This window comes from Neolamprologus brichardi, chromosome 12, assembly GCF_056152115.1.
Source record: "Neolamprologus brichardi isolate AB-2024 chromosome 12, ASM5615211v1, whole genome shotgun sequence".
In the NCBI taxonomy this organism is placed as follows: Eukaryota; Metazoa; Chordata; class Actinopteri; order Cichliformes; family Cichlidae; genus Neolamprologus; species Neolamprologus brichardi.
In genome coordinates, this window is record NC_142115.1 from 21,159,278 (window position 1) to 21,292,170 (window position 132,893).

Consider the following 132,893-nt stretch of genomic DNA (forward strand, 5'->3'; position numbering starts at 1 on the left):
CAGGGATGTACAGTTCTAGTTCTTAAGGCTCCTGTACTCCTGGTTTCAGATGTTTCCATACTTCAACACAGCTGATTTAAAGAATCATTTACAGACTTGTGCACAACTAGGTGTTTGGGGATTATTTTATTTGAATTGGCTATGTTGGTATAGGTGACATCTAAAACGTGCAGGATAGGGGTCCATCAGGGCCAGAATTTGACATCCCTGACTTCTAGTCAAGGTCATACATCAGGAAAGTTGTTGTTTGTGACACAAGTTTTTGCTTTATTACTTTAGGGCCAACCAGAAGAATAAGAAGAATGAAAAGATCTCAAAATATTGAGAATTTCTTCCCGAAGAAGGCTAAAATACAACCAGAAGCAGAGAGCAATGTCAGGGAAAGGTGGACTGTCAGCAGTCATCATTGTCATTGTGTTCTACAAATGAAGGTATGTGTGAGAATGAAAAAGGAAAATGCAAGGAAGGGATGTTTATATTGTCAATAGTTCAACCGATCCATAGGTGACGAATCCTAATATTTGGGGATAAATAATTAACTAAGCAAATATATGTAATGTGGCACATAATTGGAAAGTAAAACAAAATCTTGCTTTAAATAACATGTTTTTTATTTAATGATTCACTTATTCTAAATCACTGATAATATTTGATGAAGCATAGAGTAGGTACTTGAGTAAATGTTCACTTTCAAAACATAAATATTTTGCAACCCCAAGTGCTGCTGTTTACAAATGTTTTTGTACTTCGTTTCTTCCTAACATGTAACACACTCTTATTAAAAGTTCAAGAGTTTTATTTTTGCGCAATTCATACTGAAAAAATTATCAAAAGAAGGTATAGAAAGTATTTACTTGCTTTCAGGTTTCATTCAAATGTTAGTCTTTTCCCCACTTTTTTCCTGTTTCAAAATCAAACACCAGTTTGTGAGATCATTATCTTCTTTTATCATTAGGCAGATAAAGTTTTGCATTGGCTAATTTGTCAATTGTATGTTAAAAATGTTCGTATTTTAATATTCAAAAAGGTTTTTGCCCAAAACATATGTGCACTATATGTCAGTAAAAATACTATGCAAATATTGCTGTCCTTGAATACTGAATAAACACTGACAAAGCACTGATTGTATCTCTTGTACTTTATCAACGCAGTATCTAAAAACTTTGCACCGTAGTGGTTAAAATCTCATTCTAATAAGAGTTAAAAGCACATTCTGTTATTAAGTTTATAGGGTTATTGAATTATGGTTAACGGTTGGCAGAATCTTTTTTAACATTATCTGCCAATTACATCTGCCACCCTTCTCCAAATCTGTGCCCCTACCTGGCCCCCCCAACAAAACTTTTCTAGACACGCCACTGTCAGCCTCGGCGCGGTGACGCCATTTCAATGACATCCAAACCCATGAGGATTATTTCTAAATTATCTTTTAATCCCGAGAATGCGTCTAATTTGTTTTAAGTAATCCAGCTGGGAGGACATAAAACAGGAAATTACAGTCAGATTAAGATGTGTTTTTGTAGATGCACATTCGCATTTGCGGAATAAATTATTCCACAAATCAAATTAAATAAAACAAAAATATTGGGCTTATATAAGCAGGTGTGAACCACCCACTTTCTAAGGTACACCCGTGTAAGTCAAATATTTAATCAGACAATCACATGACAACAACTCGGTGCATTCAGGCATGTAGTCATGGTCTGCTGAAGTTCACATGAGCATCAGAATGGGGAAGGAAAAAGATTTAAGTCACCTTAAATGTGGCGTGATTGTTGGTGCCACACAGGTTTGTCTGAGTACTGTGATTTTTCCACACTGCCATCTCTAGGGCTTACACAGAGAAAATATCTAATGAGCAGAAGTTTTCAGGGTAAAAATGTCTTGTCGATACCAGAGGCCAGACTGCTTTGAGCTCTTGGGAAGGAAAAGTATCTCAAATAATCGCTTGTTACAACCAAAGTCGGAGAAGAGCATCCCTGAATGCACAACATGTCAAACCTCCCTAATACTTACTCCCTTATGGCTTAATCGGTAAAAGCAACAGTCCCAGTTTCTAATGTTGCCCACTCCTGAGCGTGTTGTGTCACATCCTCTGAAAAGGATAAGCGGTGTTGTGTCACATGCCTCTCCTGACTTAACTCCCTGTGGCTGGCAGACAGGTATGAGGAAAAACCTGATTTCTGTTTGTCTCAGTCATCATGATGTCTTCAATCTTTTATCATTTCACAGTTTCAGACAAAATGTTCAGCAACAGATCAGTTCAGACAATCAAGACACACAAAAAATCTGAATTAGTTAGACATGCAAAAGCCTTCTGATGTTGTATGTTTTGTTTACGCTGAATTGTGCTGAGCACTCTAAGTCCCGGTTTAAGTCGTCAGTGCTGTTTCTTGATCTGTTGGATGTTCAGTTTCTCCTCAGTCGACCACCACCAAGATAATCTCTGTGACAACAGACTGACCCTTCAGTGTCCGTTTCTTATTTATATTTTTAGGATCTGCTCAGATCTCAGTGCTGCTCAATGTTGTTAGACTGGAATTTCATGTTCATGCTGCTGGGTGGAGTAGCACACATGATGTCTTATTCCCAGCTATGCAGTAAAAGAAACACAGAGGCTGATGGGACAACAGGAGATGGGAGACAAAAGGCCCCGCAAGCCATACTGGCTCTTTCACATTTTTTCTCCCTGGTGTAAACTCTGCACACACTGACGATATCTGAACTGTCATCCATGGATAATTACCGCGTGACATCTGTATGAAAGAATTCTGAGTAATGCACCGACATTATGACCAATGAGTTATGTGTGAATAATTAGATGAACTCTGGTGAAGGTCTGTGGAGGAAAGATGGGATAACTGATGGTAACTGCGCATGCCTCTATAGAGCACATTATATACAACAGAAAAGATAGTAATAATTAATAAAATTCTTATTAGTAATTCCTCACACAACATTTCTTGTGCATCAAAGAAACACTCTTCAGATGACGTAGTCTCTAAAACAGGGGTGGGCAATCTCAGTCCACGAGGGCCGGTGTCCCTGCAGGTTTTAGATCTCACCTTGGGTCAACACACCTGAATCACATGATTAGTTCGTTACCAGGCCTCTGGAGAACTTCAGGACATGTTTAGGAGCTAATTTAGCCATTTAAATCAGCTGTGTTGGTTCGAGGACACACTCGCACATGAATGTGCGAGTGAATGTGAGTGCGAATGGTTGTCTGTCCCTGTGTGTTGGCCCTGCGACAGACTGGCAACCTGTCCAGGTTGTACCCCGCCTCTCGCCCTATGGGATAGGCTCCAGCGCCCCCCCGCGACCCTGAAAAGGATAAGTGGAAGCGAATGGATGGATGGATGGCAGGTTTGACCTTCGGTGGTTCCTGTATTGTTTCTAAACATCCCAACCAAAGTCCTCTTATCTGAGGGTGACACTTTTTCCAGACCTCAGCTAAGTGGTGACACATCTGAAAAACTTGTACCTGTGTACAACTGCTTGAACTGATGATTGGCAGTTGTTTAAAAACGGCTCCAAGAGACCTTCTGAACTTATGTAAATCCACAATTCTTATTCTTAGATCTTCAGTGAGTTCCTTTGACTTCCCAATTGCTCATTGGAGCATTGGTCACTCCAATGAATGCTGTCAAACAAACACTTTTTATGCTGCAAAGAGTTGTGTTGACCAGTTGTGGTCAGTCATGATCACTAATGAGAATATAATAGGCCTTGGTCTTGTCAAGTTGAACTACATTGCAGAGCCTTTAGCATGACTGATTAAAGCCTTTGACCGTGTGTAGATCGTAGAAATTCCAAAAATAAATTCAAACTTGTGGAACCTTGTCTTGTTTTTTTTAAGTAATCAAAGATCCTCTACAATTATTCATTAAAAGTCCAAAATTATCATGACATTCATGCCCATAATGAGTATGTTTCAACTTCTGACCTGTGTGCTGTATGCATTTTCAGATATTATCCACTAGATGGCAGCAGAGTTAAACATAGTGCCAGTGTTAGCGTCATAATTGTCCACTGCTGCTGATTATGGATGGGCTGAAACAAGGCGGCTTTTTGCCTCACTGTCAAATAACCCCTATGAAGCAACCTGGTAATTCTCTACAACCAGATTCACATTAAAAATGATGCAAGGTCAGACTGTTAATGGCAAAAAATAAATAAAACACTGCAATACAGAAAAAAAGGACTGTGTTTCATTATACTCACTTTATCTTTTATTTTTAAAAAAATTAAGTTTTGAATTTTTTCAAATTAATTTCTTTAATTAATTTGATTGTTACATTTTTACAACTAGCTCTTTGTTGTTGTTGTTGTTTTTAAACTTTCATATTCTGTTTGAATTTGAGCTACTTTTGTTCAGGTTTTACCTTAATGAGATATTAGTTTCATTATGTGATAATATCATAAGATCATATGTATTTTATTCTCCTGAGCTCTAATGTGTAATTAATTTTAATTTCATTAACATATCTTACAAAACTACAAAGGATGCAGCCAGTAAACTACAGTTACTTCTTACTTTTATTTCTCATTTCTTTTCAGTGTTTTCTAAATGAAATGTATAAAACCTTTGAAATATTTTTCTTGGATTAAATACACATAATTATTAATAGTTAAAGTGTGTAAATCTTATCTCCCCAGGGTTAATTTATCACACTAGTCTGCTCACACCACCACCCACAACCCCTTTCCAACAGCGCTAGAAACAGATCACCCAGACTGTAAGACAGGACATGACTAAGGAGTAAATGTGTACATTACATCACCGCCGTGTTCACAACATAACCAAATATGAACAAAAGTACTTTGTTTCCATAGTAATGCTACAACAAATACACTTCTTACGGAACACTCATGAAGTTCTGAGTGTTAAATTCTCAGTTCTTTGATCTTTGGGCTGAAGGAAGGACAACACTGTGTATAAATGCTCAATCAACAATCATTTTATTCCATACAATTCTCATTATTTCATACAACACTTTTGAGCATAAACCATCCGGAGGCGAGATGAGCGCGGGAGGGTGTCCGCCTGATCTCGAAGTGTCTGAGCGTTTCTCACATTCTTATAGCTTCGGCCCCCCTCCAAAGTCATAAAACCTAAACATCCACATACTTTCTAACTCTCAGTGAGCCTGAGTTATGGCCTTGGCTCCCTGTTTTGCTGCTTCCAACCAAGGTGGGGGTGAAGCTCCTGTGGAATGTGCTCTATCCTCTCTACTATCAGAAAAGCAAGGCCCTGACTCTCTGCACACAGTATTTCTTATAACTCAGCAGTATAATGCATCATAAAACAATATCATTCATTCACAATAAATCAGCAGTCTAATGTAATACAAATCAGTTTCATAAATCTAATAGTTATCACCTCTTCTAAGTCAGGAGAATAATACAAACTAAAACTACATAATAATTTCAAAATCTTTAATTAGGGGTCTAACGTGGCATAAGATAATATAATAATCTCACATTAGTAAACGTCAGTCATTCATACAGAACAGTGAACAAAATCTTGATGCACCCCTTATTTCTTTTTATTTTGTTTCCAATGAGACAGACCTCCCTGTTATTTAAAAATAATTAGTTTATTGTCAGCATTCATTCAGTAAAAGCACTAGATCACAGGTGTCGAACTCCAAACCTCGAGGGCCAGTGTCCTGCAGGTTTTATATTTGTCCTTGATCCAACGTAGCTGAACTAACCATTTGGTTCAGGTGTGTTGACCCAGGGTGATATTTAAAACCGAACAGGACACCTGCCCTCGAGGCCTGGAGTTCAACACCACCCCAGACTAGATGTTACAATCCCTGATAATGTATTGCTTCAAATGGAGAAAGTCTCGAGGGATGGCTGTTATGCAGCCCAGCGGGACACATCGTTGCGTGCCTCAACTTCACAGGGTGTTTCGGTCTTTTATCCCAAGCTAATCTGCATTTTTTTTAACCTCCCTTGGTTAGGTTTCGGGATTAGAGATCTGATCTAGATTATCATATTAAGATTTGGGACACATCGTTAGTAGTGGACCTTGGATTCATCGGGTGTTTCGGCCATTATCACTAGACACCCTCATCCAAGGAGGCCCTGCCAGGGTTGATCGGGCCCTGGGGTGTGTCACTGGTTTATGTTACGTTTTTATTTCTCTACTTTCTTCTGTTTAGTTTTCTACAATTTATTTTCTTCTATCAATTCACTGCAACTTAGAAGTAATCCTTACTTAGACTGCGTTTTCGCTCATGGAAAACGCAGGGTTCGCGTGTGCACAGAGAAAACAGAGACTTTCTAAAACGATGACGTATGCCAGTCATGTGATGCAGTCACGTGACCAATTAAACGAAGATAGCGGAGGGCATTATACAGCAGTTGTTTTGTTTACTCTCAATTTTGACAGCCCTATTAAAGAGTAATATCAGTCTGCACATGCTCCAGATAGTTTTTCTTCAAATTCTTTCATTCTTACTCACTTTTGCAACTTTGTATTTTTGTGTTAATCGCAGAAACAACTCCACCTCATTGTTAGTCCATTTAAAAAAAACTCGGTGCTTTTCCTCAACATTTTGCCGCGACGTTTCAAAGAGAGGCAGGTCGAATCTTCTTGCTTTTCACGCATTCGCAGGACTGGAAAGTAGGCGTTTGCGGCCGTTTCAACGTGGACGCTCAACTCTGTGAAAATGACTAAAAACGCTTTTGTGGACGAAAACGCCGTTTTCAAATCTATCCGTTCTAGTGTGGACGTAACCTTAAACGATATCTTTGGGCCCTTGGTCACTAGCAGCCTACAAACCAAACACTCGCAATTTTTCCCCATTTCTTTGTATCTACAAAAAAAATCCCAAAGATATCACAGTTTGATGGGCATAAAATAGTATTTTTACGCCAACGGGGTGATTATCAAAGGACCACTACACATGAAAGCAGCTAAAATTAAATGCTTCACTCCAATGTAAAAATGTTAGCCTACTTAGCGATGCAGCTAAATTATGTAAAACGTGTCCGACAGTAAAGGTCCAAAATAACATGATTTGTTTAAGTATTCATACGTGACAGAGAGACGTGCAGACTTCTGCTATTTCAGCCAGTGGTGTTGTTATCAGTCAAAACTGGAATTATGAACTCAATAAAGTCCGTCAGACTTTATTCCACCATGATATACCATCTGGGTAAAAATCTGATTGATATAAAAAACATACTGCCAATGCAGTAAAAGCATATCTGGATAGAAAAACACACTGGAACACTATCAGTCGTGCATTGGTCTCTCCAGTTCAATTCAACGTAATCTCCTACGACATTGGCGTCCACATGTCGACAATACATTTTGGGTTGTCTAGACCAAAATACCAATTTTGCTCTACAAGGGCCTGACATCTACTTACGAGGACATTATGCTGCCACTGTTATTTAAAAAAAAAAAATCAGGTAATTCTTTGTTTTTACATTTATCAGGTCCCAATTGTCATGGTCCGCGGTGGTTGGCTGAAATTTCCATCAGGCTCCTGAGCCTACCTGGGATCCGCCCCTAGGGAGGACCACCTCCTCCAGTTCCTGCGCACCTGGAGCCGATTGCAGGCAATCAAGCCAAAGTGATTTAAGCCTCACCCTGACGTTCATTCACTGCCAGTTCGTTTCATTGCTTTTGTCCTTGCCACATTTCCAAGCCTAAGCCTAACTAATAAGATATTGTTAAATCATCTGCTGTCTCTTGGCCATCTGCTGCGACTGGCTGGGATGAGGGGAGGAAGACAGGATAAAGACACACTGTGGAAGAGAGCAAGAGATTAATAATAACTAATGATTAAATGTAGAGAGGTGTGTAATCATGTAGCGAGTAAAAAAGAAACACACAAAGAAACAAATGGCTCATAATTCACTGCCAAAAAAGCATCAGAAAATGAATGATAGGAAGACAAAAGCCATTTTTTCTCTGTGTGTACAGGTGGAAGTTGTTACAGCTCAGTTTCTCCCATATATGTATTTCCACTTCTCGGAGCCCGGAGAACTATTCCTGAAGACTATTTCAAGAAATGACGAGAAAGCTTACCTAAGAGAGTTCTTTTTATTGAAGAATAAAAATGGTCAAACCAACAAACTCTATTTTTGCCTTATGAACTGTATTTCCGTCTATGTGTGGGCATGTCTCAGCCAGTCACTGACCCATTTTCCAGTTTTCGGAGCAAACTATAAAAGACATGAGACACGGCCCAAAACTTATATATGAAATAAAATGCTCGACTCTGTGACCTTTTGCACTGTTACCCTCCTCAGTGATGCAGCTTCATTATGCAAAACGTGTCCAGCAGTAAAGTTTTATCTGAAAGATGCTAAATGACACAATTTGTTTAAGTATTCATATAGTGAGGAAGAGACAGATACACCTCCGCTATTTGAAAAAACAAAACAAAACCCCCAACTCCGTGCAGGATGTGCAGAACATCATCTGACACGTTGTCCCCTCAGTTGATATTTATATAGTTTCGCTTCATGAATCAATAAACGTGGGCTTCAGTACTTCACTACGCCACCGTGGCTCATTCCAGTACTGAACCTCTGTGAAAATAAAAAGATCTGAAACCTTTCGGACATTTCTCAGATTCTGTTTCATTAAGGACTTAAATATTATTATACAATATGTACGTAAGTACTGAATTCATTTACAACAAAGCATCAGAGAATGGATGATAGGAAGCCATCAGCCAATTAAAAACAAGTATCTTTCTGCGTGTACAGGTGGACGCTGTTAGTGGTCAGTTTAATGCGTCGCAGCTGGATGCAGACAGTTTTTCTCATATTTGACTTTGATAAGATCGCCTTTGTTTTTTTTTTCTGGTCTAATCTTATTTGGTCACGTACTGCCTGGTGTTAGGTAGCTTCATGAAAAAGGTGTTGCAGCAGATGCAGGTTAAACACTTCTCCACAATGCATGCAACAAAGTGAAGCCTTTGTGTACAATTTTTTTTGGCACGTGGTAAATAAAACCAATGCGGTACAATGTGGCTTTTTATAATTGCTGAACTTTCTCATGCTAGCTGCACAGCAGTGGGTGATTGTCCCAGAATAAGAACTTGCTTATTATTATATTATTAGGTATTATTCCAAGATAATAAAATAAATGCTAAACTTCCTGTACATAGAGAGTGCACAATAAAAACCAACACAGATCATTATCTAGTCTTTGTGATTCATGAGAAAAGCTTCTTAGTGGAGTGTGAAATAGTTATCTATGACAGAGAGATTCTTCAGTTCTCCATGAAGGGCCCTGTGTGGACTGAGGTAAAGATGTGAGGAGTGCTTCATCAGTTCAGTTCCTGCTTATGTGCTCAGAGATTTGATTGAGTAGGACAGTTTTAATTGTGCAGCCATGCAGTGTGACAACAGAAGGTTTATAAAACTCCAAGGATAAACAGCTAAAAATATTTCTGCATGCAGAGATGTGATCATTTGTGTAAAAGTGATTTTTTTTGTTATCACCTTTATTTTTATTTCTTTATTTTTACAGAAATTTAATACCACCAAGACAGACAACTAATTGCTTGTTAACACCTAAAAAAAAAAGAAGAAAAAAAGCAGAAGCCTCAGGCTTCCGGGTAAAGGGTGAACCACATAATCACACTTTTTTTGCATTTGCATTTCCCTTTAAAGAGTACGGGCAGCTCTAAAGGCGTCATTTCTTTTTGTGAAGGCATCAAAGAGGCACGTAGCTCACGATGCGTTGCAGCTTCAATGGCACTCTGCTGATCAATGTCCTCCCTCCTCTGCTGATGACAGAGTTTGTCCTGGGAGTTCTTGGTAATGGTTTGGCTCTGTGGATCTTCTGCTTCCACCTGAGGCCCTGGAAAAGCAGCACAGTGTTGCTCTTCAACCTGGCAATGGCTGATTTTCTGCTCAATATTGTTTTACCTCTCCGTGCCAGCTACTACTACGCCGGGATCAAATGGAAGTTTGGAAACGCCCTCTGTAACATCTGCCTCTTCATGCTGGCCCTGAATCGCAGTGGAAGCACCTTCTTCCTGATGGCCATCGCTGTGGACAGGTACATGCGTGTGGTGCATCCCCACCATCCCATCAACTCTCTGAGCGTCTCTAAAGCCATAATCGGAGCACTCGGGCTGTGGTTGGTCACCGCTTCAATGACTGTTCATGTCTTCACTTTGTCACACGTCAACACAACGTACTGTGAGAGCTTCACGATTGAGACCAAGACCAAGGGTAATCTTTCTTGGCATAAGTTTGCATTTCTCTTTTCCTTCTACATGCCTCTGCTGGTCATCCTCTACTGCACATTCTGCATCGTTCGCTACCTGAAAGGGAGGCAGCTGGCCCAGCATGCCAAGATCAAGAAGGCCTTGTACTTCATCATAGTCGTGGTAGTGCTCTTCATCATTTGCTTCCTCCCAAGCAACTTCACACAGCTGATGATCTGGATCAAGTCCTATAAATTAGCCGGTTCCTCTAACATGTGTTCTGAAATGGAAAACCTTACCATTGTATTTTACATCACCATTAGCCTGACCTACCTCAACAGCGTGTTGGATCCTGTGGTCTACTACTTCTCCAGCCCCGTCTTTAAGAGCATCTGCAGGAAGGCTCTTCATCTGCCTGAAACAGAAAATGCTGAGAGTACAGAGAAGAAAACCCGGGAAACGGGCTCCCAGTCGATCAGCCAGCTGTGATCACTAAACTGAGGAGGTACAACAAGCAGCTTCATAGCTAAAGGTTCAATTTAAAGTTTATCGATTCCATCATTAAGCTGTAAGTGCTTAAGCTATTTCATATTTACTATTTACTGCACTTAAAAAAAAATATTAACTGCATTTTCAAAACATGGCAATTATGGAGTAAAAACCTATAAAAGTCCAAAAACGATGCAGCTGTGTCTTCTATAGAGCTGTTTCTAGCTAAAGCAGTCTCACTCACACTTTGAAATAATAAGCTACACACTGGCACAGAAATCCTCCGAACTGAGTGATTAAACTTTTCATCAGTGAAAAGCTTTTTTCTTTTTTTTTTTCTTTTTTTTTACCAGCACACCACTTGCTTAGAAGCTATCACACCAATGCTGACTGCACTTTTCTAAATGTATTTGTCTTCCAAAACATGTACACGTTAAGACGTTTGAATTAAACAAAGATTGCGACGTTGATGTGAAATAAGGAGACATTTATAACCTCATCTGAATACGATTTCTTTCTTTTGTCATGTGAAAACTATAATAATGGGAAACATACTGCATATATACATAATGTATAAAAGCTTTTATACATGAATTAAAAATATGGATATATATTAAGGCAACTTTGAATAAAAACAACAAAACTGTATGAATATGTATTCTTTGTCTTTGGCCAATGCTGTATGAACTTATGATAATAAATATAAGTTTATTGTCAACACTGAGATGTTGCCCGTTTTCTTGGAATCTTTCAGAAGTGGGCGATGAAGGGATCATATTGTACTGCTGGCATTGCAGCAGTACAATATGAAGGACACTCCTCCTGGCTCAAAAATATCTCCCTGTAAAACAACAGGCACTGGAGTTTATAGCTGCTTTTAGGTGGCTGGGGTAGAGGGAGGGTACACCCTGGACCGCTTGCCAGTCTGTCACAGGGCTAACAAAGAGAGTCAGCTGTTCCCTCACATTGACACCCCTTTGCAATTTAGAGTTGACCTAAACCCACTAAAGTAAGTTTATCAATCAAAAAACGATGTTTGGACTGTTGCACAAAGATGGTGTATACCGAGAGAAAATGCAAACACCACACAAGTGGTGGGTTTAAACCCTGGACCTCCTTGTTGTCAGGTAACAGTGCTAAACACCACATCAGTGTGCAGCTGCAACAGCAATATCAGAATGATATAATGATTAGGAATAATCTTTCAGGACATGCAGATATGGCAGATGATATATAAAATCCAGACCTATCACATAAATACTTGATACGAAGGAGAAGACAGATGTGCGCTCCATCTACACCGTTTTTCTAAATCTCCATGCGCTCTCCCAGATAAAGAGACACACTGAGGTTCTGCATCGTCTCTTGAATTAGGAAACAATGGATTTAATGAAAGCCTGATTGTTCAGTTAAGAGATTTTAAGCAATGAGCACAACGCTTAGAGAAAAATCTTTCACATGTATATTATCAAATCTGTTTGTCTGCTTGTTGCATTAGTTTGTTTTCCTGGTATTCGGCTCTCTATTAGGTCTTCTGTTTTCCTTACATGAAACTATTTTAACCAACTCACAACTGCAGTTTCATAACTGCAGCTAAAGTTGGGGAAGTACAATATCTGATGGCCTAATTCAGCAAAGACGATTCAGACACTTTGGTTTCTGTGAATAGAGTTTATAAATATAACTTTATGGCACTTGATCTGTCCACTCTGAGAAACAAGCCATTTCTTCTTTTTGATGCAATCATTTAATTCACACTCAGCTAAAATTATGGTTCTTGTGCAGCTTAAACAAGTCCTTGAATCATTGAAAACACATAAATGATACAAATTGCATTTAAAAACATGCATTGGTTTATATATCTTTATATAGTGTTTTCTGAAAGGCAACAGTTTGAGTGTATAAACATATTTAATCTCATATTTCTCAGACCTTTTTACATACATGAACACAATCTGTAGAATACTATGCAAAAGTCTTGATCCACCCCTCAATTTAAAAAGAAATATTTAGCAGAAAAACGCATCCACCGATTTATTGAAGCAGTCTGGTCTTTCTTAGACAAGGGAGTCTGTCAAACTGTGTTAGTATATTGACCTTTCTTTGATTAAACTGAAAAAATAGGAACAAATTCTTAGTTTTTGCTTCTAGTAACAAAGTCCCAAAAGATACAATTTAAACATGGTTCTTTGGCAAGTTGTCTATAATGCTAGGGCAACACTGATTCATACCTTGAGTTAGGTTCCTTGAACAAGGACCGGACTAAATCTGGACACCAGTTTCACAGAATGGCCATTTTAGATGAAAATAAAACTGTCATTTTAACACAAAGCCACGCAGAGAATACAAAGTCTTCCGTTTCCCATGAGGCAAGTGAGTTTGAAAAGGAAGTCCCGTGACATTAATTTAATGTGCTCCTCTCTGGGAACAGATGAGCTTTATAAGTCCATTTAAGGGCACACCATGTGTGGCTAAACCACTGACAAGTAAACTTGCTGAGCGTTCTTGATGGGCAAACATGTGATACATAATCTCTGCACACCTGAATGAGTGACAGCTGCAAAGGAGAAGAAAAAACTGGAGGACCAAAATTTATAAATCTTTTGAAAAATGCAGAATGGATAAAGTTCAGCTTGGATCGGTCTCAGTGTGAGTGCACACTTCCTCTCAAATATCACACAGTCACTTCTAACAGCGAGTGACGGGAAGTAGTCCATCAGAAACGAGACCAGTGTTTAAAAAAAAGTTGATGAACCAAAGAAGTACGACTAAGATAAGGAAGCTGTTCATATAAATGTGAAAGTAACAAGTATTTAAAAAGAAAACAGAAATAACTTTAGGAAAATGTGAGCACAGCAAGTAGGTCCCGCGTTCGAAACCACCATCTGGTCGGGACCTTTCTGGGTGGAGTTCACATTTTCTTTTTGGGTACTCCGGCTTCCTCCCACACTCCAAAGACATGCAGTTAGTGGGGTTTGATTCTAAACTGCCCATCGGTGCAAATGGTCGTCTTAGCCCTGCGTCAGATTGGTGACCTGTTCAGGGTGAACCCTGCCTCTTGCCCTGTGGGAGCTGGATGAGCGAGTTTGGTGTGGAAGAACTTGACTGTCCTGACCTAAACCTGATAGAACAACTTTGGGATGAATTAGAGCAAAGACAGGACTTCTGGTTTAACAAAAAAATAAATAAAAATCCCATAAACACCCCTAAATCTTTTACAAAGCCTTTTCAGAAGAGTTGAAGTTGTTATAGCTGCAAAGGTTCGGCAAACATCGTATAAAATTCCATGAAGTAAGATTGCTTTGTTCCTTAATGTGTGTGACGGCAAATGAGCTGATACTTTTGGCAACACAGTGTACATCATTTATTAGGATTACTGCTCCTCTTTCTTTTAGAACTGATGTGGGACAGTACTTTAACTTCAAAATATTGTACAAAGTGTGGCTGCGCAATGAAAATCAACAGTTAAACTCAATACACATCCTAGGAAACAAACTTGGAGTTACAGTGGAAAATAAAAGTTGACGTGTGATCTGCTGCTTCATAGCTCATCTCCACAGTTTTCATAAATGAATAGTTTATTCAAATATTACAGCTGAAAGATAAATGTGAAGTGCAAATACTGCATCTCAGCCTAAAGCAGACCAAGGAGGATTATATAAACACGGCTGAAGCAACAGTGCTGGTTCATCTCAATACTCCGTGTTGCATGTTAAGAAAGTCCTGAAAAACAAATGAAATCATTAATGCACACAGGTGAAGTGCTTTTAGCTAATAAAAAGAAACTTCTACTTCACATCAAACATGATGTGTAGCCTTTACGTTCCACTAAATTGGGCCCAAGATATCGGCTTCAGTTACCTTCAGGCAGCTGGATGACAACGAGCCATTTGTCAGGGTTTTCCCTCGCTGACGCTCTCTGTGTTTCATGTACTCACGAGCAAGTGATTCAGCATCATCATGGCTGCAGGGAAGATAGAAGAGCACAGACAACTAAAGTCATGCAACTTTAACAGGTTTAAGACATCTGTTTCTAACACAGTTCTGTTCTGAGTGCGAGCATTTAAACTAAACTGGAACGAAAAGCAAAAATCTGAATTTCGAGCTACAACCTGAGACTGTAGGATAACATTAAGAGTAAGTAAGAGTAACAGTAAGAGCTAGCTTTTTAAAATAACAGCCAGTCTGTGACAACCTCTTCCAGTTAAAAGGTTTGAGATATGAAGACAAAATTTAAAAAATATATGAACAAACTGAGCCAAAATGCAAAGCGTGTGAAAACCTGCTTTCATTTCAATTAAGAAATGAAAAGCAGCCAGGTGCTGCTAATTAAATGATCATCAGCAGATATCAGCACCTGTATGAAAGCAGATGTTTTGGCAGTTTGCAGGTCAGGAGTATTCAGGATTCACCAACTTTCATTAACTTAGTATATCAAAGTATTCTAGAGTCACATGTGAGGGCATCTGTCCAACAGCTGAAGCCAGAATAATGGGCCTCATTTATTAATATTTGGGTGGAAATGTTTTTATCATGTGCAACAAATTAGTTTGCACGCAAAATTAGTCAGATTCAGAAACCTGCAAACTGGCCTATTTTATTCTCACCACTGTGGGTATGTTAGTAAATCAGAATAGTTCAAAACCAGCAGCCTTGTGGAAGCCCCATATAATTTGCCTATTATCTGCGCACTTCCCCGCCATGGCTTCTCTATATAAGTGAACACACTCCAAGTGAAGAGAAAGTGGTGACGATGTTATAAGACAGAATCCTGCACCTCTGAGGCAAGAAACAAGAAGAACGTCTGACCATATAAAATTAAATAACAGTGTCTGGGTGCTGAAAGAGGAAGCCAGAAGAGACCAAAGAAGTTTCAAAAATAATAAATAAAATAAGCACGCAAGCCTGAAATAACAGAATATAATTTCTCCTGAGAGATTCCCTGTGCACCAAAGTTGACATAAAAACAAAAATACCACAAGGAATAAGAAGATTAAAACAGGTGGAGGCCGAGGAACCATGTGATCCATCAGCCCCACATGAGAACCTCGCGAGCTTTGGGTAGTGACTGAAAGAATCTGATGCAAGTGGCACAAATAAGCTTCCGCCAAAGGGTGGCTGTGCTTCCCCTTTGCGATAGTATTTTGTTTTCTTCACGTGCCTTTTTTGTAGTCCTGAGCATTTTATGGCTTAATGCATTTTAGAAAGCTATGAATAAAAACCAAAATTCAATGATAATTGCTAATAATTGTTAGTAGTAGTAGTAGTAGTAGCAGCCCTACTCATTTTACAGATTTGTGATTTGTTGTACGTATGTTTGGTCAGAGGAACTGACCTAAACTAAATTTGTTCCTAAAATACAAAAATATTGATAAATCACAGATTTGTGCATATGCACTGTGAATGAGTAAATGAGGCCCAATGATCCCAAGCACTGCAACAAATCTACAGCTGAATGGTTGAAATAGAAAAACACCAAGATTTTGCACTGATCCGGTCAAAGAGCAGACCTCATCCCGATTTAAATGCTGTGGTCAGATCTTAAGACAGCTGTACATAAGTGAACATCTGCAAACCTCAATAAACTGAATAAAACCAAACTCAATGTTCGGATAAAGGGGCTTCTACAAGCAAACAGAATCATGTAGTTAGTTTTCACATGCAGCGTCTGTGTTTTCTTTTTTCTCAATAAATGATGAACTAGCGTAATTATGTTGTGTTGTTGTTCATCTAACATTGTATCTAAATAATTTTAGAACCTGGGAACGACCAGATAATTTAAAAATTGTGCACTGATGCGTAAACTCTTAGACTTGAAAGAAGGTGGTGTGCTCGTTTTCCACATGACTGTGTCGTACTGTATCCCACGAAGAGTGTAAAAAATTTGTAACTCAGGTTAATTCATTATGTTTGGGTAAAAGATCAAATCTCCAGTTTATGATGAGCTCTTAACCACCTGAACTGCACATTACCTCCTAACTGTCTACAAAGAGCCACATGTAAAGCTAATGTTACAGCTGGAACAGCCTCCAGGTCGGCTGCATGATACATGCAGATTAAAAACAGCTCAAAACATATCTGTTCAGACAGGCATTTAGGTAATATTCATGTGTAGCAAACTGTTTTATTGGATATGCTACTATACCCTCTTTATAGTGTTTTATTGTTTCGATTGATATGCTTTTATTCCCATGTGAAGAACTTTGAAATAACTTCCTGTTTTAAAAAGCTAATGTTTTTTTCTGTGTAAGTCTGAGGCCCATGGTGAAATTGCAGATTGGGGATCTGGCCATTACAGATCAATGCAGAGGAGGCGTCTCAGTGCGTGGTTACAGACTGGATTTTTATGTGCATAATAATGAAAGCTTTAGATCACAGCTCATAGATATCATAGGCACATGTAGATCATTGTTAGTCTCCTTCCATTTATATGAGGGTTGGAAAGACAGGTACCTGCTCTTTATATCCTTGTACGGATGATTACATCAGGTTTTAGACATTTTAGATTTTAGATCACAGCACTATGCATCAGTTTATTGTTGATGTTTTTAAACCATCTCTATTAAAAAGTTTTTGTTGCTTTCCTATGAAGGGTTGAGAGGCGTGAATCTCACCAGTTCTGGCTGATCAGATAGTCCACCAAATCTTTCACTTGGTTAGGCTGCCCACTCGACACTATGAGCTGCTTCAGATGGCTAAAGTGTTTCGTCTTCAGCAGTTTCTGATGCTGTCCATTCTGGCTGATGAAAGTTAACACAGTCTCCCTGACCTGATGGATCATTAAGAAAATTAAGTAATGTAGTATAAGACATTAAATATATAACATAATATACTCTATAATTATATATAATTATATGAGAATCACAATGAAGAATACAGATGAATTTCATTTCACCAGATGTTACAAAACAGCAAATCTGCTCACGTGAAGATTGGGTTTATTTGTGTGTTCGGTTAGCAACACTGTTTTTCCGACACACAAAAAAATATCTTTCATAATTTCACACCATCTAATCAGTTGATCAAACTTCCTGTTTAACAGTTTTAAGGAGTGTGCTGATACTCAGAAATATTAATGTCTAAAAAATAAAAAGAATTCTATTTTTAAAATATATTTAGAAAGAAAGAAAGATTAAATGAAATGACAATGTAGCTGAAGTGGAAATTTTTAAATGATAGTACAATGTGGTAACAAGTGTTAAAGGCAGTTAAATCTGTAAGCAGTGGAAAGACATCACATCTAACCTGTGAAGGAATACCAGCGAGTTCCCCGGTGTTCATAAGCTCGTCCACCTGCTCGAGCACAGCGAGCGGGTTGCAGACAGACAGAAAACCCTGCAAAAAGAAAAAAAAAACAAAAAACAAAAAACAAAAAAAAACCAGTCAGAGCCTAAACTACACGTTTACTTCTCACATGTATTTAAATGGATGCACTCACCTGGACCTGCTGCTCCTTCTTACTGGCACAGGGAATTAGAAGTAGCGTTCCCAGGGCGAAGGCTGGCAGATTGAACTGTGCAAAGCGATTGGCAATTCCGATCAAATCCAGATTCAACAAAAATGGGCACCTCGGGAGGGAAAAGGAATGGCGAGACATTAGGAGTTAAGGTGAAGATTAGATGAAGCATTACTCAGGTCTAATACTAATTCAGAAATGAATCAGAAATGGATCAGACGGAAGTAGTGTGTTTATAAACTGTTCAAAAAATTAAACGAACACTTAGAAAATACAATGGGGAAGGAATTATGCTGGACATCCATCCATCTATCTGAAATGGACTAGGTAATATGTTAGAATAGGCAGAATGCTACATTCAAAGAGACCCTGAAAATCAAAGTAAAAAAAAGATCAATAAAAAAGATGCAGCAGGTTAGTCCAGTTTTCAAAAATTTCACTGCAGCAACTCAGAATGGCACTCAGTAGTTTGTATGGCCCCCACAAGCCTGAATGCATGCCTGAAAATATCATAACGCGCAGCATAATGTTCTCCACCGCTTCTCCTGACATTTTCACATGCGTCTCATGTCCACAGGGTGAACCTGGTCTCATCTTTGAAAAGCACAGTGCACTAGTGGTGGACCTGCCAGTTCTGGTATTCTGTCCAGCTCTCCTAGATTAATCTCTCTCTTAGAATCTCCTCCATGCTCTCGAGACTGTTGTTGGACTACCTGTGCACACTCTCTGCAAGGACCAGGTATCACCTCATGTTACTAGTATGTAACCGTCTGCTACTGAACTGACCCAGACGTTTAACTGACCTGATGCTATACTCTGATTAGCGTTCCTTTAATTATTGTTTGACCAGTGCATATTTTATGTGTCTTTTGGAAAAACACAATTATACAAGCATTCAAAGTACATACAGAACACATGCAGTGTATATAGGCCAGGAGTGGCAAACATTTCCTTATAGGGAAACATTAGCATAGATAAAATAAGCAAAAGACCGCACTAGGGGCAGAACAGGCAGTGACCTCGTTAACTGCTGACTCAAAACAATGCACCTAAATTCAATATCAACTTTCATTATTAATATCTTATCTAAACTGAGAAAAACATATATACAAAAACATGATATTGCAGTTTAGACCTACATCACTGCATTAAGAACAAAACACAGCCTTTTACACTCATTCACTGTGATGATGTCATGTGTCATGAAACTGTGTTGTTCTTCTGAATCAAATCATGGCTGCTGATGTGAAAACACAGCATATAGATGTGCCCCAATTCCTGGTTCTGACTGTTTTAAGTCAGTGATGGCATTGAAAATCTGTTTATTGAACACAAATGAACTACACACGGGTTCAGTTTACTGCATTTTTAAGCCACTTGTCTCAGAACACCAAAAAAACTAAAACAAACAAACAAACAAAAAAAACCCCCAAGCATGTATAAGATCATTGGTGCCACAGCTGACTCAAGCTGACTGAGTTACTGGCACCCTGGATGCCTGCATGCATCTGCTGCAGCAGCCTTGCATTCCCTGATCGTTCTCAGAAGAAATCTGACTGCACTGAGGCACCGAGATGAGGTGCTCCAACCAGTACTTGTACCATTCTTGCAGCAGCACCACACCCTGTTTTGGCAGGACAATACCTGTCCACACAGGACAGGTCTTTGTGGATCAGGAGCATATCCTGACATATCATTGGCTTACTTATTTCTAATACGCCACCTACTGAACATACAATTTTTTCAAGGCAGACACAACCGGTGACTATTCATTGGCTGTACTCAACCAGTATGAAAGAGCAATTCTTCAACACTTGTACCATCAATGCACAGATGCACAACAGCATGCATCATGTCCACAGGTCATACCTCATTTTAGATCTCTTGTTTGAGCTTCTATTATAGTTGATGTATAATGCCTATTTAAAAACACTTGCTGACCAGTATATTTTAAGTGTGAACACTTTATGTAGTCTTATCGAGTATTTGCATCTTTATCTACGTGCAAGGCCTCTTTTGTTTTTGTAGCACAGCCAGAGTTTTCAAGTCCTGATTGAAAAAGTTGTATCAAGATTTATTTTTTATTTTTGCTTTTAAATTAGTAAAGAGTGTACGCACAGTATGCTACCCTATTAAAACACAAGAAGTCCATGAAAGAATCAGTTTGGTGGTTATAGCTGAATGTGAGTGAGGCATACTTGAGGAGGAGAACAAATGTCCTGTAGAGCATCGCCTGCTGATCTGGACTCAGAGGAACAGAAGCTGGTGCCAAGAAATAAGAACAAACAAACAACTGCATTTAAAAGAAAAGCTGAACAGAGCAGAGCACACATGCATCATTAACTTTAAAAGGCTTCATAGGAAGCAGTTAGCTAGTGAAGTTACTATCAGGGAACTTATACTCAGTGACAGCATACCGTCATGTCCACATTAATGATCTACACTGACCCTGCTTTAGGTAATCATCCCTACCATCCTCTATAAAGCAGTAGTACTGTACAGATGAGCACATCTGTCAGATTTAACTCACATATTTCTGTATTATTATTGCAGCTGTTTCTCAGATTTGAGTAAGCCTGTTATTTATCAATGTAATTTGCACTACTCTCTTAGATTAACTTAAAGAAGAGAAAAAAGTCAGCTCTCTAAGTTTTCTTTTCTTTCTTTCTTAAAAAAAAAAAAATCACTGTTGTATATATAATTTTTTTTGCCCTTATACTTATTTTAGTACACCCCATTATCAGCTTTGCCTCAGAAACAGCTCACTTGTATGAAGTGGCATACACAGCATTATTTGTTGTTAGATCCGATCAAGCCTGTCTTGGTTTTGGGGAATTGCTTATGGGTGGTTTCGAAATTCTGATGCTGAAAGGCTTAAAAGAAAGACTTCTTGAAAAAGTTTAAAGCAGCAAAATAAACTTCAGCTCCCACTTTTCTTCTTCTGTTTTTTTTTTTTTTTATGAACCTGCATTAAAGCCCTTACTCGTGAGTCTCATTATTCTAACTTTTCAAGGGGAAGCTGTGGCTCATAAGGTAGAGTTATTAACCCAGTCTTTTATTGAGCACAGCTCATGATGGGCAGTCACACCTCATACATGCCTTTCTGTTATTGGGTTGCATTGCTGTAACTATACACAAAGCCTAAAGTTGCACCACTCTTGCCACAACATTTCAACATAAAGTAATTTTTCATCTTTTACTTGCCAATGAAAGAGGAACAAGACACACGCAACTTGTTTGTACAAGTCTTAAGCCTGCAGGGGTGAACATGTTTGGGGCTAAAGTTTCCAATATAAAGAAAGTGGATATCTGAACATCAACGAGCACCAAGACAAGCAAATTTCAGTCATTTGCGTCGTACCTGAGACAAAAGGTGCCAGTATCATGCTCCTCCAGGTCCGGGAGAAACTTGAAATCTGCGGAGCACAAATAAAATAATTACTCGTTGTCAAACTGGAAAGTTATTTCTGGCACCGGACATCCTGTGGTGCAGTGGTTAAACTGTGCTCTACCAAATGCAATGCCACTGCTTTCGTTCCAGCAAACACATAAACACACACATAAACAACCAAAGCCGATGCTCTGCACAAATGTCTGAGCATCAACTCCAGTGCTGCATTACTGTAAAGACATAAGGCATATATGGTTTATGACACTTTAGAGAAAATGGGTTTCCAAGTGAAAAAAATGCCTTTTTTCAATTCGTGAAATAAAAGTGATGAATTACCTCCCACAAAGCCGGAACAGCCACTATTGCCTCCAATACCTTCTGGAGGTGGCTGATCTGAGGAAGAGAAATATTTACATTCAGGTGTTACTTCCGAAACACAACCCAGCTGCTATTTAGGAATAATGTATTTATGGATCTTCAGCTTGAAAATATTTCCAAGTACTGGAGAAAAAACCCCTCTTATTTCACGCTACTTGTTTTTTGGGTCTTTGAATAAAAGCGTGATGCACGTTCTCACCAGGTTGAAGCCGAGCAGCTTCTGAAGCAGGCTGTTCCACAGCTGAGGGTCGTAAATCTGGTACTCCAGGCACAGGTCTGCTACCAACCGCACAGCCTGAAAGGATAAAAGGTGTTTCCGGTTTTGTGTCTGACATTTCTAACCCAATGAAGTAAAAGTGAGGAAACAAGCTGGAATAATTTGAATGTTGTCTGTCAGAAAGTACCTGAGGCTCATGACTGTGGTTCTTCCAAAGCCCTTTAACTAAACCCTCTTTGGGACTACTGAGGAAGGACTGAACTGTGTACGGGATGTTTAATGCTTCCAGTTGCGAGACAAAGATGTAACACTTCAGGTAATATCTGCATATGAATAGAAACCAGAGAAACATTAGTTACTATAGACCTACAGGCCATACAGGTACCGTTTAACTTTTCATGGATTCTTACGGGATTTTGGTGATGGGGATTTGCAGCTGAGCCTCCAGAATGGGTGCATCAGCGAGGCGGACGAGACAGAGTAGCGCTCGAGTCCGATGGCAGAAGGTCAGACGAGGCCCAGATGTGCTAAGCGGCTAGAGAAGGGACATCAAACACAGATTTAGTTGGACTTTTCCCCCATTATTGCTTTTGTTTTGTTTTTTTCCCCTTTAAACGCACCCAAGTTTCTGCAGTTAAGATAGGGCTCAGATGACGGACAGCATCTTGCATCGAGCAGGACTGCAGCATGTACACCACCCTGTAAGCATTAAAAACACAGTGAGTAGAACGACTACGCCAGTGGGTTCTCAACACAGAGCCAGAGAGAATTTAGAGCAACCAAGTAATCTTTATTTCATTCATACTGCAGATGCATGCAACATCTGTGGGCGCTGCTAAAGGCTTTTGTAAGAAAGAAAGAAAGAAAGAAAGAAAGAAAGAATGAAAGCACTCTGTAAACAGTAACCAATATCTTAGGGTTGCACTTGCATGTCTGCGGCTGCTCTGTCGTACATGTGAGCTTTGAGGTCTCGATCTGTGGTTGCCTTTGAAGGCAGAGTTGACAGCTGAGCAGAAGACACACTGCAGTGTCACTGCTAACATCCTTTGTAACTCAAAGGTAAACTATCCTGTTTTAACGAATTATCATTAAGAAAAAAGAAAAGTAGTAAGAATGGAAAAAGTGACTGCGCTACCTCATCAAGTCTGGGTCCTCCTCAATGTTGCTGACACAGTCACTATACCCAATATCCTAATTAAATAAGAAGAAAGAAAAAAGTTTAGTTGCACTATACACACAGCAGCAAATTGGATAACACACAAAACAGGAAGAAAAACAATAAAAAGGCCGAGCGATAAGATAAAGCTACGACTGACAAACCTTGACCACAGCCGGGCCCGTCTTGCAGATCCATTTTTCTAACAACATGGTACGAATTTTTAGAAGATCCACATTATTGACTGTGGCTATTTCTTTAACTGCACCATGTATATCTGAGAAATAGAGAGACCTGGTTATATATTTAGGAAAAAAGCGATCTTAAAAAAATAGCATTAACTACTGCGTTGACAAGTGTGCTCACCTGGATACGTCTGACCTCCTGACTCTTTGTAACGCTGTTCCACACTGCTGTGCTCGTACAGGGCCATTATGAGCCTGCCTGGCAGCCCAGACAGCTTCATCAGCTCTGGGCTGTTCAGCTGACTGGATATTAAAGTATTCTCAGTGGCTGAGCGCTGAAACTGTAGCTTCAGCTTGGACAGAAAGGTGTCTCCTCTGGCCCGTGCTGCCTCCTGTGTGAGATCAGAGGAGAAGGAGAGGAATAAAAATATCATCAACTAATGTATAAAAAACTTTTTAGATGGGCATTTGAGACATTTCAGAATGTGAAAAATTCAAAGACTGACATCAAGGTGTGGATCCTTTAACCAAGTGTCTCCAAGTGCCAAACAGAACCTGAGTGACTGTGTCTTCTCATAGCCTGTAGAGAAGAGGAAACAGCTAAGTGCATCTATACAAACACCCCTCACAGTCCAGCGTAGAGTCAAACGTGCAGCTCAAACCTGGCGGAAGCTCCTGGGTTATCTTGTGGGCCGTGGCAGCAGCCCACTCTGGGCTTTGGATACATTTGATGTACTTCATCATAGTCTTCGCCACCTTGAAAGTCTCCTTGTTTTGACAATGCCCCTGACCCATTTTCCTTTGCTCTAAGATTAACGGCTTCATTTTCTTCTCAAAGACATGGTTTGCTGCTGACATGTAGAGCTTGTCAAGGCTCACCTGTGGAGCAACAGGATGGTTTTAACAGCCTAAATTACCTAATTTTATGAATAAAAGAATATTTTCTGTGATTAAACAGACTAAGGCCGTGGTTTAGATTAGTGTGGCTTTACCTTCATGAGTTTGCTAATCAGCAGAAGTGTGGGGAAGGTCTCCTCACTGAGCTCAGGACCTAAACAAAGAAGAATATTTTAACTTCATCAGTTTTAAACCATCTCATCAACTCTACCAGTATACTTCTGTCTGTGACTCAAAAGGGTTTTAATGAACCATGATAAAAACTTTGTTGGGGTGTAGAGTGGGGTCATGTTAACAATCCATTAAAAATGGGCTTAAGTCAACCAAAGCCTTTGAACTATAATTCTTAAATTTTTGGTGTGTTTTACTTTTGACCTCTGGCCTGTTCTTCCAGGTCAAATAAGGTCAAACCTTAATAAAATGTCTTTAAAACTATGATTAGAGAGAATGAGCTACCTAGTTAGTTAGAAATATACTGTACTGTAATATTATATAATAAGCTTAAGTTATTGATGCCCACTTACAATACAATACCCTTAAAAGTAAATACTGACCACAAATGGAGCTTTTTGCTTCTTGTCTATGATAATTATTATTTTAAAAGTAATAGATGCCAGTGTGCAAACATGTTCACAGTTCAGGAGAATAGCTGAAATGACTTCCTTTTAGACAACACCTACATTATAACAACCTTCTACCACTGCAGATGTGATGAAGATACGTTTATGAGCATTAATACTGAGGTGTGAAAAGGTAACAGTGGTTAACTTACAGATAATCTTCCAGTAATGCTTGGTCTGCATAAGCAGGTGGAAGGGAAGTCTGCTGCTGGAAAGGGGGTTTGGCAGCAGACCGGTTTCGAGTAGATGTGTGTTCTCCACGTCTGTGGGAGGAGAGACTCTCGTGTAGGACTTCAGATGCTGCAGGAGACCCATCGCCTGTGGGTATAAAGTCAAATGTTTCAAGTCCCAACATTTCATTTTGAACACAGTGAACTACATAGGCTTGAATATGCCAGTGTGTTTGGTTTTTACCTGACCAACAGAGAGGCTGGTCACGTTCTCATCTGCAGCCTGTATGATCTTCAGCACCACTTCTATTCTCTCGTAGTTGTATGGGCTGAGCTGTATGAGAGGAAACGTTTTACAGATCAGCTCAACAGATTTTTGTAGGTTGGAATTAGATTTTTTTTTTAATGTTTAAAAGTCTTAAAAACAGGTAATTTTAGCCTATACTATATTTTAATAAGAAAGACCTTGAATATGGCAGCACAGAGGTTATCTGTGAGCTTGCTGGTGTTGCGTAACATTGGGATGATCTGCAGGACTCGATCCAGCGTGTCAGTGTGAGACAGAGGTTGCGCCTCCTCCTGACCGACAGCTGGATCACCTGCACCTTCCTCATCCTCCTGGAGCAGCAGTAAGGTGGTAATGTACTGGTTGATTACGCTATCATGGTCCAGATCGTAGGTGCTGCAGAAAGGGAAAAAACTACTTTTAGCATAGCTGAGCGTGACACATACATGCACTCCAAAACAGGGTGGACATTTAAACACAGTCCAGACACATTCGCCCAACATGTTAGATGGTCAAAAGTGACAACAGGAGGAGCTGACCTGCAGTACTGGAGGATAATGTCTGGGGTGATTCTCTTGTTTTTCACTAAAACAGGGATCAGAGTGCTCTTCATCTCTGACCGCTGACGGAACACTGGCTGGATTGATATCTGGGAGAGAGACGCACAATAACAAATATGAAGTGATACAAAACAGGGAGAGAGAATGAAATACACAAAAAATTAAACAAATCATTATAGACCTACACTGCTCAAAAAATTAAAAGAACACTTTTTAATCAGAGTACATTAGGTCAGTTTAGTAGGGGGGGAGTTGTTAAGTAGTTTCAGCTGCTTTGGTGTTATTAAAATTAACAACAGGTGCACTAGTAGGGCAACAATAAGACAACCGCCATAACAGGAATGGCCTTACAGATGGAGATCACTGACATTTTTCCTCTCCTCGTCTTTTCTGACTGTTTTTCTTTTGTTCCTAGTTTTGCATTTGGCTAGCGTCAGTGTCACTGCTGGTAACATGAGGTAATACCTGGACTCTGCAGAGGGTGCACAGGTAGTCCAACTCCTCGTGGATGGCACATGCATATGTACCATGGCCAGAAGGTTTGCCGTCTCCAAGAACAGTTTTAGTAGCATGGAGGAGATTCCAGGAGACAGACAGTTACTCTAGTAGAGCTGGACAGGACCATAGAAGGTCTTTAACCCAAACGCAGGTTTGAGCACTGCCAGAGCTACAAAATTACCTCCAGTAGGCCACTGGTGTGAATGACTTTGATCAACAATCAGAAACAGACTTGATAGGACTCGCCTGAGTGCACAATGTTCTCTACTGGGCGCTGTGCTCACTGCCTGGCACCATAGAGCCTGATTGATATTAGCTATGAATACCAGAATTCAGGTCCACCACTTTTCACAAATGAAAGACGGGTTCACCCTCAGAACATGTGAGGGAAGTGAAAGGGTCTGGAGAGGGTAAGGAGAGCATGTAACATCGTTCAGCATGACCAGTTTGGTGGTGAGTCAGTGATATGCCTGCGGAGACAAATCAATGGAAGGAAGCAGAGACCTCTACAGGCTAGGCAGTGGTATCCTGATTGTCATTAGGTATCAGGATAAAATCCATGGCCCCGTGGTGCAGTGGGTCCTGGGTTACTCCTGGTGCATGACAATGCTCAGCCTCATATGGTGAGGCACAAGCACGTGGGGGCCATACAAACTGCTGAGTACTATTCAGAGTTGCTGCAATGACATTTTTGCAAAATGGACTTTGATTTTGGGGCTGTCTTTGAATTAATATTGATCAAACATAGCGGCATCCATTCATATGTAACACATTACCTAGTCCATATCACTGTAGATATCAGTATGATTTTTCCCCATTGAGACCCGATGTGTTTTCTAAGTGTTCCTTTAATGTTTTTTAGAGCATTGCATTTAAATAGACCAGACTGATTTAAATACTTCATTACCTCCAATTTGCCAAGCTTGATTCCCCACTCAGCATCAGTGATGACAGAGAGAAACCTCCTCTGTTCTTCTGCCTCGTTATATAAACTACAGAGATTTGCTCCAATCCTCGCCACAGCCTGGAATAATAAAACACCGTAAGGGATTTCTGGAATATAACATCGATTTTTATTTTTTTCATTTTTTCTACAAAATTGATAACTGCTTGATATAACTGATTCCCAAATGTTTATGATCTCAGGTTCTTTAAACAAACTTCAGCTGAATCTTTTCTGTAGTCAAAGGGAAAAAACAAAACGATATGACAAAGTCTGATATTTATGGACTCACTAACTGATACACAGAAATAATAAAGTCTGTTTTTGCCCATTTCTTTCTCTTAAATTTCACTTACTAAAAACAATAAAACAATCTTTTTTTAATTTAATTTTTTTTTTAAAAGAAGAGATTTTATTGCTTACCAAAATCTTGTCATAGTTTTGCCAGGTGTTGTCAATAACTTTCCACAGTATTTTGAAGACCTCTGCTTTGGAGAGGAGTGTACAGAGACCAATAGCCAAATCACAATCCACCACCCTCCAGTTTAACACCTGTAGCCAATAGACAGAAACATAGATGGCTATTTAAAATATACCAAAAATGCTGTTCATCTACCACAGAATTTTTGTGGTTTTGTGGACTTGGCTGACTCACCTTGTTCAACAGTGGCACAGCCACAGCATTCAGAGTAGACGTAGTTGTCTTCCTGTGATCGTTCAGGCACAGGTTGTACTTCTTAAGCTCTTGTGCGTCATAAAGCTGAGAGGAGATAACAATCATTTTCAGTATAACGTCTTGAGAAACACAACAAGCACCGCTGTGAATATCGCAGTTGTACCTGTAGGCTCAGCTTTATATCCATGACGTTTGAGGTGACGTGCTGCAGGCAGCTGCCGTACGCGTTGACCAGCACTCTGAGGGCCAATTCCAGCTGACTGCACTCCTGTAACATCTGTAACATGTTGGCCAGGGGACCGAAGAGCGGCCGCAGGTAGTTTGAACCTGCATGCATGATGAGACATGAGGTCAACATACAAAACTGCAATTTGATAAGAAAACATAGAAAGCAGAGGAAGTTTTTTAATTTCAAATCTACCATCTTCAAATGAGCAGTGTGACAGACAGGAACAGTCCAGGGAGTACAATCTGGTATCTGGAAAAAAGGTCATAAGTTATAATAAGACTACTTCTGGTAAAAATAACACAAGGCAAGTATATTTAAGCATTTTTTGATAAAGTCAAAGGTGGCCAAAGGGCTATAGACATTATATGACAGGCAGCATGAGAAATATGCAACATAAAAGTAATACGATCAAATCAGTTCGCAAAATTAAATAAATATCAGTAGTTACAATCAGTGGCATAGACCACTAAAAGTTGCCAAGCTTAAAAAAAAAAACATTTAAGAGAAAATAAATCTGAGAAATTCTTACCTTGAGAAATAGGCAGCAAGCAGTTGGTAATCTCATACTGGACAGGCAGCACTGACACTGGGTCCAGAACAATGCAATCTTCATTAAAGACATCTTGAAAACTCCACTGAGACTGCGGGTCTTTTTCTGCCTCCGGTGTCAAATCCTGGAACGGTGCACAGTTTAAAAAGTATGAAAACATTCGCTTCACTCCGCAGCTTTGTGAGAGAGAAGCATTAAATAAATGCACTTTTATCAAAATCATGGAGTATTTCTTACCATCCGCTTAAGAGATTCACAGTTAGAATTTTGTGATGATAATAATTTAGATGTCTACCAACAAATAAATCATTAAAAAAATGAAGAGGCTAGAATATACAATTCTATGTCCAAAAGGTTAAGTAAAATATAAGTAAAACCCAAATGCAATGATCTTCAAATCTCACAAACCCAGATGTCATTCAAATCACACAGAAAACATATGAAATATTTAAACTGAGAAAAAGTACAATTTCATGGAAAATATGAGCTCGTTTTGAATTTGATGGCAGTAATACAAAATAACTTTGTACAAGGCCATGTTTACCACAGTGTAGCACCCCAAACAGTCTATAAGCATCGGATATCTCAAGAGACCAGCTGGACTTCTTGTGGAGGAATGTTGTCCCATTCTTGTCTCATATAGGATTCTAGCTGCTCAGCAGTCTGGTTTGTTGTATTTTTTTTATTTCATGATATGCCAAATGTTTTCAGCTGCTCAAATGTCTGGACTACAGCGAAGCCAGTTCTGCACCTGCAACTTCACCTTCAAGCCATGCTGTTGTAAAAGCTCCAGTATGCAGTTTAGCATTGTTTCACTGAAATATGTAAGTCCCTCTTACATATGGGAGCATGATATTTGAAAATCTGTATATACCTTCCAGCATTGATGGTGCCTTTTCAGATATGCAAGCTGCCAATTCCATAGCACCTCAATCTCTGCCTAAGAAACTATTTTTACTGGCCTGTTGCTGTTAAGCCTTTTGCTACATCCTCCTCTTTTTGAGACATGTTGCTGTCATCAAATTCAAAACAAACTAATATTGTTTTTCATCAAGTTGTGAAATGTTTCAGTTTAAACATCTGAAATGTTTTCTTTGTTCTACTGGTTTATGTGATTTACACTGGATGAGAGGTAGGAAGATACTGACCTTGACGATGAAGCCATAGTTGTCTGATAACTGACACTGATGATAGACATCCATAGCAAACCGTGTACATTTGCAAAGCTCCAGACAATCCAGGAGAAGATCTGTAACAATACAAGATAAACCTCAGAATTTGCAAACTTGCAAATTATATGAAAAGGTAAGGGGAATAAGACACGTTATGCTCACTTAGACCAGCTGAAAAAATTCCTTCTAGATGTTTTTTTTACATCTTGACTCTCCCTTTAAGTTAACTTTGTGATTGGATGCCCCTCACAAACAGAAGATATTAAAAAGTGCATCTCTCAATGATGTCCTACAGAGTCATTTAGCATTCAGAGCAGGCTGAAGCCTGAGGTTTTGGCTTTAAGAGTATTTCACACCTAATTTAACACTTTGGTTTTAAATATGAACACCACCTCTGTACCAGTCATAAACACAAAAGACTACTGACAAGTAGTGGTATCCCTCAGCCTCGAGTAGATACACATATGATATCATGTTGGACCTGCTACTTTGCTAGATGAGTAGGTGAGCAAGTGACAAAGACACCTACATTTTTAAATGTGATAAACCAGAATGAAGCAGAGTAACCACAAAACCCCACCAGCCTTTGTTGGCTGAGGGTAAAAAAACCCAAAAACATCTCTATCAAATATATTTTCACTCTGTTGGCCTGAGGAAAGGCAGCTGCTTTAAAAAGACCAGACAAAGATAAGTAATAACTATATCTTTTTTATTTGTTTTAAGATAGTTAGGGTAAAAAAAATATCCTGTCAAACTTTTATATCACGCATGTATTCACTTTTTACGGCAAAATATATTTTACAGTAAAACTATAAATCCAGGGCTGAGTCATTTTAGTGCAACTTTCACCTGTGTAAAATACTGTTGAACATTTGTGATGCTTGCATGTGTTCTTTACCTGAATGACACACGGTGATAGCCTGACAGGCCAGATCATGAATCACTGCTGGCAAATCCATGCCATCAGGAAGCACCATGGGGACATCCGCCTCCAGCATATGGCATAACATCTTGGCAGCAGTAAACAAAACCTTCCCTGTGCTGCTGTTATAGTGGTGCTCATACAGCTCACTGAAAACATAGAGAGAAAGTGCAAATATGACTACAAGCAAGTTTTAAATGTTTAAATAATGCACCAAACAAAAAAGCTGGCTCTGTCAGTTTCTACATGCAAACCTCAGGATCTTGAGCGCCTTGTCAACTTTGCCAACTTTCAGAGCCCTCAAGGCCAAATCAGACCACAGCTCCTGCTCGGTGCGCTGCAGCTGCCTCCCCAGACGGCGCAAACCAGCTTCTGTGGAGATCGTCTTGGTCTTGCCATCTGGATCGTTAGCTACAACTGGAGTTGTTGTGGCCTTCCCCTTACATGAACGGCGGCCACGGGTGTTTTCGTACGCTGTGATGTGATGTTCCTGGATCTGTTTTCGAATGTTTGGATCCTCATAGTTGGAGGGAGTGAAAAAAATATCAAAGTCCTCCTTAAGAAGAGAAAGATAGAAAGTCTGGAGTTTAAAACAAAGTCAAATAACAGATTTAGTAATGCTGAAAAACATTGGTTAAATGAAGCTCACCTGCAGGTGGGCGATCGCCTTGAACATGATGAGGTTGTTCTCACACTCTACGCTTTTTAGAGCATCATCTGCAATGAAACATGAGGCCCGGATTCACTCTTGAATAAACAGGTGCACATTTATTGCGTATCTTTCCAAAAAGCCTCGAATAGAAAACCAGTGTCACATCGTTTTAAACAATTTTAGCCCACAGAGACTTTTCTGAAACTTCCTTCAGTCAGCCAAAGAGCTGGAGGAACGAGTCATATATATTACTTACGTTTTTGGATTATATGCAGGTATTTCAGAGTTTCCACCATCACCTGAGCTATCACCATCTGATGTTTCTTGTGCTATCAAAGAGGAAATTCAATTCAAACCAAATGATCATATGGTTACCATAACAACCTCCAATGCAAAATAAATTTAATGTTTACAAAGGAAAGTTTAGCTAGAATGACTTAAATTCTTTTAAAATGCAACACTTTAATTGAACCTTAAAAATAAATAAGCATAAAACTTCCACAAAGGTGACGTCTTCCCTTCTGTACCTCATCAGATATGTGTTCTTTATCCTCCAGCTGCATCCTGGCCCACGATGTGAGACGCTCAATCACACACTCTGCCTCTGCAGAGGGCAGCTTCTTCAGGAGAGTCAAGATTTCCTCAGTCTGCAAAAAAACAGTACAAAAAGTCCCATACAAAAATATCAGGAACACAGAAAAGCAAAATTAGTCAGTAACATGCGATTAAAACCTCCTGTGAGGATTTACATACCTTGCCTTGGCCTATGAGGTGGATGACATACAGGTAATTTATCTGGGATGTTGGCAGTTTGTACGCCTCAGCTAAAGTCAACGAGTCTTCCAAGGACATTGGCAAGTCTTGCTTGAGGATGTATCTAATCAGCGTCTGGGGAAAAACTGAGGTTATTTTACAGATAATAAGTTGCATATTACATAGAGCAGTCCGTACATACCATAATTTGGGTGCTGTTAGACAGGTTGAAGTTGCGGATGCCGTATCCCCTGAGAAGTTTCCTAATCTCCATCAGACGGTAGCTCTCCTTTAACAGCTCCTGTCTTTAAAAAAAAGAAAAGGGATTTTATTCCGTGTCTCACATTAACCTCCTAGGACCTGGTATCTACATATATGGACATCACATTTTGGGTTGTCTAGACCACAATACTAAATTTTGCTCTATGTAAGGAAGAGGACTCCCTTACTACATTTATTTATATTATATTATCTGTATAGCACTTTAGAGCACACCTTTCACTTTATTAAAAGCACCTTATCAAGCACTTTATTTAGCATTGCACTTTAAGCATGGATTTGCACAGTAAAACATTTGCACACAAGAAGTTTAAATATTTATTGACTATTTATTGGGAATTTTAAAATCAGTTGGTAGCCTTATTTCAGATCCTGCACAGCTGCTCCTCATCAAGGAATGTGGTGGTTGTCTGTCAGGAGAAAAGAATGGTGATTGAAATTGTGATTAAGGTTTACCAGTAAGGAAAACTAATGCAAATAGGTGTGTGTTAAATCTAGGGATAAAAGTGGTGCAAATAAGTGTAAGATAATGATTACTCACCTTTCTTGCCTGTGTCCTCTTCAAGGTGTTTGGGCAAATGTTTACCCGGGGGTCCAGACACCATTTAAAGGTTCCGGGAGAGACCATTGGTAAAGAGTGTGGTGAATCTTTTTGTGCTTGGGTTTCTGGGTTTTTATAATATTGGGTTTGGTGTAATATTAAAGTGTGAAATATTTATTAATATGTAAATGTGAAATGTATTTATTTATTCTTATTGATATATTGTATACTGTGGTGGAAGGTTGGGATTTAATAACTTACCTGAGAGTGGAATAATGGTCTGTGACAGCTGAACATATTTAAGGCTGCCAGTTGTCATTAGAGTGTGGATTTTTGTGCTGTGAAGAAGCTCGACAAATTGATTGTTGTAAGGAGAGCTGTATAGAAAATAAATACTTTATTCCACTACACTTGCCTTGGTCCATCTCACTGTGTTTCCAGCCGCTAAGGGCCGCCTTATTACACTCTACAAGGGCCTGATATCCACTTACGAGGACATTATACTGCCGGTGTTGTATTGAAATTTAAAACCAATGTCCTCATATGTGGATATCAGGCCCTTGTAGAGCAAAATCAGGTAAAAAGATAATTCTTTGTTTTTATATTCATCAGGTCCTAATCAGCACAAACAGCAAAGAAAAGTTAAAAATGCATGCCATGAAAGAGTTCAGGTCTTAGGAGGTTAAAGGTACTTGAAGGAGACAATGATATAATCATACTTTGGTCCATCCATCTCTAGGTACTGCTGGACCAGTTTTTCAACCACATTACTCCACGGTACCACAGCCTTCTGCATGATCTCCAGCACGGCATCAACCATCAGCTGGAAGAGAACACCATGATTTTACAGTTCCCACTGGCTGCTAGGCTGATCTTTCACTCAAATATTTGTGCACATTAATTGTCTCGTTGTGTAGCACGTAACGGTAACAGTCACCTACATCAGTGTCAGTCATGCAGCCGAGCACAGCCACTGCTTTAGCTTCCCATTCAGTGAAAAGTGTCGTGGTCTGAGAACTGCAGCGTTCCAGCAAATCCTAGTGAAGATTAGGGGGAGAAACACAAACACCATTGCGTATTTGATAAACTAGCTCCTCATGTGCATGAGGTTACAATTGAGTTTTACCTTGATGTATTGCAGAAGTAGCTCATCAAAAGGAATCTTGTGTTCTTCAGTGTACGGCCTGATGCTGTTTTCCACTGTGGCGGCGATTAGCTCCGGAGCCGCCACTTTGTCCAGCATGAAAAATGCCACACTCCACACAGTCTTCTTTTAAATTGTGAAAGAAGATAAAGCAGTAAACATCAAGAAAACACATCCTCTACAAAAAATAATGCTCCAGTAGCCAGCTTCAGAAGCTGGGGATCAGACCACCAGGGCCCCCACTCCTTGCCGCTGACCCAGACACCCAGACACAGCAACCGACCCCCTACAACAGGGTAGATATTAAAAAAAGACAAACCTTTTCAAAGACCGAAAGGGAAAGTGAGCAGTTGTATTTCTGATGTAGGTCCAGCAGCTGACGTAGGTTGGACACCAGGGATTTGAGGTTTTCCACCTCTTCTACACAATTACTGTTATCCTTAAAAAACAAAACAAACAAACAAAAAACAATCAAAAAATTATCAGGAAATTAAACACATCTTATTAATTAAGCTGCATTTTATTGAAACCGGTAGAGCCTAAAAACAAAACAAAAACCTACAGATTTCATCCATGTCCATAAAGAGGGCAGTCCAAGCACAGCCAGGTCCAACCCATTCTGAGGCCAAGCACGCTGAAAACAAATAATGTGCATTTAGTGCAAGACTTCTCAAAGGCCTATTCTGAGACAGGGAAATATCTGTGTCCACTTAACAACATAATAAGATAAAGCTGAAATACTTTTCCCAGTTTATACAAATAAGTCCATAAAAGAACTCATTTAAATTAGAGGTCTCTAAAGTTGTGGATGACTTCAGAAGCCTGGTTTTATTTAATCATTTCAGATCAATATCCTTTTGTCTTTACCTTTTCTGTTAACTCCAGATTTCTTGCTTTCTGCTCGAGCCACTTTGCCAGGATTCTCTGTAGGGACATGGAGGCAGTGTCTTTATTAAGCATACCACTACACGTTAGAGACAATAGTATTTAGGAATGCAGGACCTTATCCTACCTGTCCTTGTGGTAACACCCTCCTCACAAAGGGAACAAAAACTGTCTTGAACCACAGGCAGAGATCCTGTGAGGGCAGGTCCTCTGGGATGGCACAGAGGATGGCTTCAAGGCTGCTCTCACTGAACTTGGTTGCAATCTGACCCTGTCACAAAACATCACAACACACCTTAACGCCATTCCCGAAACAATAACCACTGTTTTTTATTTAACCGGTGGATTTAATGATGTATGAAAAGTTTCTACACATATAAATGTGGTGATATAATAATGACCTCATATCTGAGCCAAAGAAGCTGTGCACCCTTCATGTCTCCTTCTCTTAGATGGCACAGGATGTCTCCGAGATCATCAGTGCTGTTCAGAAACTCAATCCAGGCGATTCCACTGTGGATGGTAAAGTAACCAACTAAAACCACTCAAAATTGTACTTAAACAAACAAACTCTGTATAACAAAATAATTCAGAATTGGACACTAAGACATTGATTTTACTTGAATTTTTCCACACTGTGGAGGCTGCAGAAGGTGGCCAGTCTGGCCAAGGCCTCCTGGATCTGTAAAGAGGAGTATCGGGTGGCGGCGTGGTTTAGCATCTTCTCTGCCGTCTCAAAGGTCGGCCATGGGGCCTTGAGGCAGTATTCCACCACATACTGCTCATCCTAGACCACGTGAAAAGATATATATATAAATAAACAGTTGCTACTCAATAACTACTCAAGAAATGAGCATTCTTTCATGTTTATCATAGTTTCATTTAATAGATAGAGACAAATATCAACCAAACATCCGGGATAAACACATTACATAAAAAATTACTTTAATTTGCATGTTACTGAGTGAAATATGTATTTAATCTCTAACCAAAATAAGCCCTTGTTAGGAAGCACAGCAGTTAAGATGTTTCTTGTTGTTGGTCACCAGGCCTTCCACACAAAAATTAGGGATTTTGGCTCCTCTTTACAGAAACTCTCTAAATCCTTTAGGTTTCTTGTTTCAGTGCCCTCAACAGATTTAGCTAGGCCACTGAATGACCTTAATGTGCTTCTTCTTTAGCCACTCAATTGCTGCAATGGTGGTATGTTTTGTTTCCACCTCTGTGCTTGACTTTGGGTCACCCTCAGCATTTCTGTTCAAACAAGGTGGTTCAAGTTCATGCCCAAGAGCTTTAGTTTGGTTTCATCTGATTACACCACTTCCTGCTGCTCCCATGTAGTTTTGGGCAGACTGATCACATTTCTCGCGATTCTCCTCACATCGTGAGATAAAACCTTCCATGGAGCTTATATAAAGCTTTATATTTTTTCTCCATTTACAACAAGTGTTTTTGAAATCAATTGACTGACACAAGAAATCAGAACTCTGGCTGGGCTGTAGGGAATCAAATCCTTATTTCACTCAATGACATGAAAATCAATGTATAATGTTTATGTAATGTCTTTTTTTCAAACTTACAAACTCAGCAGGGGATCAAATACTAATTATTTCCCCCACTGTAGTTATATGAATATTCTGTAACAGTAAATTGACACCAGATTAAAAAGAATAAATAAATAAAACGCTGGTGGCTGCCAGTGCTACACCTCAGCCTCCATTTTCAAAGTCCTACGTCGCCTCATTCTGGGGATATTGCATTCACAAACTTGGGTGTCCACGCAACTTGCCCAATCACCTGGCAGGGTGATGACAGTACTGTTATAATACTCACTGTAATCTTCATCAGGTTTGTCTTGGCTTCTTCGACCAGTTCAGACCACACATCCTCTCCATAACCGCCCACTGATGCAGAGGCCAGCTGCTCCAGCACAAAGTCAAGCTTCACCTTATAGACAAGCTGAACAAAAACAGGAGTGCTTGTTGTATACAGCACTGATTAGGATGACAAAATACTATAAGAAGCACCGCTCATCTAAAGCGACAATAATAGATACAGAAAACCAAAACCTCAGAAATCCAGCTAAATATATTGTGTGGTGCAAGTATAACCACTTAAAAATGACAAAACCAATCTTCAATCATGCCTGCTGCTGAAGTGATAGTTTAAATTTAGTCTCTGCACACACTGGCAAAACAAACAAACAAACACAAAAAACACCAGCACATAGAAGACTCAGTCTTAATCAGGGTCTGCATTGAAGAGCACCTGTCATATCATTTGTTATGCAGTCATGCAACGTTTCCCACCTTCATCATAAAATATTACATCTGTTTTTAATTCATAATGATCTATAAACCACAAATCTAAGCTTGTAGTTACACAAACTCAATTACCTCTAAATCCAGTTCAAATGTGATGGCAAACTTTTCAGCCTCTTCAAACATGTGTTTGTGAAGAAGCCTGCTCAGCCTAGAAATAAAGAGTAGTCACATTAAGTGAAATTACATCAACATCATATAGACTATAATGTCATAAACTTGAATTAAATTAGGTACCTGTTTTCAGGTAAAGCCTCTGTGAAGGATCGAACAACCACAGAAGCGACTGGCTCTCTTCGACTATTTGAAGAGCAAGAAAAAAGTTTAATGTTGGAACGGTAAGCAAAGGCCGATCATCACAATAAAACTCACTCAGACATAGCCCACCTCTCTGGGTTCTCACAAATCCCCTCGACTAAATAAAATGCATCCTGGAATCACAGAAAAAAAAAAAGGCAACCAACTTTAACATGAAGAAATCTCAACAGACAGAAATTGCAGTAGCAAAATTAATGCAACGCTTTACTTTGTGTTGACCGTTTACCATGTTTATTTTTGTGTGGACGAGACAGGAGACAAAGGAAACATCCAGAGAGTAGCAAACAGTCATAGAGGGCAGGAATCGTATTTGCAGTGAGCTGATCTGAAAAATTCAAACCCAACATAACGAGTTCAGAGCAGAACTCTGGGAAATCATCCGTTAAAGCTTCTTAAAACAAATTTGTACTTCTACCTGACTGTTGTCTTGCTTTGTCAGCATGATCATCTTCATGCTGCCTTTATCTTGGCTGTAATACACACATGAATGAACATTTTCAAAACTGTTTTAACAAACAGTGCATGTTTACAGCTACAGTACGTTGTAAAACAGTGATACGTACGCCACCATGGAGGCAGAGCCACATTCTGCAGTGAGCTGAAAGTCATGAACGGCGAGTTCTGGCCAACAGTGAATCATGACAAGAAAGTGCAGATCCCAAAGACTCAGAACATCCTGAGACACAAGAAATAATCCAGGATAGATTTCAAACTCAAATTCTGATTGCTCTAAAAGTTCGAACTGTTTTACAAAGCAGGATCTCACCTCAGTGTCGAGGATGTACAAAAGGTTATCCACCACCACCATCTTCCTTACACCTGCAAAGACACAAAAACAGCTCCTAAAATCATCACTTCTTAACATTTTGTTTATATAACCATGGATTTCTCTCTGTGAAACAAACGGCAGTGGATGGAGCAAAGTTTGCTTTTCTTCATGTCTGAGATTATTGATCAGGTTGATGAAGTAATCCTGCTCGCTTTTTCCCAGTAAAGATTTTTAATGCTGTTCACGGGAACAGTGCTGCTGTTTTGGATACTAGAAACACGTTTTCTTTCTCCCCACCTGAGCCTCACCACCTTGGTAACAGCCCTGCCTCTTTGCTCTTCGCGGTGTATAAACAGACTCCGGCACCACATTAAACTGTGGTGGCCCGTCATCACTGCTGCTGTGTTATCAGTGTTTCTGTTTCAAACTGGGGACTGTGTGAACTTAATGTTGTCACTTTTTATTCACACGCTGCTCCGAAATAAGTTTCTATTTGCAGGTCTGTTTTTAGTCACAAATGTGGGTGAAATGTTCAGGTTTACATCATTTATTACAACAGCAGCCTACAGAGCCGTGTGCTAAATGAAGCGTCGAAGCAAAGAAGTTGCGTTTAGAATTTTTTTCAGAATCGAATTATTCTAGTTACTCAATGAATCGTTGCAGCCCTACTTCCAAAAAAAACGTAATGTAATGCAACACTTGGGAACTGAGAGCACTTACCCGGAATTAAGTTCCTGTCGACGGTCTGAGCAAAGCACATCTTAGCTTGATGAGGGTCCATCCTCCAGTGAGTCAAAACATTTTCTTTATCCCCCTGTCAAGATGAAAATATTGTTGTACATGATATAATGAAACGCTTGCTTTATGTTATATGAGGACTATCAAATATTTAAAATGCACTGACAAAACTGTGAGCACGAGGCAGCTGATTTAGAATGACTCTGATTTAAAGACATATACACAGTCATGGCATATGTGAATGTTTTTTTGTGCAGCACTACTTCCACGAACATATTACTAAATGAGGATCAATGAGTTCAGTGTAGGCACATGGCCTCCTATTCACCAGAGCTCAGTTCTATTGAGCACCTTTGATATGCGGTAGAGAGTCACATCATGGATATGCAGCTGACAAATTTTCAGCAACTGTGTGATGTGATTATGTCACTATGGATCAGATCTCTGAGGAATGTTTCCAGCACCTTGTTGAATCTATGCCGCAAAGAATTCAAGCAGCTCTGATAGCAAAAGGGGTCTAACCCAGTCCTAGCAAGTTGTACCTAATAAAATGTCCACTGTAAACTTGCCATTAAAAATGGTTTTATACTTGCAGTATTTGGAAAAGTTTTTGAGTCATTTACCATTAAAAAGTGCAACTTTTGCTGGTATGAGACCAAAAGTAAAATGAAATACAGACAGCAGAACAGAATGACTAAAACATATCCGAAACACCACAAGGTGTTACAATCATTTCTTAAAATTCTTTCAATATGCTTCCTTTATCATGTAACACTAATCTCAGAATTGTAGCTGGAAGTCAAATTAATAAATCTTGACACTGATAGACACTGACCCCAATCATCAGGTGGACTTCATGGCCCAGACTGAACATCACTGCTGTGCTACAACCCTCCTCATGGTAATCCTTGGTGGAGTAAAAATCTATCTTGATCAAAGACTGGAGCTGAAACAGAGAAATGTGTGACTATTTCTGCGTTGCTGAAAGAAAAAAACCCAATATTGCTTGTGCATAAAAAGAGTTTTTGACCTTAACTTACCTCCTTTAGAGCTCCGACATCCATTTTTTCAATAGCTGGAACGACAAAAGACAGAGATCAAACAATGGCTTTGAAAAAACAAAACAAAACAAAAAACTTAGCAGATGTGGGGCACACAAGTTTTTATACCTGACTCAATCTTTGCCAAGGAAAGGTTTGTAATGTGGAAAAAACCATCCTTAATGAGAAGGAACATGTGGTACATTCCTGCCAATAATAAACACACAACATGAAAAAAAACAAACAAGCAAACATAAACCTGACATGGCAGCTAGAGCACTGCTTCTACATCCATTTATATTTCCAGGACATGTTAATTTCTCATAAGGCACTGTTCTCATATCACCTGAGGATGCCTTGTCTTCATCCATGATGAGATAGCAGTAGGTTTTCTTATCTCCATTTGGTTTCTCAACCAAAGCCTTCAATTTCAGAGGATACATAACATGTTAATGATGTAACACTAAATGCATCACCAGGGTTTAGTTTTTACTGCTGCTACTGTCCTGTATACTTTAGCTTTATTATTCAGACATGCATAAGACTAGATACGATTAGATAGGATAAGAGTTAAGGCCTTAAAGATGAAAACAACCACACACACCCGGGTTAAGAGGATCCTCTTTTGCGGAACGTAGATCAAATGAAGGTTTCCATTTCTTTCACAAACTACCAGAAACTTTCCCTTCAGGCACACGTCAATGGCGTCCACATCAGTTTCTGGAAAGAAAACCTTTGTTTATTTATACTTTTTAAAAAAAATGTATATTTATTTATACTTTACAGATGCCTCAAAACGATTTTTAAAGAGATTTTTATGCAGCCACACAAATGATGCTTACCAAAGTTAAGAAGCAGGAGGATGCTCTGATAGCTCTGATCAAACAGGATGACTGTCCTGTCAGCAACAATAAAACTCCAGTTTGAGCCGCTCGAGGACGTGAGATTGGGATCTGCCTGCACCTGTAAAAACCCAGGTTTACTAAACCATGCTTAAAACACTAATACAGGCCCAGGAGTCTTTGCCACAAACCCCTTGGCATGAGTGTGTGGTAAATATTTACATCAGTCACCTCATTAGCACTGGAGACTTTGACCAACGTGTCCACCTGATACAGGCCACTGCTGTTTTCCTCCCGGGACACACCATCGAAACGGACTGTATTTGTATCTTCGTTGGTCAGAAGTTCAACTTCGCTCCACAGCGCCATTTTCAGGAGCTGATATAGGAAAGGATATCTTAACTTGCCTAGCAGCTAGCTGTCATTAATCAGGTTATAATACCAATGCTAGCTATTTAGCAGAGATTTACAAATAACAATAAAATATAAGGCAAACAATGGAATGACTTTTTTATTAAGGAGATATAACCGACAGCAACTCACCAGTTTACTGTAATACTTAAACAGTTATAGCAGAGAGAGCCGACATAACGCCACCGTATTTAGCTTTAGAATTTGGCGGGTTGATGTAGGTTGTTAGGATTGAGTTGTTTGTGGTGATTGTTCCCAGAGTTTTGCCTGTCAGATGCAATGTCCTTACAGTAAAAGGTAAAAATCCAGAGGTGGCTGTAAATTTAGCAGTAACATCCCACGCGACACTCAGTAATCTATTATAAAATGTTCAATGCAATGTGTCTATGATCCAATATGGCTCATTTAAATGTTTAAGATCATTTGACCTGAGATTAAGAGACGCCTGAAAGGCTAAATCGAGGATAAAATCAAACAAATGTAGAGGCGGGGCATTGCAGGAATATCCGGCGAGTCTTTTGTGTTGCCAGGTTTGGTGATTTACGGCCGCATTTGACGCAATGCTTAAACTTTAGGACTCATATTGCCATGTTTACATTTTTACAAAAAACGTGTATTTTTTTAAGAACATAACAACAAAATAAATAAATGCAACAAGTTAAAAAAAGAATAAGACAAAAAGGATTATAAGAATACAACTATATGTTTTTGTAATAAATGTTTGCTGGGTGTATAACCAATGACTATATAAAAGTAATTATGTCTTACAGTATTATACTATTTGTTTTGTATTTAAGTCAAAGTATATTATTATTATTATTATTATTATTATTATTATTATTATTATTATTATTATTTCGTTTCTTAAGTTTGGCATTTACCTGAATCAGGGCGTCAAGAGGCTACAACTGGCAACCCAGATCAGATAAGCTGAGCTAGTCAAAGGGCCTCAGTAGTAAGCTACCTCTCTACCTTTTCGTCTTCGTTCACAAAGGCAACAAGAAAATCGAATTTAGGCACAAATATTATACTTCAATATAATGTCGGTAAGTATTGTCGTGTTATTGTAATGTTGTACGGACATGGGTTTGATAGCCACTTCGTAATTTTAGTGGAAGTTTTCGGTTGTATTCATGATATTTTTCTCTTAAAGATGGCGCCTAGCGTGTGTTAGCTTAGCGGTCGAGCTAACGATAAAATTACTCCAAACATCACTGCGGTGAAGGCATGAAGAACGAAAACGGAGCGATTTGGCTGCCGTAGATTACGTGATTGGTTTCTAGCTATTCATTTCACGTGGTCACTAGAATCCACACATTTAATCCAATACAACAGCAACACAGTAGCACAAATGACTGATATGGCTAACTATGAATTAACACTGCAGTGACCCATGGTATGTCTCATCTGCCGAAATGACTGCACTTTGAAAACGGCTGTGCTTTAGTGTACGTGAGCCACACAATAAAAGGCATTATATCGTGACATTTAGTGTAATACTGCAGTATTGAAGGATGTTAAATAGGTACTACGGTATGATAATAAATGCTGAGCAATACTTAAAATAAAAAGCATAAAATAAAAATAAAGTTGTGCCTGTGGACTACACAGCCTTACATTCCCTCCTTACTGCAACTGCATTAATGTCTGCGACTACATATTTTGATTATCGAAAACTTTCAGAATAACAGGGAAATCTTTGTTAATTAAGGCAACTTTATGCACACTGGTGTTGCTTACATGCGTAATCAATGTCTAATGTATTTATTGGCGTTAATACATTAGACAGAAGCTCTATTTGTCTGTCCAGATCATCCTGTGCATGTTTTGAGTATCACAGAAAATCCGGGCTGTACTTTAAGGGGTTTTTAATGGCTCCAAATAGGCTTTTGAGGGTAGTTACCTATGTAATCAAGTGCTTTTATTGTATTACAGTTCTACTGTTTTATTTTTTACTTTAGTGAAAAGCCAAAACCACATGCATTTTACTACTCAACAAAAACCCTGATCAGTTTTGCTCATAGGCCATGAGTTATAGTATAATAGTTCTTTAGCTGTATAAAATTCACTTGACTCCAAAGAACTTCACTAATTAGTTCCTGTTGTGATTTCGCATGTTTGTTTCAGGTGAGTGACAACGATTCTGTCGACTTGACCAGATCTGGCTCCCCAGTTCATCACAGAAAAAGACATATGGAGTCATCAAAGTCCCCCAGAAGCTCCAAACACCACCATTCACGGTCAAGGTCACGCTCCAGGGACCGAAAACGTTAGTATTCAGTTCACAAATGGCACAAAAAAAATGTCACGTATGTTCGAGCTATAATACAAAATTGTGTTACATTCCCAGTTGAGAGGTAACCTAGACAAAAAAAGATTGGCAGCACAAAACAAAAACAATAAGCTAAAGTTTCTGATGATACCTAGTAGTGGTGGGCAATTTAGCCTCAACATTACCAAATTTGCTAAGAGTTAATCACACATGTGAAATCTGGTCTACTACCTGCAGAAAATACTTTACACACTGGCTTTGCCATATATTTGATCATCTTGTCAGACGAACAAATTCAATCTGAAATATGCTCTGCTTTTACAGGTGACAGAAAGTACAGACGCAGTCGCAGCAGGAGCAAAGAGGTAATTAATACTTTTGTTTCTATAGTTAGAAACGCATTTGATGTGATTTTAAGGACCCTAAGTTATATTCCTTGTTAGTTGTAAGTCAAGGTGAGTATGTTTTCTTAGGTTAAACAAATTATAATAGCCAAAATTAAGAAGAAGTGAAATAAATGGCGATGGCCTTGCTCACGTGGAAAGGGTCTTTTTTTTTTTTTTTTTACCCTCGTTGTGCTCTGATTTCTCAAAGGAAGCTTTTGTCCTTGGTGATCTGTCATTGTTTGTAACCATTGTAAATGGTGAAGACTAGTTTTTCTCCTTTTTATTTTTTGTTAAATCCTGTGTGGAGATCACATGATAACATTTCTACAATAAATCATACTCAGCGTGCTAACGCACGAAGAGACTGAACAGAAGACCCTGCTGACATAGCAAAATAATATGCCTACTACTGGGACAGGTAACTATCTGCCATTCAAACTCCTCTTTGTCACACATTATGAGTAGAAAGTTGGATTAACTGTTGCATCTCTTGCAGCTGGGGATGGGCATAATTAATCTAATTAAACTGAAATTGAATCCAAACACGATCAAATGTGTGGGTGTAAGGAGTAAGTTGGATGACCGAACCTACATCAGCCCTTCAGCGGGCACAAACTAATTTGGTTTGCGCTCAGTTTTTGTCATCAAATTGGGGGGAAAAAATCTCCTTAAAGTGTTTCCTCCTCCTAGCTTATTGAATAAAATGACGACTTGCTGGTTCCTGTTTGCCCACACTTACACTTCTCTAAGAATGACATTCTGTAATTTTTATGGAAGTGGGTTTGAAATGACAAGGTTTTATTCAGCTTGTCAATTTTATTACATACCTTATGGTCTAAGCCATGGTACTAACTCTTTTTGTTGCACTATTTTCCTGAAAGAGACAACTTCTTCTTAAAACAGGCACGAAAGAGGGACTCTGAGAAGCCATCAAAATCACACAGAAAAACAGATGAGCCGCAAGACCAAGAGAGACTTTCGGCAGAGAACGGAGAGGAACGTTCCAGGCGCAAGGACAGGAAGTCTTCAAAGGGCCGGAGCCTGTCCAGGTCACACTCCAGAGAGAGGTCAGTCTGCTCAGTAAAGTAAGACTGCAGCAGGTCTCCATACTTATGACAAAGAAAAATGCAAATTGTTTAGAATTGCTGGCTGTAGCTTCTGGATGACCGGAGTCATTTATCAAACTTTGAGAAGAAAAACGTGCCAAGAAATACAGAAATGCCTGCATTTATTTCATGTCATTAATGTTGCTTTCAGACGGCATCACAGCAGAAGTAGGGACAAGCGGCGATCAAGATCACGCAGCCGGGACAAGAAGAAGAAGGCCAGGTCTCGCTCGGGTTCAAGGACCAAACATCGTCACCATAGCAGAAGTCGCAGTAAGAGCAGGTGGGCTCAGCTGAAATCGCGCCGTTTCTTATGCCGATGAAGGGCTTTTGAACTTTTGTCTTAGATTTTACATGTCATTAACCCTTTAAGACCAGTTGGAGCGGGCACGCTCTGTTTTGCGTAACTATTTTTAAATCCCTGTGGAACTGCATCTCAAAAAATAAAACTATGAAGATACTCAAAATAAATTTCCTGTGGTGGGAAACTATTTTGTGCCACTTTTTTGTATTTACAGTTTTGAGGGATAAACCTCTTAAATTTCTCTAAGTAGAAATATGTTTATTTAAAAAAAAAAAAAAAGATTTTCAATTTTTTTGTAGTTTATTGCACTTTTTTGCAATTTATGTAGTTACTATGCACTTAATGCATACATATTATTAAAATTTGGGCTATAATGGTTGTATTGATGTATAGCAACTTGAAATGCTCCCAAAAATGGCTCTACAGCATGTAAAAATATAAAGATAAGCTCTGGCGGACTTGGTTCTTTGCTAGGTCTTAAAGGGTTAAGAGTATGTTAGTTGCCTGACTTTGTTTTTGTTTTGTTTTTTATCTCCAGGGAGCATAAGAAAAGGACTGAAAAGGTGCGCAGGAAGAGCCGAAGCAGGACTCCTAGTCCACCCGCCTTCCGAGGCCGAAACACAGCCATGGATGCTCAAGAGGCCCTAGCAAGAAGGTAAGAGAACGGCTGACGGGAAATGTAGACCTTTGATGTTTGGCTTTAAACCTGTAATTAAAAAAATAGATTTAAAGCCCAGCCCAATAAGTAAGGCATTTGTTACTGAATCTCAGGTGCAAGTTTAATATCGCAGTACAGTACATTTGCATAATGACTGAAACCAGTCCACTGAAGGAGCAATGGGCTGGGAGGTCACTTCCTTAATCTTAATTATGCAAATTCTCAGTCATTTCAGTCATTATGCAAATGTACTGTTTATAAGATTGGGGAAACCTGCAGTCAGCTGAGACTGAAGAAGTCACTTGGATGAGTGACGAAACGTTTCTCCCACAAAACGCTACGTCCAGATGAACAGAATCAACTTTTTGGAGATTACTTCCCTGGATGATTGAGAACGCATCAAGACATCTATAAATAGTCTTAAATTCATTAAGTGAGACCAGCTCCTTAAGTTCCTGATGCAACCCCAAAGCCAATTGTGTCTCCTCCTGAGATTAAACTGGGAATCTATTATTTGTTAGGCAAATGGAGCCACTGGTTAAACACACTGGCCTTTTTGGTAGCATCAACACTCCCCTAGTGGTGTACAGTATGGCTCTAAGTTGGAAAAGTGTCCTGGTGTTTTTTTTTTTTACCATTATGGTTTACGTGTAGGTCGAGATCTTTTGTTCATTTTAACCAAAATGGTCTCCACTCTTCTTTCCAGGCTGGAGAGAGCAAAGAAACTGCAGGAGCAGAAGGAGAAGGAAATGTTTGAGAAACAGCAGCAGCAACAACAGGAGATCGCAGCAGGTGAGAAGTGCTAACTGTGCACAAAATAGAAACTTTAGCGCCTGAATCAATTCAATTTGATTTTTTTTAATTCAATTTTATTTATATAGTGCCAAATCACAACAACAGTCGCCTCAAGGCACTTTATATTGTAAGGTAGACCCTACAATTATACATACGAGTCAAGATTCAGTTCATCAGGATGGTCTGTGTTTTGTTTTTTTTCTTTTTCTTTTCTTTTTGTTTTGGTTTTTTTCTGGCAGCAGCAGCTGCTGCAGCAGCTGTCTCTAACCCTGCCCTCAACGTCGCGGCTCTCCTGGCCTCTGGGACGCAGGTCACACCTCAGATCGCCATGGCAGCACAGATGGCAGCCCTACAAGCAAAGACGCTGGCAGAGACCGGTATTGCTGTTCCCAGCTACTATAACCCATCCGCTGTAAACCCCATGAAGTTTGCAGAGCAGGAGAAGAAGAGGAAAATGCTATGGCAGGGAAAGAAGGATGGGGTAAGAGCTGGTTTATTTATTTATTTATTTATTTATTTTCTTCTTCTTTAACTTTTGAAAAGATGCCATATTTATCATGTTTTCTTTTGGGTTTGTTTTGGGGGTTTTTTTTCTTTTCTTTTTTAAGGAGAAGTCCCAAACAGCCGAGTTGTGGGAGAAGCTTAACTTTGGAAACAAGGACCAAAATGTTAAATTTCGCAAACTGATGGGTATTAAAGTAAGTATAGCTGTTATTTTTATCAGCTTTTTGTACCAAATCCACAACTTTCAACTTTTTTTTTCTTCTTTTTTTTTTGTTGTTACAACTTGTCAAATTTAAACCGAATGTTTTGCCTCTGCAGGGCGATGATGATGTGGAAGCTGCCAAACCACTGAACGATGATGGGATGAAGACTCTTCAGAAGCAGGAGGAGATGTTTAGGAACCTCGATGTTCAGTATGAGATGGCTCGCTCTCAGACGCACACTCAGAGAGGAATGGGCCTCGGCTTTTCCTCCTCGTTCTCACGTGGGATGGATTCCATGTAGTGCCAAACTTGGCTGTCGTCGCCACTCTCCTGATCATACAGGACTCCCAATTCATTGCTAGCGCTCAAGCTTGCATGGATGTTGCTCTGAACATGTAATTTATTTAAAGGCAAAGGTCTCACATATTGGAACATTGTAAATATCCAGTTGCTGAGTTTGTCTCAGTGTTTATTAATCTGTACATCTCTGGAAGAGGAGGCATCATTTTGATGGGCTGATGCTGGATAAAAGTACATATGTTTTGAATAATGTAACTTTTTTAAAAAAACAACTCATATTGATGTGATTGTTTGAACATAAACTGAATATGTGGTTCAAGTGGACACTGTTTACATCAATTTAGCAAAAGGTCTGAGGTCAAAGTAGCATAATCAGAATCCTTTAGTTTGTCTTCTCCTGACTGGCAGAAACGACTTATATAAAACACAGTGTGTATTTTCTGTATTAGAGGCTGGGTTGTAATACACACGGTCTTCTGAATGGTCCTGCAGAGAGATGAGCCGGGAAGAGTAAATGTGTTTCAAATGTTCTTTAAATAATCTAGTTTTGTGTCTTAAAAAGGTTTTAGAACACATCACAGCAATTCATTTTATGTAATATGGGTGGGTCATAACATGCTTCAGATTAAGGGGATGCTGGGAAAGTAACAGTACTTACAATAACCAGTGTTTTCTATTTATTACTGTCTTAATCCACCCTGATTTGTTTATATTTTGCTTCCAAGGAGCCACTTATAGCTCTCGAGGATTTCTCAACGTCTTTTAAAGATTTTTTTGGACACTGGTTGCTTTTTCACTCATTTTCAATCCAGGCCTTGTACCCAAGCATTTTCAGAGGATTGTCTTTTTATTGTGAAGCCACTTAACTCTCCAAGCATAACAAACTGCGTAGAAATGTTGCTATGGGAAGCGGGACTGTAAATTAAGTAATAAAATAACTCAACCTGACTGACTGCACACAAAACAGAAACAAATACATGTGCTGGAAAAATACACAGTACAACTGCATTAATGAGAAAAAATATATAAAACCAAGTTAATATGAATTTCCACGAGATCAGTTTTTTTTTCTTTTGGTGAGTGTTTTAAAATATAAACCACTATTTTTTTTAAAAGCAGAATAAAAGGGTGAGAAATTTAGAAATTAACTTTTATGTTTGATAAATAATAACTCATGGTCTTTAGTTTTTTTATGTTGTTAGGTCTAACTGGAGATTATTATAAGACAAATCCTTACATGGTTCTGTTTCAAACGTAAGAATTTGTCTTTGATGTTTGTGGCATAATTACTAATAACAGAGTAGGTAATATTTATTCATTGTTTAATAACTAATAATCAAATGCAGAGAGATGTATAAACACATAGTGAGTGAGAAAGGTGAGAAACACTCAATGCATCATAGGAATCCCCTAGAAGCCAATACCTATGGCAGTGTAACTACGGGGGGATTCAGGGTCACCTGATCCAGCCCTAACCATACACTTTATCAAAGTTTAAGTGTAATCTTAACAGCAGAGACGGTGCCTGTGTCCTGAATCCAAACTGAGAGCTGGTTCTACAGAAGAGGGGCCTGAAAGCTGAAGAAGGCTGTGCCTCCCATTCTACTTTTAAATGCTCTATGAACCACAAGTAAAACAGCAGTCTGAGAATAAACAGTTGGAAGGGGGTGATACAGTACAATAGGGTCATTAAGATGGGGAATGATTATTCAACACCTTGTATGTGAGGAGCAGGATTTTAAATTTGATTACAGATTAAACAGAGAAAGGAGAAGGCAATATAGAAATCTGCTCTCTCTTTCTAGTTCCTGTCAGTACTCTTGCTGCAGCATTTTGGATCAACTGAAGGCTCTTCAGATATTTTATTTATTCAGGTCTTTATGTCTTTAAGACATTCCTGCAGTTTAACTAGTTGGTGTGCTATCTGGCTTCATTGATATATATATATATATATATATATATATATATATATACACGTGTGTGTGTGTGTCAGTAGAGCTGGGTATCATCTGTATAGCAATGAAAATGTATGCTATTAGGCCTCTCTCTTCTCAGTCCCTGCTAGTAAATGGTTTAATAATTAATCAATATAGTAATTTATTTTGCCTTACAGAAACTTGGTTACAACAGGGTGACTAGCCTTCAGCTAATCCAAAATGCTGCAGCAAGAGTACTGACAGGGACTAGAAAGAGAGAGCATATTTCTCCTGTTTTGGCTTCCCTTCATTGGCTTCCTGTTAAATCCAGAATTAAATTCAAAATCCTGCTCTTCACATACAAGGTCTTAAATAATCAGGCCCCATCTTATCTTAATGACCTTGTAGTACCATATTACCCTATTAGAGCACTTCACTCTTGCTCTGCAGAACTACTTGTTGTTCCTAGAGTATTTAAAAGTAGAATGGGAGGGAGAGCCTTCAGTTTTCAGGCCCCTCTTCTGTGGAACCAGCTTCCAGTTTGGATTCGGGAGACAGACACTATCTCTACTTTTAAGATTAGGCTTCAAACTTTCCTTTTTACTAAAGCATATAGTTAGGGCTGGACCAGGTGACCCTGAATCCTCCCTTAGTTATGCTGCAATAGACGTAGGCTGCCGGGGGATTCCCATGATGCATTGAGTTTTTCCTTTCCAGTCACCCTTCTCACTCACTATTAGCGCTGGGTATCGTCACTGATTTCTAGAATCGATTCAATTCCGATTCACAAGATCCCGAATCGATTTAATTCGATTCAATTCGATTTGAATCTGGGAAATTTTGACAGTCAGAAATATTATAATTCAGATCAGTGCATTTGCATTTTTTGTATCTATAAAAAGGAAGCTGACACACGCAAGACTTTATCAAAGGTGTGAGCATCACAGCAGATGCCTTTGTGTCAAAGTAGCTGAAGATAAAACACAGAAAAACATGAAGGAGATTTTCCTGGCCTGGGATTTTATAAAAATATTCTGCAGTAGATCAAAAATGAAAGAAAACCATTAATCAACACATGAACGTTACCTCTGAAGTTACAGCGGTTTTATTAGAGACACAGCTGAGCATTTTGCATTTTGCATAATTTTAAAAAGTTTAAATTTGTTCAGTATTGAAGGGCAGTATATAAAACGAAAAAAAAAACGTCAGCCGACAGCGCTGTAAACAACGGTAGACTTGTGCGTAACAAGCAAGCGAATAATGAAGAAAACAGATTTTTAGAAGGGAAACTGTTCTTGAAGTACAGAGAGAGAGAGAGAGAGAGCTGTGCATCGTGGTCGAAGTCAGAGTGAGTTCATGACCACGTTTATGTGAAGCGTAGTTTGGATCTTCTTTTGCTGCTGGTTCGGTCAATAATGTTTGGAGAGAGATCAAACTAACAGCTTTAGAATCAGCGCAAAAAGGGCGTAAACACAAAGCGTGGACCCGCCGACAGATCAGAATCAGCGAGCTGTCGGCTTTCAGCCCCGACTGTGAGAAAGGCGACATCTAACTGATTCTGATCTGCGGGTCGCTCTGTGTGTTTACGTCTTTGTGCAGAATCCGTGTTCCTGCTCTCATTTACTGTTTTAAATGTTTGGTGGTTGTTGAAATTTTGTGAGATTTCACCAGAGATTCTGGCATTTCGGGCAAAATAAATTTATATTAAAAAATCGATTCAGGATTTTAATGAATCGATTTTGCATTATCCAAGCCAGAATTGATTTTAATCGATAAATCGATTATAAAAACCCACCCCTACTCACTATATATTAATAGACTTCTCTGCATTGAATCATATCTGTTATTAACCTCTGTCTCTCGTCCACAGCATGTCTTTTATCCTGTCTTCCTTCTCTCACCCCAACCGGTCGCACCAGATGGCCGCCCCTCCCTGAGCCTGGTTCTGCCGGAGGTTTCTTCCTGTTAAAAGGGAGTTTTTCCTTCCCAATGTCGCCAAAGTGCTTGCTCATAGGGGGTCATATGATTGTTGGGTTTTTCTCTGTATCTATGAAGCGCCTTGAGGCGACTTTTGTTGCGATTTGGCGCTATATAAATAACATTGAATTGAATTGAATTGAATTGACTATGTTTTAATAAATCAAAAACCCCAAATCATACTTACTCTTTATTTCTTAATAAAACAAGCTGAGCAGGAGTAGCTTCCACTCCTGTTTATTAATCAACCATAGACACTGAGTTTCATTTTTTTTTGAAAGCCTCACTCTTAGACTGGTCCACCCTAGTTGGAAAACTCAAAAGCAAGTTTTGTTGCTATCATCCACCTGGCCCTTACACCTGGCCCTTCAGGTGAAATAATTATAATTACCATATAATTACAGCCTCAACAAATCTTTTCTTTCTTTCTTTTCTTTTTTTAAAATCTATGATTACAATCAACTGGCTTTTCTCAAAATGTAAGACGACCCAACCAGCACTTCAATCACAGACTGGATCATGTTCCGATATGTCATGTAAACTCAACATTTAACATTATTCCCTGAAAACCCTTAACTGGAGCAGGTGGGAGAGTAGACTCTGGGTTGGCAACAGGTGATGCAACACTCTTTGGAGAAACAAACACAAACAACACTGAGTCTCCGGGGGTGATGTAACAATTTTTAAAACGTACAGACTGCGAGAAACAAAGAACTCTTAAATTGTCAATCTCAGAAGCATGGTACAGAGTTTTTGATTGAACTGTCAGAGAAATACAGGCCAAGCCAGGGAATGCCGACTCAGGAACAGAAAACAGTTCATGTCTCAGAAACATAACAAAAAGGATTAGTTTTTAACAACTCTAAAACAAAACAGGAAATTGAATTATCTGCTGAGTCTGGAACACAACAAGAAAGTTTATTGTTTGCTTCCTTTGGGAAAAGGGGGACTGGAGTGCTGAAGCAGTGACTCTTTGACAAACACTGGGTAGGAACCTTCGACGAGCAGGGCAGCAGGTAATCCAACGAGCAGTCTGGCGTGGCTGAGGCAGGAGTGCCGGAAATCATTGAGCTGGCGGGGCTGTCTAGCGCAGACTCTGAAATTCCCAGGACCAAGAGGATAGACTGTACCAGGGTGAAGCTGCAGAACTTAGCCTTACACCCAGTCTTCTCCCGCTGAGAGAACCTTTTGCTTAGAGCAGGATACAGTTGGCAGTAGTAGAGGAGAGCAGACATGATAAGACCGGCAAGTGAGCAGCTGGTGCGAAGAAGAGACTGCCCACTCTCGCTGCTGCAGGCGTTTGGCATCTTCGACGTCCTCAAATACACAAGCAAATCCCATAATATAGGAATTATTTATCTGGGGCGCGTAAAGCCTCCCACCTCTTCTTTTCTTTTAGAAAAGAACCATTCACTCACTGCTGAGCCCTCACCAAGTCGGCTGGGTCCAGGTTACTGTTTGCAATGTTCTGTCATAATAAACTATGTGTGGCAAGCAGAGTGCGGACCCAAAGTGCAAGACTGAGACAAAGCTGAGTTGTTAATGAAACAACTCAGATGCAATTAAAGTGCAGATTTTCAGTTTTAATTCAGTGGGTTGAATGGAAAGAAAATCAGAAAGACTATTTATCCCCAAGGGGCAATTAAGATACAACAGAGCAGCATGATGTTGAAGATAAGGACAGGGCATAAACAGGCAATAAGAGTGGCATAATAAATACACAGAACATACAGTATATACACAGTTTTAAAATTAAAGTGACTGAAAGATTGCATAAAAATGTGAGGAGCTAAAGCATTTTTAACACAATTCTTTATTTTAGGGGATTCAAAGTAATTGACAAAAATTAAATAACTCAAAATAAAATGTCCATTTCTAATACTTGATTAAAAAACCTTTTACTTACAATGACAGCCTAATTGAACTCGTGGACATCACCAGATGCTTCCTCCTTTGTAATGCCCTGCCAGGCCTTTACTGCAGCGGCTTTCAGTTGCTGTTTGTTTGTGGGCCTTTCTGTTCAAAGTTTGTCTTCAACAAGTGAAATGTATGCTCAACTGGGATAAGATCAGGTGACTGACTTAGGCATTTAAGAATATTCCAATTCTGACCATTGCAAACTCCCCTAACAGAGGCAAAGTAAAGGAAGGATCTGTGCAATGAAAGCTGGAAAGTCACCAGGAATAGATAACCTCCCAGCAGAGTTTTATCACAAATTTAGAGATTTGCTACGTCCATTTTTAACTGAGCCTTTGAATATGGACGACTCCCTGGAAGTTTTAATCTGGCCGTAATATCACTAATTCCAAAGGCGACAAGGATTTAATGGATCCAGGCAATTACAGACTGATAAATCTAATCAATGTGGATTACAAAATTCTATCCAAAGTATTAACAATGAGGCTGGAGGTTGTACTACCACAAATTATTCATAAAGATCAAGTAGGGTTTATCAAGAAGAGACACAAATCCTGTATTGGCTATATATTTAAATGCACAGAAGGACTTGATATGGTGGAGTGAAAATATCTGTTTAGGACCCTGGAAAAATTTGAATTAGGTGACAACTTTTGCAGATGGATTAGAACCATATATTTGAGGCCAGAAGCAGCTGTATTTACGAATAGGGTACTCTCTCCTTTTTTGAGTATTTCTAGATCAACACGTCAAGGATGTAATTTAGGTCCATTTTTGCCTACCTTTACCATCTTTTCAGAGCCATTAGCTATTCAAATTAGAGAAAATGCAGAGGTTAAAGGTGTATTTGGGGGAGGTAGAGAACACAAATTGTTCCTGTACGCAGATGACATTCTGGTATTAAGTTTTCGGGGTACAAAGTTAATTGGCATAAATCAGAGGCGATGCCAGTTTCCCAAGCTTGTAGTCATAACCTAATATTGGGCTTTAACTTTAAGTGGGTGGACAAAGGAATGAAGTGTCTTTGAAATGAATTGAACCCAAATATTGAGGATATTATGGCTAACAGTATGGGAAAATTAATAAACAAAATCAATACTATACTCAATTGGGATAAGATCAGGTGACTGACTTGGGCATTTAAGAATATTCCACTTCTTTGCTTCAAGAAACTCATGGGTTGGTTTGGATGTATGTTTTGCGTCATTCTCCATCTTTATTATGAAACGTCACCCAATAAATGCATTTAGCTGGATTTGAGCAGACAGCATGTCTGTGAACACCTATGAATTCATTTTGCGGCTTCTGTCCTGTGTAACATCGTCACTGCCTTTTTGGGTTTGGATTACAAAGTAAAAATGACATAGTTTGCACAGCAGGATTTAAAGTGATATAACATGGAGAAAAAGTTTACATTTACGAACTCTGGGCAGCGTAATAATTAATTTTCTTTCCTCAGGAATATTTGCCTGTGCCTCCAGGGAACTGCTAGCCCCTGCACAGAAATGAGTGGGGAGTAAATGTGTTTCAAATGTTCTTTTGTACTTTTAAATGTGTTTTAAATAAATACATTCCGTGTCTTAAAAAGGTTTTAGAACACGTCGCAGCATTTCCTTTTATGTGATATGGTTGGGTCATAACGTGTTTCAAAAATAATGTTTACACCACCAAGGTGATTCCCAAAGAACCTTTAGCCATGAACCTGGCATATCTCAGGATAGTGTGCATTGTGTCAATAAAAGAAATCAGAGGAAACTGGACAAGTGGAGGACCTAAAAAACCCCACAGCAGATAAACAGTACCTGAAAATCAGTGACAACGGGTCTGATGGAGAGATGAATCCATATTTTAATTTTTTGGTTCAAATCATCGTCACGATATACAGAGAAGTTCAGAAGAGAGGTACAACTGTATCTTCTGCTACTGTGTGTAAAACATGGTGGAGGCTCTGTCATGGAGCTGCATTTCAGCCAGTGGTGCCGGAGATTTAATCAAAACTGATAGAACTGTGAACCCAGAAAAGTACAGTCAGATTTTGATCCACCACTCAATACCACCTGGAAATATCTGATGGTCAGAGGTTTTATTTTTTTAGCATAACAGTGACCCCAAGCACACTGTCAGCACACAGCACACAGTAAAAACATACCTAGACAGTGAAAACACAATGAAACACTAATAAAGGTGGTCATAACCAGATATTGACTTTAAGCTTGTTTGGACTTCAGCCACTGTTCTTTCTATATTAGATACTGTATTTTGATCAATCTCCACCCATATCTCTTTGCCTAGCAAAATTAAGAAATGAGAATCTGGAGATTTTTGCAGGCTACTGTGTAATAAAAGTTTTTGCTAATACTGAACCTTACCCAACCTAAGAGGAGTCATATGTATAGTAATTTACACACACGCACAAAATAAACCTTTATTTGAATATAAAACGTTGTTCCGTTGAAAAACAGGTCTTATGTTGACACTTTTACCTGCATATAAGACTGGAGTACAACACATGAGCTACGCCAGTGATGAGGTTGTGGTTGGCAAACTCGAGGATGAGGAGCAGGATTGGGTATTCGCTGCGTCTCTTTTCAAGGCTGAAGTCCTCACTTAAGCCCATCCAGTGAAGCAGCAGCGTCCGCATCGCTTCAGGGAACAGCTCTGTGGCTAGTTCCTCAGCAGGTGGCAGGTCGCTGATACGCTCAATGTGCTGAAGTTTAAAGCCCTCCACCTTCTGGCTGATGCTGCTGTTGGCTGCGTGAAACTGCTGGCCAAGCCAACGTCCTATACAAGTGAGCAGGCTGCTTGAATACACTGGGCCCCAGTCTTTGGCCTTTAGCAGAGCCAGCACAATCTCCGTCGCATCTTTTTCTTCAAGTCTCCCATTTATGTAGCGATCAATGTTCTCCAAAAGCAGCAAGACCGTCTCCAGCTGCTCTGAGCAGCTTCGAGGCTCCGAGGAGAACTGTTCATCCAAGCAGTGCAATTTTTGTCTCACTGTGGATATCACTACTTCTCTTTGCTCAGATTGTAAGCTCCGCTTGGAAAGAGAACAATAATCATGATCTGCTGATGTGTCAGCAGTGTCCATGCTACTAACATCTACCATGTCCTTGTCGGCCTGGCAATAAGGAGGCTGTGATATTACACCCTTTGATTGTGAGTCACGCTGGCTGAGCGACCCTGAAGGGTCCAGCTGCACGCTGAGGCTGTAACTCACTTGCAGAGGGCTGTCACTGATCTGTGCTTTCCAGACATCCTAGGGGACAGATGTGATTAAAACATGCATTGTGACAGAAAAAATAAAATTATCACGTATACATGATGTTTACCTGGAAATTCTCCAGCACAGCAAGCTGATCTTGCTTACTGTACAACTCAAAGGCTACTCGAAAAAGTCCCTGAATGCTGTAGAACCACAGGCTGTTATTTGCAGAGGGTACCTTCAAGCCGTGAAACCTGAAAGCTTGAACACAATCAGGGGGATCAGTGTGACAATGTGTCTGTCCTGGTGGGTGACTTTTACCTAAAAATAAGGTGCATATCAATGCGATAGCATGAGCTTGTCTATGTTTATTTTCCCCTTAGTCATATTTATTTCATTTGATTGTCTACACCCACCCCGTGGTTTTAGAGGCACAGGTGTAGTTAATGTTTAACTTCCACTGGTATGTCTGTATTTTACCTGAGGAAAAAGTTATTTTTGTTGCAAGGCCTTTCTTGGCAAACTTGGCATGGTGTCTTGGATGGTTTTCTGTACGGACATCAGTCTTTGAGAGGAGATCGGCTCCCAAATACAGCGGAATTGTTGAACCCTGAAACAGAGAGGATGAATATAAGCCACCGCCGTATAAAGCCTGACAATAACGTACACTGCCTGACCACGTTAATGGTATACATGCTCAACTGCTCATCAATGTGAGTCTCTAATAAGCCAATGACATGCCAGCACCCCAGTGCATTTATGCCTGTAGACACGGCCAAGACAACCTGCTGAAGTTCAACGCGAGCATCAGAATGGAGAAAAAAAATGATTTAAGTGACTTTGAATGTGACATGGTTGTTGGGATTTTATCCACACAAACATGTTTTTACAGAGAATTTCTCTGGGTGAAAATGTCTTGATGCCAGAGGTCAGAGTAGTCTGGCCAGACATTTGAGTTTTCAGCTGACAGGAAGGCAAGAACCACTCAAACAACCACTCATCCCACCTAAATTATGCAGAAGAGCATCTCCGAATGGACAACGCGTTGAAGCTTTTAGCAGATGGACTACAGCAGAAGAAATCCACACTGGGTGTCACTCCTGTCAGTTAAGAAAAGGAAACTGACACTACATTTTGCGGGTTTGGGTGGAGCAAAGTTTAATTTCTTGGGACACTTTGGGACTCTTAGTGCCAACTGAGCAGAATTTCAACAGGCTACTTTATTATTGCTCACCATGTCCAGCTTTTATGACCACAGTGTACCCATCTTCTGCTTCCAGGAGGATAACATAGCATGTCACAAAGCTCAAATAATCTCAAACTGGCAGCGAAAATGAGTTCACTGTACACACATGGCCACCACAGCCACCAGGTCCAACTCCAGGAGGATGTCCTGGAACAGGAGATTCACATCATGGATGTTCAGCAGACAAATCTGCAGGAGCTGTGTGTGATCAAAATCTCAGAGGAAGGTACCCAGCTCCTTGTTGAATCTGTGCCACAAAGATTTAAGCTGGCTCTGGAGGCAACAGGAGGTCCAACCCAGTACTAGTAAGGTGTACTTAATAAAATGTCCGGTGAGTGTAAAACTGCAGTATAGTATTAGTCAAGCTTTATTTATTTATTTATTTTACTAAGCTGTTTTTTGCTTTTAGTTAGCTACAGTACTTATTTGTTAAACATTACTTATCACTATCCAATTAGAAATTCTGTGACCGTCCTGGAAGTAAGGAGATGTGTTTATTATGCTGGTGGTAATACATCACCCTCTTGGACTACCTGTGAACCATTAACTCACCTGTTTGGTGCTCTCTGTCAGTCTGAACGATGTCAGACCCACCAGGTAAATGAAACGAATCCTCCTCGCGCCCCCGTCCCACTGCGGTAACGTCAGAGGGATAACCGAGCAACCTGACATTACTGGAAGTCTCAATTAAGTGCTGTCCCATAGAAATGTTCCTGCGGGAAGACTCACTGCAAATTAAAGTAATAAAAAGATCAACACAAATGACTGCACACGAAACAGAAACAAAATTATATGCTTGAAACCCTCAGCGATGACTCGCAGGGTAAGGTTTGCTTTACACATGCGCGAACTTTTACGTACTTCCTGTTATCGCTACAGATTAGAAAGAGCCGTTTCCTGGCTGGTGTCGCTTTTAACTTGATCTAATTCTTCTTTAAAATACTTTCCTGCAAAACAAATTGGAAAAATACACAGTACAACTGGATTAATGAGAAAAAAATATATAAAAGAAAATGAATATGAATTCCACAAGAAGTCTTTGTTTTTCTTTTGGCGACAGTGTTTTAAAATATAAACCACTATCTTTTTTCTTCTTTTCTTTTTTTAAAAGCAGAATAAAAGGGTAAGAATTGTATGTTTGATAAATAATCAACAAATGAATGCTGTACATTACTGGAGAAACTGGGACAGGTAAAACAATTTTCAATAACTTATGGTCTTTAGTTTTTGTTTTTTTTATGTTGTTAGGTCTAACTTTAAATTATTATAAGACAAATCCTTACATGGTTCTGTTCCAACCATATAAGGATTTGTCTTTGATGTTTGTGGCATAATTACTAATAACAGAGTAGGTAATATGTATTCATTGTTTAATAACTAATAATCAAATGCAGAGAGATATATAAACACATAGTGAGTGAGAAAGGTGACTGAAGAGGAAATACTCAATGCATCCCCTAGAAGCCAACACCTATGGCAGTGTAACTAAGGGAGGATTCAGGGTCACCGGATCCAGTCCTAAGTATACACTTGATCAAAGTTTTAAAACTAATCTTAACAGCAGAGAGGATGTCTATGTCCCGAATCCAAATTGAGAGCTGGAAGGTTATATGCTACTTCAATACAAATTTCTTTCTTTTTTACCAAGTAAGAAAAAAAAACTACAGCAAACACTGTAGGTTTTTTTTTTTTTCACTCTTTAATGCATAGACGGTGCCTGTGTCCTGAATCCAAACTGAGAGCTGGTTCTACAGAAGAGGGGCCTGAAAGCTGAAGAAGGCTGTGCCTCCCATTCTACTTTTAAATGCTCTATAAACCACAAGTAAAACAGCAGTCTGAGATTGAAGAGCTGGACATGGGTGATACGGTACAATAGGGTCATTAAGATGGGGAATAATTATTCAACACCTTGTATGTGAGGAGCAGGATTTTAAATTTGATTACAGATTAAACAGAGAAAGGAGAAGGCAATATAGAAATCTGCTCTCTCTTTCTAGTTCCTGTCAGTACTCTTGCTGCAGCATTTTGGATCAACTGAAGGCTCTTCAGAGAGTTTAGTCATCCAGGTCTTTATGTCTTTAAGACATTCCTGCAGTTTTAACTAGTTGGTGTGTTGAATGAAAAGATTGCAAAAAATGTGAGGAGCTAAAGCATTTTTAACACAATCCCTTAATTTCAGGGGTTTCAAAGTAATTGACAAATTAAATAACAGAAAAAATGTCCAATACTTTGTTAAAAAAAACCCTTTACTTACAATGACAGCCTAATTGAACTCATGGACATCACCAGATGCTTCCTCCTTTTTAATGCCCTGCCAGGCCTTTACTGCAGCGGCTTTCAGTTGCTGTTTGTTTGTTGGCCTTTCTGTTCAAAGTTTGTCTTCAACAAGTGAAATGTATGCTCAACTAGGATAAGATCAGGTGACTGACTTAGGCATTTAAGAATATTCCAATTCTGACTATTGCAAACTCCCCTAACAGAGACAAAGTAAAGGAAGGATCTGTGCAATGAAAGCTGGAAAGTCACCAGGAATAGATAACCTCCCAGCAGAGTTTTATCACAAATTTAGAGATTTGCTACGTCTGTCACAGTTTGCCGAGGCAAACTGCGTGGAGTGTGAAGAGTGGACCCAGGTGCAGACATTCTAAAACTCAAACTTAACTGATGAGCTGTTTATTAAGGCAGACAGAACAGTACAAAATAAAAGGGCAAAAACAATGCAAACTAAGCAATAACCTCAACTGGGTAAACTAGAAAGGAAGCATGAACTATGAAAAAACCCTGGCAGAAAAACAAACAAAACTCTAAACATGGCAATGAAGATGAGCGCATATCTATATATCTATATCTATATCTATATATCTATATCTATATATAGATATATATATATATGAAAACCTGAACGCAGGACTTGACATGGGAACAACACAGACGATCCGACAAAGACTGAATGAGAACGCACAGACCAAATACACACAGGAGGCTAATGAGAGAAGTGGGAACACATGGGGGACAGCTGACACACATGAACATAACGATGTCACAGTGGAAGAGTAAAACTAAACACGATGAACACAGGAACACAAGATCTCTTCAAAATAAAACAGGAAACATGAGAGGCAGACATGACAACATAAGACACACAGACATGAAACACACGAAGGGCAAGGGAGACTTCACAGGGGTTGAAAACACAAGAGGGAGCTAATAAGCAAATGAACATAAGAAACCTAATAAGCTTAAACAAACACTATAAACACCAAAAGAACTAAAACTCAAAACACTGGGTCATAAGACCCAGGATCATGACAACGTCCATTTTTAACTGAGCCTTTGAATATGGACGGCTCCCTGCAAGTTTTAATCTGGCCGTAATATCACTAATTCCAAAGGCGACAAGGATTTAACGGATCCAGGCAATTACAGACTGATAAATCTAATCAATGTGGATTACAAAATTCTATCCAAAGTATTAACAATGAGGCTGGAGGTTGTACTACCACAAATTATTCATAAAGATCAAGTAGGGTTTATCAAGAATAGACACAAATCCTGTATTGGCTATATATTTAAATGCACAGAAGGACTTGATATGGTGGAGTGGAAATATCTGTTTAGGACCCTGGAAAAATTTGAATTAGGTGACAACTTTTGCAGATGGATTAGAACCATATATTTGAGGCCGGAAGCAGCTGTATTTACGAATAGGGTACTCTCTCCTTTTTTGAGTATTTCTAGATCAACACGTCAAGGATGTAATTTAGGTCCATTTCTATTTACCATCTTGTCAGAGCCATTAGCTATTCAAATTAGAGAAAATGCAGAGGTTAAAGGTGTATTGGGGGGAGGTAGAGAACACAAATTGTTCCTGTACGCTGATGACATTCTGGCACTAAGCCAAGACCCTGCTAATTCTATCACAACACTATTTGAAGTGACTGATAATTATTCACTGTTTTCGGAGTACAAAATTAATTGGCATAAATCAGAGGCGATGCCAGTTTCCCAAACTTGTAGTCATAACCTAATATTGGGCTTTAACTTTCAGTGGGTGGACAAAGGAATGAAGTGTCTTGGAATTGAATTGAACCCAAATATTGAGGATGTTATGGCTAACAGTATGGGAAAATTAACAAGCAAAATCAATAAAAATTTGGATAAATTGAATAAACTAGTTTGACATTGTGGGGAAAAGTAAACACAGTAAAAATGGTTGTATCAACAATCATCAACTATTATACAGGAATGTTGCCCATGTATATCCCGTGACAGATATTCCAAAGCTACAATAATATGATAAAAGATTTTCTTTGGAAGGGTTCGAACCCCGTATTAACATTAATCGACTTTCCCAACCAAAAAAAGAAGAGGAAATAGCCCTAGGCCATATAGAGTATTATAGTATCTCTTTTAAAAATGGCTAGATTAGGCAAACATTGCGCAATGAAAACCGATATAGATTAGATTTTAATAGAACAAGAGCTTGCATCTCCATCCACACCAATTTATATTTTATCACAAAAAGTAAATAAAGAGGGTAAGATGCAAAATCCTAATTTGAAATTTCAAAAATGGTGTGGTTGGACAAGCATAAAAATATAAACTTGTGCCTTAGTACAAAAGTGTGCCACCTTGTGGGATAATCTTAAAATAAAAATTGGTAAGCAGACTGTTTACTGGGCACAGTGGCTAAGAAGAGGTATCAGAACTGTTGTGACTTGTTTGAGGGAGATGTTTTCATGTCATATGAGAATATTACAAATAAGTTTTGTTTGGAGCGCTATGACCATTTTTGGAAGTATTTACAAATAAGAAACTGTTTAAAAGGAAGAGTTACAATAACACACGAAAGTAACCCGATAGGCAAGGGGGAATTTATTCAGCACAAAATTCTTAATATATATTATTATACTCCTTCAGCGCTGTGTAGAATGGGTGTTGGTAGAGAGGACTTGTGTTGGAAATGTCGACAAGTAAAGGTACTGATACACACCCTCTGGGAATGCCGGCTTTTTTTTTTTCCAGTTTGGAACAGTGTATTGAATTATATGCAGGGATGGATACCTTGTAATTTGCCCAGATCACCTAAATCAGCGCCTTGTAGAGCAAAATTTAGCATTTTGGTCTAGACAACCCAAACTGTGATATCCACATATGTGGATGCCAGGTCTTAGGATGTTAAATGTATTGAATGATTCTAAGTAGAGAAAGTATACAGCTTTTAATAATAATTTTTGATTTTACATAGTGATGAATGCATCTTGTGTTTAAAGAATGAATCACTGATCATTTTCTGTCTTTCTGCCATTTTACAGTGATGGCACGAAGAAGCCTCCACTTTGCAAAGTGGTGGTTGTGCAAATTTATGCATGGACCCCTCCAGGGCCAGTAGAAGAGTAATCTGTCATGTTTCGGCTGTGTACAGGCAGGAGAAGGACCCAAACGCAAAACTCACGACAACAAAAATAAACTCAAAAAGCTGCTTTATTGCAGAATGGACCAAAAAATATAACTAAACTGGGACATCGATAACTAACACACACGGAAACACAGCCATGAGGGCAACTACGACACTGACAAAGAAACACAGGGCTTAAATACACAGAGGGATAACGAGGGAATGAGACACAGAAGGAGAGCACAGCTGGGAGTAATCAGGCTGGACGAGACAAGGGAAGCAAAACTAGAAACACTCACATGAGACGTGGACCTTCGAAGTAAAACAGGAAACACACTGACTGAACTCAAAACATGTAAACTTAACAGCAACTGAGACAGAACATAGGGAGCTGAAACATGGGACAGAAAGGCAAAGTAGACACAACATGAACATAACGACGCCCACAGGGAAGGAGCAAAACAGACCACCGAAGCATAGGACCTCTTTCAAAATAAAATAGGAAACAATGAAACACTGACATGACTACATGGACTTGACAACATAAGAAACAGACATGAAACACATGAAGGATAAGGGAGACTTAACACAAGGGTTGAAAACACAAGGGGAATAGAATAGGCAAATGAACATAGAAATCTAATGAGCTTAAACATGCACTATAAACATCAAAATGAACTAAAACTCAAAACGCTGGGTCATAAGACCCAGGATCGTGACATAATCCAAGTAAGAATGACATAGTTTGCACAGCAGGATTTAAAGTGATATACAATGGAAAAAAAGTTTACATTTTTCAATTTGTAACCAAATAAGAAAAAACTGATGACAAAATTTACTGGGATGCACTGACAGCTGGTCTGGGAGGGGCTACTACTATATAGCATTTACTTTTCAACCTAGTTGGTTCTTTTCATTACCACCTCTCTCTCATTTGTCAACAGAATCCAAACAACAGCATCTTCAGATATGTGAAGCTTAGGATTGAGTGGAACTCTGGAGATCAAGACTTCCCCTGCCTGTATAATTTTAGGGTCCATGGCAAACTTTTTACCTAATAAATGATTTGAATGACTGTGTTACCTGGGTAGTAAGTAAGTGACCAAATCTTGGCTCTGGGGGATCACAGCCGCCCAGGTAAAGGCAGGGGTCTGAGGAGACCTGCAGGAGGAGTGGGGACCATCTTATTTTGAGTGATGGTGCAGGATCCAATATATTCCCCAACATATTTTTTCAGATTAGATCACCAAAATTTCCTTTGCTATAAACTTATAAGCAGTTAATTTAACTACTAAGTTAAATTTTGCTGTGTGTTCTCAATGCAATACCTTAGACTGAGCTGAAGTAGGAACATACAGATAGTTGGGCAGACCTCCAGGATCAGATCCATTCAGTAGACTGACTTTTACACAATGAGCCTATAATCCAGGTGTCTGTGGAGAATTTGCCAGACGTGGTTCTGTTGCTCATTGAGGGTTCTAGAAAAAAATCAAGGCAGACAATAACAATATAAATAAAATTAAATTCCTGAGGACATCATTAACAAGAGCTAGGAAAAAGGCTGGGACATTTGTGAGGACGAACAGCATCGCCAGGCACCTTAAATACCCAAGGATGGTGTTGAAGGCTGTTTTCCATTTGTTGCCCTCACGAATCCTAACCAGATGGTAAGCATTTCCAGTTTGGAAAAGATGGACGTACCCTGCAGGAGTTCAAAGGTGGAAAAAGGAAGAGGTAGTGGAACTTGTTTTTAACTGTAATCTGGTTAAGGGTGCAGTAGTCAATATGGGGATGGAGTGTTTTGTCTCTTTTCTCAATAAAGAAAAAAACAGCAGCTAAGAGTGAAAAAGATGGGCAAATGATACCTGCTCCTGTGTTAACCTCCCAAACATGAACAGAACAGTCTAAACAGATTTAATTCCCAGTAATTCGTACAGTTCCTTTAATGTGTGAGACATGAACAATGTGCCCTGGTCAGTCATTGTCTCTTGCTGATTCATGAGATGATCTGAAACTGGGCCTGCACCACACTCTTTGCCAAAATGGTGCACAGCGGAAGTGCTTCGGGATATCATGTTGCATAATCCACCAGATTACATATCTGCCACTAATACAAAGCGTTGAAATGGCTCAATGAGATCCATGCCAATCCACTCAAACGAGACCTGCAGTGGCAGGTCTCTCTGCCTTTCTGCCTCCAGAAAAGCCCCAGGTCAAACCAGGGTTTGGTTGGACCAGGGTCTGCCGTGCTGCCAAGTGATCCTCGGCAAGCGTCACAGCCAGCTCGAGGTTCACTGGCCGATAACAGCAGACCCTCTCTGCTTTTCCTGTTGGGAGCCCCTCCATGAACTGCTGCAGTGTCAGCATGTTCAGCAGCTTAACTTCCCCCTCCATTGGGCTGGGTTGCAGCCACTTGACTGCAGCATTGTGGAGCCTCCTGATGTAGGCAAATGGCCGATCCCTCAGATGAGAAGGATAAAAGACACTACATCCTTCAACCAAAGACACCCAGTGAGAGCTTTGAGCCCAGTCACACCATGACAGCAAGTGTGCGTCAAGACACAAAGACTTCAGGCAAGGTGATGTTCCCTCATTTCACCCCACATTCATATTTCCTATATAGTCCTTCAGGCACCATCAGGAGGGACAGAGAACAGAGAACTTCTACTATCAGTCACTCAACTCACTTATTCACAGATGTATTACTCATTCACAGATTGAGCAGGAACTCCTTGGCTGGACCTGTAAAAAAGTAATACATTTAATAAATAAACTGAGAAAAGATGCAAATGTTATTTTGTTTTTCATCTTGATCACAGTGTTGTTGTGTAGGCAAAAAACAAAAAAATGGCAGTAAGTTTGCTCAGTCAAACTAGGTCTGCTAATCAGCATCTGCTTCAGTGCTGAATCGATAGCACACAATACAACAACACAAGAACTGCTCTAAAATCAGTGCCAACATGTCCAACCAGGAAAGAGGTACATATGAGCCTACCTCTCTAAAACACAAACATCCGTAAAACACGTGTAAACTCTGAGACACTGTCATGGCTTGGAGCTACATCTCAGCCAGTTCTATTGGGAGTCTTGTCAAAACTGACATCAGAAAGGTTTATATATAACAATGGGATAATCCTTTCCCAAAGGTCGAGCAACTGGTCTCCTCAGTTCAAAAAATGACTTGTCCATTTAAATGATACATCTTAAACATTTGATATCTTTTCTATGTTCTGTTGTGAATAAAATATATAATATATGGGTTTAGGAGATTCATTATCTTCTGATTTTATTTCGTTTTTTTCGCAAGGGGGTTGTAAATTTTTAAGTTGATTCGTTTTTTTGTAGTACATATTCTCTTTTCTGTATGTATTTTTTCTAAATACGAAAATTTATAATGCAAAGCAATTTTTACTTTTTAATTCAAATTTATTCCTGGAGTTTTTTTGATTTGTATATATCGTCAGAGATATGTAGTAATCCAATTTATTTATATTTTTATTTAGGGTTACTTTACGCAGTGAATGCAAGTTAAAAACAAATAATATTAGTGGTTTTACGTACATCAGTTACGTGAAGGTTCAGTAGTTTTATTATGAAAGTATCAGGAACGATCACATTTTGCGCATGCGCACTATATGTCGTGTTTCCGCATACGGATAGGGTAGCGCCAGGTATGGCTGAAGTTGATTTTGGGGATAGTGAGCTCTTTCAGCAGCTCGATGAGTCTGCTCCCCCGGTCACGAAGCACATTCGGTTCACAGATGATGATGAAGAGCAGAACGAGAGGAGCGAGCTCCGGAGCAGGCTGGAGGAGTGCGACGATTACATCCAGAGACTCACTGAGGAGAATATCCTTGTGGCAGTTTGTTAGCACTAGCTTAAATTTGCTAGCATAGGATGCAACCAAAACACAACCAAGAAATGACTTCTAACAGTCCTTTTTCTGCAGAATTTGTCATTTTTTCTTTAATTCCCAGACCACATAAAATATTACGAAGGAAAATGAGCCTCCTGACGCGACCAAGGTAACTAGTAGACACCCAGTAATGATCATTTCAAATGAAACGAAACTGTTCGCCAACCGTGATCCTGCGATGTTTTCCCTCCTCCAACACTACAGCGGCGTCACTGTTGAAGATGTTAACACCGACGGGCCTCTTCTTCAGGTCCTTTATACAAACAACATCATATCAAAGTAAGTCAGAATTATTTTTATTTTAAGTAAGTTTGTATGTATGAACGTATTTTTTGGTGAAATCATTACATCTATGGTAATTTATTAACAACACGTTCAGTTTAGATCCATTCACAACATATGAATGACAATTTTTAATCACCCTGCTAGGACGTGTCGCCAGGAAATTGAAGACTGCATCTGCAGTGTGATTTTGAGGCACCATAAACCAGACGTTGAAAAGAGGTCCTCCTTTAACATCAAACCTCAGGTGTGTACCTAGAATATACAGAGCCGTGAAGAAGGTTTTTTTGTGTCTATTTGTTAGTGGTGAAAATCACTAGACTCAACATGATAGAATATTACCACAATACGTCACTCAAAATATGACATTGTTCAGATTTTTTAACATTACAATAGCACATATTGTAATTTATCACTTTTTGACATAAAAGCTGTAAAAGGCTGATGGGGTAATATTGTAAAAAAAAAAAAAAAAAAAATCATTATTTTTTGCTGGTATGCTAACCCTGTCATTACAACCTACCATTAATGTTGCCATAAGACTAAGTTGGTATGCTGTCAGTCTGTCATTAAATGGGGTCAAGCTGGCAATAACATCCAGTCTGTTACTGATAATACGGCAAATACCTGTAATAAATCATTGAAAATTAAATACATGTGTCTGTCTACGAAGACAGAAAGTCACGATTAATTTTACATTTGCAAGGGGTTAGGGCGTTTTAGTTTTCTACACAGGTAAGTCTAGAAATTCTTTTTGACTTCATTATCAGAAACGTAACTTTAAAAATAGCATTTTGCATTTACTCAGGTTTTCATTGTCTAATAAAGTCGTTCATGATCTGAAACATATAAATGTGACAAATCTGCAAAAAAAAAAAAAAAACAAGTCATGAAGGGAGAAAATTCTTTTTCACAGCACTGTATATTATTATTGTAAATATTTTCAATATCACAATGAATTTTCTGTTTAAAAATACATATTTCCCCCTCTATAAAGAATTCCGCTTTTGCTTTGGACGAAGATCCACAGATGATGTCTTCCAGTAGTGTGAGAACAACAACAGAAGCCTTTAAAGTGAGCACATGCTGTTATTTCTCATTCAAACACACTGAAAACGGGATGTGTAGGCTCACAAGTAGTAACTTATTTTGTTATGTTTTTGTTTTAGGTTGTTGGGAGTGTCTTATATTTCACTACTTTCAGTGTTGATAAACTTGGACAGCCTCTGGTAAACGAAAACCCCCAGCTGACCGATGGATGGGATGTTCCAACGTATCTTTAACATGAATAAATTAAACATTTATTGCCTATGAAGTGCTGTAGTCAGATTTATTAAGTTTTAAAAATTCACAGCTGTGTAGACAAATGCATTATAGCTTCCTGAATTGCTGCAAAGTTATCAGCAAGTCTTCAACCAAGTCATTGGAACTGATGGCCAGGAAATAGAAATGAAAGACAAAAGGTAAGACTACAAAAATTCCACAGCTTTTCCTGTTTACAACTCTTCTTTGTTTGTGTGTTGGGTGGAATTTATAATGTATAATGATTCTGTCTCTGCTCTGTTCACTGTAGACCCAAGTCTATGTGTTTCAACTGTGGTTCAAGCAGTCACCAGCTGAGAGATTGTCCCAAGGTACCATTAATGATCTGTTAATTCAGGATGAACACAAGGACAGAACATAATTTAAAATAGGAATGTATTTTTTCTCTCCTAGCCTAAAGACATGGCTGCAATTAATGAGAGAAGAAAGGAGTTCAATCAGAGCAACAATCAAGCCATGCAGAGTAACCAGAGATACCATGCTGATGAAGTGGAGGAGCGGTTTGCCAAATACAAGCCTGGAGTCATGAGGCAGGACTTTTTTTTTTACTCTCCACACATCTTTATTTACTCACAATTTTAATTTAATTACATAATGTTGCAAAAGTGCATATTTTACAGGGTTATATATACGTAACTCATTTCATAAAATGTAAAAAAAAGTGTCATCTGGGGACTTAATTTAAAAATAAATAAAGGCTCCCCCAAAATTTGGGAATCATTAATGGGAAAAAAATCCTAAAAAGGAAAAATGGTGAAGGCACAGTCTCCCTGCAAACTGACAACTGTGGGAGAGAGAAACAAAATAAGATGTAAGAGGGGAAAGAATGACCCCTGTTACATTTTATTATGATTATGAATTCCCTTGGAAATGACCACTAAGTGATTTTTTTCATCATGTGGGTGAAAATTGCCCAACGTTATTGTCCTAAGGTTTATGTTTGTAACGCTACCTTTTTCAGTACTCATTTTGAAATAAGTCTGTACTTCTCAATGGAATTTTAAAAAATGTAATGTATTTACAACATTTTACAACCACAGCAGCTTCCAGAGTCTGTGTCTGACAGTGTAATATTTGTTTTGTTTACATCTATTTTTCTACCAAATTAATTACATGAAGAAGGAGCTGTCAGTGTCTCACTCAGAGTTTCTGAATCATAATCCTTGGCTTCAGCTTCTTGCATGCTGGTGGCATGTCCTTTAATACATTTGGGTTTCTGAAAGCGTAACCACACCCAAGACTGCTTTTGGCTCGCTGCTACTGCCGCCCTGTGAGCCTGTTGTTCTTGAGAGGTTGCAGTTTCAGCAACATTGGCAGTAAATGGACTTTTTCTTTTAAAGCGCTTTTCTACACTCTCTGAGCACTGAAAGCGCTTTACACAGCTTGCTTTATTCACCCATTCACACAAGTACTTTTTTCTAAGCTTTTCCTCGGTAAGTGCTTTCTATCTCACATTCGTACTCCAACGGCTTCATCCGTTAGTTAGTTCATACCAAAGATATTTGGCATGTAGATCACATGGTTTTGGTCTCTAAGCCAGCTTAGACAAGTGTAATTTTTAGTCTTTTAATTTTTCACTTGATTTATTTACTGTGTTGTGCTGTTAAACAGTGAGGAGCTGCTGACAGCTCTGGGCATTGATGAGAACACCCTACCTCCTCTGATCTATCGCATGAGGCAGCTAGGTTACCCACCAGGTTGGCTCAAAGAGGCAGAGATGGAAAACTCTGGCTTATCACTGTATGATGGAAATGGTAAGTTTAAAAAAGAACTCAACAGCTTCACAATTTGTTTTCTTTCTTGAACAGAGTAAGTAGAAAAATAAAAGCTTCTGCAGTCTGGACAGATTATAGAGGATGTTGTTTTTTTCTCTCTTACAGCATCAAGTGATGGCACTGGAACTGACAACACTAATTCACAAAACCTTTCATATGATGTTTCCAAACTGGTAGATTTCCCAGGTTTCAATGTAGCCGCACCACACAAAATGAAAGATGTAAGTGTTGCAGTCTGCCTTTTCAAATGTTTGACCTCCAGTACCGCCTGGTATCCGGTAAAAAGTAAATATGTGATATGCGATGTACTGTTTCAAAACCATTTAAACACAACATTTAATTTATGAAAAATACAAAAACAACATTAAATGTTGATTTGATGTCATAAAATTAAGAAAGGTGCAATGAATAATTTCAACACATTTTTAGGTAAATTGCAACAGATCAGTACTTGTGAAGCTAAATCTACATTTTCTAGTCTGGTTAAATCAAACTCTGCTTTATTTCCCCCTTTGTTGTGATTTGTTTGTGTAGCCAGACATGCTTTGCATTCTGGCACACAGCAGAGTACACAAACATTTTTGATTTAATTGGGGTTTTCACTGTGTGAATATAAATCAAACCATGGGAAAAATAATAATAATAAAAGTAAGGTTCTTTCTCAGTGTAAAATTGGAAGGAATTTGAGGTGTTTGTCATCTAAAAAAGATGATTTCAAAAAATAATTTGGTGAAAAAAATCTCTGCACATAGATATATGACTGAGATCCTCAGGCCAACAGACGGTTCTGCAATATCCACAGTTTTATAGTGGAGATCACTGACTGACTGAAAATGTAAACAAGACAGAAATGACACGACTGCCACCTGTCATGTCATCTGACAACTAAAAATGTTAAATTCTGATGAGGAGAGGGACCATCTGAGTAGTTATCAGAAAAAAAATCAGCGTCCATGTTTGTATGGGTGTCAGCCCTGTGAATGCTGAAACACACACAGGGTCAGGAGCAACATTTTTCAGCCATCTAGACGGTTGTGGAGTAAATAAAAGTCCAGGTACTAAATTGCGTTAAAACACAACTAAAAAGATCCTGAGCTGAAAAAATGGGAAAATATTTTATTTCCTCATGAATTTGTACAGTGTTTTTGTTGTTGTTGTTGTTGTTTGTTTTTTCATTTTTAAAAAGAGCTAATTTATACTGTGGTGTATATGACCTTGTTATGACTTTTTGACAAATGTTGCTGGCATCAACTTCAGAATGAGTACATATTTTTAGTTTCCAAATTTTCTATGTTGTCTTTGTGTTATTTTCAATTAAATGCGGAGTTTAAAGGGTTTACAACCCATTAAAGTACCCTGGGACCTTTTTTTTCTGTCTTGTTTTTTTAAAGTTAAATAACACTTTTTCTTTATTTCTGTTGTATCTTCAGGAGTTCATGCACTATGGTTCAATTCCAATGCAGAGCAGCCACATGAAGCAAAACTATGCAGCCTACCTGTCCAGCTTCTTTCCCACGGTCTGTATCCCAGCTCTCTACTGACTTCTTGCGACAGCAGCTTCTCAACTTCAACCACATTTTTATCGGCCACCACCTTGAGCAAAATTTAGCAGATTAGTGCTCATTCTTAGAAATAAGATATAGATATAGATTAGATATTTAAGCCATTGCTGTTCTCATCAAGGACAAAATCTACTCTGTCTTGAGGTTACTTTGCTCTGTGCAACAGTTCATGGTGTTCACATGACCCATCCTTTAAAATCTCCTTTATGCATTTTACAGCATGAATCAACACTGATCCAACTGCACAGATCTCCATTTAATCCACAGGATTTCAATATTTCTACTTAATTTTTTTTTGTGTTGCTAAGAAAGGAAAAACAAAAGTAGTGCTTTTTGGTCTTATTGCATGTTGCTCTTGCCAACAGCCTGGTGCCGCCTCCAGCAAGAGAAGACATGAATTTGACTCATCTCCACAGCTGAGGAAGAGGAGTAAGTTTAGCCCAGACCGGACCCCAGACAGGAGCTCGGACATGGATATTGAATCAGGTAACTGTACATCTGGGTGTCACAGCCTGTATTCATTTTCTCCTTGCATGGTTAGATTTCCAGAGTTGGGATCCCATCCATCCAACTTCACTTTGTGATTTTAACTTGGAATGTGAAAACTATGGATCTTCTAAAGATGATTAGTTCGCATTTTACAGTTGTTGAACCAACATGTTGACCGGGCTGCTGCCAGTATATCAATGCTCTACGTAAATTGTTACTAGGATTATTGCTAATTAATAACTTTTTTAACAAGAGTAGATCACGCGGAGTTCACAGAAACAATGTTTTTGTTTGGTATTTGTAGCTCAGTTGCACAAAAATACACAGTCAGCAGTCTGTGGATGACTTTATTTTATTTCTTCTCATAGATCCAGGAACACCTCATCAAATTCACAGCTCTGGTGATTTCCAGTTCCAGCCACCACTGCCTCCTGGCTCTCCTTGCTTTAGTTCTCCTCCGCCTTTACCACAGGGCACTCCTCCTGCTACACCCACCCCCCCACCTCTCCCTAAAGGTACACCTCCACTTACTCCCACCAATGGCTCTCCAGCTGTGCGAGGGCGTGACTGGGTGGTGGTTGATGAGACTGGGGAGGGAACAGAGGATGACCTTACACTGGAGGAACTGGAGGAGCAGCAAAGACTGATCTGGGCAGCTCTAGAAAATGCTGACATGGCCTCTAACAGTGACTGTGAGACACCTGCCGCACAAACTCCTGTACCAAGTTCACCAAGTGTATCCACATCTGCACACGCGGACACAGAAACTGAAGACACGGATGAAGGAATGGACTCAATAAAACCTGAAGAACCTTCCCTAAGCAAAGAAAATCAACCGGAAGTTCAAGAGGGTTTGTCATTAAGCCCGGGACCAGTCAAAGTTAATGACGATAGCCCTCAGAGTCCCGAACCAGCTGAAGTCCAGGAAAGCACCCCTCGGCGTCCCGAGCCAGTTAAAACTCAGGACAGCACCCCTCAGAGTCCCGAGCCAGTTAAAACTCAGGACAGCACCCCTCGGCGTCCCGAGCCAGTTAAAACTCAGGACAGCACCCCTCAGAGTCCCGAGCTAGTTAAAACTCAGGACAGCACCCCTCAGAGTCCCGAGCTAGTTAAAACTCAGGACAGCACCCCTCAGAGTCCCGAATCAATGTTAGTCGAGGACGGCACATTTCAGAGTCCCAAGTCATTGAAAGCCGAAGTTGACAACCCACAGAGCCCTGAGTCAGATTTGCCTCATCCGGTGAGTGGAGACTGTACGACTCCAGGGCATCTCGAGAAGATAACTGCTGTTCCGCATCGTAGCAAGTTTGCAGCTGGCATCGTTCCGTTTGAAGATACACCAGAGTTCACTGAAGTTGCTGAAGCCACAGGAACATACCTTAGGATCAGAGACTTGCTTAAAAATTCCCCACGAAGTCTGGCGAAGAAGTGACAGTTTATTGCCTTGATTCAAAACACAGTATATTTTAATGGAAAGTCTTCATTTCATCTCCATTTAGCATGGTTTTTTTCTATTCTGTGTAAATGCAGTCGATATGTAAAATTCAGTTAGGGAAAGCCTTTTAAAGATGCTTCAACAACTGATTTTGATCAGCTAGTCTGAGATTCTTTTTCAGCAGAAGTGAACTGTTTACTTCACTGTAAAATGTGTACAATGGTAATTTCTTGACCTGCATTATTTTTCATCTTGTGGTGTTTTTGTGTTATTTGTTCCACTTGAATTTCTCTAAAGTAATGGAGTAAACAATATTGTTTCTGCTCAAGTTGCTATGTCTGATTGCAGATTTCACCCCCATGGCCAAATCAAATATGCAAATTAGCCCTTTTATTGACCAAGATTTATGGACATACTTTGTCATTTTTGCTGTAAAATGGAAGCAAAAAAGTTATTCTCATCTTTCAGCAATCATTTGAATGTGCTCTTAATGTTGGAGGAATACGGTAACGTGAGCCCCATGATAGACAATGATTATATTCTTCAATGTCTGTGAAGGTTCTCAGTCATCCTGGTCTTCAGTTCTGAAGAAGCCTTTTGGATGAGAAGTGAAATGTCTTCAAGCAGCTTAAAGAAGTCCTGATGCTTTTCTTTCCAAGCTCCTTAGACTATATTCTTCAATGTTAGCTATTTTAGCAGCACTCAGTGAAGATTCCTGTGGCACTCTGAATAGCTGACCTAATCATGTCTTTGAACCACCTTGAAAGTGAAATTTCAGCAAGTTGAAATTCAGTTAAAGTAAAATTTACTTTACCGCAAAATATGTGGCAATGCATCAGGAGTATAACAGACTGTAAACACAGTAACCAACAGGTTAGCCGTGATCCAACTCTCCCTGACACCTTGAACAGTTTCTTTGCACACTTTGACTCATCCAGCAGCAGAGAGACTGTATCTCCCCCAGCTGGAGGAGCAGCATTATCCTCTCATCCACAGTGGTGCTTAGATAACAACCTCATCCTGAACACCAGCAAGATTAAGGAGTTCATTATGAACTGCAGGATATCCAGGAAGACAGAACAAATGCCTCTCCTTGTATATGGGGAGGTAGTAGAGCGTGTGGACAACATCAAGTTCCTGGGTCTTCACTTAACGTGACCTGATCTGGTCGCTGAACACATCACACCTGGTGAATAAAGTCCAACTAAGGGTCGTCTTCCTCTTGAAGCTAAAATGGACCGGACTCTCTTCTTGGCTGCTTGTGAACATCTACAGAGCCACAGTAGAAGGCATCTGCTGTCTTAGCATGACAGTGTGGTACAACAGCTGCCCAGCACAAGATGGAAAAAACTTGACCCGGGTGAAAACACTCCGCGTCCACACTAGCGTTTTCAGAGTTGTGCGTCCACATTGAAATGGCCCAAAACGCGTACGTTCCAGTCCTGCGCATGCGCAAAAGCGAGTGAGAATTAAATAATTTGAAGAAAAGCTATCTGGAGCATGTACAAACTGATATCAATCTTTTTTAGGGCTGTCAAAATTGAGAGCAATCAAAACAACTGCTGTATAATGCACTCCGCTGTCTTTGTTTAATTGGTCACATGACTAAAATGCATCATCGTTTTAGAAAGTCTGTTTTCGAGTGTACACACTGCGACAGGACAGCTCAGTTTTGAAATGTATGCGTTTTCGAGAGCGTTTCCAAAACGCTGCGTTTTTCCTTGGGGAAAACGCCGTCTCAGTGTGGACGGAAGGCCAAAACAGAGAGAAAACGCATTAGTGTGAACGTTGCCTTAATTGTTTTATAGTGTTGGTTGTGTGTGTATGTATGTAAATGAATGCATAAGGTGTGAGTTAAGTCCCTCTTCTAATGAAATTTAATTAGGTGTGAACACATAATTACAAGCAATGTAAGTGTTGCACATAACTACATTTACACTGTTTGCCTTCATGGCACAGATTCAACAAGGAGCTAGAAACATTCCTCAGAAATTTTGACTCATGTTGACATCATAGCGTCACACAGTTACTGCAGATTTGTTGCACATCCATGATGTGAATCTGCCGTTCCATCACATTCCAAAGGTGCTGTATTTGATTGAGATCTGGTGACAGTGGAGGTCATTTGAGTATAGTAAACTCAGTTTTATGTTCAAGAAAACAGTTTAAGATGATCTGAGCTTTTTCACACAGTCTGTCAACCTGATGGAAGCAGCCATCAGAAAATGGGGACAATTTAATTACAGAGGGTTGGATATTGTCAGCAACAATACTCAGGTAGTCTTTGGATTTTAAATGAGTATTAATATCTACGACATCATTACACCACAAGCAGTCTGAATCACTGATACAAGGTAAGATGACTTATAGTAGCCTTGTTGTTTTGTTGCTCACAGGAATGGCATCCAGTGTGGTCTTCTGCTACTGTTCTTCTGCTTCTACTTTCACATACACTACTGGTCAAAAGTTTTAGAACACCTCAATTTTTTAAATTGAAAAATATGCAGTTCAATGTCTCATTGCACTCCAATATCTGTTGTAGAGGTTCCCGTGAATGTGTGTGTGGGACCAGCTAAATGGAGTTTCAAGTCTGGAGACTGCACAAGATAAAAGTCCATTTGGGAAAGAAGGATTATGACTTGGAAAACGTATTTTAAATTCACGGAGACTTATGCAGTTAGGAAAATGTTTAAACTACAATTCTAAATAGTCACAAATCAAAAGTTAAATCATATTAAAACGTATATTAACAAAACTCAAAAACATAAGAACCCTGGGTCACCAGAACCAGGACCATGACAGTTTGTCTACTAGGAAGTTGAAGGGTAGCTCTGTATTTTTGAAGAATTACAAACAAGACTTGATGCTTAAAGCTGGTTTATTTAATTAATTTGTATCCAACTTACCAGTGTAAACATGGTGTTTGAGGTCTGATTGAAGGATTGATGTGATGGTAAGGTGTCCGCTGCTCCGCTTTGAATATTGGTATGAACTTGAAACAGTGATTACTTAGTGTTGTTGTTGTTTTTAAGGATTTTTTTTTTTTAATTTTCACAAGAATTGCTAGTTCCCCTAGAGCAGGAGTCTCTATAACTCCAGTCCTCGAGAGCTACTATAATACGCAGTAGCTCCTGAGGACTGGAGTTTGAGACCCCTGCCCTACAGTATTTGGCCACTCCAACAATCAGAGGATTCCCTGTGAACAAGCATTTAGCGACAGTGGGGAGAAAAAACTCCCTTCAATAGGAAGAAAATCTCCGGCAGAACCAGGCTCAGGAAGGGACAGCCATCTGCTGCGACTGGTTGGGGCGGGGGGAGTGAAAATAAAAAAAAAAAAGCCAAAGTGATAAATATTGGAGCAACTTAATTATTTTTTTATTAAAATCTTAAGCTGTTGTTATCAGTTTTAAAGGAGTATTGGGTTTGAATTGTAGATAAGTGTTTGCAGTGGATTTCTGCTTTGATTGCCTTTTCCAACCACTGCTTGTGGTTTTGTCACTTTTGTCTGGGGTCAAAGAAGCAATGCTGGAGACTTTTGTCCCCCTTTGCTTCTCATTTTAATGCAGGGGGAACTTTGAGGTCAGGGTCAAAAAAGGGATGCTTGAGAACCTCCAAGGGTCTGATGCGCTGGTTTGCATTCAAGGCCAACATCCATTTAATCAGGCTGACCAATAAATCTGTTCCAATTTCAGGTCCTGTTCTAACTGTGATTACTTGTTTGAGGTCATCAAGATGCTGAAGTCTATATGTCGAGTGTCCTTGGATTGGTATCCTGTCTCATACAGAAATTGTTCTTCTGTCTTAAATGTCCAGCGCTGTTCTCTGTGGTTGTTTTTTCTAAAATAATATTCTGTGGCAAAGCCACAGTCTAGAATATAGTCTGGTGGCTGGCCCTGAGTGTCGGTGATGAATTTCAAAACATCATAATCCATTTTCCCACAGTAGAGGGGCACCCCTATAGCAAGTTCCACAGCTACCAGCCTCAGAGACCACATGTCAATTGCTTCATTATATGGAATATGAAGCATAACTTCAGGTGCTCCATACCAAATTGTCTGCACACAAGCACCAGGAATCACTGCAGACACAGGACGTGCTAGGCCAAAGTCAATAACTTGGACTTTGATGGGAGACTCATGGCGGTTCACAACCATTATGTTTCCAGGTTTGAGATCAGCAAGCACTATTCCCAGGGAACCTATGTGGTACAGAGCATTTGATAGCTGATGTAAAATTGGCCTCAATTCTCTTATGGGGAGACCCTGGTGATTCCGATCCTTTATGTAGTCCCACAGGTTTTGGTCCAGCAGTTCAAAATTTAAGCAAATTTTTTTCCTCCATGGAGGAAAACAATGTTGCAAGTATCAGCATCCACACGTCGCAGTTTCTCCAGGATGAACATTTCCAACATTGCCTGTTGCAAAATTTCAGGTTTGCTCTTGTTGATTTTAATAGCCACAGTTTTGCTGTTTTTGGTATTTCAACATTTGGCTACAACACCAAAGGTACCTTCTCCAAGGAAAGCTTCTATCTTGCAGTGCTTTCCCAAAATGCTCCCTTCAGATATTTCACGATCATCTTGCAAGAAGGATTTGTTGGCTGACATGTTCAAATGTTCTTGTTGCGCAAGTTCACCTGAGTTTTGGAAACTGCAGCTGATTTTGTCTGGTCTTTCTCTTTTCCAATTTGAAGGCTGCTGAGAGACCACAAGGTTTTGTCCCTCTCTGCTACTCATTTTAATGCAGGAGGAACTCTTAGAGAGGCCATGGTCAAAAAAGGGATGCTTGAGAACCTCCAAGGGTTTGATGCGCTGGTTTGCATCCAAGGCCAACATCCGTTGACTAAAAAACTAGCTAAAAAGCTATGACCACCATTTTTAACGAGTTACCAATATGCGAGATGAATCAGTGAAGTCTAATTTTATTTCCTCCCCAGTTTATTGTTATCTATGAAAACTTGGAACAAAGAAGAAAAACTTTTTGGGAATTCCTAAGTCAAAATTTCAATTAATTATTTTAAAGTGTGTACTTAAAAACTAAAAATTTTAAGTTATCTTATTATTTTTTTTAAACAATTCGATAGTACGTCACTTTTTTTTTTACACATGGATGGCAAAAAAGACTATTTTCAGTGCTTCTTTAATCTATCGTTCAGTCTTCGAAGCAATGGAGTGCTCCATCTTTCTGCACATACTATCTTTGGTCGGCTCCTGCCCCTGACGTTTCCCTCAGCCGTTGGACAGGCGGCACGCACGCTGGGCTGTGCCTGCCTCCCCGTGTGTGAGTCGAACGTAGTTCTAAAAGTCATCGAGGTTCTGTACTTAGCTTGCTAGCTGTGTTATTTTTTTCCCCTCGGACGACGAAGTCTGTACATAAACACATCAGGTCAGTACTTCCTCACCCCGTTTCCGTGTATTTTCTGGTCCAACAGCGGCTGATAAACACGCGTGAAAGTTGTTCAGGTGTTGTTCAGACGTTACTTGAGGTGAGGTGTTAGTTTAGCTCACTAGCTAACCAGCCCATATCGCTTGTGGTCTTAACCGCCGGCTCGCTGAACCGCTTTGGGCCTCGCTGCTAGCGTTACTTAGCAACTGATCACATCCCCCCTCCATTTAAGCTGAAGAGGTGACCAGGCACCTCAGCGCCACAACACTATACGAAAATTCATTCGATACAGATGATTTTAGCTAACAATTACGTGTGCTGAGTGAATTTGTAGCAGCAGTGTGCCCTGCTGGAGCGCCGGTGACATTGCGGAGACTTTTGGACTTGTGGAATTTGCTCTTCAGTTTCTTAGCTTATGACACCTTTTTCTTTTGGGGGGCTATGTGGGAGATTTGGACGTGGACGTGTTGAACCTGTGTAGCGCTAATGTCTCCCATTCTTAGCGGAGAAGAGCTACCATTCAGCTAGCTGGTAAGGTGAGTTAGCTGACAGGACATTTTTAGAGCAGCGTTACCAGATGTGCCACCTCATCGACAGCTCCTTGGTCCGCTAGCCACTGGTAGGCAGAGGTGACAAGGCGAGTGTCGCTTACAGGCAAATTCGCTGACCTGACACAAAGATAACTGGGTATACAGCTCAGCCACAGGGTGCAGTGTGTCAGTGAAGCTGCATTAAGAGGCAGGGGGCTGATGAATGCTATCTTTTTAACTGTAATGTTTGCAGTGCTGTAAGAACATATTAAAGAGGTAGGAAGTCTGTTTTTGGTCATTCGAGACCTTATTTATGTCTATTCACATTGGTATGAGCTAGAATCTGTGTAGGACAGGGGTGTGTCTGTAAAATGGCAGCAAGGTGAGGGTTGTTAAATTCAAAACAAGTGAAGTTAGAGGACACAGGATGCTTTTTTTTTTGCCTACCTTTGTCAGTGCTAACAGGGGCCTGAATAATCCTCCCTGCAGATGTTTCCTCAAATAGGAAGAGCCAGCGCTTGACTTGGCCTTGAGATGACCAAAGCAGGAGAGAGAATGTGTGAGTCATGTCAGATAATGCACACATCTGAAGATGTAAAGGTGTTAGTTTATTGCTTATGGACGCAATAAAATGCACCCTACTTGGTCTTTGTTTGGGGCAGGAGTTTAAAGGGATACCTTGGCAGCTCGAATAGTGGAAATGGGCCTGATTTAGTTGTGAAGTCTCTGGCTAATATTAACCTTGTGGAAGACCATGTGGACTTGGTTAACCATTAACTCCTTCCAACTAGGAGTGAATATACTGAAGAATTTTAAGAACTTCTGTCTGGACGTTAATTTGTTTTCATCCTGTTTTGTGTGGTGGAGGTGGAGGACAGTTAAATCATTTGTCAGAGCCATAACACTCATATCCAATACTTTAATGGACGCTGAGCATGCAAACGTATACAGTTGTGAAAATGGAAGTCATCTATGTTAATGGAGGTCTCTGAGAAGTCTCTGTTCTGCTTTACAAGCTACTGTCTACCTGTTTCTGTTTGTTTATTTACACCAGGGGAGAGAGAAAATCATACTACATGTGATATAATGTGAATCTAGTTAAGAATTATACTTTTTTTTGCATGCATCAGTGTATTAAATCTAATCTATTAAATCTAATAATAAAATTAAATAATAAAAGCTTTTGCAAAGCTTGAGTATTTGGTTTTTTTCCCAAGCTACAGATTAGACTGAGTCAGTGGCAAAAGATTAACATTACTGCTGTGGGAAATTCTTCACCGTGAAAGGATCATGTTCAGCTGACAGCATCAGCTCACCAATCAGAGCTGTAACATCCTCTGGTCAAGCTCATATGATTTTTGTGCTAGAGCTTTGTGGTTTTTCTGATAGAACTAACCTTTTGCTTTTAAAACTCTCTGCACAATGAATGTAACCTCTGCGTATTGTACCACGCGTTCATGGGTCAGTCAGACTAGAAAGTGCAGTCTTGCATAGACAGTCTTCAGCTATAATGGCTTTCCTGTTTTGCCTATTTTTGACCTGAGGGCTTGAGTCAGTCGTCACTCAAAGACACAGCAGGATAAAACTGGAGCACTGCTTTCAAACTGGGTCATGTCTGCTGATGGCCACCTTTCACTCTCTGCTGAGAAATATCTTGGAGGCTGCGTGAGAGCTTCCTTTCTTAAGTTGTTTAGGTAAACCTGTGTAGTGCAGCTCTTAGGCCCTTTTAGGAATGAAAGGTATGTTTGTGTGCTGCTGTTGAACAAGTCTTACATTTAATTTCTTTTCTTTGAAGACAAGCGTCTCGCCTGACTCCGAAGAGGTTCACGTCATAGTTTGTTTTGAAGTGAAAAACTTTTAACGCTCTCAGGAATTCGATACATACACAGCTTGTTTCATTGTCCTGGGACGTTTCAGATGTTTGCAGTCAATGATTACAGGAATAGCTACATATAATAAAATCATTTTCTTGACATTGTTCAAGTCATTGAGCTCCTTGTTTTCACTCATAACGTGACAATGTAAAGCCCAAGTACAGAATTAAGTGTCAGTACACTAAATGAAAACCCTTGTTTGTATACTGGTAGAATTTCATTATAAGCAAATTTCTTTGCAGATTACATACAAAAACGGCTGTGATAATTCCATACTTGTACAAACTGTGTCTCGGCTAGATGGGGACATATGCAGGGTCTTTCCCTGCCTAAGTGCATGTTAAAGGTCAGCAGATGTATAAAAACATTATGATTATGATTCCACAGTCTTTGCTTCAAGTAAGTGACGGACAATTTCTGTTAAAATGGAGCGTTCAGCCAATCTGCTTGTGTGCTGAGGTAATCTGACAAACAGGATAATCTGCTGCCTGTGGTCGTGTTTCTGCAGTAATCCAGTTTTATAAAAAGCTGCCAGCCAAGCCTTACATGTTGTTCGATGTCAGAATGATAGATTGAGAGAGACCCTCTGTGACACAGTATGTGGTCTGTGGTCAAGGTCACGCATTATCAGACGTTCAGATGGCACTACCACAGACTGCACGTTGGTCAGGCTGTGAAGGGGTATTTTTAGATCTAACTGTGATGTCGTGTATGCCGAGGAACTTGTTGTCATAACAAAATGCCTCCATTAACACAGCACTAAAAACAAAGTCTACAGATCATGGCTTGCAACTGGTGCACTGCTGTTTATTAGTTTAGTTAAATAAATTAAATCAATTATTTAAATAAATTATTTTTGTCAAAGACAATAAGAGTTAAAGGCAGAGGATATTGGCAGAGGATATTGGCAGAAGGCACACAAGGGTTATTGACCAATGAGTAAAAATACTTTAGTAAAGGTTCACAAAATCAAGTAATGTTACTTGTTTTGTTTTTCCCTCTCTCTATCAACAGGGTCCTTTTTGCAAGAAGCGCTTTTTCTCCCTTCTCCCTTTTCCTCATTTTTTTTCATTTTTTTCCCCCCTTTTTTTGTTTATTAAATTTTGGTGCGGAGAGAGAAAAAGCATTGCAATCACAGAGCAGCAGGCAGTGGTTTTGATGGTCTGGGGTAGGTCTGTATCCAGGGACGAACACAAGCCTTGTGGTTCAGATCACAGGAGGAAACATGAGCACAGCCAAGCCCAGTGGCATAAAAGTGCCTAGCAAGATAGCTCGGCCACCTGGAACAGGAGCCCCCAAGACCAACCCCAGCACAGGTAGGAATACATGTCGAAACTCTTCAGCTGAGTAGCATTTGAATGCAGGTATAGCCTTATTTAAAACAATGTACATGTTTGGTGTTTTGTATGTGTGTGTGTGTGTGTTTTGTTTTTAAACTTACCATAAACATGAAAATTGATTCTTGAATAAATAATTAGTATATTCTTAATGCAAGATTTCCCTTTGATACCCCGTTAAGCAGCAAGACTTAAACAGATGACAGTACATTTATAGTGTTATATAAATATAAAAATTCGTTAACGCCATAACTGCAAACAGCAAACCTCTGTTAGCGAGTTAACGCAGATTGCGGAGCTGCAAGGCTTCAACGCTGTTAGCGCAGTTAGCTTGTTAATGCGTGCAGCCCCATGCATGAGGCGATCCGCGCTAACTCGCTAACGGAGATTTGCTGTGTTAATGCGGTTGTGGCTTAACGTCATTTTAACGAGACTAACGCTGACAGCACTAATAAAAATATATATATACAAGGGGTGTGCTGTGTTTGCTCTGCATTTGTGACGTGGCTCTCTGATTCAAATTAATAACTTGATGAGTTTTCTTAAAGTCTGCTCTCCCTCTCACCAAAATGCAGCTAAAACTGCTGTTGCAGACAAATCAGCTGCAAGTACCAGCTCTGGAGAGTCGGGGAATGTGGAGGAGAGCTTCCAGATTGGGGATCGAGTTTGGGTGAATGGAAATAAGCCGGGCTACATACAGTTTTTGGGAGAAACGCAGTTTGCCCCAGGACAGTGGGCGGGAATTGTTCTAGATGAGCCAATTGGGAAGAACGATGGGTCAGTAGCAGGCGTTCGATACTTTCAGTGTGAAGCCCTGCGAGGGATTTTTACCCGCCCCTCCAAGTTGTCTCGCACAGAAGGAGAGGCTAATGGAACTCAGACGGCACCGACGTCCCGCGCAGCATCACCCACTCCCTCAGTCGGAAGTGTAGCCACAAAAACAGCACTGCCTTCAAGTACTGCGACAGCCAAGAAGGCCTCAACAGCAACAACACCAGCTACCCCATCTTCCAATCTTGCAAGGACAAACAGTGAATCTGTCTCCAACCTCTCAGAGACTGGATCGGTCAAGAAGGGGGAACGGGAACTGAAGATTGGTGACCGTGTGTTGGTAAAGTTTCTATAAGTAGAAAAAATTTGCTTACAGTTTTCTTCCCTGAACATTTCAGCAAAGCTACAAAAATCTGAAGGTTCTCCCTTTTGTGTTTTAGCAATGTCAGCAGGGCCTTGAGAATCACATGACTCACGAAGCCCTCCTCCAGTTTTTGGGAAGCTAACAAATGAAATATGGTTGCTTTCACTTGTACTTTGAACCATTCACTTCTGAGTCAGTGAAGTAGTTTTAGTAACATAGTACAGTCACTCAGGTCTGCTTATAGATGTTGAGTGCATTGCTTCCTCCTTATGAATTCCTTTTTTCCCCGCACAATCACGAGGATGTGTAGCACATTAAGTAAAGAGGAAGTGTTACTCATGCCTGTTGGGCAGCAGAGGAAATATGCTCACCATTACCAAATTTAGTAAACTTCCAAACTATGCTTTTAAAATCATTTAGAAATTCTTTTATAAATAATTTATTATTATTAAACATTATTTTATAAATGATAAAAAATAAAATGTAATAAACACACACATACCCCACAATTCTGGCATGTTTGCATCTGTGGCTTTTATGGAATTATCTCCCTTGGGATTTATTAACAGGCAAAGCTGATTACTTTTTAGTCCCCTCTCATCTGTTAAGAGAATTAAATGTTGGCTAATCTTTGGTGTATTTCCTCTTAGGTTGGTGGTACAAAGGCAGGAGTGGTACGCTTCCTTGGAGAAACAGACTTTGCCAAAGGCGAGTGGTGTGGCGTGGAATTGGACGAGCCCCTAGGAAAGAATGATGGGGCAGTGGCAGGCACAAGGTACGGAAGCCACAAGATCTATAAACAAGTTGTGTGTAAACTCAACCACACTCCTCCTTTTATTGAACACTTTTATTATTGTGGTTGTATTCAGATATTTTCAGTGCCAGCCCAAGTATGGCTTATTTGCTCCAGTGCACAAAGTCACACGCATTGGCTTTCCTTCCACTACGCCTGCCAAAGCAAAAACAACCGTTCGGAAAGTGGTGGCCACCCCGGGGGGGCTGAAGAGGAGCCCCAGTGCCTCATCCATCAGTACCATGAGCTCTGTGGCATCTTCTGTTAGTGCTAAGCCGAGCCGCACAGGCCTGGTGAGACACACTTATTGAAAAACAAAACAAAACAAAGAACAACAACAGTGTATTACCTGTGGCATTATGGTGAGAGACACGCAGCAGTATGAACATGGTACCTGTCTCTCTTTCTACAGCTGACAGAGACATCCTCAAGGTATAATCGAAAGATTTCAGGCACCACAGCCCTGCAAGAGGCACTGAAGGAAAAGCAACAGCATATTGAGCAGCTCATGGCTGAGAGGGACATGGAGAGGGCAGAAGTTGCCAAGGCCACAAGCCATGTTGGAGAAATGGAGCAAGAAATTACCCTGCTAAGGGATGAGCATGAGCAGGTCAGCTCAGTCACTGAGCCTGAACTACAGTTAGAGTTTAGTATGTATTAATTTTATCTCTTTTAAATGTTTGTCTGTGATTTTGACAGATGGAGGCAAAGATGGATCAGTTGCGTGCCTTGGTAGAAGCTGCAGACAAAGACAAGGTGGAGCTGCTGAATCAGCTTGAGGAGGAGCGTAGGTGAGAGTGTGGGACTAGTTAAAGATGCTCATGAGAGTATATTAGGTCCTCTAGTTTCAATGTTGTGAGACACTGAAAGTGGGGTGAGAGCTTTGCTCCCAGTGCTGTTGTTTTACAGTCATAAGGTAATAAATTTGTTGTTGGCATCGCTCTTGATCACTGCAGTTTAGAGGTGGCTTGTGCCTCAGAGGAGTAAATATGTTTCTGTTAAATAGGAAGGTGGAGGACCTTCAGTTTCGTGTTGAGGAAGTTTCCATTACCAAAGGAGACCTGGAGGTAAATACACAGCACGGATACACACCGCTGACTTCATATCTAAATTTACACTTCAGACGCAGTGGGCTGCCCCATTCACCGTGCCCGAAATTCCAGGTTACATAAACCCACACAATAAAGGGATTTAAAACGTTGGTAAAGCTAGCAAAATTGGAGTAGCTACTCCAAGGTCCAGTTTGGTAAATTTTGAATTTCAAATAAAACAAATCTTCTCAACTAGAGTCCTATAATAGAATACGGAGCATAATATATCTATTTTAATCTTACATGAGATTCACACAAGTACAGTCAAGTCAATACAGTGTTTGCATTTAAACCTGCCCCCATTTCCATTAAATCACCAAATCTGACATGAAAGTGTTAGTTTTATGTAACCCCCAACTTAATGCAGACAGATAAATTATGTCATGATCATTTGTTATTGGGTTGGTTTTTTTGTTGTTGTTGTTTTTAGCAACTTGCATCCCAAGTTGCAATATTGAGAGTGCAGTAGCTCAGTAGTATATGTGTTTCTTTTCTAATTAAAAAATTTATTTATTCCACAGTGTTGCACAGGAAACCACCTCTGTTACTCTGAAGGCATCCTAGCTCAAAATAGATGTTTTATACTGTGGGCTACAGGGTTAGAAACTCAATTTTCCTTCTCTTTAAATGTGTGTACTAACAGTTGAAGCAGCAGATATTCATAAATAATTTTGTGTAGTTAAAAAAAATATGACCACCAAACTAAAAAATAATGTGTTAACTTCAAGCTGTTGAAGGTGTACTAATGTTGAGCTGTAACCCTCAGTAACCCTCCTTGTTCAGTGACGCGGTCTTATTGCTTCTTCTTCCTTCCCATGTTCGTCTTTCATGTTGGTCCAGTGCTCAGCATGGAACCACTGGAAATGCCCCCTTGTCTTTTCACTACCCAGTCACAGTCCTAATTTCTGAGCCTGCCCACTGCAACCAGGGAGGAATAACACCTATGATAAGAGTTAAAATGTAATTTAATATATGTGTTTTAGGTTTTCTAATAAAACCGGTCCAACGTCCATACCACTGACTGGATATGGTGTATCAGATTGCTAAATATTAGTTTATTTTATCCATTGTATTCAATGAAGACTGGGATAAACCATGGTCTACATACATTTAAAACTGGTGCTATTCCAATTTTCCAAACAGACCCTCTTTTTAACTTTTATTGTGTTTACATAAGATTAGAAGCAGAGCATTTTTCTAAGTAATGCTTTATTAAGCTTCCATAAAAATCTGTACTTGTAACACCAAAATACAGAGAAAGCCAGTGAGATCCTTTCTATTTCTTGAGCCTAAAATGTTTCTGTTACTGATTGATATCTGTTAAGTTGGTCACAAGTCTTGCACACGGTGGTCTGATAACTGCTGGTTTCTCACAACACTAAATATTTAAAGTGTGGACAGTGGCCTCATCACCAAAGAGAGAAAGCAGTGTAGGTATTGACAACACTAATTGCTGTATATAGAAAACCACAATAATAAATGTCTTAATATTGACTTCGTCTGGTAAAATCGGACATCTTCTGTATATTAACATACACCAACTTTGTGTTAGTGACACACAGGGATCAGGAAACTCCCAGTACTGCCTTCTCTCCACACCGTGGTGAAGTCATGTTAACTTGATTTTACTTGCTGGCTTGGCACACAGTATCAAATTTTCTGTGTATCATAACAGTCTGTGTGATTTGTTTACCAGGTGACATTTTTTTTGCATGGTTACTTCTAAACTGCTTCCATCAACATACTCATCCTGCACATCCATACTACATGCCCCCGTCGTCCGCTGCTTGTTGTTTTTTTTCTTTTTTCTTTCCCCCCACCGTTTCTTTACAAAAAATCCCTATTTGCAGCTGTTTATGGCACAGCCTGAAAGTTCTGCATGGGGGTGTTTTCTCATTTCCACTCATCCACCACTATCCACACCCACCCAGTGTCCTTGCCTCAACCCTTCAAATACTCACTTGCACACAAAGACACACACACACACACACACACACACTCACACACTCACACACACACTTTCACTGTCATCCCTATCCAACCCCTCCTTCCTTTCTCCTGTCTCCCTCCCTCTCTGTCTGCGTTGGGCTGGCATGTGATGGTGGCACTGGTGTGTTTTCTTCCTCTCCCCCTTGTTTACTAACAGACGCAGACCAGACTGGAGCATGCCCACATTAAGGAGCTTGAACAGAGCCTGCTCTTTGAAAAGACCAAAGCTGAGAAACTCCAAAGAGAGTTAGAAGACACTAGGGTAATGAATTCTGCTCTGCAGCGTGTTGGGAAAAAGGCCTGTAGCCAAAAAATGTGCAGCAGTAACTGGACTCTTGCTGTATATGGGCTTGTGGTAAATGTACCCTACAGATGCATTTTTTCAGCTTTACATAAAACTAATAACCCTGATCTTAAAAACCAGATTAAATCATATACTAAAATATTAAACATCTTTGGTATGTTTAAAATACTAAATTAGTCTGCCCTGCTTACAGTTTGCAAATTAAATGTCAAAAGTATTAGTTTCTTTTGTCACACTTTATCAGATATTAAATTATCTCAAATTCACACTGGTCCACTCAAAATCTTTATATATTGAAAATATGGAGGTTTTGACCTCTAACCATGTGTATCTGACAGAGAGACACATGTTTACCTATATTTTCCAGCAGATGGTTTTGTGATATCACTGCTTAACCAGACAGACAAACTCCTCCCCAGCTTGTACCAAGCTAATCATTTTCCCAGTTATCCTATGCTCTCCTTTCCCGGTCCTTCCTAACATCCATTTGTCCCGCTTATTTGGTGTCCCTGCGTTTTGCCAGTTTAAAACCGGATCCACCTCCCAGACCAGTCCACCTACAGTGTTAGAGTCACAGTAAATGTATAGTTACGAGGAGGATTAGGCCTGTAGGTTTAAAACTGCACTATGTTAACAAAAAAAAAGAAAAAAAAAGTTTTGTACCAGAGCTTGATTGGTGTAAAAGTACTATAAAATATCAGGACTACCTGTGATGTTTTTAGTTTGTATGTCTGATAAATCATGACGTCAGTGAGGACACTTTCTAGTCTAATACTTGGTGGAAAATCTCTTGCACACTGCTGTAGCTCCATACATGCTTTCAGTGTTCACTTCCATTATCTGGATCATACCGTTTATAACCACAAGAGGTCAGTATAATGATTTATTTTTAACATCAAATGTTTTGTATCCTTCTCATTTAAAAAAGCAAATTGAGGAAAAAATCTCACCCAGTAATCACTTTAAATTACTTTAACAATTAGTTTTTCATTTATTTAGCAAAAGTTAGTTATTAAATAATCTTATTAATCCTTTTTTTTTAATGTACTAAGATATTTAGTAGGCTAGTTTGAGATACATTTTTAAATAAAAATTTCCCGCTTTTAAAGGTTGCTACTGTGTCAGAAAGATCCCGTATTATGGAACTTGAGAGGGACCTTGCACTTCGAACAAGAGAGGTGGCTGACCTGCAGCTGCGTCTTGGGGTCCAGCAGGGCTCTGAGGACTCAAACTCCACTCTTTCTCCCCTCCTGGAAGAAATAAACTCTCTGAGGGATCAGTTGGCTTCTCAGGAAACTAGTCATCAAGAAGAGCTGGGTAAATACAACGAGAAGCTAGAAGCTCAAGAAAAAATCCACAGTGATGCAGTTGCTCAGCTTCAGGCTACATCTGTGAGGCTCTCTGGTGACAAAGAGCAGCTGCAGATGCGCTTAAGTCAGGCAGAGAAGGAGAATGCTGACACTGTTGAACTGTGGCGTTCAAAGTTGGAGGCTGCCGTTGCCTCTCACCAGCAAGCCATGGAAGAGCTGAAGGTGTCCTTCAGCAAAGGTGCAGGTGCTCAGACAGAAGAACTTGTAGAAACCAAAAGTGCACTTGAGAAGCTGAAGTTGGAGCACAAGTCAGCTCTGGAGGAGGCCGACGCCAAACACAAAGCTGAAGCCACGACATGGACTCAGGAGTTGAAGGCGCTGAAGGCACAGGTGCTGTCTCTGACTGAGGACAAAGAGCGACTGGAGGAGTCACTTCGGTCCAGTGTTGAAAAAACAGAAGAACAGCACCTGGTGGAGATGGAGGATGTTCTTGGAAAGCTTCATGCTGCTGAACTTAGGGTAAAGGAGCTTGAGGAGAAGGAAGCGACGCTAGCACAACAGGCTCAAGACAAGGATGGAGAAACCAAAGAACAGATGGGGGAAATGGTGGCTCTGCGGAGCAAAGTAGCACAAAGTAACCAGGAGCTTGTAGCTCTGAAAGCTCAGCTAGAGGAGGTACAGAGCCAAGGAGACAAGCAGGGTGCCAAGGTGGGTTCTTAGTAACTTCATGATCAATAAATGCTCCCTTTTTGTTATGTGCCATATTTTTCTCCTGGTGATGTGATTATCCTTGACTTGGTGTACCATTTTCATAAAATCATTGCTTTTTGTTTGTTATGCATTTCATTTGCATTTTATATGTTAAAGGTTGCTGAATTAAACTCTCAGTTGGAGGGCAAACAGCAGGAAGTCCTCTCTTTACAGCAGAGTCTGAATACTGTAAAGCAGGAGAAGGATACCCTGGAACAAGAACTTGGAGGCCTGGTGAGAACTGTGACTTAATTTTTGGTTTTGGAGATATTCTCCCCAAATTGTACCTCCCTTTTCCCCACAGTTTACCTTTATCTTATTTCTGTTATTTCTCTGCTGCAGTTTTTAATTTTTTGATATTTATTATTGTCACACAACAAATCCGCATGTATATCTGCAGTAAGCTAGTGTCAGCTACTATTTACTGATCCAGTGCGTTGAGCTCAGTATTGAACGCAGTTAAAACATTACATATTGGTAGTTTGTCTACTGTAGAAGTGTCATATAAAGAAACGTTTTCTAAACTTTGCCGACAGAAACAAAAGGTGGCTGAAAGCACAGAGGAGCAGACTACGTCATCAAAAACTATGCAAGGTAATCTGAGTCACTCTGTGTTCAGTTACCGAAATGTTTTCACATCCCATTTTCCCGTCATCTGCTGTCATTCTACGTTTTTAATGTGCAAAATCTTCTAGTATCAGTATAATTCTTTTGTTTGTTTTTTGTTTTGTTTTTGTAGAAACACTTGAGAAACTGAGTAAGAAAGAAGAGGAGTACACATCCTTGGCCCAAGAATCAGAGTCATTAAAAAGTCAGCTTGCTGGTAAGCTCATTATCATTTCATTGATCTATCTTTAAATATTGTGTGTGTGTACATTTTTTGTTTTAACAAAGTCATCTTTTTTATGTTTTTACAGGGCTGGAGAGGAAGATAAAGGCTTCAGATGAAAAGAACGAGCAGCTTTCAAAAGACAAAAACAAGCTGGAAAATGATATCTCTGATATGATGAAGGCATCAGGTGATAGTTCTGTGCAGCTGACCAAAATGAATGAAGAACTCATACAGAAAGAAAGGTACCACACTTTAATTTTCCATCATTAAATATGACCTGATTACAATGTTTACTCAGAAAGAGTCGGATACTTGTTTTTCTTTTGTTTTAGTCCACGTAATTTGTAATTTATCCGACTGCTCACTGCACATCCTCCTCTTCTTTTGTCATCACACAGGAGGCTAGAGGAGTTACAAAATCACCTAGCAGAGGAGAAGGAGAAGGTGGCACGCTTAAATGAACAACTCCAACAAGAAGTGTCCCACAAAGAGCACGAGCTCAAGGATACTAGAGAGACACATCAGACTGAAATAAATACCCTTCAGGAGAACATCACTACCTTGGTTAGTCACAAAAAATATGTTTTGATGTATATTTTGAGTACATATGTTGAGCTAGCATTTTCAATGCACACATCTATTTTTAGAAATGCTCACAGCATCTTTATTTCACTAACCACAAACACTTCATTTAATGTCAGAGCGGTTAACTTATGCCAGGAATTAATCAGCCTGTTCACTGGTGAACTCATAACTGCAAATGGAAACAGAGTGGACAGTCATCTTGCTCTACAAACTTTTTTCTTTACTTTTTTTTTCTTTTTTTAAACTGACCCTGAGCCTTTGGTTAACTTGAATCCTTTTATAAAGTAACATACTACTTATTACTCGATGTAAATGATTCCATTAAAAACATATTCTGTTTTTTTGTCTAATCATATAGACATAAGCTGCATCAAAACAAGGCGACAAAGATTTTATTGTTGTGTCCCTTTCTTGTTCCCTGTTCTTTAGGAGAAGACTGTTAAACAGGGTGAGACCTTGGTTGAGGAGCTCAAGGCCTCACAGGAGAAATCCCTCTCTCAGGTGTCTGAGCTCCATGCAAAGGAATTTGAAACACTGCAGAGTCAGGTTGACAAGTTTAAGCAGGAACTCTCCTCCTCCAAGGACAAAACCCAAGAGCTAGAGAAGATGGTGTCTGAACTGCAGCCATACAAAGAGCAGGCCCAGGTAAGTGCAAACACCTTCTGGTGCATTTTTATTTTTGGCAATTTGGTAGCCTCAAACATTAAAATGGTTGAAACGGAAACGATGAGGAAGATGTATTTAACTGTTTTGGGGTTTTTGTTGTTGTTGTTTATTTATGTTTTGCCATACACATTATTTGTTTTGAGTTGCTAATTTTCCCCTCACATTACAGTTAATAACAAGCCCTACAATCAAAGGCACCATGGGTTGCATGCTTGCAGGGATAGAGCTTATAAAATTCTGTCTGTATTTATAGATGGTTTATGGTTATTAGTGGAAAAACATTTGCATAAAGAGAAACGATTAGTTTTAAATGCTGTGCACATGGATCGCATGTTCACCTTCAGATGAATCTGGATTGCCATGGATTTAGAAAAGTTTTCACACCATAAACTTTAAGAACTTCAGATCAGGATGACATGGATACAATTACAGACATAAACCCAAAATGACGAAGTTATTGCCTAAATTTATGAAGTCATAGTAAAAATCTGCTTGTTTTTTTTCTTTTTTTAAAAAATTTGAACATTTTCACTTTTCAAAAAATTGATTTGTTTGTGTCAGTGCTCACTTAAAAAGTTTATTTTACCTTAATTAGTTGTGAGATGGATGGTTACAATTTTTTTTTATTTCTTTTGAGTTGCAATTTAAGCTTAGTGTACGCACAAATAAGGCAATCAAGATGTGATTCAAGACTTTGAAATCCAACAGTTGAACCAAAGTTAAGTATTGATGTGCTCTAACGTGTGTTTGTGAATTTTTCAGTTATGTTGCAAGTCAAGTTACTATATATCATTCTACACTCAGTAAAAGGTTAATAAATTTAAATTTTAAGGATAATTTTTGATACTTGGATACAAATACAACCACACGCTTCAGAATCAAGTCTGCAGTAGAGCAGGGCGATATGGCCAAAAATATTTATCACGATATATATTTGAAAATTTGCGATAACGATATAACTGACGATATAATTGATGCAAGACAAAATACAACTCCACAACTTTACTAGTGCAAAAAAAAAAACCCATTTTTTTTATATACATTAAAGCTATATAAACATTTAACAGTGCAAATGCAAATTCCTTGCTGAAAGTTTAACCAAAAGGCCTTTCCAGTAGAAATGGGCTGACATATCCTGAGCATAACCATGTATAATATCCACTGAAGTTAAAAAGAGGTGCTTTGCAACATTAAACTGCAGTGTGCCAAATAAAAAAGTCAAATATGTATTTTTCGGACCATAAGGTGCACGGGATTATAAGGCACATTAAGCGAAACAAAGCAGTCAGATAAATCAAACTTTATTCAACTCATTCTTCTTGCTTCCTTCACTTCTGTACCATTGATTCATTAATGCTGTATTCTGTACACAGCTGCTCTATTCCCATGTTGTTGCAGTATATTAATGACTAACCTCGTATTGTGGAAGGATTATCTCAGTTGTTCTCCTGACTGAAGTTTGGTCTGTTTACAGCATCCTGCCGTGCGATTGCATTTGTCCCTAACCACCAGGAACCCTCACCTTAACTTTTATCGGGGGGAAAAGTGTTAGCGTTCTGTTCTGTTTATGTTATGCTATCATAGCTGTGTTGCTAGCGATCACGTGGCACATCATTATATACCACCTAGCCCAACTTCACCAACCCTACAAACGTCACTGCTGTTTAGTTTCCTGTCTTCATTTATGTAGGAAGTGATAGCAGAGCAGTACCTTTGATTTTTTTCAGAAATCTCTCAGTCAGAACATGCTATATCATGCTTAGGTAACTAGCAAAACTAGCGAGCTAACTTCTGCTAGCTTCCTGCTAACTTCTAACTCCGTTAAATGTAATAAATTCTGTGCCATCAATCATATCTTGATTGCTTCATCTTAGATACACTGTTCAAGTCGTATTCAAAGAAAGCAGAAGTGAAAATGTTCTGCCTCTTATTTATATATGTATATCTTTTGAAAATCATTGTGGTGTAAGCTCTGGTTTGATCTTTTGCCATTTTTGATGCTTCTGCAGCTTAACCTTTCCATTTGCATATGACTGATATCCATATCTGCTTGGTTTATTTTGTATTCATTCATTCCTTGCTTTGGGTATTCCCCTCCCTTTTTTTCTGTCATCTTTTGTTTTCCCAGTGTTTTTCTGCTGAGCTTGACTCCTACAAGCATGACGTTGAACAGTTGTCCAAAAAACTGGAAAAGCAAAACCTAGATCTGGAAAATATGTATAAGGAAAGTGAGGATTTTAAGGCTGAGAAAGGCAAACTGGAGAAGCAGCTTTTAGATGTTCAGGCTAAGCTTTCTGCCCTTGAGATTATTCACCAGGAACTTTCAGTCCAGAATAAAGAACTGCTTACAACCAGAGAAAAGCTAACAAAACGCCAAGAGGAACTGCTCGCCACTAAGAAGCATTCAGATGTTTCAATGAATGAGGAACTCGACAAGCTCAAAAGCCTTCTTCTAGAAGCACAGACTGAAATCAAAGATCTGAAGCAAAGTAAAAGTGAATATCTGGCTCAAATTGAGGAGCTTCAAAGACAAAATGCAGAGAAGAATGATTCTATCCGAAAGCATCAACAGGACATTGAGCAAATTGAAGCAAAAAAGAAGCAGCTACTTGAGGATTATGAAAAAGTCTGCAAAGAGAGAAACCGGCTTGAAGAGGACCTTAATGAAAGCAAGTCAAGGCTGACGTATGAGAAGGACAATCTGATTTTGGAGAGAGATTCTGCTAGAAATGCTAAAAAGTCTCTTGATGCTAAGAATGCTGAGTTGCAGGCAAAACTGAAATCCTTGAACTTAGAAAAAGAAGATCTCACAATCAAGAACACCCAGCTTCAAGCCCTAGCAGAAACACTGACAAAAGAGAAGGCAGAGATGTCCTCTGAAATCAGCGCAGTTGTGGAGGACAAAAAGAGCCTTCAGACTGTGAAGGAGGAGCTCCAGAATAAGCTTAGTATTACAAAGAAAGACATGGAGAGCTATATCCGTGAATGTGAAGAACTTAAAATCTCAAAAATGAGCTTGGCCCAGATGCTTGAAGAATTCAAGACAAGCAGTCAAGTGACTGATTCTGAAAGGATTCACTTGCTACAGGAGAAGGAAGACCTTCTTGCAATCCAAAGACAAACCTCTAACAAGAAAGAAGAGCTTCTCAGAGAGATACAAGAATTAAAGGAAAAGCTTCAAGTATTAACAGAACAGCTGACCCAGACCAGAGAGAAATTCGAAGAAATGTTAGCATCTGTTGAGCAAGAGAAGCAAGCGCTTCGTCTTCAGAATTCTGAAACGGAGATGGCTCTCCATGCTTTACGAAAAGAGAAGATGAGCCTGGATTCAGCGCTGGAGCAGCAGAACATGGACTATGAGCGTTTGGCTGGGGAGAAGGAAGAGTTAGAAGAGAAGCACACAAAGGCCGTATCTGACAAAAGTGCTCTTTCTCTCGAACGTGATAAGCTAGCTAGTGATATCCGAACAATCAGTGACCAACTGGATAGTTTCTCCAGAACTAATGTTAACCTTATTCAGGAGAAGAATCACTTATCAACAGTGCTGGAGGAAACCCAACTGCAAAAAAAAGAGTTTGAAGCCAAGTTGACTTCTTTGAAACTGGAAAACACTGACCTGCAAAATGAACTGAAGAAAAAGTCCTCTGATAATGAAATGCTTGAAAAGAGCAAAGCTGAACTCAGTGAAGAGCACAGTAAACTAAAACTGAATTTTGAGAAGGCTAACTCTGAGCTTGTTAATCAGGTAGAAAAACTGACAGAAGAACACAAACATCTTCAGTCCTTACAGACTGAGGCAGAGAGAAAAGTGCTGTCCTTGCAGAAGGAGAACCAGGAGCTGGTTCAGGAGATCCAGGAGTTGAAAAGTCAGATTAATTCAGTCTCTGATGCCAAGCGCGTACTTGAGACCCAGCTGCAGACTGAATCTAATGAGCGCAGTAAAGCGGTGTCTGACCACGATCATCTTTCCAAGCAAATTGAGGAACTACAGAGAGCTTTGTCCAAAGTTGCTCAGGAGAAAGAAGAGCTTTCATACAACTTCAGCAATGCTGAGGAGCAAAAGAAGGCCTTCATGGTGGATGTGGAGGCTTTGAAGGCACAACTGAAGCGCCAAGAGCAAGAAAATTCACAGTTGACAGAAGATAAAGACCAGTTATTATCGAAGCTTGAGGAGCTGGGCAGACAGATGACCTCACTGACCACAGAGAAGGATGAGCTGTTAGCCAGCCAGTGTAAACTAGAGCAGGGGATTTCTTCCCTCCAGACGGACCAGGAGAACTGGCTTGCAGAGCAATCAAAACTTCTTGAAGAGTTGAAGTGTTTGCAGGTTAGTCAGGAAAAACTACAGGTTGATGTTAAGGTCTTACAGACAGACAAAGAAACTTTGGAAAAGCAATATCAAGATGCTGTAGCCGAGGTATCTGCTTCCACTGCTGTAAAAGAAGAAATTTCCTCCAGCATCGCACATTTAACAGCTCAGAAGGATGCCCTCCAGGTGGAGAGGAATGAAGCCACCCAGCAAGTCAGGCAACTGGAATCACAGCTAAAAAATGCCATTTCTAAGCAACTTGAGGTATTGTCCTCCTGTAGAAATCACTGATTAACACACGTTAGAACGGCTGGGGCTATGTCACCCTCTCACTGCATGCCTGCTGGTTTGTCACACTGTCCCTCTGCTCTTTATGTCTTAACACTTTCCATTTACTAACCAGTGTTTACCTCTTTTAGCTCCCAGCCTTAGCCTGTGGGTTTATAACGTGATCTGATGTTGGGCAAAAATTCCTGTTGATCATATGGTTATATAGGTGTCAGGTGATCTGGGTCCTGCTCAATGATAAGTGAGAAATGCCATAACTTAAATAGTTGACTGTCTCTTCCACAAGACAATCAGCTGTCAATGTCCGTTCTGAGGCCACAGGATTTCAGTCTTTATGTACTAATTATGTTTCCTCATTGTGAAATCTTTGTTGTTCATTTTTAGGCACACTTGGATTGCAAAAACCTGAGGTCTGATAATTGTCGAGCTATTTGAGGAAATAATTTAACATGTAGTTAATTAAATTTTTTTTAAATTGCTGTCAAAACAAATCATGCATTACAAGTAGTTAAATCTGATCTGCGTATTTCAAATTCTAGTGTTTTGGTTAAAGTAATTTGGTGTCTGCTGCTTTTAATTTCAATCTGTTCTGATCATTTGCCATTTAGGCTGCAGAGGCCTCTGGCAAGACAGCCGAGGCTCTCGAACAGCTGACAAAAGAGAAGGCCGTGTTGATGCAGCAGAAGAATGAAGTCCAGTCTTTGCTGGACGAGCTGCAGACATCCAAGCAGGAGTTGGAAACACAGGTAAAAGATGGGATTTTGAAGAGAAACTTCTAATAATGTGGCTTTTTGTATAAAGTGATGGTGTGAAGTAAAAATCTTCTGATTGTATTTATCTCCACCTTTTGTTGTTTGTTTGTTTTTTAAAGCTGGAAAGGCTGAAGAAAGAGAACTCAAAGTATCAAGAAGACCTTAATGTATCCAAAGAGCAGCTTTGCACTGAAACTCAGAGGAGCAAAGGTTTATGCCAGGAAATGTGAGTACATCCTCATCCTCAACTGTTTTCTGTTACAGAAACATGTCATATTCATATTTTCAATCAACTAAATAGCATATTATTGTAAATATATGAAAAGCCAGTGTATGGTCTGTTTGAGTTGAAAAATTACTTGGATGAGTTGAACAATAATATTTTCCTCCAGTGAGGAGCTTAAAGCAGCGGTCTCTGTGAAGTCGCAATCCCTGCAGACGCTCCAGGATGAGAAAAACAGACTGACTGAGGAGCTCGATAATAAACACAGAGACCAGAGTGATGTTGTGAAGGTTTAAACTTTATTCTTTGGATACAGCGACACACATGATTCTGATTTTTAAATTCAGCTGACAGTGACTGAATAATAACCGTTTTGTGGTTTTGTTTTGTTTTTTGTTTTGTTTTTTTTCCTTTGCCAGCTTAAGGATGAGCGCTCAAAGCTCAAAAAACAGTTGGAAGAATTGAAGCAAAGGTAAAATTATTCGCACCTGCATTATGTGATTCACGCAAAGTGGACCTCATATGTTTTTCTTTTGTTTCATGAAATGTTTGTTTTTAATAATCAGACCACTTACAAATATGTAGTAAACATCACTTTATGATTCTTGCTTTTGCAGGAAAAGTTTAAAAAAATCTTCTACTTAATTTGATATTTCTTTACACTTCCCTCATATACACCTTTTACCAGAAATGTATATAGACTCTGGTTTGTACAGCTTGTGATTGACTAAATCCACACTAATATTAATAATATTATCATTTGAATATTCAGAGAAACAACATTGCTATAATCTTGCTGCATAACTTTTTAATATCCACCCTCATATTACTGATATGACAGATGCATTTGAGAGGTGGTGCCCAGCCACCAGGTTCAAAACAAGCCTAGATGCAGCCAGTGACAGAAAGTAAAATATTAAAATTCAAATAGTAGCCGAATTAGCTTCTTTTCTTTCTTTCTTTTTTTTTGTCATACAGACAACTGAGGAAATCTATTGTTTCACAGTGCAAGATAATGATTGATCATTTGAAGTGTTGATCATTGAAAGCTACTTTAGTAGAGTGCAAGATAAAAATGTGGCGCTGGGAATGAGGAGGTCCACTTTAAAGCCTTTTATAAACAGCATAAGCACGAATGACTTCAGCTACTAAACATCTGAACTGATGAATAAGTGAATATGCTCTTCCTTTCCTTTAAAGCCTGCCAAATAATGCCTTCAGGTACTTAATGCTTTTCAATATTACTCCATGTCAGTCATGTCACAGCGTAAATATACATTCACTGGCCAATTCATTAGGTACAAACTGAGCATCAGAATGAGGAAGAAAGGTGTTTTAAGTGACTTTGAACATGGTATGGTTGTTGGTCTGAGTATTTAAACAAACAAAACAAACAAAAAAACCTGCTGTTCTGCTGTGATTTTCTCACCCAGCCATCTCTATAAGATTGATTTATTTTTTTTAACAAAAAGGGAAAATATCCAGTTAGCAGCAATTCTCGCGATGAAAATTCCTTTTTTCTTCCAGAGGAGAAAGACCACACAGGTTTAAGATGATGGAAGGGTAACAGTAATTCAAATAACTATTTGCTACAAGCAAGGTATGCAGAAGAGTGCCTCTGAACACGTCGAACCTTGAAGCTGATGGTCTACAGCAGCACAAGACCACACTAGGTGTCACTCTAGTCAGCTAAGAACGGGAAACTGAGAAAACTTGCACAGACTCAACAAAATTAGACAATAGAATGGGGGGGAAAACACTGCTTGGTCTGAGTCTGAATTTCTGCTGGAAAAATTCAGAATGTAGGATCAGAATTTGGTGCAAAAATCATAAAAACATGGATCCATCCTGCCTTGCATCAGCAGTTCAGTTTGGTGACGGTGGCGTAATGGTGTGGAGGATATTTTCTCGGCACACTTTGGGCCCCTTGCTACCAAGTGGGCATCGTTTAAACACCACAGCCTGTCTGAGTGTTGTTGCTGACCATGTGCATCACTTTATGACCACAGTGTACCAGTTTACTGATGGCTGCTTTCAGTGTGACAGCACCATGTCACAATACTCAAATAATCTCCAACTGCTTTCTTGAACATGACAGTGAGCTCCTTTTGGATGTGGTGGGAAAGAGATTAGCATCATGGATGTGCAGCAACACATATTCCAGCCACATTTTGAATATGTGCCACTAAGAATTAACACAGCTTTGAAGACACAAGGGAGTCCAACCTGGTACTAGCAAGGTGTACCTAATGAACTGGCTTGTGAGTGTATATTGACCACATTTCTATAAACCTGTACAAGACACTAATGCTTGTAATTTATCCTACAGCTCCATCCCACCTGCATGACATGTTGTTTGTACTGGATCTCAGTTTTAGCGTTGTCTTCAGTACATTTGCGGTCTTCCAATTAGAAAATTTTGTCCATAGAAATAAACTTTCTCCATTTGTCTCCTGAAATAGTGAGAGCGCCTTGAAGGAACAGCTGGATAAGGAGAAGGCTGCCCTCCAACAGTCCATCCATAAAAACGGTGCCTTAATCTCAGAAAAGGACCAGCAGGTGGAAAACCTCAAGAGTGAGGTAATTTATTTTAAGTTGTTATAGCAAATCACAGCCAGGGGAAGGATGTTGTTACATAATTCTGAAGCACAAACTTTTTTATCTGATTGTTGCTGCAATTCCAAGTGTTTGCTCCAAGGAACATTTTTATGTCAGCTGGCTGTTAAATGCCATGTGTGGGTTTCAGTGTTATTTCTCTGTCACAGTTGGTATAGCTTTTAATTGAAGGTTCGAGGCACATTTCTTGAAATTCAGTGGCTAGAAACAGGAAGTTACTTCTAGGTCATAAAGTATGGCCACGCTTTCTGCTTAAAAATGAAACTTGAAAGTGCATCCGTGAAATGCAAGAAACATCTGGAGGTGGTGACACATTTCTGTTATGCTTTTATCTTCTTATTTTGAATATACTCTCAAATCTTGGGTTGGAGATTGGCTGAGATTGTATTTGTACAATGTTTGTTTATTTTGTACTATAATGCTGAAAAGAAACGTTTCAGTAATTTAATATCAAGGGTTGTTTTGTTTTGTGTTTTTCATCATAGCTGGCTGTAGTACGTGGGGAAAGTGCCTCAGTTAAGACACTGCAGGGTACAATTCAATCCTTGGAGCAGGACAAAGCTACTCTACAGGCGCGTGTGCAGAGACTGGAGAAGGATCTGACCATGGGGCCCGTTGGTAAGTTCTCGGGCACAACAGTGCACAGTTTCAACATAGCCAGACTTTCTTTGTGTCACCTGGCTCAGATAATTGATATCAGAATGGTTTTCTTTTGGCCTCTGCTTCAGGCTATGTGTGTTTATATTTATTTATTTTTTTAAAAGGGGGGGGGGGCATTTGATGTGTAATTTCCCACAATGATGCACCTCGTGCAGCACCACTTTCTTCTGCCGTGTTAGTCATTTACTGCTCAGCAGATTAAATGTATAAAATGTATTCCTTCAGCAAAGAGTCTATATAGCATGTCGAGGATACTGAGAGTAAAGGGTCAATGGAAATATGCAATAAAGGTTGATTTGAATCCAAATCTGCACAAACATGCTTATGTTTAATGTGCTTCATTAACCCTTTAATCTCTTGACAGTGCGTCCATCCAAAGGTAAACTAATTTCTGTTTTCCAGGTGATGCAGTGTTGGACCAAATGAGGGAGGATAAGGAGACTGCAGAGAGTCAGGTGTGTACTGCGGCACTCCCGATTGACACCGGTGAACAGACTGAGAGTTTTGCTTTGTCTATTTTATTCTTTTAACACATTCAGTGTAACAATGCTTTCCTACCCTGCCCGTTTGGGGCAGCTGTATGGAAACAGACTTCCTGAATGCTGTTTGTGAATGACTGGGCTGTTTGCTCATGCAGTACTAATAAATGACACTATGTTTTTGTTTGTAGCAACAGGCTATATAGTGGATTTTATAGTTCTGTTGACTCATTTAATTCTTACAGTATAATGTTTTGTGGAGGTGAATTTAGTGGAGTTTAATTTCACTGAAAGTATTTGAAGCTTCCGTCATCTGAGGCTCTACAAGGATGACTGATAAAGCCAAACAAATTGGTAACACACTTCCATCGGGTCACCTCTGTGAGTGTGTTTTCAGCTTCACGAGTTTCCCTCCCATGTTTATTCTAAAAATGTTATACTGTAGTACGTGTCTGTGATGACTTGAGCGTGTTGTCGAGCAGAAGTCCTAATTTGAATTTCACTTTCTTTTCTTTTTTTTCTCCTTCTCTTTCTTTATTCCAACTCTTCTCCTCTGCCCTGTCTCTGATGTTGGCAATGCTGCACCACCATCAGGCAGCGGTTTGTTATTGTTTTCATCAGCTTCACTTGTGCATGTTTGTCCATCACTGTGGCTCTTATGTTTCATGTGGTCGAGTCACATTATTTGGTGTGAAAACTACAAATGTCCTCCAAAGATGAATCGAGCTTGATTTAAGCCTTCAGTGAGCGCTAAAATTCACAGAGGTTTTAATTGGCAGTCATCATAAGCGAGCTTTCTTTGTGGCTCATTTCAAGCTTTGATTCTTCTTTGATGACTCGCAGTAGCCACTCAGCACCTTTTTTTTTTCTTTGTTTTTTTGGTTTGTTTGTTTTATAAGGGGGATTTGATTTTTGGGAATATTTAGTGACACGTAGTTACTGTTGTCGTAACATCACCATAGTTACTGTCCACATTGTTGTAGCAATCAAAGCCTTTGAACATAGTACAATAATTCTAACCCCCATTAGCTGTTTAAAATTATTATGTTAGAAAATGTTGTGCTCATTGTTCTCCAGGGGCAGCCTTGATGCTAATGTTGTGGGTTTCCTTTACAGATTGATTTCCTGAATTCAGTCATTGTGGACCTCCAGAAGAAGAATCAGGAGCTCAAGGACAAACTGGAAAAAATGGCAGCTGCTGCCCTTAATGGGAATAATCCAAGCGAGCTGGATAACTATGACGGGTAAGTCCCATTCACAAAAAAGCTTCTCAGGTGTTTAAAATGATGTTCGCTGCGTGGCAATGACTCTGAATAATTTCTCCTTCTCCTTTCCTCCTTTTCTTCTGCTGCTTCTCCATTGTTTTTGTTCATGATTTTCTCCTTTTGTTCCTCCTTTTGCTTCTTTTCTTCTTGTCTTCCCCTTTTTTCTACACCTTTTTCTCCTCTTTTTTCTTCCTTCTTTTGCTTCTTTGTCATTTTATCCTTCTTTTTCTACTTTTTCTCCTGCTCCACAGCCACGACAAGCAGCCTGCAAAGAAGAAACCTCCTCCGAGGCTCTTCTGCGACATCTGTGACTGCTTTGACCTCCACGACACTGAGGACTGTCCTACGCAAACGCAGATGCCAGACTCCCCTCCACACACCACCTACCATGGCAATAAGGGTGAGGAGCGGCCCTACTGCGACATCTGTGAGGTCTTTGGGCACTGGACTGACTCCTGTAACGATGACCAGACCTTTTAAAGCCTTTTTGCTTTGTTTTTTTTTTTTTTTTAACCCTCGTTCGCACAATCACTATATTTGCACACCATTTTGGATTACGCTGTGCTTCTGGGGTCCTAATTGTGCGTGTGTGTATGCATTTTGTGTGCTTGTTTTTTTTTCCCAAGCATCTTTGTTGTCCACACCACCCCTTAAGCGCTCTTAGAGGAGAAAGGTTTGGCAGAATCTCTCCATTCATTCAAATAAACTGCTACACATGAAATAACAGTTTCATTTGCAATTGTAAATGAGTTTGAAGGAAAGAAAATGTTTGATATCTTGGGTTTGTGTGAGTGAGGGGCTAATGTAAGTGGATGTATCATTCTGGGAGAAGCAGCAGTCTTCTTCAAATCATTTAATTTATCAGTATGTTAACACCATTTGCACAGCTTGTAAGGGGGTTACAGAGATAATATAATATCATAAAAGTTGTTTATTTGAAGCTGTAAATGACTTGATTGAAAAACAAATGTCAGTTTGCGCAAAGTCTGGGAGCTATAGTTTATTTTTTATGCCTGGAAATGCTATGTACTTAAAGATTTGATAGTATGAGTGTAAATTTGTAACAGGGAGAGGTTTCCTTGCTCTGATATGGAGTTGGAGCAAAAAGCAATGCTGTTTGGCTTTAATAGGAAACTTTTTTTATGGACTTTGAAAAGGACTGCAGGAAGATTGATAAGAATAAAAGAAACTGTTAAATAATGGACTTGATGCTTATGAGTCCTCAGTTCCTGTAATGGCCTTTCCAAAAAAAGTTTCTTAGAAGATCATTTCTGTATGAAACGGTGAAACACTTTGGCATTTCTCGCAACATGTTTTCAATATTGGTGTATTAAAAAATAAATAAAACATTTATGGGTAAATGAAGCATCTTTGTGCACAATTCCTTCATAATAATATCTGTGTGTCACGCCTGAATCCTTCTGCCTTGGTGCACTATACAGTGAAAACAGTACACTAAATATGCAAACCTTTATTTTATACATTTCAATACCAGAGTACTAAACCACGGGGGAATTGTTTAATGGACTGCAAACGTGTTCATAGAGGCACACTTAGAAAACTCCAGAAGCCAAATCTGGAGCACTTGCCTGGCGGGCTTATTTTATTTAATATATTTTAACACCTGGTTATATTATCAATCCCCTTTAATAAGGACTTCATATTTGCTGTAAGACTCATTTATAAGCGCTATGATCTGTGATATACTCCTCTGTCACACCAACCTCCTGCATGTCCTCCTTCATTACATCCATGAACCTCTACTGTAGTCTTCCTCCTTTCCTCTGGCCCGACGGTTCCACCTTCAGCATCCTTTGTCCATTGTAACCACTAATCTTCCACCTGCACATGTCCAAACCAACTCAGCATTGCCTCTAATTTTGTCTCCAAACCACTCAGCCTAATGTGTCCATCCTGGTCTCATTCCATTTTGTCAGGGCTGTCATGTCCAAACCATAGATCACAGCAGGTCTCACTGCCATCTTATAAACAGTCCTTTTCACTGTTGCTGCTATTCTTCTGTCAGGACTCACCCCTGACACTCGTCTCCGCCCACTTCAACCATAATTGAAAAAAAATATTCATACTTTTAATGTCAGTATTTCTGATAAGTACCAATCAGAACCAACCACAGCACAGAAACGGCTCTTACTGAAGTCACTGATGACCTGAAGGTCAACAGTGATGTATTATGATTCTTTCACAGAGACATTTCAAGGATCACAATTTAACTTGTTTAACGGGTCAGATTCTTGATAAATTTTCTAGAAACTTTTCAGAAGTGAAAACAGATAAGATGGAAATATTTGTTGTTACTCCAAAAAGTCAAAGACATAAAATAATTTATCATCCTTTCTCTGAAACACAGTGAACAAGTTAGGAAGCTTGGCATTATTTTTCGACAGTGATCTAAGCTTTGATAATCACTTTAATAATTTAATAAAGTTACCACAACTGCTTTTTGTCACTTGAAAAAATATAAAAAGTTAGGCTCTAACGGGGTTCAGTGCCGACATTCTCCATCACTGAACCCCCCATACTGGAGTGGCTGGGTCCAACGGGCCCAGGGCGCTCTCACTTGACCACCCTCCTCAGGACTGGCTCCAGGGCAGGGGCCCTGGTAACCCCATCTTGGGCACAGTAATTCACTCTCTTGATTTCTTTACTTCTACAGGGGTCCTCTGAATCACTCTTTGTCTGGCCCTTCATACAGGACTAATTTGCTTTAAGGCCAAAACCCCTCAGCAACATAGCCCCTGGGCTCACTGAGACACACAAACCCCTCCACCACCACAAGATGGTGATTCACTGAGTGGATTTACGTTCAAAAAATAGCTTCCATGTAGTTAAATGGAATCTGTCAGTCTGGATGGTTTTTCCATGTCACATGAACACAAAGTTGGGTATGATATTTAATTTGAGGTTCTGAATTAGCCCTAAGTACGGACTTTGCAAAGGCAAGAAATTTATTATGCAGTTATCTCAACGATACGGTCACAGTTAACAGTCATGAGGAAGGAAGGACAAATGGACCACGGGGAGAGCAGTCTGCCTTAGGAGGTTTGTGGCAGGAGGAAGTGGTGAGCTTCAGATGCAGTCTGCCATTTCTTCAGCTCCACAATCAGCTCCACAATCACTGGTTCCTGTTGGCTGGTTATTGAGTCGTGCACCACAGGTGACTTCTTCTCTTTATCTGCCGACATCACGCAGGATTACAGAGACGGAAAAAGAAAAGCTCACTGACTAATGACGCAATTTCATTCTTTGCCTTCTTTCTTAATATCCTCTCCTAGACACAGACCACAGCAGCTCTGACTCTCAAAGTGGTCTGGTGCTTTTATCCTGTCTTATGTATGTCAAAGCCATTTTTGTCATGAAGCAGTCTTCTCGCTAACCTTTTGACGATGCTGCATTGTGCTGTCTCCCTTTTGTTTCCTTGTCCTCCTTCTTGTTGTCCTCTTTGTTTTTCCTTCCCAAATCCTAAAGATGTACGAAAAAAATAGCCCAGACGTGTCAATTTGTTTTTTGTGTCCTTTCCTACAATGCTACTCTTTTGGATGGATTTTCCTATTTTAACCTTTGTCCCATGTAACTCATCCAGAAAACAGGAATAATATCTCAGCAAAACATAAACTCATATGTGCAAACTTGCCTTTTGATGTGTTTGTGTTGCTTCCACCTCAGAGTCTGTGTGCAGCTCGCCAAAGTCACAGAGGACTTTAACCTGCTGGCCTCCTCTGACCAGGCTTTGCAGGGGGATGTGCACGGAGCCAAGGATTCGTCTGATCGGGGCATCTTGGACCAGCTCAGCTACAGATTTTTTATTTTTGTCTTTAGACTATAAAGAAGAGACCAGTGACATTAAATAACTTTCTGTTTATATACAGTCCCATCGAGGCTTTCCCTGCGGTTATTATGTTTCTGTTGATTACAACCCCATTTCTAAAAAAATAAACATAAATCAATAAATAAAATAAAACCAGAATGCATAAACCCACATTTTATCCACCACAGGACACAGAAAGTGTTTAAAGTGAGTGAGTTAATATTTTTATTGGCAACAAAAACCTGAAAAAGAAAGTGACCATTACAACTAGGTTTACTGGCAACTGGTCAGTAACATGATTGGATTTAATCTTATAGAGGGAAAGTTACACAGAACTTAAATGGGCAGAGGTTCACCAACCTGCAAAAAACTGCATCTATAAATGATTTCAGAATAATCAAATCAACAGATTCAGATAATCTGGAGGAATCTCTGTACACAAGAGATCGTTGGATCGTCAGGCAGCGCTGCATTAAAAACATGTCACAGAAATCGCTGCATGGACTCAGGAACACCTCCAGAAATATTCATCTGAGATCACAGTTCCTTGTGCCATCACATGCATGTTAAAGGTCTGTTATGCAAAAAAGAAGGTGCCACATATAAACATGAACTTGTTGTTTTTTTAGATTTACTGCTATTCCCCTGACACTTGTCTCCACCCACTCCACCGTAACTGAAAAAATGTGCATACCTTTAATCTCTCAGTATTTATGATAAGCACCAAACAGAAACAACTCTTGGGATTCCACAAGGGTCACTTTTTGGTCCATTTTGAACTTTTGAACCTTTATATGCTTTCGCCTAGTGTTACACAAATCACCCCTGACACTCGTCAAAAGCTTGCATCTCTGAAGTAAAGGCACCATCAGTGTTGAAAGGAATATACAGTATGCAATAAAGCATAGCTTCCGACACTGAACCCAGACGTAAAAATCAGAGTATCTGTCCACATCACCAAGTTTCTTCCACGTTCCACAACAGTGCAAGATTTCCCTGAAAATAAGTTCATTATTGTGTCTGCAGTCGATGAGTTAGGTGATGGCTGTACCTACAGTTCAATGGTATTACATGATACACTCACTTCTTTCTCCCTCCTGCCTTTCATCTCTTTTCCAGTTTGGTTGGCTTTGGCCAGCGGGACTTCTTCAGAAGCTGCAGGCCACGACAGGACCTAAAACCACAAACTATGAGTTTCGATGCGTTTTGCGACTCACACTGGCCAACAAATCTTCAGCTCATTGTCTGCTTCAGAAATGAAATGGAATATTTCTGGTGTTCTATGTGCTAAATCTGGTAAGGTGCCTTCCTCCCTTATTACATCTGCGTGTTTGATTTGCTACCAAATGACTTGATGGGAACCTCCCATTTCTCAGGAGGGCTGAGACCCTGAGTACGAGTACACATGCTTGTGACCTGCTGAGGTTGGGTTTGTGTCTCCTCCAGGAAACAAATCAGGGATCTAATACTTCATATATGCTGATTCTAAATATTGTAATTAAAATAGCTCATTGTCTCCTGCTTCTAATATATTTATTTTTAGGTTTAACCAATTAATTCTGGACAGCATGATAAACTGTGACTGTTGTGGAGAGATAAGCTTTCAGAGACAACATTAGTACTGAACAGGCCCAAGGTTATCATGTGGACTCTTGAGTAAATGATTGCCTATCACTTATTTGGATAGTGGACTTTTAATCATAAATGAAAAATCTGAAAAACTATATCTATAGAGAAGATGTAATATGAAACATTAACTGGAACTCTTTTTAATCAGAGTGCAGCATCAAGTCGATTAAACTTCTGGGATATTGATCAGGTCAGTTTAGTATCAGAGGGTTTTTTTTAAACAGTTTCAGATGCTTTGGTGTTAATGAAATTAACAACAGGTGCACTACAGTGAGAACAATAAGACAACCCCCATAACACGAATGGTTTTACAGGTGGAGGTTGCTGGCAGTAGGATCTGTGTCACTGCTGGTGATAGGAGGTAACACCTGGACCAGGACAGTCTCAAGAGCATGGAAGAGATTCCAGGAGACAGACAGTTACTCTAGTAGAGCGGGACAGGGCCGTAGAAGGTCCTTAAGCCATCAACAGGACCGGTATCTACCCTAGTGCGCACAGAGGAACAAGATAAGCTCTGCCACAGCTACAAAATGACCTATCCACGATCTCGTTCTTTTGGTCACTACCCACAGCTCCTGACCATAGGTGAGGGTAGGGGCGTACATCGACCGGTAAATTGAGAGCTTTGCTTTCACACTCAGCTTTCACACGTCTGCATCACTGCAGCCGCTGCACCAATCCGTCTGTCGATCTCTCGCTCCCTTCTCCCATCACTCATGAACAAGACCCCGAGATACTTAAACTCAGGGTCTCGTCCCTGACCCGGAGTGGGCACTCCACCCTTTTCAAGATGACCCCAATGAAGCACTTTAACTTCTTCAAAGTGCCTTTGAGTCATTTCAGGTTTCAGTGAAGAACTTTCAGTGAATCAGAAAAATTTGGCTGCAGGCCTGTGCAATCACACAACCTATCAAACCTGACTTTCTGTACCTTTTCTTCCTCTAAGCATAAACGCAGTCCCCGATTGAGGAATTTCTTTAAATCTCCCAGAGCGCTCACAGTGTGGGTTTGCGTGTCACCGAAGTCCATGCTCTCTGACCACGACAGCTTGGACGTGCTGTGCCTTAACACTGCTGAGGAGTAAATAAGAAAAACATACAAAAAAGTCCAGCTTTTGAATCGTCATGACTACACACTGCAGTAAAAGAAAACACACAAGTAAATCAGACATAAACCGGCTGCTCATCAGTGCCTTTGACACCTGATGAAGGCGATAAAAGATCAGGTTTGTCATTTGGTTTCAGGTTATGTAGGCATACAGCTCTTCATCGGCTGATCTGACTGTAGTTTCCTTTAAAGCACTTGTGTAAATTCCACAAACTTTATAAGAGAAAAATTCTCTCATTTGAACAGGACACATCACCGAGTTTAAGAAATCAAAATATCAAAGAGGGATTGTTATACACTGCGTGCTACCCTGTTTGTTTGTTTTGTATATTTCTGTACAAAAAGCTGTCACAGTGTCTGCTGTGCTTCATCTGCAGTCAGAAGTTTACGTCAAAGACACACAGGTCAGATGAGATAAGTGTTATTACCACATGTGTTGCCACAACTGGGTTTCTCTGAGTTCAGAATGCCGCCATCTTGTTTGGACATCTGTTTTTCGCCGTTCTCGTTTGATCGTTGGCCTTCAGTCACAGATCTTGTGTCAGATTTTGTCTCAGTGTCAAGTTTCTGTAAAAAAAAAAAAAAACAATTTCAATTTGGAGTAATGGGATAATTTTACTTCTGTGGTACTTTTTTCCTCCCAGTTGTGTGCTTAAATTTAGGAAATTATGTGCTCGTTTTCCTTTTTGACTGAAGTGTGTGGCTTGTGTGTTGTGTTTTTGTGACGTTAAAGACTTGTTGCTGTCTACGACATAGAAAGTGGAGTTACAATCTCTCCAGCGATTAGAGCATTGTCTGTATGAGATGGTTGTGTGTTAAAATCCTAGTAGATCAGCAGTGTGTGAAATAGTTATTCCCTGTTCTGGTGCTCAGTGTCAATGTCAGCGGGTTGTTTTGAGTTGCTGCTGTGCCACAAAGTCATCAGATCTGACAGATGTGTAGTAGAAAAACAGGCAGTTGACATTTTAGAAGAATAAATACATTTACATATTACAGAAGTAAAAAAAAGAAAACTATTAATGCTCCTGAACCCTGTCAGTAAATGCAACATTTGTTTTAAACATTACTGCACTGTAAGTGTGTCCTATGGCACGTGTGTACTCATGTACTCACGTCCTTGTGTGGACATCTCATTGACATAATGCTTTCCCTTGCCGCTTACCCTTACCCTAACCATCAAAAACGAATGCCTAACCCTTACCCTTACCCTAACCATAACCTAATTGTAACCCTGACACTAAAACCACATTTTAAGTCTGAAAAATGCCTTCAAACTTGTGAGGACCAGGATTTTGGTCCTAATAGTAAACTTCCAATTTTTGGTCCCCACAAAGATGTCTAAACAGGTACACACTCACACACATATGTATATATATTGTATTATAATAACATAAAAAATATTACTCATGCCATGTAAAATTAATACTAACAATATTTCTCCTTCACTCTCACTGAACTGTACAAAAAATCTTGTTGCATTTTACTGCATGTAATAGCCGTCTGCACATGGACCTTTGTTGTTCACGATTATTCTTATTAATTTATTTAATTAATTTATGAATATCTCAATTTCACATTTGTGCTGCTGTAATAAGTGAATTTCCCCAATGTGGGATTAAATAAAGTCCATGTCTATGTTTCACCATGACTCGTTCACCTTTTTCTGTAAATGCAAGCAAAACTTTGTTAGCCTGTTAAAGTTAAACAGGGTTGATAACTGTACCTAATGTAATATACAGTGGTTTTTAAAAGATATTTAGAAATTTAAATCAAATCTTAAGATTGCCGGTAAATTGCTAGATAGAGATTTTAGAAGGATTTTGTCACTGTTTGTTGCTCTTAATTTAGTTACAGCAGTGAAGTAAATACATTAATCACATGTAACAAAAGAAAGGTGAGGTTAAAAAAACCCACAAACCTCAATTTGTAGTAAAATTTTAATAAAGAAGAAGAAGAAAGATGTGAAGATGTAGTGTGTAGTAGAGAGATTGCGTAACCAAGGTGGAAACAACAAATGACGAACTTATTAGTGTCTTTTAGCTTGTAGCTTTTAACACAGGAAGGAAATATCTTGTTTGACCAAAATGCACTCTTTATTCTGACAATTGTACGTCCAAAGCTTAAATGCTTAAAACCATATTAGAAATATAGAATGAGGCCCAAAACATTTAAAAACATTTAAACTTGTAGCTATGCCAAAAATGTGTGGGAAGGATACGTCACCAAGTGAGCAGGTGTCTGATGCCTCAGGAACTCGTAGGTGATAAAATAGTGGTAGCTGACCACAGGGAAAATGGGAGCTTTGTCATCCACAGTCATCCGAGGATCTGGAATTCCCGTCATCCTGCCCACGCTCACTGTGGGTGACGCTATGCCTACTGCCAGGTCTGTAGAAAGTAAAAAGTATTCTGATGTTATGACCTGTAAGCACATGCTCAGTGTGCATTAAAATTATATAGAAAACTGGGGCCCTCGCTCACAGGGCTCATAGGGCAGCTTACACACTCACCACTCATCTTGGCCAAGCCCCTAAAGCGAATCCTCTCCTCCGGGGAAATCCATGAGGTGTCCAGACAGGAAAGCTGCGGGAGGCTGTCCACAGTCAGTCCTGGGTATGAAGATGCAAGCGCGAAAGGATTTCCCTCCAGCAGCAGCGTCCTGAGGCAAGGCAGGGTGCTCAAGCCACTTAGCAGAGCTGGCTGGTCCTGAAACCCACAGTCGCTGAGGTCCAGACACACCAGCAGTGGCCTGAGGACAGACAGAGGTGCTGGCTTTACAGGACAGATGTGTATGAGACAACTTGTGATCCAAATAGATGTGAAAGAAGATGACAGATATCTTATTTCATTCATGCAGCTATTAACTGTGTTTTAACACATCTTCCATCCATCTTCATGGGATGGATAATACTCAGATAGGTTATGATATTTAAACGATGCTCAGTTCGTACTAAGAGGGCCAAAGTGTGCCAATAAAATACCTCACACCACACACACACACACACACACACACACACACACACACACACACACACACACACACACACACACACACACACACACACACACACAGAGTTTCACTTTTACAGTCAGCCTGAACTGTTGATATGAGGCAGGATGGATCATGTTTTTCACCATGTTTTCATGTTGAGTCTGTGTGAATCGTAGCCCCAGTTTCCTGTTCTTAGCTAACAGGTGTGGGACACACTGCAGCCTTTGGCTGCTGTAGCTTATCTCCCTCTCTCAGCTGACAAGCAGCTTTTCGTTTTTCACCCCAATTGCATGTCAGCAGGTTGTTTTGGGTTGCTGCTGTATGACTGGCTAATTAGATATTTGCAATCACATACATACCTAATAAAGTGGCTACTAAGTGTAACTTCCAGAAGGGTAAAGAATTAAAAATATGAGAAAAAATGTGACATGAAACTCATAAAGAAAAATATAATAATATATATCTAAAATACACACACACACACACACACACACACACACACACACACTGGATACTTTTTCTTTTTTAACCTGTTCTCTATAACCCATAGAGATGGTTCTGGGAAATCCCTGAAGATCAACAGCTGCCATTCAAACTCACTTAAATCATCCTTCTTCCTCATTCTGATACTCAGTTTCATACATGCCTAAACGCACTGTATTGCCACATCGTGAATGGCTAATTAGATATTTACGCTCATGAGCAGCTGATATGATGTGCCTAATAAAGTGGCCAGGGAATGTATATACACAGTGAAACTGAGGAGCACAAAATAGTTTTTCACAGAAACGCTGGAGCCATTACTCCTCATCCCTGAGTGTAATTTCCACCCAGGGTCGCACTGACACAAATCCGTCCGTGTCTAAAATAGCTACAGTTTCTCTAGACCAGGGGTGTCAAACATAAAAAAAAATATCAAAAAATTGATCTGTTTTTTTTTTACACTGGGCTCACAGTAAATATAAATACAGGAGTTTCACCAATTCGACCCACTTAATTACGTTCAAAGTGTATGTGGCCCACACTATAAAAGGAGTTTGACATCCCTGATCTAAACACGTCAGTCATATTCAAAATATGCTTTATTTAGTCATGAATTTCAAAGAAATTAATCTGGGAAATTAAAATCAAGTCAACTGCGAACAGCTATGACACAGCATCCTTGTAGGCTGTTATCACAGTTATCGCTAAATGTCAGCTACGGTGTGTGCGCCAGTTATCTAAGATCCAGATGTAATAATTTCATTCTGCATCCACGATGCAAATCTCCTCCCGCAACATCCCAGATTCACTTAAATCGCCTTTCTTCTCTTTTAAAATTTTGATTTTCTTTTCTGTCTTTTTTTCTTTTTTAAACCTGTTTTTTCCTCCGTCTATGATGTCATGCCCGTTTTTGTTTCCTTCCTTCCTTTTTGCATTTGCTGTTCTGGTTGTTAATGCTGAGGTTTCAGTTGGGATGCAACCAATGACAGTTTCATTGTATGGCACACAAATGACTGATGAGCACTTGTAAAAACCCTTTTGACTAGTTTAAGCCAGTTACTTGAAGTTTCCCGGTCTTGACTGATGTAGCTGCGTTTCCTTCTAATTTTTTCTTATGCGGTGTTTATCAGTTGTGAGCTGCAATCTTTGGGTGTAGCGTAGGCAGCAAAGGGCGGTGTCAGGTTAACCTGCAGGAAACCCATGATGACAGCCAAGACAAGTCCAACTTTTACTGATAAAGTTCACTGCGTAACAGAAACATTGCGTCTGTCTCTAACACAGTGTTGAGTTTCAAAAATGAACGCCATTCGAAATGTGGGACACCGTCTCAGTGAATGGACCAAGGGGGCCACAGAAGGCATTTGATCAACGTAACTCCAAAAAAGAAATAAAATCAAAGCTGTATGTTTGGTCCTCTAGTGTTTCAAACTATAAACATCAATGCAACTGTGTCTTTTTGAGACAATTTCAGGCTCTAAAATACCCGCAGTCAGTGGTCACACTCGGAAAGTTACCCTTAAAATAACAAACTGCATGTGTGCCAACGGGGATCCAGCCGCCCACCAATGGAGATAAAATTCACTGCAAATCATGACGATGCTGTTCTGACTGATCATTTTTGCATTACGATGGTAAATTTCTGCTGGGATTTTCCTGATACAAGCCGCTCATTCATAGGCCGTGATATCATTCGAATGCTGTGGCCTTCACAGCTATCAGGTTGAAGGGGGTTGATCTTGATCTTGAAAAAACTAAAGGTGCACAGAAACAGCTCATCCGACACGCTATCAAGACACTTCCATGATTCACTCAACGTTCAAATCATATTTTTGTAGATTTATAAAATACTGCGTAAAAGTCTTCTCTATATTTTTGCTTCCAAGGAGCCAAGCTAGTTTTTAATTGGTGTTGAGCATTCGTTTTCCAGGCTTTGTAAAGTGTTTTGTTTGTTTTTCACTCGTTTTCAGTACACTTCTTGTCATTGTCCATTTTCAAAGTAAAGTTTTTGTTGTGTTTTTTGTTTTTGGGGGTTTTTTTTGCTTGTTTTTTTGTTTGACCTATGAATAAAATAAAAACACACCACTTGTTCCCATTTCATTAACTGAATTGGTGATGACATAGACTACACCCAACATATAACATAACATAGTTTGGTAGGCATAAAATAGTATTTTTGCACCAATGAGACGATTTCCAAAGAGCTACAACCCAAAAACATGACATTTATGGGCACTGTGTGCAGTGTGTCCTTAAAAAATCTTCAGGGAACTGGACAAGTGGAGGACAAAAGAAGTCCATCCAAAAGCTGCTCAACAAGGCTCCTCTCTCCCCTGTACGAGCCATTATACTCCTGTTTTCACAAGATGTTTAACACTTCCTGTTCTGAAAAATCCTGACTGGACATAAAGAAGTGTTGTGTTTGTAGATGTTTGCAGTTCTGTTTAAGTGATAATTAAGAGCAGAAGCCTCAGAGCTCTAATGTGAAGCTGTAATACTTCCTTTTGATTGCAACAGACACAGACATCATCAGACCTGTATTCCCCTCTGGTATTATAATTCTGTAAAACTGTGAAAGCTCTGGTTTTTCCTCACAGTTTTGTGGGTGAGATGAAAAGATTTTCCTCCCACCAGGGTGTGTTTTAGTCTCTGGTGGCCACTTTGGCAGGAAACCAGCTGATATTGCTTCAGTTTGATCAGTGCAAGTATGACACACAGGTGTGAAAGAGAAGTAAATCCACATAAAAGCAACCTGCAATGAAGTAATGTCACCTGCTGACTGATTAGAAAGTACACAATTGCACTTGAAAGCTTGATTTGACCTGGTTTGGTTTTCTTAAAATGCCAGAAAGCTTCCGGTTTGTGTGTATGTCTGTGTGTCTGTGCATCTGTGGTGTGTATTATGAACTAACCAGTGTCTTCCAGTAAGATGAGTGACATCATTGTGGGAACCCAGAGTGTTTGAGCCGAGGCCGAGGTACTGCAGGTGGGGAGGAGGAGCACCGCTGGCGAGGCTGTCTAAAGACGACAGCCGGTTTGCACGTAGCTCCAAAATCTTTGAAAGAAACATGTTCAAAATGTGTCACTCACTCATCTCCATGGAGCATCAGCTACACTTTGTTCTCTGAACTTTCAGATAAAAGCCTGCTGGGCGTCATCATCACTTATAAAACCATAGATCTGAAAATGAAAAAGAAACAAACAAAACAAACACCAAGGACTGATTGAGCTGAGCTGCTGAGCTGTCAGTCTGATTGTGCATTAAAGCCCAAAACTTTAAGGCTTCACAGTCCTTGGCATGTATGTGTTATTGTGTGCACGCTGAACGAAAGAGACAAAGAGAGATAAAAGATATGAAGAGTGAAAGAGAGAGGGAACAAAGAGCGAGAACGAGAAAGCAAAAGAGCAAGTGTGACACTGCACACTGGTTGCAGCACTTGTCATTGTCACCTTCTCGTGTTATCTAGGCTGTGGTTGTCAAGAGCATCAAATTCCTCGGCCTTCGCCTGGTGCAGAACTTGAACATCTCAATAGCCAAGATGTCTACTTTCTGCAAAGACTGAGGAAAGCCTACATCCCACCTCCCATCCTCACCACATTCCTACTGAGGGACTATCAAGACCATCCAGAGCAGCTGCATCAGTATATGATAGTGAAACTGCACAAAATCAGATTGAGAGACTGTGTGGCAGAGTGAGAACAGCTGAGAAGCTCTTTCCTCCATCACAGAATCTGAATCTGATTCTCACTGCATCTGCAAAGCCAGCAGTGTGGCTGGATTTGCAGATGACTCTACGCACCCCTCGTTCAGGCCGTCACTGCCAGACTGTGCTGGGCTAAGCTCTCAGTGCATCAACACGTTAAAACCACTTTCCCACAGACGCTTGTGTTCAGAATTTACACACACTCATCATGGGTTTAGCGCTAATTTGAACTGTTATTTTTCCGTGGTTTAAAGTTTTTACAGCACACGTGTCTTTAATGACTTTAAAAAACAAGAATTGAGTGCAGAAGTTTGAATTTATTTTGGATTTCGTCTTCACACAGGGTAAACATGTACACAGAGGCTCAGACTTTTACATACACCTCCACTAATATTTGGTTAAACGCCCCTTAGCAAGTTGCACCTGGATGAGACACTATTGGTAGCCTGGCTGGATATTTGACCACTCTTCTTGGCAGAATTGGTAGAGTTCAAACTGGTTGATTTTGCTGGCACAGACCCAGCTTTTAACCAGACTTTGGGAAGGTCATTAAGGGAAGTTTAATGTTAGCCTACTGTGTCCATTCCAAAACCAGTAAGTTTGGGATTATTGTCCTGCTGGGACTGCCAAATGTGTCCAACTTTCAACCATGTAGCTGTTGATTTGAGGTGAAGTTTAAAGATTTAGAGGTAGTCCTCCTCCTTCGTTATTCTATCCACTTGCATGTGTTGCAATGTGACAATATAAATGGCAGCAAAACAGAGCATGATGCATTGGCCGCCATGCTTGATAGCTGGTACAGTGTTCTCAGATTTGAAAGCTCACCTTGATTCCTCTAAACTCAATAGCTCAGTCTTTGTCTCATCTAACCATAAAAGTTTTCTCCAGAGGGCTTTGCAAACTTCATTCAACTGAGCTTAAAGGTTTCAACTAAGGCAGGGACTTCTTTCTTGTCAGCACCCTCTCAGTTCATAGAGATATAAGACTGGCTTCACTGTTGGAGAGTAACACTGTCCAACTGCTCATGGCAGGCTTGAGCCTCGGTGCTTCATGAACATCCCAAGCAATCTCTTCTGATGGTGATCATATGGGTCTTCCTCCACACTTTGGAAAGTGGTGACACGGTCAGTAATGATGTTGAAACCTGAAGTTGTTGAGAGATGGCTGAGAGAGACTTTCCCAACTTGTGTAATTTTGCATTCTCATTCTCATTCTTTCACTGAGTTCCATGAATGTTTTCATTGTTCCTAAGTATTGGTCGATCCAGTGAGTGCTGACAAACAAATACTTTTATGCTGCAAAGAGGAACTACTGATTGTGCGTCATGTTCATATTGTATATTTGTATGATTCTGGCCCTGTGTGGATCAGAGAAAATCCAAAATAAATTCAAACTTGTGCATTTAATTTCTTTTTTGTTGTTGTTTTTGTTAAATCATGAGAGGTATGCTGTACAATCATTGTACTCTGGAAAAAATACAGTTCAAAGAAATCATTTAAAGTCCAAAATTACCATGACATTTATGGCAATGATGAGAGTATTTAAACGTCTGATCTCATGGGTAAATCTGAAAGCAAGGGTGTCGCCTTTGATGATGCAGAATGGGACAGCTCTAGTGTTTTTGGTGAATCATGTATCACATTTAAATGATAACAATGCTGTCTACACTTAATCTGTTAAGAGCTGCAAATTCAAGCTGAAGCAGGACTGGGACTTGCCTTTAAAGTGCCGGGAAGGTGTACTGTGGGTACTTCTGAGATTTTGTTAGCACTCAGCACCAGCTCCTCCAGCTTTGAGAACTTCAACAGGCCACCGTCAATGGCTGTTACCTGAACACGCAGACAGACAGAAGATAAACCTTTACAAATGTGTAAAAACATCAAACATTAAATAAATCCGTGCTATGATAAATACGATAAAAGTGGGGTGAAGAGTCATCCGAGGCAAACTGGTAGCTCTGAGCTAATCTGTGGCGAAGAAACACAAACTGACAGCAGTTTAACATTGGGACAAATATAAAATTCACCCCCAATAACCCTTCATATTACAAAACTCTTTTTCTTTTTCAACTGTTGTTTTTTGAGTTTTATTAAAATTATTACTTTTTATGTTGCACATCACAGTCAGAGAAGATACCTTATATGGTTCCTTCTCAATCTGGGGTACAACATTTTTTATTCTGAATGACTGTGGATCATAGACTGATCAATGACTGTTGCCATAGGCTACCAGTGAACACCAGTGCACCCCTAATGAGAGGCCTACTCACGTCTCTGTCAACAATACGAAGTGAAGTGAAGTAGTTGTAAATGAAGAGGGCGTGGAGGCGTTCAGGTGTGAGCACAGCCAGCTGTCTGAGAGGCAAAGCTTGAGGGCTCCACATTACATCATGGCGCCATGGAGAATGAGGGCAGCTCAGCAAATCCAGGAGAGCATCCGTGGACTCCATCTCTGCTCGCTCCGCACTCCCTTTGGTGTTTCTCTGCAGATTGAATCCATGTTTTTAATGTCTTAGACTCTAAAGTATTTATAGACAAGTCAGTGTTTAAGATACTTACCCATGTGCCATTTCCACCGGGAAAGTCATTCAGACATAGGTTGCGAATCAGCTTCTCTATCACAGCAGACAGTGTGCTTGAACTCATGGCTGACTTAGTCACTTCGTAACTTCATCACATTTAGGCGGATTTACACCACAGTCACACTGTAGCTAGTGTAGTTCGTGCGTTCATGGTCAGTCTTTGGTCTGTCTGTCAGAAGAAAAGGACTTCTGCTCTTTGTTTACAAATGCCTGTAGGGTTGCCTGGCAACACCTGGGGCTCCATGCAGCTACCCCGTGAAACATTAGGAGGGAGTTCGGCATGAATGGCTCTGAAGCACATTAACTGAATAAAATGATGGCTGTTCTTCTCCGATGAAGCTTGGTGCTTCTTTGTTGTGAGTGATTCTTTGGCCTTACCTGTTGTCTCTGTGTTGATAAGACCTTTGCCTTAGTAGAAAGGATTTGTGTTTGGAAGTGGACAGAAAAGCCGACTGAAGGTCATTCACCTGACGACTTTGCCATACTTCCTAAATCATAATCACTATTCATCTGTTTTTAATCAATAAATTTGACCTTTTATTCTTTGCCTGTCTTGAGTCTTCTTTATTCTTCCTGACTATAGTTTTCCATCATCCCCTGCATGCATGTTGTGGGTTTTTATCTTATTTACACCCAACTGCTATTCTGGCTCTCTTTCTGGCTCTCAATAACTGAACTGACTTTTTCCTACAAATTATGGCTCTGCTGCACTAAATGTGGTTGGCTACAACATCTACAGAAGAGAGTGGAGTTGCAAAAGGTGAAGGGATTATGGTTTTTATGGACGAGGGTATTCGCAGTGATTTAAGCCAGTGGAAAAACTGTATTGAATTAGAACGCATTGGCCTTAATATAGTGTTATTTCCACAAATGACTTTTACTTTGATAGTTATTTACAGGCCACCCTCATCAAATAATGATTGTATGATAACTTTCTAGCTGTGTTAAATGAATGTAATGCTTTAATAAAGAGGTTATTATAATGGGTATGACTATAACATGACTACTGGACTGACTGATCATTACCTCACTGGCAAATTAAAGATGTTACTTTTATAGAAAACAAAAGTTATTTGGACTCCTGAAAAAAAGGAAAAGAACACTTCAGAAAAAACAATCAGTGAATTATTTGGGGTCATTCGCTACTAGGAGTCGATTTAAAGGAAGATAGTCAGATTGTTTCTCTAAGACCATACAAAGTTACGAGAAGAAATAAGGTTAGCAGGAAACCACAAAAGGAAGGCTGAATCATTCTCGTCTTTGGTTAAAAGTTTCTAAAACAGCATGTGTGTTTTTCACCAAATCAGGACAGTCTAGAAAGTAATATTTACATATTGCAGAAAAACTGCTGATTGTGATGAATATTTGGGAAATTTAATAGGCTCTAAACTCTCTTTTAAATCCTAAATTTAAAAAGGTTGTCACACTGAAAAATAAATAAATAGTTAATAAAGTGTCTGTTCGTGCAGCTAAAATGTTTTCCCTGATTTTCCCCCAATATAATTTACTGTATTATAACACAGTCGCAGTCTAATGCTTTAACAGTGCAGCTTACTTAGCTTTGAAAAAAATCTGGTCACAAAATTTGTCTTACAAATGGGCTCGGCGACCATTTATGTCAAACGTTTTTACCATCAGGATAAACAGACGTAGATGTGACTCTGCAAAGGCTGTGCAAAAGTGTCCCCATCAGCATCAGACAGCAGCATACATACAATGCTTTAAACATTAGCTAAAAAGATGGTTGACTGATAATCAGTTCTAAGTTTTATTCTTTCACTGCCATCTTGCTTTCCTTTCAGTATTTCTTCTTTTTCTTTTTTCAACTTTTACTTAACCAGGCCCCAAAGCTAGCCAAATGCACACCTGTAGCCACACCTTGTTAATGTAAACAATTAGCAATTAACCCTTGGCAGCTCCCAGACGCTTGCAGGAAGGAGATACAGAGGAGAATAATAATGACAAAATAATTCCTGACAGGTACAAACATAACTTTATTATTACTTAAATCTGTGCTTTTCCTTGAATTGAATAGTAAATGTGTGCATTTCAATCGTTTTCATCTCAGATTTACTGATTAACACCAGCCATCTGACAAAGACAAAGGCTTGATGTAGCAGCTCCATGCAGCTGTATATTTAAGCACAAAGGTGATTTGGGGTAAAGAGCCCGATAGGAATGATTTACATTTACAGGTATTTAGTTTAACACTAAATACCGATTTTAAATTTGCTCTTGTGGAGGCTTTTCTTATAGGATGACAATGAATTTGGGTGACCACACATTTTCACCGTGGGGGACATGTGCAGGCTGAGTTAATGCTAAATGGCATGTGTTGCACTGATTATTGATCGATTCACGTGATAAGACTTGTGGAAGCATTAAAGATACTGACTCGTATTCATAATACATTTTATTTAGTGATGAATTTTAAAGAAAATAATGAGGAAGTGTAAAATAAAGTCAGTGTTTTTCACAATTACTGTGAACAAAAAGATGAACTGGATTTTAGCTGCAAATATTCACTCAGACTTTTTACACTCCACTGATTTAAAAGGTGCATTTTATGTTTTGTTGCCAGTGGGGGATTCTGGCAAAATATATTGCTTTACTTCCTGGTCTTGCTTCCTGTCATTTCTGCAAAATGTGCCCAAACCTGTTAATGTCACCTTTGTGTTTCGCTCTGAGCAGTTACTAAGCGCAGTGGCTTTTTAAAATATATATTTAGCAACCAAAGCAAGGAAGTGCTCACAGGGGGAAAGAGGGAAGAGAGCAGGATGAGTAAACCACTAGGATTTTGGAATTGAGCAGTGCTGTCAGTTACTTTGCTGAACACAAGGTCCAAAAGATGAAGTTCTGATGGGTGAGTTGTTTGAGTTTTTGTAAAAGTTTGAAAATATAAGGATGTTGTTTGTGTGCTTGTCCACTGGAAATGACTGTTCAATGAGGAAATATATGAATGAGTGTGTTTTTTATACGGGTTTGTCTCTTTTACCCCATGCTTGAACAGACATTAGTGGCCTTTATGTGGCTGCAGTGAGGCCTATCACGGTGTTGTTACACCTGTGGGAGATACTGGGGATTACCTGGGAGTCCTGGGATTGAGTTGGAAACTGAGTTGGATTCACATTCTGGGAAGTGTGAACATCTGGCAAAATTTTATGGCAGCTCATTAATTATCGTTGAGTTAGGTGTGCACAAATGTTTTGTGGAATTCTCCAGTAATCGAGTGACAGAGTTCCCCGTAAACCACAAAGAGAATGGAATTAGTAAACTCAGATCTCAGATAACTGACACAGACTGTAGGTGACATTTAGTGATAACGTTTTCAGATAAAAACCTTTTACACAGACTACAAGGTGATAAGATCCTGTGTTGTGTCTGAGAATGGAAAAACTCTGACTTCTTTTTCTTAGATTAATTTCTATGAAATTTGTGACCCAATAAAGTAAATTTTGAATATGACTCAGTATCTTCAATGCTTGTGTGAGTCTGAGTGGAAATTACTCTCAGGTATGAGGAGTTATGGCTCCCCTTATTTCCATGAACAGTTTTGTTCTCCACTTCAAATATACACCAGCTACGTTATTAGGTGCTACTACTACTAACTACTGAACCACACTTGAATAGTTGTTGAATAATAAGTGAAAAAGTGTATGTGAGTGAAGCTCTTTGCATTTTGCTCAAACTGAGTTTATTCATTAGGTACACCTGTCCAACTGATTAATGCAAATCTAAGCCAATCACGTAGCAGCGGCACACTGTATTTAGGAGTAAATGTGTTGTAGTTCAACACAGCCTTTCAAAAGGTCAGACTGAGATGCTGCAAGGCTGCTTCAAGTAAACGTGGTCAAGCCGGCCTGCTGAAGACGAACCTGAGCATCAGAATGAGGAAGAAAGTTGATCTAAGTCACTTTGAATGTGGGTTGGTTGTTGGTGCCAGACCAGCTGGTTTGAATATTTTGGAAACTGCTAATCTGGGATTTTCCCACACAACCATCTCTATTGTTTGCAGAGATTGGTGCGAAAAAGAGCAAATATCCTCGAACGGAAGTTCTCTGGGTAAAAATACCTTTTTAATGCCAGAGGTTTGAAGGGAATGATCGGACTGCTTCAAACTTAGGAAGGCAACAGTAACTCAAATGATAATAAATTTATTTGTATAGCAAATATAAAGAGCATCTCTAAACACACAACATGTGTAACTGCAAAGATGATAGGCTAAAGCAGCAGAAACCACACCAAGTGCCATCCCTGTCAACTAAGAGCAGGCCTCAGTTCACACATCAAAACATTTTGGCCTTTTTCAGCTTTATTTAATAGACACAGTGAAGGTCGGACAGGAAAGTGGGGGAAAGACACGCAGCAAAAGGGGCACGGGACGGACACAAACCCGGGACAGACTCAAACCCGGGTGGGACGCTCTCAGCCGAATGGCGTGTGGTTGCCCGCTCAGCGCACTGAGTCAAACCGGTGCCCACGAACGTCAAAAATGTAATTGGAAAAATATTGACTGGTCAGATGAATCTTAAGTTGTTGTGTAAACAACATGAAAATTTGAATCCGTCCTGCCCTGTGTGGTTCAGGGCCTCTTACGCAGTCTACAAGTCGGTAACGTCATGTGTCTGATTACATTTTGGTACAAGTACACAGAAACTGAACATGTGTAGATAACATGAAGGAGATGGATCATCTCGGTGTTTGTGGCGCTACCTGCTGCGGCGACCCCTTGTGATTGAATCCAAAGGCGGCGGGCCTTGGCCCTCTGGAGCCAGTTAAAGTTAATCTGGCTTTTTGGACCTTATTTGGAAATATCTGGTCAACAAAAGAGGAAAGCAATGTGATTCAGAAACAGAAAGAACAAAAAGCGATAAATCGAACCCGTTCACACGACAGTCAGTCAGTCTTTCTGGGTTTCCTGTACTGCCACAAGCAGTTAACTATGGGGTCAGTGGCAGACACAGTCAAATCATTACCTGCAGTTCACCACTTTTTGTCTTTAATCAACAGACATCAGATCTTTGAGATTCCTCTGTGGTAGTTTGCTTCATCTACCCACAGTACGTTCATGTGGTGAACGACCTACAATTGCAAAATAGAAACATTTAGAAAGATTCTCTGGACGATAGTGCCACAAACGTCATCTCCTGAAACAAAAAAAATCCCACATTTTGGTATATAAGCACATTGTGTGCCAGTTTAGGATCATTAGCAGCAAACAGAAACAAGCAACACCATGGGTCTTATTAAAGGTAAGCGCCTTTTGATTTCTAGTTGAACAGTATAGGAGGATCATTTGTTCCTGCAAAATGTAAATCAGACACAGATCTTTGTGTAGAGCTGCTGTTTATCTTCATGTTGTGGTGTGTTTTGAAGTGAGGCTTTTTAGAACTGCTCGAAGCGTGGAGTCATTGTCATTTAACGCTCACATTAAACACATATGTGCGGCTGCCATCTTTCATCTGCATACTTTAATGTCAATAACTGCCTCAGAGTTACCCTAAAAAACTTGTTGAGGTATTTGTTACCTCTATGCTGGACTATTCTGTACTTCTTTATTATGATTTTGCTCTAAAAGCTTAAAGAAAAAAGCCTTCAGTCCAATCCACTGCAGTGAGAGTGCTAACAGGGACTAGAAGAAGAGATCCTATTTCTACTCACATACAAAGTACTGATTGATCAGGGCCCTTACAGACCTTGTAGTCCTGATGGAGAATGCAGGCTAAACAGTGGTTCCTAGAGTTTCTTAAGGTAGAATGGGAGGCAGGGGCTTGAGCCTCGCCTGTGGAACCACCTCCCAGTTTGGATTCAGGAGACAAACATCCTCTGTAGTTTTAAGATTAGGCTTCAGCTTTTGTTATTGTTTTTTGGTTGTTGTTTTTTTGGTTTTGTTTAATAAAGCTTTTACTTAGTGCTGAATCAAGTGACTGAAACCATCTCTCAGTTATGCTGCTATAGCCTCAGAGTGCTAGGGAATTTCCCATGATGCACTGAGCACTTCTTTTCCACTCAGCTCTTTTCACTAGTGCATATCATCAACTTTTGTCTTCCCCTCTCATAGTTTGCATTTTGTCTGTGTGTCTCCACGCTCTCCTCCTCTCCCCTTCTCTTTCCCCGGGTGCAGCACCTCTCCAATCTTGGTTTCGATGCAGGTTTCTTCCTGTTAAAAGGGAGTTCTTTCTCCCTGCTGTTGCGACATGCTTAATCATCTTTCTCTAAGACTGTAGGGTTTTTACTTTGTAGTGAAGTAACCAGTGTTTTGAAATGGCACTATATACATAAAAATATACACTGAAGTGAATGATCCTTCTGCTACTTTACCGCCTTTTATGGTGTAAGTCTGCTTTAAGGTATGAGGGTGTGCTTACCATCTGAAATAACTGTTTAAGTGTCAGTCTCTCAAGTCTAGCTTTCTTTTTTTAGTATGATCAGGAGATCTGCCAGCAGTGTTGATTCCAGCTTTTTTGACATCAGCTTTTTTGTGCATAACTGCTTGCAGAGCTCCCTCATCTGTCGCTCATCGTGATGATATGTATTCCCATTATGGCTTCCAACCCAGTGCCAAAGAACCCTATGCAAGGGCTTAAAGAGGAAATGAAGAAGAACTTGGAAGCATCTCTCTGCGAACTACAAAGGGGAACAAATAATTATGTAAGTACAATAAAATAAAATGTGCCGGAAAATATAAATCTAAAGATTTGCATTCAACTGTCAAAGCCACTTTATGTGTCACGATAAACACGATCTGTTGTAAAGGAACCTTTTGAAACTCTGATTTTTATCATGGAAGTATAGCTAACATCCTCAGAGCGCTGTGCTGCATCATTGCCTTTGCGCTAACTGCTCTCACTTCTTTTGCAGTGCAAATACGCAGGTCTGCCACTCAACTCAACCAACACAGGGAAACTTAAGGGACAAACTTGGGGAATGGGAAACAAAACCGCGATCAGGAAGTCCATCTGTGCCATTGTGGGCTGCCTCGAAAGCCTGCCAGCATTCGTCAAGGGTGTAATTGGGGACCTCAAGGCTGAAAATGTCACCAAGAACACAAATGTGTTCCTTAAACGGTTCAAATTGACTGTTGCACAGACAGATTTCGCTTGTGCCCCCCGGCAACAGTGCAGCACAGATTTAAACGCTTTAGACACTTACAATAAGAAAACCACTATCTTCGGTATTTTAAAAAACAGCATGATATGGGTGAAAAATTTCACACAGATGGAGCCGTCCTGTTAATGTTTTCACTAACCTTTTAGACAAAATGTAAGACTTTTTAAAAATATTTATTTTCCTATCTATTTATTTATTTATTTTTGTATTTATTAATTAAATATTATTTTTTGCCTGTATTTATTTTATTTATATCGAATGATGTGTAATGTTTTATGGCTGGTCCATTCTGACTGGATAACGTAACCTACCACATGTGCAGTTTAAAAACGTTACCTGGCATAATAAAATGTTCAGCTCAGACCATGAAGCCCTTTGACCTTTCCTTGTTTCTCTGCTTGCCACACAAATGACATAATGTTTTGTTTTTTTACATTTTACCTTAGCCATTAAAATGTCGTAGCGATCTCAGCACTAACCTAAAAGCAAACCTACGGCCAAACCTTCACACGGTGAAGTTCTGAGGACGCTCTTGCCAAAGGCAATATACTTCACAGAACATCCTGCTGACTAACACTTAGTGTAAGCACAGATACTAACCCGCCTAACCATAACTTAACCATAAACACGACTGCATCTTCATGTTATGAGAACCAACTTTTTGTCCCACATAAAGAAGAAAAGAGTTAATAACAGGACTGTAAACATCTTTAGCAGCTTAATATCTGTACCATGTACCCAGAAGGCTGTGGGTCAGGAGGTTGTCTACTAATCGGAAGGTCAGTGGTTCGATCTCTGACATCCACAACTCTGAAAGACACTGAACCCAAAGGTAATCCATCAGATTCTCCCAACCATCACATATGTGAATGTAGAAAAAATGACTTGTGTTGGTGTGAGTGAGACTCTTATAGTAAGAAAGCACTATGAGTGTTTAAAAAGAGCAATTTAGTATCTCTATGCCTATTCAGCCAATCACATGTAGTGTATTTAGGTGACGATGATAATGATGAAGTTTAAATTGAGTATCAGAAGGGAAAAGAAACATAATTTGAGTGACTCTGGTTGTTGGAGCCAGATTTCACAAACTGCTGATCAGACACATCCATCTCTGGGGTTTATACAGGATGGCCCAACATAGAGAAAACATCCTGTCAGAATCAGTTCTCTGGGTGAAAATCGCTTGTTGATGTCAGAGATCAGAGGAAAATAGTCAGACTGCATTGAGCTCATAGGTAGTCAACTCAAATAACAATGTGTTAGCAGCAAGGGATGTAAAGAAGCATCTCTTGAAGCAGATGACCAGAGCAGCAGAAGACAACACTGTGTGCCACTCCTGTCATCTAAGAACAGGGAAATGAGACTACAATCACACGGACTCACAAAAACTGAATAACAGAAGATTAAAAACATATTCCCTGATCTGATGACTCTGGTTTCTGCTGTGACGTTTGGATCACAGGGTCAGAATTTGGATGGAGAATCCATCCGGCAATGGTTCAAACTCTTGGTGGTGTGATATTTGCTCACCTTGGGCCCCTTAGTAAAATCTTACCATCATATGCTGGTCTTAATGGAGACCTGCAAAGGTCAATAATGATTAAGCTCAAGAAAAAACCTAAAACAGTGATGACACATTTACATTTTCAGGACAAAGCTTGATTGATTACGTTCACTGACTCATTTTCTTGTGTAATATTAGCCTAATAGAAACACACACACACACACACACACACACACACACATATATAGAAAGCTATGCAAGTCATTCATGTAATTTAAATGAGTAATCACATGAGATCTGCACCTGTTACGGGATGTCTAGTTTTTTTTTTAAACCAGGGATTCCTTTGAGGAAACCCCCAGAAGAGAAAAAAACCTGAATCCTAAAGTTTTCTTGTTCTCAAAGCTGCACACAGAGGAAAATATTAAAAGCCTGATCTTTATCTTTATCTCAGGAGTTCTAATAAAAGTGATCCTTGAAAGATGGACCACAGTGTCTCATCAGAGCCTGCAGTCAACCAAAGTTTCCTGCTGTCATGGATTTCCGTGCTGGTAAGCATCTTGAAGTGAGGCTGTATGAAAGCAGGCTGCAGCTCCACTCGAGTTTTTGGTCGGCAAACTTGCGCAATTTTGAAACTCTCCGGTGGTTACTGCAGCTCACCCCCTCTCTCTGTGTGTGTACATGTGAGTGTATTCAAATCTAATTAATCTCCTCTGTGTTTCTTTTCATGCTGCTGCTGCTGCAGTTTTCATCTTCTTCTGCCTGTTCTCTGTGCAAGCAAACTGCTGGACTGTTAGGAACAAAGCCTTGAACACCACCATCCAGGAGATTAGAGTGGAGATACGGAGCGTGCTGGAGCACTTGGTAAGACTTCTGATGCTTACAAAGATCATTAGATCATAAAGAAGGGAGACCGTGTGAAGAATATGTGTGTTTTTTAACTCAGTACTGTCTCTGGTAAAAGTTTCTACAGTTTACATGTGTTTTAAAGCAGCTTGAATGATAGTTTGTAAAAATTGACTCATCTTAATGGAAGCAGCTTCAGTAAAGCGCTGTGCTGTGTTTGAGCACACAGCCAAGTCAGATGTCAGAATCGACTGAGATTATGCTAAAAATATTAAAATGAAAACGTTATTAATAATAATTAATAAAATAAATAATAATAAATAATAATTTAACAAAAACAATAAATAACAATAATTCTCATTTTTATTTTAGGTTTGTTCTTAGTTTGTGCACTGGTGACATATCAGTAAATCGGTGAGCTGAAATTATTTGCCGACTTACCGACAGTGATGCGTAATCAGCGTCTATAACTGCTTTTAAAATTAAGCAAAAATCTAAAAGTACATTTCTCAGCTTCCTTTTCTAAAGTAAACTGAAAGTTTTGGGGGGCTTTGGCAGCCGGTTTGGGAAAAATAATGTGAAAATATAAATTTGCACTTTAGGGAACAATGACAGCCTTTCAACCTTTCTGGCACTGAAGGTGATAAATTGACGGCTGTATTTGAACCGCCTGCAGCTTGTAACTCACTGATTTTCCTGCAGGATGTTCCCGGGGTGCTTCCCAACATCTCTTGTCACACCCTGAACTTTTCGGAGCTGGTCAGGCCGGAGCAGCAGCACCTCACCGCTCACCAGCTCTCGTCCTTCCACAGCCGCATAGCAGAGGTGTCAAAGTTCACCCCAGAGCTGTTATCGCAGCTACAGGCCATCTGCCAGACCATGCAGGATTTCGAAAAGCTCTGGACCGGCATGACGGTCTCCCAGACCTACAGTCCACTCTCCTTCAAGCCGAACTTGGATGCCTATGTGTACACCAAGTGCTTGCTGGAGCTTGTGGACAAATGGCTCGGCAAAGCGAACTTTTGATTTCACTGATTTGTCGCCTGCTAATGTATTGTATTGTATCTTTATTTATTTCAGACATATACAGAAAAAAAATATATATACACAAGTACACATACTTGTATTTACAAATATGAATATATATGTAAATACACACACGTATGTGCTCAGATAAAACAAAAAATAAAATAAATAAAATAAAACAGAGTCTAAATGACATGAAATGACAATTATTAGGTCTGAAATGGAGTAGGAAGAAGTATAACATACTTATTAATCCCTACCCCATGCGCAACATTCTATTGAATCCCACTATTCACCTAATTCCCATCATCACTTACCCCACACAATAAACAAGGAGAACATGTATAACATAGCTACAGTGATAGATATAATTTAGATACAGTTTAGCATAGTTATATATACAATGGATGATCAACTTTATCAGTTTCATATTCTTCCAAAATCAGTTTTCGAAACATCTTTATAAACTGACTAATGCTTGAACATTGCTGTAGGTCCACAATAAAACTGTTCCACAGTTTTACCCCATAAATAGTAACACAAAAGGTTTTAACCTTTGTCCGTGCTTTAAGAGTCTTCAGATTTAATTTTCCCCTCAATTCATAGTCCCCTTCTCTGTCAAAAAACATCCTCTGTACATTTCCTGGTAACATATTGTATCTGGCTTTGTACATAATTTTTGCAATTTTATATTTTATAAGATCCATAAACTTCAGAATTTTTAATTTCAAGAACATGATGTTAGTATGGTCTCTAAATCCTGCTTTAGTAATCATCCTGATTGCTTTTTTCTGAGTTTTACATAGTGGTTGAAGTGAAGTTTTGTATGTATTTCCCCAGATTTCCACACAGTATTCTAAATATGGCAATATAAGTGAATAGTAAAGTACCCGGAGTGATTTGGAAGGCAAAAAATGTTTAACTTTACTCAGTACAGAGATGCGTCTTGACAGTTTAGCTTGTATATGCTTTATGTGAGGTTTCCAGCAGATTTTGTTATCTATTATCACACCCAGAAATTTTGTATCAGAAACTTGCTCTACTTCAACATTGTTTATTAACAATTTTACTCCGGCATCTTTTTTTACAATTTCCAAATAACATAAATGTAGTTTTTTTCAAATTTAGTGATAACTTGTTTCTGTCAAACCATGTTTTCAGTTTAATCATTTCTTGTGTGACAATTTCCAAAAGCTGCTGTGAATTCTCTCCAGCACAAAAAATATTTGTATCATCTGCAAATAAAATAAACTGTAATATATCAGATGTTTTACATATATCATTGATGTAGAGGATAAACAGCTTTGGTCCCAATACTGACCCCTGTGTAACTCCGCAAACAATGTCCAGGCACTCTGATTGATATTCACCAATCTTCACAAATTGTTGCCTGTCTCTCAAATAACTCCTGACCCACTCTAGCACCACTCCTCTAATACCATAGTACTCATGATTAATTGTGTCAAAAGCTTTTTTTTTTTTAGGTCAATGAAAACACTAACTGTGCATTGTCTTTGATCTATATTGTTGGTGATATTTTCAATTAGTTCCATTAATGCCATAGATGTTGATCTATTTGGTCTGAAACCATACTGACTGTCCATTATTATTTTGTGTTTATCTATAAATTTGTCAAGTCTATTAATGAAAACTTTTTCCAGTATTTTTGAAAATTGTGAAAGTAGAGAAACAGGCCTGTAATTTGTGAATTGGTGTCTATCTCCATTTTTAAACAGTGGTATTACTTTAGCTGTTTTCATTTGTGTTGGGAATGCACCAGTTTGTAGAGACAAATTGCAAATGTGTGTTAAGGGTTTGGAGATGCCATTGATCACTTTCTTAACGATTTCCATGTCAATGTCATCAGAGTCTGTAGAATTTTTTGTTTGTGACTTCCCAACAATATCAATGATTTCCTTTTCTTCTACCACCGTTAAAAACATTGAATGAGGATTACAGTCAATGAGTTTAGTTTCTTTCTCTGCAGAATCTGTTATATCAGGAATTGTATCAGCCAAATCTGGCCCAACACTTACAAAGAATTTATTGAACTCATTAACCACATCACTCATGTTACTAATATTTCTATCATTATTAACGAAATACGAAGGATAATTTGACTGCCTAGAACCATTTTTAATGATGGTATTTAATGTTTTCCAAATCCCTTTAATATTATTTTTATTCATATTTAATAATTTCTCATAATATTCCTTTTTACATGACCTCAAAATACTAGTTAATTTATTTTTATATTTCTTGTATTTATT

General features: G+C 39.5%; 7 protein-coding genes and 1 long non-coding RNA gene across 17 annotated transcripts in view; 5 read left to right on the forward strand and 3 right to left on the reverse strand.

Moving 5' to 3' along the window:
* LOC148100232 (uncharacterized) overlaps positions 1-7,672 on the forward strand; it is an 8,172-nt gene extending 500 nt beyond the window's left edge. Inside the window, exons 2-3 of the long non-coding RNA XR_015719814.1 lie at positions 280-431; positions 7,459-7,672. This is a non-coding gene — a long non-coding RNA (uncharacterized LOC148100232). The remainder of the gene's footprint in view (positions 1-279; positions 432-7,458) is intronic.
* Positions 7,673-9,716: 2,044 nt separating this feature from the next.
* Positions 9,717-10,682, forward strand: LOC102788328 (hydroxycarboxylic acid receptor 2-like). Its single transcript, XM_006790063.2, has one exon. The coding sequence runs from the start codon at positions 9,717-9,719 to the stop codon at positions 10,680-10,682; it is 966 nt and encodes a 321-aa protein (XP_006790126.2).
* Positions 10,683-12,431: 1,749 nt separating this feature from the next.
* Positions 12,432-42,138, reverse strand: kntc1 (kinetochore associated 1). 2 transcript variants are annotated; one of them, XM_087849148.1, is made up of 62 exons: positions 41,814-42,138; positions 41,502-41,648; positions 41,271-41,391; positions 41,033-41,148; positions 40,775-40,850; positions 40,558-40,635; positions 40,429-40,463; positions 40,224-40,334; positions 39,371-39,464; positions 38,648-38,700; positions 38,445-38,557; positions 38,297-38,351; positions 38,108-38,206; positions 37,951-37,994; positions 37,801-37,863; positions 37,639-37,714; positions 37,076-37,201; positions 35,863-36,029; positions 35,644-35,755; positions 35,370-35,513; positions 35,225-35,281; positions 34,920-34,991; positions 34,677-34,796; positions 34,340-34,480; positions 34,155-34,250; positions 33,933-34,036; positions 32,596-32,698; positions 32,394-32,528; positions 32,168-32,287; positions 31,897-31,969; positions 31,638-31,705; positions 31,243-31,544; positions 30,965-31,137; positions 30,043-30,143; positions 28,874-29,018; positions 28,537-28,593; positions 28,279-28,442; positions 28,095-28,199; positions 27,863-27,991; positions 27,404-27,520; positions 25,978-26,087; positions 25,618-25,834; positions 25,397-25,486; positions 25,135-25,300; positions 24,458-24,516; positions 24,128-24,344; positions 23,972-24,045; positions 23,647-23,857; positions 23,445-23,557; positions 23,260-23,315; positions 22,745-22,823; positions 22,535-22,659; positions 22,312-22,447; positions 22,107-22,202; positions 21,866-21,922; positions 21,500-21,554; positions 20,337-20,400; positions 18,121-18,250; positions 17,928-18,017; positions 17,297-17,451; positions 14,544-14,646; positions 12,432-14,405 (listed from the first exon to the last, which is right to left on the reverse strand). In XM_087849148.1, the coding sequence occupies exons 2-62, from the start codon at positions 41,637-41,639 to the stop codon at positions 14,370-14,372; spliced, it is 6,642 nt and encodes a 2,213-aa protein (XP_087705274.1). In that variant the 5' UTR covers positions 41,640-41,648; positions 41,814-42,138; the 3' UTR covers positions 12,432-14,369. The 2 variants fall into 2 exon arrangements, with proteins under 2 accessions (XP_087705274.1, XP_087705273.1); XM_087849147.1 differs by having other exon boundaries at positions 34,340-34,483.
* A 453-nt stretch (positions 42,139-42,591) lies between these two features.
* Positions 42,592-48,533, forward strand: rsrc2 (arginine/serine-rich coiled-coil 2). 3 transcript variants are annotated; one of them, XM_006789695.3, is made up of 10 exons: positions 42,592-42,727; positions 43,809-43,950; positions 44,278-44,318; positions 45,243-45,406; positions 45,597-45,728; positions 46,288-46,404; positions 47,114-47,199; positions 47,442-47,683; positions 47,811-47,900; positions 48,025-48,533. In XM_006789695.3, exons 1-10 carry the CDS (start codon positions 42,722-42,724, stop codon positions 48,208-48,210), a joined length of 1,206 nt encoding a protein of 401 aa, XP_006789758.1. In that variant the 5' UTR covers positions 42,592-42,721; the 3' UTR covers positions 48,211-48,533. The 3 variants fall into 3 exon arrangements, with proteins under 3 accessions (XP_006789758.1, XP_035763193.1, XP_035763194.1); XM_035907300.2 differs by having other exon boundaries at positions 47,445-47,683; XM_035907301.2 differs by having other exon boundaries at positions 47,448-47,683.
* Positions 48,534-55,849: 7,316 nt separating this feature from the next.
* On the reverse strand, positions 55,850-59,283 carry si:ch211-110p13.9 (uncharacterized). Its single transcript, XM_006809906.2, has 4 exons — positions 59,020-59,283; positions 57,702-57,831; positions 57,349-57,482; positions 55,850-57,275 (listed from the first exon to the last, which is right to left on the reverse strand). The coding sequence occupies exons 1-4, from the start codon at positions 59,137-59,139 to the stop codon at positions 56,499-56,501; spliced, it is 1,161 nt and encodes a 386-aa protein (XP_006809969.2). The 5' UTR covers positions 59,140-59,283; the 3' UTR covers positions 55,850-56,498.
* An 8,211-nt stretch (positions 59,284-67,494) lies between these two features.
* zcchc8 (zinc finger, CCHC domain containing 8) lies at positions 67,495-74,994 on the forward strand. Its single transcript, XM_087849149.1, has 14 exons — positions 67,495-67,713; positions 67,848-67,890; positions 67,986-68,060; positions 68,211-68,310; positions 69,061-69,138; positions 69,233-69,336; positions 69,461-69,526; positions 69,637-69,697; positions 69,780-69,916; positions 70,998-71,140; positions 71,267-71,382; positions 72,592-72,678; positions 73,089-73,209; positions 73,581-74,994. Exons 1-14 carry the CDS (start codon positions 67,539-67,541, stop codon positions 74,642-74,644), a joined length of 2,370 nt encoding a protein of 789 aa, XP_087705275.1. The 5' UTR covers positions 67,495-67,538; the 3' UTR covers positions 74,645-74,994.
* Positions 74,995-79,879: 4,885 nt separating this feature from the next.
* Positions 79,880-105,184, forward strand: clip1a (CAP-GLY domain containing linker protein 1a). Of its 6 annotated transcripts, none has more exons than XM_006789698.3 (27): positions 79,880-80,031; positions 83,450-83,751; positions 84,348-84,883; positions 85,558-85,682; positions 85,777-85,993; positions 86,113-86,310; positions 86,400-86,491; positions 86,707-86,767; positions 88,938-89,042; positions 90,194-91,102; positions 91,262-91,378; positions 91,681-91,738; positions 91,884-91,967; positions 92,062-92,218; positions 92,375-92,540; positions 92,991-93,206; positions 95,356-97,800; positions 98,433-98,570; positions 98,696-98,802; positions 98,969-99,089; positions 99,219-99,271; positions 100,000-100,020; positions 101,262-101,379; positions 101,901-102,033; positions 102,478-102,530; positions 103,671-103,798; positions 104,071-105,184. In XM_006789698.3, the coding sequence occupies exons 2-27, from the start codon at positions 83,661-83,663 to the stop codon at positions 104,297-104,299; spliced, it is 6,678 nt and encodes a 2,225-aa protein (XP_006789761.2). In that variant the 5' UTR covers positions 79,880-80,031; positions 83,450-83,660; the 3' UTR covers positions 104,300-105,184. The 6 variants fall into 6 exon arrangements, with proteins under 6 accessions (XP_006789761.2, XP_087705277.1, XP_087705279.1 ...); XM_087849150.1 differs by lacking the exon at positions 79,880-80,031 and adding an exon at positions 80,159-80,567; XM_087849151.1 differs by lacking the exon at positions 100,000-100,020.
* Positions 105,185-106,726: 1,542 nt separating this feature from the next.
* On the reverse strand, positions 106,727-120,323 carry LOC102782529 (leucine-rich repeat-containing protein 43-like). Of its 2 annotated transcripts, none has more exons than XM_087848723.1 (12): positions 120,115-120,323; positions 119,826-120,038; positions 119,275-119,385; positions 116,765-116,907; positions 112,891-113,129; positions 112,605-112,768; positions 110,810-110,948; positions 110,205-110,344; positions 108,730-108,819; positions 107,472-107,657; positions 107,215-107,299; positions 106,727-107,012 (listed from the first exon to the last, which is right to left on the reverse strand). In XM_087848723.1, exons 1-12 carry the CDS (start codon positions 120,199-120,201, stop codon positions 106,873-106,875), a joined length of 1,737 nt encoding a protein of 578 aa, XP_087704849.1. In that variant the 5' UTR covers positions 120,202-120,323; the 3' UTR covers positions 106,727-106,872. The 2 variants fall into 2 exon arrangements, with proteins under 2 accessions (XP_087704849.1, XP_087704848.1); XM_087848722.1 differs by having other exon boundaries at positions 110,205-110,347.
* Between the last annotated feature and the right edge of the window lie 12,570 nt (positions 120,324-132,893).

Excerpts from the sequence above, each read along its gene's own strand:
- LOC102788328 (XM_006790063.2), top strand. The coding sequence starts at position 9,717 with ATGCGTTGCAGCTTCAATGGCACTCTGCTGATCAATGTCCTCCCTCCT.
- kntc1 (XM_087849147.1), bottom strand. The coding sequence starts at position 41,639 with ATGGCGCTGTGGAGCGAAGTTGAACTTCTGACCAACGAAGATACAAAT. Across the intron at positions 37,995-38,107 it reads TCCACACAAAAATAAACATG|GATGCATTTTATTTAGTCGA; the intron begins GTAAACGGTCAA and ends CTGTGATTCCAG. Across the intron at positions 32,529-32,595 it reads CTAACAGCACCCAAATTATG|ACGCTGATTAGATACATCCT; the intron begins GTATGTACGGAC and ends GTTTTTCCCCAG.
- rsrc2 (XM_006789695.3), top strand. Across the intron at positions 43,951-44,277 it reads ACGCTCCAGGGACCGAAAAC|GTGACAGAAAGTACAGACGC; the intron begins GTTAGTATTCAG and ends CTGCTTTTACAG. Across the intron at positions 47,684-47,810 it reads GGCAGGGAAAGAAGGATGGG|GAGAAGTCCCAAACAGCCGA; the intron begins GTAAGAGCTGGT and ends TTCTTTTTTAAG.
- si:ch211-110p13.9 (XM_006809906.2), bottom strand. The coding sequence starts at position 59,139 with ATGTCAGGTTGCTCGGTTATCCCTCTGACGTTACCGCAGTGGGACGGG. Across the intron at positions 57,832-59,019 it reads TGACAGAGAGCACCAAACAG|GGTTCAACAATTCCGCTGTA; the intron begins GTGAGTTAATGG and ends TCTCTGTTTCAG. Across the intron at positions 57,276-57,348 it reads CTGTGCTGGAGAATTTCCAG|GATGTCTGGAAAGCACAGAT; the intron begins GTAAACATCATG and ends TCTGTCCCCTAG.
- zcchc8 (XM_087849149.1), top strand. The coding sequence starts at position 67,539 with ATGGCTGAAGTTGATTTTGGGGATAGTGAGCTCTTTCAGCAGCTCGAT. Across the intron at positions 68,061-68,210 it reads ACAAACAACATCATATCAAA|GACGTGTCGCCAGGAAATTG; the intron begins GTAAGTCAGAAT and ends TCACCCTGCTAG. Across the intron at positions 69,337-69,460 it reads GATGGATGGGATGTTCCAAC|TTATCAGCAAGTCTTCAACC; the intron begins GTATCTTTAACA and ends ATTGCTGCAAAG.
- clip1a (XM_006789698.3), top strand. The coding sequence starts at position 83,661 with ATGAGCACAGCCAAGCCCAGTGGCATAAAAGTGCCTAGCAAGATAGCT. Across the intron at positions 83,752-84,347 it reads CAAGACCAACCCCAGCACAG|CTAAAACTGCTGTTGCAGAC; the intron begins GTAGGAATACAT and ends ACCAAAATGCAG. Across the intron at positions 93,207-95,355 it reads CATACAAAGAGCAGGCCCAG|TGTTTTTCTGCTGAGCTTGA; the intron begins GTAAGTGCAAAC and ends TTGTTTTCCCAG.
- LOC102782529 (XM_087848722.1), bottom strand. The coding sequence starts at position 120,201 with ATGAGTTCAAGCACACTGTCTGCTGTGATAGAGAAGCTGATTCGCAAC. Across the intron at positions 110,348-110,809 it reads CAGTTGTGGCAACACATGTG|CAGTGTTAAGGCACAGCACG; the intron begins GTAATAACACTT and ends TTTACTCCTCAG. Across the intron at positions 108,820-110,204 it reads TATGCTTAGAGGAAGAAAAG|GTCCTGTCGTGGCCTGCAGC; the intron begins GTACAGAAAGTC and ends TTGTGGTTTTAG.